The sequence below is a fragment of the Acomys russatus genome, chromosome 30, assembly GCF_903995435.1.
Source record: "Acomys russatus chromosome 30, mAcoRus1.1, whole genome shotgun sequence".
Lineage (NCBI taxonomy): Eukaryota > Metazoa > Chordata > Mammalia > Rodentia > Muridae > Acomys > Acomys russatus.
The window spans coordinates 39,436,309-39,553,650 of record NC_067166.1 but is presented as its reverse complement, the minus strand read 5'-3'; the positions used below and the strand labels follow the sequence as shown (position 1 = coordinate 39,553,650).

The 117,342-nt window shown below is 47.8% G+C and overlaps 2 protein-coding genes across 2 annotated transcripts; one reads left to right on the top strand and one right to left on the bottom strand.

Annotated features, from left to right (window-relative positions):
- Positions 1-22,492: 22,492 nt before the first annotated feature.
- Positions 22,493-31,843, top strand: Glrx (glutaredoxin). Its single transcript, XM_051172375.1, has 3 exons — positions 22,493-22,758; positions 28,903-29,030; positions 30,928-31,843. The coding sequence occupies exons 1-2, from the start codon at positions 22,552-22,554 to the stop codon at positions 29,014-29,016; spliced, it is 321 nt and encodes a 106-aa protein (XP_051028332.1). The 5' UTR covers positions 22,493-22,551; the 3' UTR covers positions 29,017-29,030; positions 30,928-31,843.
- A 12,745-nt stretch (positions 31,844-44,588) lies between these two features.
- Positions 44,589-114,160, bottom strand: Rhobtb3 (Rho related BTB domain containing 3). The gene is made up of 12 exons (XM_051172249.1): positions 114,024-114,160; positions 113,700-113,925; positions 110,052-110,238; positions 101,390-101,544; positions 97,073-97,184; positions 78,068-78,433; positions 69,423-69,535; positions 65,334-65,454; positions 57,834-58,007; positions 53,755-53,921; positions 48,660-48,756; positions 44,589-44,996 (listed from the first exon to the last, which is right to left on the bottom strand). Coding segments are annotated over exons 1-12 (1,836 nt in total). The 5' UTR covers positions 114,026-114,160; the 3' UTR covers positions 44,589-44,880.
- Positions 114,161-117,342: the final 3,182 nt, after the last annotated feature.

Here is a 117,342-nt window from a genome sequence, read left to right as displayed (position 1 = left end):
AGGCCCTCACCACTAGGCCCTCACCACCAGGCCCTCACCACCAGGCCCTCACCACTAGGCCCTCAACACTAAGCCCTCACCACTAATCCCTCACCACCAGGCCCTCACCACCAGGCCCTCACCACCAGGCCCTCACCACCAGGCCCTCACCACTAGGCCCTCACCACCAGGCCCTCACCACCAGGCCCTCACCACCAGGGCCTCACCACTAGGGCCACACCACCAGGCCCTCACCACCAGGCCCTCACCACTAGGCCCTCACCACCAGGCCCTCACCACCAGGCCCTCACCACCAGGCCCTCACCACCAGGCCCTCACCACCAGGCCCTCACCACCAGGCCCTCACCACCAGGCCCTCACCACCAGGCCCTCACCACCAGGCCCTCACCACCAGGCCCTCACCACCAGGCCCTCACCACCAGGCCCTCACCACCAGGCGCTCACCACCAGGCCCTCACCATCAGGCCCTCACCACTAGGCCCTCACCACTAGGCCCTCACCACCAGGCCCTCACCACCAGGCCCTCACTACTAGGCCCTCAACACTAAGCCCTCACCACTAATCCCTCACCACAGGCCCTCACCACCAGGCCCTCACCACCAGGGCCTCACCACCAGGCGCTCACCACCAGGCCCTCACCACCAGGCCCTCACCACCAGGCCCTCACCACCAGGCGCTCACCACCAGGCCCTCACTACTAGGCCCTCACCACCAGGCCTTCACCACTAGGCCCTCACCACCAGGTCCTCACAACCAGGCCCAAACCACCAGGCCTTCACCACCAAGCCCTCACTACTAGGCCCTCACCACCAGGCCCACACCACCAGGCCCTCACCACCAGGCCCTCACCACTAGGCCGTCACCGCTAGGCCCTCACCACTAGGCCCTCACCACCAGGCCCTCACCACCAGGCCCTCACCACCAGGCCCTCACCACCAGGCCGTCACCACCAGGGCCTCACCACTAGGGCCACACCACCAGGCCCTCACCACCAGGCCCTCACCACCAGGCCCTCACCACCAGGCCCTCACCACCAGGCCCTCACTACTAGGCCCTCACCACCAGGCCTTCACCACTAGGCCCTCACCACCAGGTCCTCACAACCAGGCCCAAACCACCAGGCCTTCACCACCAAGTCCTCACTACTAGGCCCTCACCACCAGGCCCACACCACCAGGCCCTCACCACCAGGCCCTCACCACTAGGCCGTCACCGCTAGGCCCTCACCACTAGGCCCTCACCACCAGGCCCTCACCACCAGGCCCTCACCACCAGGCCCTCACCACCAGGCCCTCACCACCAGGCCCTCACCACTAGGCCCTCACCACCAGGCCCTCACCACCAGGCCCTCACCACCAGGCCCTCACCACTAGGCCCTCACCACTAGGCCCTCACCACAAGGCCGCACCACCAGGCCCTCACCACCAGGCCAACACCACCAGGCCCTCACCAGTAGGTCTTTACCAGTAGGCCCTCACCACCAGGCCCGCACCACCAGGCCCTCACCACCAGGCCGTCACCGCTAGGCCCTCACCACTAGGCCCTCACCACCAGGCCCTCACCACCAGGCCCTCACCACCAGGCCCTCACCACTAGGCCCTCACCACTAGGCCCTCACCACAAGGCCGCACCACCAGGCCCTCACCACCAGGCCAACACCACCAGGCCCTCACCACTAGGTCGTCACCAGTAGGCCCTCACCACCAGGCCCGCACCACCAGGCCCTCACCACCAGGCCCTCACCACTAGGCCCACACCACCAGGCCCTCAAGACTAGGCTCTCACCACCAGGTCCTCACCACCAGGCCCTCACCACCAGGCCCTCACCACTAGGCCCACACCACTAGGCCCTCACCACCAGGCCCTCACCACTAGGCCCTCACCACCAGGCCAGAACCACCAGGCCCTCACCACTAGGCCAGAACCACCAGGACCTCACAACAAGGCCCTGACAACTAGGCCCTCACCAGCAGGCCCTCAACACTAGGCCCTCACCACGAGACCGCACCACCAGGCCCTCACCACGAGGCCCTCACCACCAGGCCCTCACCACCAGGCCCTCACCACCAGGCCCTCACAACGAGGCCTTCACCACCAGGCCCTCACCACCAGGCCCTCACCACCAGGTCCTCACAACGAGGCCCACACCACTTGGCCCTCACCACTAGGCCCTCACCACTAGGCCCTCACCACGAGACCGCACCACCAGGCCCTCACCACGAGGCCCTCACCACCAGGCCCTCACCACCAGGCCCCCACCACCAGGCCCTCACCACCAGGCCCTCACCACTAGGCCCTCACCACCAGGTCCTCACAACCAGGCCCTCACCACAAGGCCCTCACCATGAGGCTGCACCACCAGGCCCTCACCACTAGGCCCTCACCACCAGGCCCTCACCAACAGGCCCTCACCACCAGGCCGTCACCACTAGGCCCTCACCACTAGGCCCTCACCAACAGGCCCTCACCACTAGGCCCTCACCACTTGGCCCTCACCACTTGGCCCTCACCACTGGGCCCTCACCACTAGGCCCTCACCACGAGGCCGCACCACCAGGCCCTCACCACCAGGCCAACACCACCAGGCCCTCACCACGAGGCCCTCACCACCAGGCCCTCACCACGAGGCCCTCACCACTAGGCCCTCACCACTTGGCCCGCACCACAAGGCCCGCACCACCAGGCCCTCACCACTTGGCCCTCACCACCAGGCCCTCACCACCAGGCCCGCACCACCAGGCCCGCACCACCAGGCCCTCACCACTTGGCCCTCACCACCAGGCCCTCACCACCAGGCCCTCACCACCAGGCCCTCACCACGAGGCCCTCACCACCAGGCCCTCACCACGAGGCCCTCACCACTAGGCCCTCACCACTTGGCCCTCACAACCAGGCCCCACCACCAGTCCTCACCACCAGGCCCTCACCACCAGGCCCTCACCACCAGGCCCTCACCACCAGGCCCTCACCACCAGGCCCTCACCACTAGGCCCTCACCACCAGGCCCTCACCACCAGGCCCTCAACACCAGGTCTCATCACTTGGCTCTCATCACCAGGCCCTCATCACGAGGCCCCCACCACCAGGCCCTCACCACCAGGCCCTCAACACTAGGCCCTCAGCACCAGGTCCTCACCACCAGGCCCTCACCACCAGGTCTCATCACTTGGCTCTCACCACCAGGCCCTCATCACGAGGCCCTCACCACCAGGCCCTCACCACCAGGCCTTCACCACTAGGCCCTCACCACCAGGCCCTCACCACCAGGCCCTCACCACCAGGCCCTCACCACTAGGCCCTCACCACCAGGCCCTCACCACCAGGCCCTCACCACCAGGCCCTCACCACTAGGCCCCCACCACAAGGCCCTCACCACCAGGCCCTCACCACTAGGCCCTCACCACTAGGCCCTCACCACCAGGCCCTCACCACCAGGCCCTCACCACCAGGCCCTCACCACTAGGCCCCCACCACAAGGCCCTCACCACCAGGCCCTCACCACTAGGCCCTCAGCACCAGGTCCTCACAACCAGGCACACAACACCAGGCCCTCACCACTAGGCCCTCACCACCAGGTCCTCACCACCAGGCCCAAACCACCAGGCCCTCACCACCAAGTCCTCACTACTAGGCCCTCACCACCAGGCCCACACCACCAGGCCCTCACCACTAGGCCCTCACCACCTGGCCCTCACCACCAGGCTCTCACCACTAGGCCCTCACCACTAGGCCCCCACCACAAGGCCCTCACCACCAGGCCCTCACCACTAGGCCCTCAGCACCAGATCCTCACAACCAGGCACACAACACCAGGCCCTCACCACTAGGCCCTCACCACCAGGTCCTCACCACCAGGCCCAAACCACCAGGCCCTCACCACCAAGTCCTCACTACTAGGCCCTTACAACCGGGCCCTCACCACCAGGCCCTCACCACTAGGCCCTCACCACCAGGCTCTCACCACTAGGCCCTCACCACTAGGCCCTCACCACCAGGCCTTCACCACCAGGCCCTCACTACTAGGCCCTCACCACCAGGCCCTCACCACTAGACCCTCACCACCAGGCCCTCACCACTAAGCCCTCACCACCAGGCCCTCATCACTAGGGCCGCACCACCAGGCCCTCACCACTAGACCCTCACCACAAGGCCCTCACCACTAAGCCCTCACCACTAGACCCTCACCACCAGGCCCTCACCACCAGAGCCTCACCACCAGGCCCTCACCATCAGGCCCTTACCACTTGGCCCTCACCACTAGGCCCCACACCACCAGGCCCTCACCACTAGGGCCGCACCACCAGGCCCTCACCACCAGGCGCTCACCACCACGCCCTCACCACCAGGCCCTCACCATCAGGCCCTCACCCCCAGGCCACACCACTAGGCCCTAACCACCAGGCCCTCACGACTAGGCCGGCACCACCAGGCCCTCAACACCAGGCCCTCAACACCAGGTCTCATCACTTGGCTCTCACCACCAGGCCCTCATCACGAGGCCCTCACCACCAGGCCCTCACCACCAGGCCCTCACCACTAGGCCCTCACCACTAGGCCCTCACCACCAGGCCCTCACCACTAAGCCCTCACCACCAGGCCCTCATCACGAGGCCTTCACCACCAGGCCCTCACCACTTGGTCCTCACCACCAGGCCCTCAACACCAGGTCTCATCATTTGGCTCTCACCACTAGGCCCTCACAACCAGGCCCTCACCACTAGGCCCTCACCACCAGGTCTCACCACTTGGCTCTCACCACCAGGCCCTCACCACTAGGCCCTCACCACCAGCGCTCACCACTTGGCTCTCACCACCAGGCCCTCACCACTTGGCTCTCACCACCAGGCGCTCACCACTAGGCCCTCACCACTAGGCCCTCACCACTAGGCCCTCACCACTAGGCCCTCACCACCAGGTCCTCACCACTCGGCCCTCACCACTAGGCCCTCACCACCAGGCCCTCACCACTTGGCTCTCACCACCAGGCGCTCACCACTAGGCCCTCACCACTAGGCCCTCACCACTAGGCCCTCACCACTAGGCCCTCACCACTAGGCCCTCACCACTAGGCCCTCACCACCAGGCCCTCACCACTCGGCCCTCACCACTAGGCCCTCACCACCAGGTCCTCACCAGCAGGCCCAAACCACCAGGCGCTCACCACTAGACCCTCACCACCAGGCCCTCACCACTCGGCCCTCACCACTAGGCCCTCACCACTAGGCCCTCACCACTAGGCCCTCACCACCAGGTCCTCACCAGCAGGCCCAAACCACCAGGCGCTCACCACTAGGCCCTCACCACCAGGTCTCACCACTTGGCTCTCACCACCAGGCCCTCACCACTAGGCCCTCACCACTAGGCCCTCACCACCAGGCCCTCACCACTAGGCCATCACCACCAGGCCCTCACCACTCGGCCCTCACCACTAGGCCCTCACCATTAAGCCCTCACCACTAGGCCCGCACCACCAAGTCCTCACCACCAGGCCCTCACCACCAGGCCCTCACTACTAGGCCCTCATCACTAGGCCCTCACCATTAAGCGCTCACCACTAGGCCCTCGCCACCAGGCCCTCACCACTCGGCCCTCACCACTAGGCCCTCACCACCAGGCCCTCACCACCAGGCCCTGACCACTAGGCCCTCACCACGAGGCCGCACCACCAGGCCCTCACCACCAGGCCCGCACCACCAGGCCCTCACCACCAGGCCCTCACCACTAGGCCCTCACCACCAGGCCCTCACCACTAGGCCCTCACCACCAGGCCCTCACCACCAGGCCCTCACCACTAGGCCCTCATAGCCCACCAGGCCGTCACCACTAGGTCCTCACCCTTTGGCCCTCACCACCAGGTGCTCACCACCAGGCCCTCACCACCAGGCCCTCACCACCAGGCCCTCACCACCAGGCCCTCACCACCAGGCCCTCACCACCAGGCCCTCACCACTAGGCCCTCACCACCAGGTGCTCACCACTAGGCCCTCACCAGTAGGCCCTCACCACCAGGCCCTCACCACTTGGCCCTCACCACTAGGCCCTCACCACCAGGCCCTCACCACTAGGCCCTCACCACCAGGCCTCACCACTTGGCTCTCACCACCAGGCGCTCACCACTAGGCCCTCACCACTAGGCCCTCACCACCAGGTGCTCACCACTAGGCCCTCACCACTAGGTCCTCACCACCAGGTCCTCACCACTAGGCCCTCACCACCAGGCCCTCACCACTAGGCCCACACCACCAGGCCCTCACCACTAGTCCCTCACCATTAGGCCCTCACCACCAGGCCCTGACCACTAGGCCCTCACCACGAGGCCGCACCACCAGGCCCTCACCACTAGGCCCTCACCACCAGGCCCTCACCACTAGGCCCACACCACCAGGCCCTCACCACTAGTCCCTCACCATTAGGCCCTCACCACTAGTCCCTCACCACTAGGCCCTCACCACCAGGCCGCACCACTAGGCCCTCACCAGTAGGCCCTCACCACGAGGCCGCACCACCAGGCCCTCACTACCAGGCCCGCACCACTAAGCCCTCACCAGTAGGCCTTTACCACTAGGCCCTCACCACCAGGCCCTCACCACCAGGCCGCACCACCAGGCCCTCACCACCAGGCCCTGACCACTAGGCCCTCACCACCAGGCCCTCACCACCAGGCCCTCACCACTAGTCCCTCACCAGTAGGCCCTCACCACCAGGCCCTGACCACTAGGCCCTCACCACGAGGCCGCACCACCAGGCCCTCACCACCAGGCCCGCACCACCAGGCCCTCACCACCAGGCCCGCACCACCAGGCCTTCACGACCAGGCCCTCACCACCAGACCCTACCACTAGGCCCTCACCACCAGGCCCTCACCACTAGGCCCTCACCACCAGGCCCTCACCACCAGGCCCTCACCACTTGGCCCTCACCACCAGGCCCTCACCACCAGGCCCTCACCACCAGGCCCTCACCACCAGGCCCTCACCACCAGGCCCTCACCACCAGGCCCTGACCACTAGGCCCTCACCACCAGGCCCTCACCACCAGGCCCTCACCACTAGTCCCTCACCAGTAGGCCCTCACCACCAGGCCCTGACCACTAGGCCCTCACCACGAGGCCGCACCACCAGGCCCTCACCACCAGGCCCTCACCACCAGGCCCTCACCACTAGGCCCTCGCCACAAGGCCCTCACCACCAGGCCCTCTACACCAGGCCCTCATCACTAGGCCCACACCACTTGGCCCTCACCACCAGGCCCTCACCACCAGGCCCTCACCACCAGGCCCTCACCACTAGGCCCTCGCCACAAGGCCCTCACCACCAGGCCCTCTCCACCAGGCCCTCACCACTAGGCCCTCACCACTTGGCCCTCACCACCAGGCCCTCACCACCAGGCCCTCACCACTAGGCCCTCACCACTAGGCCCTCACCACTAGGCCCTCACCACCAGGCCCTCACCACCAGGCCCTCACCACCAGGCCCTCACCACCAGGCCCTCACCACTAGGCCCTCACCACTAGGCCCTCACCACCAGGCCCTCACCACCAGGCCCTCACCACCAGGCCCTCACCACTAGGCCCTCACCACCAGGCCCTCACCACTAGGCCCTCACCACCAGGCCCTCACCACTAGGCCCTCACCACCAGGCCCTCACCACTAGGTCCTTACCACTAGGCCCTCACCACCAGGCCCTCACCACTAGGTCCTCACCACTAGGCCCTCACCACCAGGCCCTCACCACCAGGCCGTCACCACTAGGCCCTCACCACTTGACCCTCACCACTTGGCCCTCACCCCCAGGCCCACACCACCAGGCCCTCACCACTAGGCCCTCACCACCAGGTCCTCACCACTAGGCCCTCACCACTAGGCCCTCACCACTAGGCCCTCACCACTAGGCCCTCACCACCAGGTCCTCACCACTAGGCCCTCACCACTAGGCCCTCACCACTAGGTCCTCACCACCAGGCCCTCACCACCAGGCCCTCACCACCAGGTCCTCACCACCAGGCCCTCACCACTAGGCCCTCACCACCAGGTCCTCACCACTAGGCCCTCACCACTAGGCCCTCACCACTAGGTCCTCACCACTAGGCCCTCACCACCAGGTCCTCACCACCAGGCCCTCACCACTAGGCCCTCACCACTAGGCCCTCACCACTAGGCCCTCACCACCAGGCCCTCACCACTAGGCCCTCACCACCAGGCCCTCACCACCAGGTCCTCACCACTAGGCCCTCACCACTAGGCCCTCACCACCAGGTCCTTACCACCAGGCCCTCACCACTAGGCCCTCACCACTAGGCCCTCACCACCAGGCCCTCACCACTAGGCACTCACCACTAGGCCCTCACCACCAGGTCCTCACCACTAGGCACTCACCACTAGGCCCTCACCACCAGGCCCTCACCACTAGGCCCTCACCACCAGGCCCTCACCACCAGGTCCTCACCACTAGGCCCTCACCACTAGGCCCTCACCACCAGGTCCTTACCACCAGGCCCTCACCACTAGGCCCTCACCACTAGGCCCTCACCACCAGGTCCTCACCACTAGGCCCTCACCACTAGGCCCTCACCACCAGGTCCTCACCACTAGGCCCTCACCACTAGGCCCTCACCACTAGGCCCTCACCACTAGGCCCTCACCACCAGGCCCTCACCACCAGGCCCTCACCACCAGGTCCTCACCACCAGGCCCTCACCACTAGGCCCTCACCACTAGGCACTCACCACTAGGCCCTCACCACTAGGCCCTCACCACTAGGTCCTCACCACCAGGCCCTCACCACCAGGTCCTCACCACCAGGCCCTCACCACCAGGCCCTCACCACCAGGTCCTCACCACCAGGCCCTCACCACTAGGCCCTCACCACTAGGCCCTCACCACTAGGCCCTCACCACTAGGTCCTCACCACTAGGCCCTCACCACCAGGTCCTCACCACCAGGCCCTCACCACTAGGCACTCACCACTAGGCCCTCACCACTAGGCACTCACCACTAGGCCCTCACCACCAGGCCCTCACCACTAGGCCCTCACCACCAGGCCCTCACCACCAGGTCCTCACCACTAGGCCCTCACCACTAGGCCCTCACCACCAGGTCCTTACCACCAGGCCCTCACCACTAGGCCCTCACCACTAGGCCCTCACCACCAGGCCCTCACCACTAGGCCCTCACCACCAGGCCCTCACCACTAGGCCCTCACCACCAGGCCCTCACCACCAGGCCCTCACCACCAGGCCCTCACCACTAGGCCCTCACCACTAGGCCCTCACCACTAGGCCCTCACCACCAGGCCCTCACCACTAGGCCCTCACCACCAGGCCCTCACCACTAGGCCCTCACCACCAGGCCCTCACCACTAGGCCCTCACCACCAGGCCCGCACCACTAGGCCCTCACCACCAGGCCGTCACCACTAGGCCCTCACCACCAGGCCCTCACCACTTGGCCCTCACCACTAGGCCCTCACCACCAGGCCCTCACCACCAGGCCCTCACCACCAGGCCCTCACCACTAGGCCCTCACCACCAGGCCCTCACCACCAGGCCCTCACCACTAGGCCCTCACCACTAGGCCCTCACCACTAGGCCCTCACCACCAGGCCCTCACCACTAGGCCCTCACCACCAGGCCCTCACCACCAGTCCTGCACTGAGAGAGAGAATTTTTAATTAGCATTAAAGCAACCAGAACAGCAGAGCTTTCTAACTCATAACCCCAAATAGTTGAGATGCAGGTCAGCAGGTACGCTAGGCCAGGGCCCCAGATAGATGATAAGTCACAAAGAATGCCATGCTAGGAAGCAAAGAGCTATTGATTGTTCCAGGGACCTGCTGGCCATAAAACATAGGGAGGGTACACAAGGACAAATTCCTGAGAGAAACAGGTACTGGACATGATCGAGTGAATAATGAGCCAAGACCCCTCATCCAATCTTATGGTGTTTGCTTAACCCCCTTTGAGGCCCGCACACAATGTTCCACGTTTGAGTTTAACCAGATGTGTTGTTAGCTCAGATAAACATCTACCCTCGGGTTCCGAGGAAAACAGAAACTGAGGACTGCTCCCGTGTGACTAAGTCCGACCTTACCCCAGATCTGCCTACGCAATTTGCTGATGTTCAAATGTTTGAAACAACCAATCGTGTGTGGCCGTGCCAAAACTTCCCACTCCCCCTAACCTTTGGCCATATAAACCCCAAACCCCTGGGCTTCTGGGTCGACCCCTCTGTCTCCTGCGTGAGATACGTGTCGACCTGGAGCTCACCACTAGGCCCAGGCTCCACACTGCTCTGTACAAGCGTCTGTTTCCTTGCTTTACATACTTAGTCATTCAGGCAAGCAGCTACCAGGCTTCTTGTGCCTCTGGCTTTCCTGTCACAGGGTCTTATTTTCTGTTCTTGCTTTTTAATCCTTGCTAGTGAACCAGTTTTTCTATCTGTATTTTTACTTTAATGTTTCTTTGTTCTGCTTTCACCATTTCCTCCTGGCTTCTTTGACCTCCTTGCTAGCCTGGGCCCCACAGTTGGAATTTTAGCCGTGCATGAAAGGCTGGGCTACTTCAGTTATCCAGCTCCTCCTAGCTCACCTACCCCATAACCTATTGCTCTCTGCCAAACAGAACCACATAGGCAAGGCCCCCTCACTGCAAAGACCCTCTTCCTCCATTCCTTCGTATCCCACCATCCCTTTAAGCTACTGTTCTATTTTGTCCCTTGCTCTGTCAAGTTTCCTACTGACAAATCTGGCTGGGTGTGGTGGGGCACATCTTTAATCCCAGAAAAGGTAAGGCACAGGCAGGCAGATCTCTGTGAATTAAAGGCCTGCCTGCTCTACCTAGGGAGCTCCAGCCCAGGTGCTGCAGCTGTATAACAAGACTTTAGCTCAAAAGCAAAACAAAATCAAACAAACAATTACTAAACTGAACTGGTTTTCGATTCCCCACTTTCCCAACACTACCTTCAGTAAGAAAAAACAAACAAACATGAAGTGATATGTGCAAAAAGGAAAATATTCAAAGATGAAAAAGAAAACATCCCTACTCCATCTGTCTGCTTGGGAAATATATTAATTGACTACTTCGTTTCAGGACTTCAAGTCTCTCTAAAAAAAAAAAAAAAAACATTGATTTTACATATTCTGTGGCTGTGTGTGTGTGTGTGTGTGTGTGTGTGTGTGTGTGTGTGTGTGTGTGCATACTACATATCATACGTGTTTTACACATTCTCAAACCTATAACTGTACATATGCTGTCAGTTGTATTCAGTTGTATTTGTAGGCACGGATACCTGTGAGGTTCATGTGTGGAGGATTGTGGCGTGTTCTCTATCACTCTCCACCATATTCCTTCCAGGCAGGGTCTCTCCTTGAACCACCAGCAAGCGCCAATGATCCTCTGTCTCTACCCACCTCCGTGCTAGGGCTATAGGCACCAGGGGAGAACCATCCATGACTTTTCACGTGAGTGCTAGGGCCTGAACTCTGGTCCTTCTACTCGGACATAAGGTATTTTTAAACATGAAGCCATCTCTCTACCCACCTACATAATTATTTGGTAGACAAATAACTTAAATTTTTATATATTTTTTGTTCGTCTTTGTTGTTGTTGTTTTCGAGACAGGGTCTTCCTGTGTAGTCTTGGCTGTCCTGGACTCACTTTGTAGACCAGGCTGGCCTCGAACTCACAGCGATCCAACTGCCTCTGCCTCCCGAGTGGTGGGATTAAAGGCGTGCGCCACCACACCCGGCTCAAATTTTTATATCTTTAGTACAATTTACTATCTTTAATGTCTTCAAAGTAGCCAGTCACAGATTCGCCCTGATTTGTATAATCAATTCCATATTCATGGATGTTTAGATCAACCTCGTGTTAAGGTTGTTTTAATATTCTTATTAGAAATGAGCCCAACAAGAAGCTGCATTCAACAATTCTAGTGTGCAGGTGACATTTTGTCTCTTTGTGCTCTGAAGCACTTTCGTTTTGTTTTTCTTTTTGTTTGTTTTTGTTTTTATTGAGACAGGGTTTCTCTGTGTAGTCTTAGCTGTCCTGGACTTGCTTTGTAGATCAGGCTGGCCCCGAACTCACATCGATCCACAAAACTCTGCCTCCCAAGTGCTGGGATTAAAGGTATGTGTCACCACACCCAGCTGCATTTTCCTTTTTGTACTGTCTACTCTAGAGCTCATGTGGCACCTATTTGATGACTCGGCCTTAAAAGGGATAAATTTCTCCAAACAAACCTCTGCAGGAGGTCTGAGAAGGAGGCCAAAGTCAGCAGGATGCCAGCTTTCCGGGGCATCCCCATGACTCAGTGCGTAGGTCAGAGACTAGCAGGCAGAGGGCAGAAGACTGCTCAAGGCTGTGTTCCTTCATTGCAACAGTCACCCCATGGAAAACTCATGCTCCCTCTAGGCCATTTTCTCCAGGGCTTCCCACCCCTGGCCAGCAGGCCTAGGGCAGGTATGAGGCCAGCTACCAATGCAGCTGAAAAATGCACTGGAATACCTAGCTCCCCTCTTGTGAGGACTCTTCAATCTTCAGGGATCTTTCTCTCTGAGCCTTTCTTACTGGTCAGGAGGCAAAAGGCATACATTTCAATGCTCTTTACCAGGCTAAGCAGGACAGGAGGGTGAGAAAATGTGCTAATGGTCATAGGGTAAGCAATGTTACATTTTAGTTAGCCATGGGGAAATCTAATCAGTCGACGGTGGTTTTCAATACAAGCTTCAGTATTTACCCTTCCTTGTCCTCAGTTTGGCATCCCAATTCTTCGACAAGAAGCTCCCATTGATATTACAAGTGATTAAAAAAAAATAAGTTGAAAGTTCGTGATGGTTAGGGTTTTGTTTTGTTTTTTAGGTTTTTCAAGACAAGGTTTCTCTATGTAGCCCTCGCTGTCCTGGACTCGCTTTTGTAGACCAGGCTGACCTTGAACTCACAGTGATCCACTTGCCTCTGCCTCCTGAATGCTGGGATTAAAGGGATGCACCACCACTCCCGGCTCTGGTTAGAGTTTTTTGAGACAGGGTCTCGATGTAGCTTTGGCTGACCTTGAGCTCACTATGTACACTAGACTGACCTCGAATTCATAGAAATCTGCCTGTGGCTGCCTCCTGAGCACTGGGACTAAAGGCGTGTGTCACCACGCCTGGCCTTTCCAGTTTTAAAAACAAGACTGCACAGTACTAGATCTTAATCTTTGACAGCTGATGAGGGTCAAAACATTTTTCAAAAAGAAAAAAAATTTCTCTATTAGTATTCTGCCTGCATTTACGTCTGTGAACTACACACAGATCTGATGACAGCAAGGGCGGAAAGGTTGCCTGGATCCCCTGGAGTAGGAGTTACAGATGGTTATAAGCCACCAAGTGGGTGCTGGGAGTTGAGCTCAGAGTTTCTGGAGGAGCAGCCGGTGCTCTTAACCATGGAGCCACTTCCTAAGACATTTTCAAGCACTCCATTGCACCAATTGATTATTACTGACTTTTATTGCCCCTTTGGGGAGCATTTGAGCTGAGCGCTTTTCCATGTTGTGTATGTGAGTGTGTGTGTGTGTTTACAGGGTAATTAGTTAGAACAATCATCAATTCATGAGGTGTATGGAAGACGCGCTGTGTACAGATAGTAAGTAGCAAAAAGGCTGGTCTGGAACCAGATTTTAGTTGTAAATTCATATCATATCATGTTTCCACGTTGTGAGCTTCCGTTAGCTGCATCAAGTTCAACTTAGCTTCAAGGATGGCACTGTTGTCGGGCACGCCAAGAGCTGGTGGGAACATCATGAATGGATTTGAAACAGAAAAGTACTCAGGGATATTTTCAGAAAAGTCTAGGAATGTGGCTCTACTCCCACACCTGCTTGAATCACTTTTTAGGAAATTCCATGCACACCCAAGACTATAATCTTACCTCATGGGATGGTTGTCACAGGACCTGTTTCTTCCTAACTCTAGCTCTGCAATCTTACCAGAATGGGTAAGATGTGCCACTTACTTACAGGGGGTTTGTGCTAAGTGAGGACGCTCAGTTCCTTGGGGAGCACCAGCCTCCCTGAGAGGCAGCCAGCACTCCCTTCACTGAGGTGATCCCCACTGTTCCATGCAGGCCCTGGGAAAGCAGCCAGCAGAGAAATGACAAGGATGCAAGTTCTGCACTTAGGGCTCAGAGTAGGTAATTCTTTGGGGTCCTTGGCCACCTCCAGTGGTTCTCCCTTTGTGACCTTGATACACTCTGTGGACCAATGCAGGGAGCAATTGCTTTGGACTGATACCTGAGATCAAATCCCATGTCTACCACCTCTCGGCTGTGAAGTCTTGATCACCTCCTAACCTCCCAGCCAGCTTTCTTGCTGCAAGTGGCTAAGAGCAGATGCTGCCCCCTCTACCTCAGGCCTTTAGCTTTACTTGCTCAGCAAGCGTCCTATTGGCAATGCACCAACTACTAAGAAGCTATCTATCCTAGGAAAAGGTGTGAATGTTGTTGGTTGCTTCCCCACCCGCATTTTCCCTTTCTCCATCCCTAAGGAATGTCTGTTTGCTTAGGAATCCACTTCTCCCATCTGCCTCTCCTTCCTTAGGGAGAAGTTGAAGCTATTTCCACCCTAAAGGGGCCAAACATTCCTTCCCACCCCACCCCAGTCCCTAGGATTTGGGAAAGGATTTGTGAAGCAAGTTTGTTTTCTCTGCTGTGGCTATTCACAGCTGAGACACCCCAGGAGAAGGGCTGAGCTACCAAATGGTGCAGGCCTTCAACACAGCTATGTCAGATTTGTTGTTGTTGTTGTTGTTTAGGAGTGTTTTTAAGTGTTATTATTTAAGGTAGTTTAACTTAGTTCTTCTGGCCTTTAAAGCCAAAGTCACCTAAGAGGTGAGGAATGATTTGCTATACTCAGAACCCTTTGGTTTTGCTAACATTACCTAGGGATGCACACTGGAGAGCAGCCCGAGCCCTGATGGTGAAGGTGAGGAGAGGACGATACAGTTTCATGATCATCAGCCATCCATCTTTGCCTCTTCTTGATGAGTCAGAAAATTCAGTACTGTTTAGGTAAACAATGGAATGTATACTCCCTCTGTCAGGCCTTCTCGGAGAACTTTCTTTGTGCAGTGGACAGCAATTGATGCAGAAACTAACAACTGGTCAAAATTGCAGGAAATAAGGAAGTGTCGGAGTGTCCAGCCACAAACAGAACACCTTTACCACGCTTCCTTTGCCTGAGACTCGGGTAACGTTGAGGAAGAGGGGCTAGAGGGAATGTGGGAGGACCAGAGTGGAACAGTGCCTTCTGAACATCACAGGACCATCGTGTTCATGACCCACAGCAGCTGGTTGACCTCACAAGGTCAAGCCAGTCAGCACTCCAGTGTGGAGTGGGAGGGACTAAGGAGGCACTATGAACAATGGATGGCATCTGTGGACAGAGGAATCAGTTTCCTTGTACTGTGTGTCCCACACGCTCCAGGTCCACCACACTCCAGCGTGCCCCATACTCATGAGTATACAGGTAGCAGCCACAGGCTATAATCTATTGTGAGGGAGGGAGGGGGGGGTTAGAGGGGGGGAGAGAGAGAGAGGAAGCATGAACTTGGGAGGGGGTGAGGAGCGGGTCTGGGAAGAGTTAGCAGGAGGATTGGGAGTGAGTACGATCAAACTATAAATATATTGTATCCATGTATGAAAATCTCATACATATGATAAAATTATTTGATTGATAAAAATATTATATTAGAAAAGAGGAGGAGGAGGCAGAGGAGGAGGGAATATGCCTTCTCCCTTAACACTTAATTCAGGAGGCTTGAGAGATGGTTCAGCGGTTCTCTGAGTTAGGGTCAGTGTTGCTGTGATGAAACACCATGGCCAACACTTCAGCATTCATCATCACAGGAAGTCAGGACAGGACAGGGTAGAAATCTGGAGGCAGGAGCTGATGCAGAGGCCATGGAGGGGTGATGCCTTCTGGCTTGTTTCTCATTATGTGCTCAGCCTGCTTTCTTTTAGAACCCAAAACCACCAGCCCAGGGATGGCACAATGCCCAAAGAGCTGAGCCCTCCCCCATCAATCACTAATTAACAAAATGCCCCACAGGCTTGCTCACAGCCCAATCTTATAGAGGCATTTTCTCAATGGAAGTTCCCTTCTCTCAGATGACATTAGTTTGTATCAAGTTAAAATAAAACCAGCCAAACCCCAGAGGACTCAGGGTTTTGTTCCTAGCACCAACAACCATTGAAACTCCAGTTCCAGAGGATCCAACAGCTCTCCAAAGGCCTCCAAGGACACCAGCACACACTTCGTGCACATACACATATGCAGGCAAAACACCTATATACGTGAAATAAATCTAAAAACTCATTGTAATAAAAGTGTTAACCCAGTTGGGCAGGTGAGGCACTTGGCCAAGTGACCACCCCTGAGGAAGGGGAGCTCACGTCAGACCATGCTAAACAGGTAGAAGGAATACATGGTTAATGAGATACTGTACTTTTCACGTGCCTGTTTTTCTGAATCGCTGAGAAAAGCTCAGCTTTCCACTCCCTCTATCTGTTTCAGCATGCTTTCCGTCGCACTGAGGGCCTCACTGTCTCTCACTTTCCCCTTCCTACAATGTGGCAGCTTGTGTCATGCGAGGCCGACCCTTATGCGGCTCAGCTTGAATGGTATGGCTTGTTCGCTTCTCTCTGTGCCCTTGTGCAGCTGCCAAGATTTCCAACTTGCTGTCCAGAGGTTTTGTTTAGAACTCAAGTTTCCTTTTGAGTTCCTTTTTAAAAATTTCTTTATCAGTAAAACCAAGAACCCCAAGAGGGGAACTCAAATTTCTCTGGTGACTGTGACCATTCTGGCGGGACTCTCTCATGTTTCTAATACGAGTAGCAGTTTCAGAAAGATGTTCAGGGGTGGCCTGGTGACCCAGTTCCACTCAAGATGTAGAGGAGAACGCTGCTAGGGGAAATTGTGTAGTTGGAAATGCCTGTCTGCTATGTCCCAAGCCCTGATTGAGAGCACTTGGGGAATGAAAAAAAAAAAAAAAAGAACAGACACACATACAGAAAAGCAGAATGTGTTCATTCGCTGATGGAGTGGCACCTACTACCAACACAGCTCAGAGCTGCCATGTGTGCTTATTATGTCTAGTACAGATTCTGCGGTCTCCATAGGTGGTCTCTGTAAGGAAGGAGGCTCAAGTTGTCAATACAGAGATAGAGGAGGAAGCTGTACCTGCTAGTTATTGTACGCACTGGACAGATAAAGGCTTTGCTCTTCTCACATCGACCCTGAGAGTGACTGGCTTTGCCAGTTTCTCATGGGTCTGAGGTGTTGGTTTTTGCCAGGGCTGTGCCCACACCCACAGTACACTCTCACTCTACTCTACTGTCTCTACTCTATACATCTGTCTGTGCCCCTTCTATTGTAGCTAACACACGTGTGTGAATGAAGGACAGATGTGTGGCTCCTGTTGTAATCAGGACCGGTAGACCAAGAGAACCTCAGAGACAGTACCTGTGACCTCTAGGCCTCTGCACTAAGATTTGTCCATAAACTCCTGCAGATAAGAAAAACATACTCCTCAAATCAAAACTGAGTCGGAGTGGACTTAGTGACTTCATACCAGAAATGGCCCAAATAACCCACTTAGTGACGATAGCTACATCAAATCCTTCTTGTTGAGATAGTGTTCTGAGATCTGAGGCTATCTGCTTTGCCTCCAAAACTTGTTAGAAGGAATCTACATCACAGACCAAATGAGTCGTTCACGCTGCAACCCCAGTACACCCATCTCAAAGGCGATGGAGTTGAACCACAGCTTGAAAACCTGGCTCCCTGTTTGACTTCCTTTGACCCTTATTTGTCATAAAAGTGGGGTGAAGTCTGTTTACTCTCATGACTGTGAGTTTGGCTATTAGCAAGAAGGCTTTGGGGGAATCTCAGAAAGCTTTGTGAGGGCAAGGCAATCAGTGATCAGAAGAGCCCGAAGAAATAATAATGCTTGGCCTTGAGTTACAAATATCATCAGTAATTAGGATCAGAAGTACATGACTTGACCACAAACCTTGACCCCTGTTGTGAAGGGGCCCACCAGTCTGTTACCCCTGTCTTATATATAAACCACCCCAATATCAGCCTCTTAAGCAAGATAACCCTTTAGGATAAAAATCTCTTCTACTTTCTGAGCAACTAGCTCACTCTGGGGAAGTTCTTTCTGTTTTGGTAATCTTGCATGCCAACTACCTGGTTTTCATTTCAAGACGGGAAGACTGAGTCACCAAGGTAACCAGATGACATCCTGTGAGATATCCTGCCTCAGCACCAAGAGCTGGTAGAGGAGATAGTAAATAAAATGTGTCTTCTCTATTGGAATCTCTAGGAAAGGAATTCCAATCCAGGCTTTAGTTCCTTTGGCCTGGTATGCCTATGTTTGAACTAGTACTCCCTCTGTGAACTCAATAGCAACAATAAGACAGTGGAAGCACCTACGAAGCCCAGGAGACAGGGTCTTGAACTTACAGGGGAGCAAGAAACCACAGCAGAGCCCAGGGACTCTAGGGTCATGGGTGGTAACTTAAGATTTCATGACCAACCTGAACCTGGATCTTAGAAACTGTGGTAAGAGGAGCTTCCCAAATGTAAGGCAGCCTGTTGGGAAGGAGCTAACTCTTATGACCGTAGTTGAATTGCACGCCCTCCAAGTCAGGCACCCTTCCATTGTTTGGTCAGTTTCGGATCTACCTTCCAAAGTTGCTGTGGAGGTTAAAACTGCTTGTACTACGTCTACTACATGAACAGCACACAATAAGTGGGTGGCTGTCTGTGTTTGCTAATTTCAGCAAACAGGCGAGGAAGTGCCCTGAGGGACTTTGCGACAAAGTTAATGATCCCCCATAGTCAGATTTGTGGAGGGCCACAGAGCATTCCACAGAGGGTGCACAGCCACACACCGAAACCTTCCTACTCTGGTGACATGTTTACTTACCTGAAGCCTCCAACTATACACCTAAGGGCAGTCGTAGCTCGGAAGTAAGCCATGGCACCCCTGCAGACTCTGAGGTGCCCTCAGAACCAGTTCAGCCTGTGAGAGTCCAGAACCATTCCAGAGCGAGCTTGGATAGACGCTGTAAGGTTTTCTTGCCCCAAAGCACTCCTGCCGCTAGCTACTTAAAGCATGTCCTCGATCAAAATGGGCTCATTTCCTGTGTTTCCTGAGAGATGTAGCCAGTCAGTTACACACTTGAATATTCATATGTGGCTCTACTTTGTTAGGGACCCTTTCCCTAACCACTCTCCAGGTGGACTGCTCTCTCTTGGTGCCCTTAGACCTCTTTTGTATCCACCTGTGTAGATGATAATATTTGTGGCCATTTTCCACGACTATAACCCCAACTTCCCTATGAATTCCTAGGGATGGAATTATATATAAGGACCTGTGCAGCTGGTAGCTGATTAGTAAATATTAACTGGATGAGTTCAGTGAGTGACAAGTCCAGAGTGCATTAGCTCTTCTGGGAAGTGCTGCACAGCAGACACCTCTTTCCTACTAGACTTCGTGCCTCCTAGGCGTGCTCACATGATAAGCTGCTCTGGCCTTCATATGTCACTGTTGTTGTTTTTTTTTTATTTAATTTTTTATGTGTTTTGCCTACATGTATATCTGTGCACCATGCACATGCCTGGTGCTCATGGAATCCAAAAATGGGCACTGGAGTTACAGATTGTTATGAGCCACCATGTGGATGTTAGGAATCAAACTTGGGTCTTCCGGAAGAGCAGGCAGTGCTCTTAACCTGTGAGCCATCTCTCCAGCCCAGTGATTGTTCTTTTAATATAATTTTCTGTTGTTTATAAAGTCTCTTAAGAACAGGAAGGAAAACTGCAGTCATCTTGCATTATCAGAGCCCCACAAGTTGGAGTGCCAGCGTGTCTAGGGACTGTCTGGCAGCACCACAGAGCAGGCCGGAAGTCTGGACTAAGGAGATCAAATAAGGCAACAGAGAGCTGGGCTCCAAGAACAGTGCTGCATTCAAGAGCAGCAGTTAGTTGGGTGTTTGGATCTAGCTGAGACCTAGAAGGCAAACCTAGGAGAGCTTGGCTATTCCATGTAAGTAAAAGCAGAGGGCAGTAAAGATACCTTCAATGTTCTGCCCTAGCCACAAGAGGATGGCAGTATTGGGAGGAGGATGTTCAGGTCTAGGAGAAAGCTGTGCAGCTTATGTATTAAGTCAGTGAGGCTGGGATGCTGGAGGGAGTGTCAGGTGGGGCTTCTCAGCATTCCTGAGGTCTGGAAGAGAGGTCCGGATAAGGATATTAGATATTATCGTATATTAGATAATGACTCGGATATTAATCTCAGGCTGAGCTTCAGGACAGATGTAGGAACCAGATCCGACTGGGCTGCCTGCCTGTCTTGCTGTTTCATGTCCTGTTTCTAGCAGCTTCCATGTCTGTGTTTATCTTGGTTAGCTAGTCATGTTTACTGCTCTGAGAGTGAGCCCCTCCCTTCCTCGAGACTTTTCCTCCTGTGTGCAATCACCTCTTGAGGGATTTCACCTGAGTGGAGGATTCCTGTTTGGCTGCCTATAAGAAGGCTCTTTGGAACTCTGGAGGAGAAGGTAAATAATAAACCACTGCGGCGGCTGCTGCTGTGGCTGCTGCTCTCTTAGCACGAAGGACCCGCTGTGTTATTGTGTGTGTGTGTGTGCGTGTGTGTGCATGAGTTAAATCCGCAGTCGCTCGCCCTCGACTCGGTACCGTGGTGGCGCGGGCACCACAGACAGACAGAAGAGTTCCCCTATCTCTAGGTACTATCATTCATAAGACTTGAGGTTAATATGGTAGACTCCAAATCAGACACTGTAAAATTAGAGAATCATGCTGACAGAAAAAGATCCTCATCTGTCTGGAGTTTGGAGTTAGGGATAATGTGTGACTGTACAGCCAGGTCTCTTAGGAGGTTTCCATGGTTCTGCACATGCTAAATTCACACTCACGCTTCTTGGTTAGGCTGGTTCTAGGATGGTTAAGCAACCAGAGGCATTTCAGCAGGAGGAGATAAGGAGGTCAGATTGCAAGGGGTTAGGAAAGAGGAGGTGAGACAAACACGGTTGATTACCATGGTATGGGAGAGAGACCGGACAGTCAGATTGTTAGGAGGAGAAGGTAGCAGGGCGGGAAAGACCAGACAGATGACATTAACAGACAGCCTGCACTATATGCTGGTGCCCCAGGGTCATGGGAACAGTAAGAGCCCTGCAGACAGCTGGGCCTCAAGAGGTCTCCAGGAGGGGCTGGCACCTAGGCTGAGGTAAAGGAAAAGAAGAGCAGGGCCCAGGCTTTATCCCTGAGCTTGTTTAGAAGTGTGGGACGCTACAGGTCGTGAGGGCTCCAGCCCTGCCATGAAGCTGTCACCTCAGCCACACAGCCCTGCTATGCTTCTTGGGTGTTGACAGGGCTTCCTCTGAGCTACTTCTGTGGCCCTGAGTCTGGCCGTTGGATTGTTATTTTGCCATTTGATGTTGGTAACAATGAGAGAGACAAGAAAGTGGCCTCCAGAAGTTAACTCTGTCCCTTCCTCTTTTGTGACAAGATACACCCACCCCCACCATGACATGGCTCTGGGCTTGCCTCCTATAAGATTCTCTGGCTCCAGTGAAACTTGCTGCTTCTTGGAAAAGAGATTTAGCCTGACAGGAGTTTTCTCTTTGCTTTGCTTATTGAACAGACTGGTAGAAACAAGTCAGGCAGGACAAGAGCTGCATTCTGTCTGCAGTTTGAGGTCAGGGGTTATAGGGGAAGTTGTTTCTTAGTGAACAGCTGTTCAAAGGTCACTAGCCCTAAGGCTTTGGGAATGAGACAGGCATAGCTTCCCAGGTAGGTCCTGTGGCAAAGTGCATTCACAAATCTGCCCTCTTAGTATAGCCTGAGCATTGAACACCCTACTTTTCAGAGACCAAAGTTCAAGTCCGAAAAGCTTTGTCAAATCACCATATTTTTATATGCCAAGAAGCAGTTCCCCTAATAACACAGCAAACACCCAGCTTATAGGCAAAGAAAACACCCTGGTCACAACCCACACAGCCCAATCGCCATGCAGACCCCACTTCCTATAAGTGTCAAAGCTTTCCTTAGTGAATGCGGTTAAGTTTTTGAAAACAACCAAAAGAGAAAAAAAAAAGAGAATTTACTCTAAGAAGTCCCGTCTTCCTTCCCAGAAACTGGTCACTGCAGTCTCTGCTACCCTAGAAGGTGACTTAGTTCTGATCCCTGCTATTGGACAGTCATTCCCCAAACACGGAGGACACAAAGAAAGCCTGGCCTATGCTATCACAGATTAAACAGCAAGTGTGTCTTCGTAGGCCTAGTGACTGGTGAGTCATACCAGAATGATTTGACTTTGGGGCTGGCCCTTTAAAACTGAAGCACTCTACTTGTTAACTCCTCCTCCAAGGAGGTTCCTTATTAAATGAGAGCCCGCTGGCTGGGCTGCGGTTCACGGTTCACGCCAGACTAGTGCTTTCAAGTGAACACTGAGGGTCCCTCCTGGGGAAGCCACGCAGCCTGTCAGCATGGCTCAGGAGTTTGTGAATTGCAAGATCAAGCCTGGGAAGGTGGTGGTGTTCATCAAGCCCACCTGTCCTTACTGCAGAAAGACCCAGGAAATCCTCGGCCAGCTGCCTTTCAAACAAGGGGCTCTGGAATTTGTGGATATCACAGCCACCAACGACACCAGTGAGATTCAAGACTATTTACAACAGCTCACCGGGGCGAGAACAGTGAGTGTACTCAAATGCTGAGGAAATGGCTCCTGGGTTGCTGTTTCCGCTCAGAGCTGTGCAGACATCTGTGCCTTTTCTAGGATGCCGCTGCCAGGGCTCTGTCCTTCAAAGCAGGGTATGGGGGAGGGCCCTGAGGGAAGAAGACACTGGTCAAATGAGTAGGCAGCGCTCTGGTGTGTGGTGCCAGGCCAGTGACAGCTGGGCGGGTGGCAGGGAACTATGCATCTGAAGGCTTTGTCTTAAGTACTATTTTGAATTGACAGCGTTCATCTGGCAAGACAGGAGGCAGCCACGCGGCTGGGTGTGATAGAACACACACGCGCGCGCGCACACACACACACACACACACACACTTCCCTCTGTTTTCATGTGTCTCCGTGGGCTTTGCGATCCTTCATTTTCTTATCTCTCGGCTTTCTTTATGCATCACCTAGCTTGCTGGTTCGGATCTAGCTCCACCCACTAGAAGAATAGACCCTATGCTCCATTTCCCCCGCTTCTGCTGCTTTAATTATAGGATTTTTTCAGGCCTGCTGTTGTTCAGATGTGGTTACCACAGTGCTTACTGTGTGATCTCACAGGTTCGTGCCTGGGAAATCCTCGGTGACCCTAGCTGCAGGATTAGAGTGGGCACTTCAGAATCCTGTTCCGAAAATATACTATGCGTCTCTCTAAGAAAGAACCCTTCTTTCTCCCCTCAGTAAAGGCTTCCTTTGTGTCTGGGCTGCTGGGGGAATGCCCAGCCTAACAGTCTCTGGGGCTGGAAGGGTGAGCTTGTCTCACTGTCACTGGCGTTGGTGGAGGACAAATCCTAGGATCTGGCAGCTCCAACAAGCCAAGAACCTTGGCTGCCTGCCTCCAATACCAATTAAAGAGACACATGACACTGAAAAGCAGAGAAAAGACACTTATTCAACGGGGCTTCCCTGGGGAGATAAACAAATAAAGGGGCTCAGAGACTTCCAAGTTCATGAAGTTTAGGGTGCGTGTATGTGTACGTGTTGTGTGTGTGTGTACTCATGGCCACGCGACAGGCCAAGGGGTTAACACTGGGTGACTTCTTCACTCACTCAGTCACTCTCAATCTTATTTTTTGAGACATGGTTCATCACTGAATACTGAACCTGGAGTTCTTGGCCTGGGCTGGATTGTCTGGCAGCCAGGGAGCCCCCTGGGGTCCTCCTATCTCAGCCTCCCCAGCATTGTGACTTACACCCAGCTTTTTCTGTGGGTTCTGAAGGCTAAAACTCAGGTCTTCACTCTGATGTGTAAACACTTTCCTAGCTGAGCCATCTCCCCTCTTAAATAGAAGGCAAGTTTACAGGCCAGGTCCAGGTGAGGGCCCCAGAACTGTGTGAGATCTCTTCCTGTGAGGGTGTCCTCCTCCACTGCCTGGCACCAGGACTTCACAGGCTTTCTGGGGAAATAGTCCTGAGGCCCATTATGTTTACACAGACTGATAGCCAAAGGGAGAGGCACGAAGATCTCCTGACAGGGCAGTCACACAAGCTCACTTAAGTCCCGCTCAGGGGTACCTTATGGCAGCGTTGGCAGAAACACATTTCCTACTTGAGCTTAAATGTGACTTAAAGAATTTCTTCTGGGATCTTGGTATATAAAGCCTTGGAAATTATTTGATTCAAAAATCTGCATAGTGGTGCAGACCAAAAGTATGTTGCTTTGCTGCTATGGGATGAGGTCTCAGAGCAGGGACACAAGCGGGGCGCAGCCCTGAGTGAGTGAAGAGAAGTGTGGAGGTTCCTACAGGCCGCTGGTCTGGCTCCCACCCTCCCTCCCTCCTCCTGGAGAGTGCTTCCCAAAGCTTGCTAGGCAGTGAAATCACCTGGAGAACTTTTCAGATAAGCCCATGTTCAGGGCATATCCCAGACTCATTGCCTCCTAATCAGCACAGCTGGGAGCCAGTCATCAATAGATAGTGTGAAAGGTCTGTAGGTGGCTACAGTTACAACAGAATTAAGAAAAATGTTGTTCTAGCCGGGCATGATGGCACACGCCTTTAATCCCAGCACTCGGGAGGCAGAGGCCAGCCTGGTCTACAAAGTGAGTCCAGGACAGCCAAGACTACACAGAGAAACCCTGTCTCAAAAAAAACAATAAATAGATAAATAAATAAATAAAATAAAATAAAATAAAGAAGAAGAAGAAAAGAAAAGCGCTGTTCTTAGTACCACCTGTTCTGGAGAAAGACAAAAGTAAAACCAACCAACCAGCAAAGTCCAAATTTCTTCATTTAACAAATGCTAGCATTGATTTATAGAGCAACACTATTTTGTAGTGGCCTTTTGACTTTAAAATAGCAAAAGCTGTGTATGCATGTGTACATGTGTATACGTGTGTGTGTGTGTGTGTGTGTGTGTGTGTGTGTGTGTGTACACGCATGTGTAGTGTGTACACATGTACCAGAGGTTGACCTCAGGCTGTTTCTCAATCACTCTCCATCTTAGTTTGTTTGAGACAGGGTCTCTCACTGAACCTGCACCCACTGCTCTGTACTGCCGTGCATGAATTTTGCATGGCTGCTGGGGGAGCGTCTGCACTCATGCCCTCACGCAGTACCCGAGCAGTATCATCTGTATGACATGTATATATATCCCCCACCCAACAACAGATTCTTGGGTCCAAATCCAAATGCACCCCTTTTGAGAGAAGCACAAATGCTTCCAACTCATTGCATCCAGATCTTGGATAAGGCTGTATTCACCTTCGGAGTGAGAACTTGGGAAAGGTTGGCTGTTCCATTGCCCTGTGTGCCCCATGGGCTTTGGTGTACAGTAGGGGCTCAGCAGGACTGGATTATAGAAGTGGACTTCAGTCTAGCTAGACTGAAGAGTCAGAAGAGCTTCCTATAGGTCCCCCCTACCCACGCTGGGGCTTTCTTCTGTTGTTTCTCATAAACTTTTGATACAACTTTTGATGCCTTTTTCAGGGCAACTGTTTTAGTAGCAAATTACCTCCATTTTTTGTCTGAGAAGGCTTATTTTTGCTTCATGTTCATAGGATGACTTTTCTGGATATAACCAATATTTTTCAGCATCTACAATATATCAAGCACATTTCTGCATAGTGGAAGTACAGCCATGAAACAAAGTCTTACTTTCTAAAATATCACTTTTGTTGGGGAGACAATACAATGAATTGTGTGTTTGGGATGTGGCAGTGATATGTTCGCAAAGCAAAGTAACCAGTTGAGGGGGGCAGCAGGTGTAGGAAGCAGGCTCCTGTTTCTCTCACCTCACCAAGGTGAAAGAAAAGGAGACTTGATTTGATGCTTGGAAAGGTCATTCTGGACACTGTAGCTCATCAGTGCAAAAACTCAAAAGAGATTGGCTACTCTAGGCCTTGAGAGAACATTGCCTGAGAAGATGGAACATCTGTGTTCCAACACAGAAGCAGCCTGATAACATTTTATAGTAGCCAGAATAGAGCTAATAAAGCCATTTCTTTTCAGTCTTGAAAGGTTATAGCTAAGCCAGCAGGCCTCAGATGCTGTGTGGTAGCATTCTTATCCTTCTGGCTGGTAGCAGTAGGGTTTTGTTAAGTTACTACATGCAACTGTATTTATCTGTTCATGGGTGTGATGCTGAGGTGGGCAAGGTAGGCTAAAGGTCATCCAAGATTGTGGAGCCAGCCTTGGAACTGCCAGAGCTCACAGGCTTCTGGTCACTGGAGCTCCAGCCAGTGCACCAGCCACTGCATGCACAGCCGCTCTCCAGAAATTTTAAGAGACTGCAGCAGAGGCAGGGTCTGGAAGGAAACTGAGAGGCATTCTGAGGCCACACAGAACTCAAGTGTGAATGGCAGTCAGTAGTTTGAGGCAGAGGAAGGAGAAACTGTTGAAGGAGCTTTGAGTAGCTGCATCTGAGGAGTCCATGAGCTCAAATCCTACCCAATAGTTCTCAAATGTGGAGATGTGGATGCTGGGAGGAGGGCTCAGTGGACAAAGCGTTTACCTCACAGGCATAAAGAGAAGACTAAGCCGCACACAAATGGCAGCCTGCTGGTAATCCCAGCACAGGGGGAGCAGGAGAGCCTGCCTCATTTATTAAGATAGATAGATGATAGATAGATAGATAGATAGATAGATAGATAGATAGATAATAATAATAATGATGATGATGATGATTATAGATAGATAGATAAACACAGGCAGACAAATGTAATCATTGTCAATCTCCTACACACACACATACACACACACACACACACACACACACACACAGAGGAAGAAAATCCTAGAGGGCAGAGAATGCTGAGAAAACCCACCCCACGAACTCAGACCACTGTGACCAAGCTTGGTTAGGGTGGAGATCCTTCCTCCCCTGAACAGTAGCTGACTCAACCTCCTCCCAAGAGAGGTGTGGGACAGAGGTTTGAGGGACACATTGTTTCCTCTTTTTCCTCAGCCTGATTGAAGGCAGCTTTGCTGATGCCCACACTGTAGTGGGGGCCAGTGGGAGGGCAAGGTTCCTTCAGACTTTCAGGCAAACTAGGTTCTTGCCAGACTGTACAAAAATCTCCATCCTGGGGAACAGCTGGATCATGTTTCAAGGTCCATCTCAAGCTCCGAAGAGCTCAGGGAGCATGAGTGGGGAGGTGTGTATGTGGGGAGTCCCAGCCCTCTGTCACCAGGGGAAATTGAGAGCTCTTCTGTATAGACCAGTGGTTAAAAGGTTACCAGGTTACCAGCATTTCATAGAGATTTTTGGCTTCTTGTCTCATCTTTCTGCATTTTTCTCTTGTATCTAAGGAAAGCTATGTTGTATCACTTTCCTTTGCAAAATCTCCTACACAGCCACCTGCACCTCTTGAGTCTGAGGGAATGGACATTTACCAGGCTGACCTGCCAGAAAGGGGCTCTGTGGGTGGTTTTCTAATTCTCAGACAAAGGAGATAGCTTAAGTAATTTGGATCAACCGGGCATGGTGGCTCATGCCTTTAATCCCAGCACTTGGGAGGTGGAGGCAGACGGATCGCTGTGAGTTCGAGGCCAGCTTGGTCTACAAAGTGAGTCCAGGACAGCCAAGGCGACACAGAGAAACCCTGTCTCTAAAAAACAAAACAAAACAAAAAATTGGACTTTGGTTTAGTTGTCAGCTTTCTAGTTTTAAAGCCCAATTCTCCCCGGAGCCCCTGTTCTCTCTCTCTAAAAAATGCTAGTAGAATTTATCCACAGTGATTCAACCTCTTTTCTCACCCTTCTCACACTTTTAGTAATTCACTTTGACGTTCTATACTTTCTGAGGAAAGTACGATGCTCTGAAAACATTCTCTGCCTGCCCTTCCCCCTCCCTGTCTGTCAGCTATGTTCCCTGTGGTCTGAGGGCCTGTCATTTCCTGATCATGCCTTAGCAGAGGCCCTGTCTTCATCCCCACAGCCTTCATGTCACATCTCTGGTTTGGAAATCACTTGGCCAGACTAAGGGCACTTCCTCCTTCCTAGGGAGTCTATAGTCCTCTTCAACTGTCAGTGACAAGTGACTGAAGAGGGTCTTGTGGAGTGGCAGTGACAGAGAGGAGACCATTCTACAAGTACAGTGACTTGTGGCCAGGATGCCAGAACAGATCAAAGTCCTTGGACCCAAACCTAGAACATTTAGGTATTTGACTATGGTCAAGGGATTAAAAGAGACTCGAAGCATCACAGTACTGTCTTTTAGTTGAGGACGACTAACCTGTGTTTTAATAACAGGAAGACACAATGATTAGTAAGCCTGGACCCACACTGAAAAAGAAACATGCTCCCGGTGGCTGGGTTTCAGTATGAGGTCTCAGGTTTGCTTCCAACTCCCGGAAACCAGAACACAGCCTGATGGTCTTGCTGTATCAATAAGAATTTGCTCCCAATACCTGTCTGTAAAGCGAAAAAAATTTGTAAGGTCACACGGTCTGGAAAACATTTTTTTAACCTCATTCTCACCTGGGGCTGAGGATTCAGCACACGCCCAGGAGCTGTGCCCCTGAGCCACAACCCAGCTCTAACAACATTTTCAGTAGAGCATTGTTCCGAAAGACGCTCAGAAGACTGTGAAGTAATTTGTGAAGCTTAGCATGCTGGGCAACATGCGGAGGGGCAATCCAGTCGTGGGGCTCCTTAACCATCCTGACTTGTTTGTTCTGCAGGTTCCTCGGGTCTTCATTGGTAAAGAATGCATAGGTGGGTGCAGTGATCTAACTGCCATGCAACAGAATGGGGAGCTGACGACCCGGCTGAAGCAGATTGGAGCTCTGCAGTAATAAAGGAGGTGCAGGTGAGGCTGGGCCAGGGTGTTGGGGGACAGTGGCGTTCCGCTGCCATTTTCTTTTATGCTGCAGGAGAACATTCTGGGTGATTTGAGGAACTGAGACGACTCTTGTTAATCAATTGTACCGATGGGAGAAATCCTTTCAGTGTACCTTTATTTAACAAATATTTTACTACACATAGCACTAAACATAAATACACACACACACACACACACACACACACACACACACACACACACAAAACATGAAAGTTAGAGTCCAGAGAGGTAGGCATATCACAAGGAAATACATAATTCCTGATGCAAATAGAATAATGTCATGGGATGTGCCAGGAGTGTGTGGGGGAGGCACTTGGCAACCAAGGATGGTAGAAAAGGGTCTTTCTCAAAAGAGATTGGCTGACAAGGACTCAGTTAGCTGAAGATGAAAGAAGGTTATTTTAGGAAGCAAGAAAAGCACTCCCAAGGGATAAATAGAAAGTGAGATTGAAAGAGGGACATGGGAAGGAAGTAAGAAATGTAGGCAGGGCCACAGCAGAAAGGCCAGAGAAGGGGTGCGATTTAAGTGCAATGTGTTTTTCTTGTGTGTATATGGGATCTTATTGACTTCTCAAACACCAAATCGGAAACCAAGAGGAGATATTGGCCCAGCAGAAAACCACAGGGAGATCAATTCCTTAGCGCACATCATCCGGATGCTGAGAAAATTTAGGGTCCCCTCAAGTTTCTTAGCTTTACAGATAAAGAATTTAAGGATGGACTCAAACGGACAATTTTATTAGAAATCAAAAGAAAAACCTCAGGGTGGGCAAGGTGTAAATCTTGGCAGTTGCCCAAAAGAGGAACATGGTGGTAGAAAGAAAAAGGCTGTGTCCCTTGAGCTAAGCCAACATGGAAGTCAGGGAGGGAAGGTGAGAGGCGCAAACCTAAGTGTGAGGGAAGGCTGCTTAGAACCGGTGGAAAAAAAGGAAAGGTTGGGCTTTTCTGAATGATTGAGAAAAGCAAGCAGACTTACAGAGTGGCATTCCTATCTCCTTAGCATGGCTTGAGGGGCACCTGCCTTCCTGGAGGCCCTTAGCCAGCTGATTGGCCAGCCCAATGGGGTTAACTCTTAAGGGAGGAGATAAGGACACGTCATGTCCCCACCCAGAGGGAGTCTCCACTCTTTTGTTAGCCAAGAGCTCTCTCTTAATGGACCTTCAGTGATACAGTATCACCAGGATGCCTTGGGGCCTGATACCCAACTTCTCTGTGTCCTCCAGCACTCAGCTAGCAAGCTTCCAAGCACTCTTACACAGAAAGACACAAGTGTTTTCTTTCATCAAAGAAAAAAGTTGTGGTTCTTTAGCCTAAAAGTACTTTGAGAGGCTGCATGACTCACAGGTCAACAATGTGTCCTTTTGACAATTCATATATATTGTTTGTGGTCACTCAGGATAGTACCAAAAGAAAGGAGGTCTGAAAAGAAATACAGCTGAGTCTCCAGACCTAAAATAGTCAATATGCATCTTCGGATCCTTACTTGCAGCATCACTCCTGGTGAGCACTGTGTTTGCTGTTAACTTTCTGGGCTCATGCTGAGTTCTAAATCACTAAAAGCAGTTAGTGGTACCCAGTGGCTTCTATTCTAGAACATGCTCAGGCTGAGATTAAGTATGAAACAGAAAGGAAATTCTACCCCACCCCCACCCCCAGCTCTCTCTGCAGGAGCCTGCCAGCATCTTCTTTCACCTCAGTGTCCTTTCACCTCAGTGTTGTCCCTGTTTTCCTGGCAACTCTTTCAAGGGGCACGTGTAACAAAAGTCTTTAAATGACCAGAGAGAGAGAGTTCCCGTGGTGGGAGAGGAAGCTGAGCTACCTTATACTCTGAAATCTAGTCCTTTGTCTCTTGTTTGCCCAACAGACCCGATGCTGACAGCAGCTGTCTGTCTGTCCGTCCGTCCAGGCATGCTGATGTCCGATGCCCCCCGAGAGCTGACCTGCGTCACAGAGCACACATCAGTATTTCCTGGTGACTGGGACTTTTGAACAAAACCAGCCTTTATTTCTTCTTTTCCTCAATGCTAAATCTGTTGCAATTTGGCTTTAACCATGGAGGCAAGAAACTTAACAGACCACACTGGTTTGATTACCCATTCTTCATGTGCCGTCATATCTCTACCTCTAAGCCGATGCTTTTCAACCAGGTTTATCTAAATCTCCAGTGAGCCTGTTGCTGCTTTTCTGCTACTGCTGGTCAGCTAAAATAATTCTGCAGGACTCCACTTTATAAAGTATTATTAAACCAACAGATATTGTACATTTGTTTTCCAGCCACACACACGCATCTCCCTCCCACATGCATACACCCAGCCCACTTCAGAGTCACTGTTCTGGGCCAGTGTTTTCAACCTTGCCCTCCCGGAACTTACAGAAGATAGCCCACACTTCCACGAGGATGCTGTTTGAGGAATCAGCTAAAGAGCGTAAGCATGGCTGGTCCTCTCTGTGGCCGTACTAACAGTTAGCAGAGCAGATGGTTCTTTCAGCTGGCAGTAAAGATGGTTGCCCAGAAAATGCCCAGCAGCTGAGCCTTGATTCCAGTTAGACTACAAGCAAACTTAAATATAAAATGCAAAACTGCAGAACCCTCCTTCTTCTAAGAATGCCTGTAAGAAATTGTTTCAAAACACTGTCCTCAATACTTTCTTCCATCCACACTTTGGCATTTTGCTTTGATGTCCGGTTATGATGTTTAATTGTTGTGGGACTGTGGAACTGCAAGTCCCTTCTCCAGCCTCTGATGAGAAGGGCTCATTCCTAATAAAGATGTATCTGTAGATGACTAATGATTTTTGTCAGATTGTGTTCTATTGAAACTTTAGGGCGGGTGGGACAACTCAGTGGGTAAGGGCATTTGCCCCTCCCCTTAGTGATCTCAGTCCTACTCCCAGGGCTCATTAGATGGGAGGAGCGAATGGAAGCTGAAAGCCTTTAACCTCCACACTCATGTGGCACATGTACGTATACTCACATATAAACAACTTTTCTTTTTTTAAAAAAAGGTTTTTTTATATTGTGTGTACCCCTGTGTTTTTGCATGTGGTTATGTGTGTTAATGCAGTCCCTTTGGAGCCCAGAGGTATCCAGTTCCCCAGAGTTGGAGTTACAAGCAGTTGTCAAGGGTGCTACGAAATGAAAATCCAGTCCTCTGCAAGAGCAAGTGGGCACTCTGAGCCACTGAGCCATCCATTTAGCCCATGGTCTTTTCCTTTTTTTACTGAAATGAAAATAATAATAATAAATATAACGCCACCTGTAGCCAGCTGACTATTATTTAGGATCTAGTAGTACTTCCACTGACCCTTATGCCCGAGTCCCCTGAGTGCACCCCAGCTCCTCTCTTCAGCCCCCCTGTGTGTGCCCCAGCTCCTCTCTTCAGCCAAGGCTGTTGGTTGTCAGAATCCACAGTGGAGACCAGCAACTCCTGGAGAGGCAGAAGCAAAGGACTCCACTGGAACCTGTGGCCATGGGGGACCATTTCTGGCATCTAAAGGGACACTGTGTGTGGCTGCAGCAGTGTGTGAAGCCCTCTCCAGGCTCTTTCACTGCCTTTCCTCTCTATCAGCCTCACAATGGTGGGCACAGTGCAACTGGAGAAAGACACAGAAGGGGAAAGAGAGTGTCTTCAGAGGAAGGTGATAAGATCCTTCTATCAAGGCCGACTTCATGAAACCAAGGGGACCCTTGGCTCTCCTCACTCGAGGACCTAAGGTTGCAAACAGGCATTACCATGCTTTGGAAGTCATAGCCATGACCCCATCTCTTGTGTGAAGATATGGCTCCCGAACTTAACAGTGTTGCCCTAGCCAGAGGAAACGTCCTCTTACATCTACAGATACAAAGAGGAAGAGGAAGACAGGGCTTCCTAAGCCCTCTTCAATGGTGAGAAGCAGGAATCTGAGGAGATGGTAAAGGTCATTTTCATATGGGGACTCTTCCTATGATTTCTTGGTCAGAGGAAATTAAGCCCCTGTGGGATGCAGAACCTTAGGGAAAGGGGGGTCCTCAGAGATATTGAAAGGGACACAAGATACGCGCTAAATTTTTTTAATCAATTTAAAAATGTATTATAATTTATTCACATTATATCCCGATTGTTATCCCTTCACTCACGTTCCTTTTCCTACCTTCCCTCCCTCTTCTGCCCTATTCCCTTCCCCTAGACCTCTGACAGGGGAGGCCCTCCTCCCCTACCGTCTGGCCACAGCCTATCAGGTCTCATCAGGATAGTCTGCATCCCTTTCTTCTGTGTGCCTGCAAGGCCGCCCTACCAAAGGGGCAGTCATCAAACTGTGGGCACCAGAATGCATGTCAGAGGATCAGAGTCAGTACACACACACATACACACACACACACACACACACACACACACACACACACACACACACACGGAGAATGAGCTGTCCATAGGCTACATCTGAACAAAGGGTCTAGGTCCTCTGCTTGCATCGTCCTTGGCTGGTGCGTCAACTTTGTGCAGACCCCCTGTGCCCAGCTCCTCTGGCCCTGATGGTCTCCTGTGGGGCTCCTGACTCCTCAAGCATTCATTCCACACGCTTATGCATCAAGAGGATCTACATGGTCTTTTACCACATTTTTTTTTCAATACTTTATTAAAAACGAGTAATTGATTTACCAACCACATTTACTTCCTGGCTCATGTATGGCACCAACAGCAGAGAACAGAACAAACCCACTTAAAGAATCATGACCTATCAGCTCAGAATCTTTAATTTGAGAAAGCCTCCCAATGTGCCTGGTGGCTTCTGAGCATCACTCAGCCGCAGGAGCACACCCAGTACCTGCAGCGAGGGATACTCCCTCTAAAGATCAGAACAGTTGATTACTCCGCACCAGAGACAGCTGACAGGGTGGTTTCCTGTTCCTGCTCACACAGACCAGCATCCAGCACACAGCTGCAGAGTGAAGGGAACTTTGCCAGGCATCAATGTGGGTGAATATTGGGAAGTGTTTCTCAGACATTTTAAAGTGGACAAGGGATCCCCTCAGTGGCTGGAATGGGGTGAGTGTAAGAGTCTGCATACGATGAGACTGAACACTCACATGCAGCTACCCCATTTTGGCTACTCACTAAATGCCAAACACATGCCAAGGTGTTTTGCTTTGTTTTGTTTTTCTTGCCCAGTGATCTTCTTGCCTCCACCTAGGTGCCTAAACTAAGGCACGAGCCACCACACCTGTCCCTCATTCCAAAGACTAAGTACGTATTCACTAGTATGACCTCACAGAGGTCTTTTTTTCCAAGACACGGTTTCTCTGTGTAGCCTGGGCTGTCCTGGACTCTCTCTGTACACCAGGCTGGCCTCAAACTCACAGCGATCCACCTACCTCTGCCTCCCAAGTGCTGGGATTAAAGGCATGTACTGCCACCCCCTTGCTCTCACAGCAATCTTGTAAGTGAATTACAGTAAATCATATCCATTTTGAAAATAGACTACATTGAGGCAGGGAGGTTAAATAATTGTTCAAGATGCATCAATCAACAGAGCCAATCCCGAGAGGCTTCTAGGAGTAGGCGAGCATAACTGTTCTGTCTTCCAGTCATCTTCCACAGAAGGGTTCAATTGATGCCCCCCACCCCTACCCCCTGAGCCTGTAGTGGTGGGAATTACCACAGCTGGACAGCAACACAAAGTGAGCACTCAGTCTTCATCAAACTGCTCCCCTCAGGGCTCAGGGAGCTATGCAGAAGAGGAGACAGAGGCGATGAATGATCCAAGGAAACAGCGTCTTCCAGATAAAACAGGACTGATGTGCATGCAAACTCACACAGAACGTGGCTGCAGACACAGGGCCTGCACAAGTTCAAGACTGATGGGGTCCCAGCAGTGTGTGGGGGAAGTAGACAAGGGTCTCCCCCCTAACCAGGAAGCTATTTGCAATAGATAGCTGCTAGCAAGTAATTTTTCCCCTATGAAGTGTCACCAGTATAATAGTCTAGGGTAGGCTCCATGCCCAACAGTAGTTGGCCAACACACACACACACACACACACACAAACACACACACATGCACACATATACACACATATACATACATACACACATACACACACACATACATACATACACACATACACAAACACACACATACACAAACACACACATACACAAACACACACACACACACAAACACACACACATGCACACATATACACACATATACATACATACACACATACACACACACATACATACATACACACATACACAAACACACACACACACAAACCCTCCATGTTGTGTTTTGGTTTTGCTTGTTTGTTAATGGGCTTTCTGTTCCACTTTGTTTTGTGTTGATGTAGGGAGTGTCGAGATAAGCCTTTTTGGGGCCCACAGAGGAAGGTGAGTGAAGTATCAGCGGCTCCTACGACTCCCCAAAAGATCCTGATCCACTGCTGCACAGTGTTGATCTACTAGGGACTCCTAGCACACTAGTGAAGTCTCAAAATGGATCCGAGGCTATGGTGATGACTGCTTTCTCATTCTTTAGTCTCCTGAGGTGACCTTGCCCCCCCACATCCCGAACATTTCCTTATAGTTACACCAACCTGATTGGTTGTTATTGGCGCTTGAAACTAGCATGGGATGGCTGCTTGACCCTTCAGTCTTTTAAAGGATTATTTATACATTGCACAATACAGTTAGATCTGCACCTTGAGCCTGCTCTCCAGAGTCTGAATTGTGGGCTTCGTCGCCACTCATCCTCCTTAGATTGGTTCTTGATGCCTGCATTTTGACATTTTTTTGTCACTGGTATCTTGTTTATTTTGATTTTTGTTTTACATTCTCTCTCTCTCCCTCCCTCCCTCCCTCCCTCCCTCTGAGAAATGACATGAAGTTGGGTTGGTAGGGAGGTGGAAAACGTTTGGGAGGAGCTGGGAGAGAGAAAAACATGATCAAAACATACTGTATGAAAAGAAGTTTACGTTTTATTGTATGTGTATGGGTGTTTTGTCTCCATGCATGTCTATGCACCACATTTATACAGTGCAGGCCAGAAGAGGAGCATCAGGGCACTAGGGCCTTCTGTGACTAGAGTTAGAGATGGATGTTAGCCACCATGTAAATTCTAGGAAATAGAACCCCAGACCTCTGGGTGCTGGGAACTGGACCTGGGTCCTCTGCAAAAGCACTAAGTATTCTTAACTACAGAGCCTAGGGGTGATTTTGACCTTGGAGTTGTTTTCCAAGTGAAAGCCGATGAACATCTTGCAGTTGCATGCCTAGTCCTCATCATCTTCCTCTCCTTACAAACAGCATCCTTACTGCATGAAGGAGGTCACCCACTTCAGAGTTAGTACAACGATGGTGCCCTGCTCTTAGTGTGCTACAGAGGCAGGTTCTGAGTTAGTAGAAACACATAGGCTTTAGTGTCAAATATAAAATTTTCCCACTTCTGCTATGGGGGTGGGGAGTATCTCTGAGACCACCGAGGCCAGCAGAGTAATCATCTGCATGAGGAAAGAAGTTAAGTCCATCCAGTTCAGAACAGCTCAGTATCTGGTGTTGGTTCAAACTTCTAGTGTCTGACTCTGGTCAGCTTATTTTAGGGATATTTAGAACAGAACAATTTGGAATACAGTTTTCTGGTTTTAATTAACTCAACCCCATGTGTCCAGTAAAGCTTAAGGCATAACTACATTAAAACTTTTTAAACTTCATGTGACCTCTTTTTATAAATATGGGTTTTATATATTGACTACACGTGGCATCTTAAGGAGAAGATCTGGTATGGTGTTGGTTATACAGATACCACAAAGGTCACCAGGCTATAAACCATTTTTGGTGTTGTTTATTAAGAGTCTGAGGAGCCGGGCGTGGTGACACATGCCTGTGATGCCAGCACTCGGGAGGGAGGCAGAGAGAGGGCTGATCTCTGTGAGTTCGAGGCCAGCCTGGTCTACAAAGACAGTTCCAATCTGGGTGGGGGGGTAAGAGTCTGAGGGAGCAGAGGGGGCCTGCCTGGCCTTATAGCTAGTGAGGAGGTCACCAGGTGATGAACTACACCCATTCACAGCCCTCTGAGCAGGAAAACAGGCTATGCATCTCTTCCTTTGAAGACAATACCCAGCATATTGATTTAGATTTTTAGAGACAGGATTTCTCTGTGTAATGGCCCTGGCTATCCTGGAACTCATTCTGTAGATGAGGCTGGCCTCAAAGTCAAAGAGATCCACCTGCCTCTGCCTCCCAAGTCCTGGGACTAAAGGCGTGTGCTACCACGCCCTGTCAACCTTACATGTTTGACATTTCTGGTTTCCCTGTTGCTTTTCTGCGAGCGCAAGGACCTCAGACCCTTATAGTCATTTATTAACAATGTGGCCTTAGGCCATCATGTACAGCTCTTGTCACAGAATGGTGATCCTGACTGTCCCTGGCTCACGGGACTGCCAGAAATACATAATGGCCATAATGGTAATGACAACAGAAACACGAAGAGAGCTAAGTCAATGCAATGGCTAAGGCGCTATGTTAGTCTTTATAATCTTATCTAATTCTTCCAGGTCTCATCATAGATGGCTGTCAGCCACCATGTGGCTGCTGGGAGTTGAACTTGGAACCTTTGGAAGAGCAACAGGTGCTCTTACCCTCTGAGCCGTCTCTCCAGGGCAATGACGCTATGAAGTCGCTGTTTATTAGTCTCATTTTCTAATCAAGCAGAATCTGGAAGGGCCACTTCACCTCTCTGAGTCACACATTCAGATAAGCTAGGATCTACCAACCGCACATGCTCAACATCCTTCCAGGCTAATGGGATTTCTTCTAAGGGAAACGATACACGCGAAATGTCTGGCGCTCAGCAAGAGCACACTAAATGATAAAGTTGAAATAAAAAGTCATTCTCTGAGTTCCTCAGGCATAACCAGCCTATTGAGTGCATGCAAATACCTCTGTCTGAAGGCCACAGTTCCCTTTCCCTAGGCTGTGCCTCGCATGTTTTTCATGGCTGTCTTTCCACACTTGCCTCTCACTGAAAGCCCTAAGAAGTCCCCTGAGGACATGACCTCATAATATCATTGATATCAAGGGTTCCTCATGCACTGTCTGGGCCCACGTACCCCAAATGCTAAGAAAAATAAAGCATGTACACACCAGAGTCCTCAACTTGGAGACAAGTAGCCTGGCTAGTCTACCCATTAACCAGGTGTGTTTCAACATCCAATAGACACTTAGGAAGCAGCATCTGTTTTGGTACCAAGAGGCACACACAGGCAACCAGCAGGTACAGACCGCTGTCCCAGAGCTGCTTAGGAACCTCTGCTGCCTACAAAGTCTCCACACAAAACCAAACTTCCTTTCCATGTTTCCTGGAAATTGTGAGGCTTATGAGGAAATTGAGTTTTTGCAGGGGATGACATGCAACTTAGGAAAGCATCCAGGCAGTAGTTCAGAGCGTCTACTGGCATTTAAACAATCACCCTCACAATCTTATTATTGCCTAGGAACCTGTCTTGACTCTTGCTTTCTGGTCCCACAGCATTGGTATCACCCTTCCTTATTATTACTGAAGTTCTGGTGGTGGCCTCTCGGGGGATTTTAGAAGGTATTACTGTTCTATTGCTGTGAAGAGACATCATGACCAAGGAACTGGTTTTAAGAACTTCTGCGGAGCTGAAGAGATGTCAGCAGTTAAGACATCTCCTGCACTTTAGGAGGATCCATGTCTGTTTCCCAACAACTAAATATAGACACACACACACACACACACAAACATGCACACATGTGCTCACTTGTGCACAGACAGAGACACACAATCAATCACAGGTACCAAATACACCTAAAAAAGAGAACTTTCTGAATTTTACATTAGCTCAGAATTTGTGGCAAACATGTAACCACCCATCACTCAGAATACACTCAGAAGTCCCATGAAAAAGAGGAATCAGAAGGTCAGACAACATGAAGGGAGGCCTGCAGGAGACCATGTGGTCACCATCACACAACAGCTGACTCCAGTCTCCACCTACACAGCAGCGAGGCATCTGCATGGTCTAGGGAAGTCTAGGGCTTGGGTCAATTGCTTGTGAGGCAGAATCAATTGGGAGGCAGGAGAAACTTCTATCTGTGGGTCAGAGTTGGGCTGATGGTAGAGGACAGGGTAAGCCTTTGAGGCTGGGGCAGAATGGGGGTGAAGAGAGGCCTCGGGGACACCACCCACCACTGCTGCCACCAGTGTTGCACACCTGAGAATTAGACTTGTTTGTTCCCTAGGTTCCCAGATTCCGGTTCATGAGCCACTCACCGCAACACTGCCTGGGAATGTGTCATAATGCTGCATCTTTAGACCTACCCTGCATGACCAAACTGAGCCAGGCAGTCCTCAAAGGTCACCCTTGATCGCTGCCATGAGAACGCTGGGAAACAGGTGCTGACTAATACACAGAGGCCTGGAAGAGTCAATTATTAAGCCAGTTGTTTAGGAGGCTGTTTGGTCTGCTGTATAGAACAGTCTCACGGTGATTAAGGGAAAAGTTAACTCTCTTACAGTTCTGGAGGTCACAAATCTCAATGTCAAGGTATTGGTGGGCTGGTTCCTTCTGGAGGCTCCCAAGTTGTTTTCCTGTTGCCCTAGCTTTCCAAGCTGTCTTTTTTCCCTTGGCTCATGAACCTCCATTTTTGTCTTCAGGCCCAGGCAGCACCTCCAAATCTCTCATCACCACAGGGTCTCCTCCACAACCCTACTGCTTCCCCTTTACAGGGGCCTGATCAGAGTAACTTCCCATGTCAAAGTCCTTAGCCAGAGCAGCCACCTTCCCCACGAAAAGTAACAAGTTAATTCTGAGGGGGGTGTGGGCATCTTTTACTAAGCACACATGAGAAGCGCACTACTCACTCGCTTGTGTTCACAGGAATCCACCCTATAAGTTAGTCAGCTCTGCATTACCGTGGGACGCCCAAGATTAACACTCTGGCTCCTTGTTTGGGGCATGGGCACTTACCCCACAGGGGGCTAGAATCAGGGCAGAGCCCCCTCAGCCCCAGGAGACTTTTCAGGGGTGCTCTCCAGTGACACTTCTTCCCACTGTGCCCCTCCTCTCTCTTTTCCAATACTTGGCAAATTTTACGTTTTATATGATTTTGACCTTTGCCCCAGGCAGATCAAACACACACACACACACAGAGGAAAACAAGAGAATGGGACTGTGGTACTCTTGGGTTTCATCATACCAAGTCAGCGAGGGAACTGCTGGCCCTCTGGAGTCCTAGAGGTTATCCAGATTTGGAGCAGAAGCACTTTAGTGTGGCTCACGTGGGAAGGCAAGGAGCCCAGGTATTGACCTGGCCAAGAATGAGCAACCCAGTAGGTAAGAGGCAAAATCTCAACCTCTGGCAACTAACTAACTAAAGCAAACAAATACCAGATTGTGTGTACAGAATTACAGGCTGTTTTCTTAAATGGTAATAAGAGAGCTACTTGCTCTGAACAAGTAAAAGGACATCATACACTCCCCAGCTCTGGACATTGAACCCTAATAAAAGTATAGGGCAAGTTCCAAGAACCTAGGCTGCCTCAGGGCCTGGAAACCTTGCATGCAGCGGAAGCAGCTGTTGTGTATGAAGTGTGGGTATTCTAGGGGCCTTTCCCCATTTGTTACATTCCATAGGACATATTTCCATCTCCTCATCCCATCTTCCTGCTCAACTCACAGCACAGAGTCCACCCGCCATCTTGAAGGGTGGTTACGCAAGCTCTGCGGCCCCTCGAGGGCGTTTCGTGTATCGTTTCCAGGCCATATCGAGCATGTACACGAAGCCTCACCCTGAACACCAGGCCCACAGGCTGACCAGTTAGTTACTCCTGACAGAGCAAACAGAGGCCCGAGTGTGAGCATGCTTTCCATTTTCCATTTGCAAGTTTGTGATTATTGTTCATTCCAGGCAATCTGGCCTTTTCAGAGGCAGTTGGGCGCATGTTGGCAGGACACACACTAAGTATATAACACATAATTATGCCAGGCTCTGCCTGATAGAGGGCTAGGGAGAAAACCTGCAAGTAATACCTAAGGAGAGACCACTGACAATTATCTAGAAGTATTTTAAGTTCTGTAGCATAGGTCTGAATATGTTGTGAAGGAAAGATGCATGTAGAAGTGACTGATTCCTTCCTAGAGGAGTCATTGAAAGCAAAAGAGAAATGCTGTTTACATTGGGCTGTCTTGGATATACAAGCTTCTGCATTGAGGAATAGCCACCTAACCCGAGGCACAGAAAGAGTATATGGTATGGAGTACACAGATATTCTGAATGACAGTCAAAGGTATCAGGATGGGAGGGATTTTCTGCTTGTGAGAGGAGTATCTGGGCAAAGAAATCAGGCCTGGCTTACCACAGCCCCTGCTGGTACTGAAAGCTTTTGATGGGAAGATGTGCACCTCGCTCATCACCTGCACCTTGCAGGAGGATATGCTCCCCAGACCAAGGTCCTCTTAGTAAATCAGCAAGCTTTGCAGGCAGTTCTTCTGCAGTGGGCCTCACCACACAGTACACGAATGCTCTCATGTTAAGGCTGCTAATCTTTCTCCTGTCTGTGTTCCTGTGCCCAGTAAACTCCAAATTCTCATTTCTTTACTACACAGCACAGATCTCCACTTTATAAACTCTTGGGCCCAGCTACTGTTGAACTTTGCAAGGTTCTGTGTAAAATATTATCACAGTACTTTCCTGGATAATAGCAGTTGCATTGCTGGGAGATTATTTTATCCTTTACACAGATATGAAAGGTAACATTATCATTTTACATGTACAAGTCATCTCCAACACTAGCAATGCTCAGGATTTTATACATAAAGGAAATTGTCTATAAAAACATAACTGTGCTTGAGAAATTCAGTATTATCAAAATCATTTGAGCAACTCAACATCAAAGTGAAATAACTACAGAACACTTCATTAAACTTTTTTTTTTTTTAAAAAAAGGTTTATTTGTTATAAAATGTTAAATACTAAAACTAAAAACATATAAATTCAGATCAGGCTATATTAAAATACATACATACCCTTTGCAAAATCTGATTACAAGTTGCATTAAACATATGCTTTAAATAAAATAAAGTAAAATTTGAGGACATTTTAAATCTAATCGGCTGTATCAATGTAGTGTCATTTGTAAAATTACAGTTGAAAAGTCTGGCCACTTTGGAAGTCAAATTCCTCTGATTTCTCATTCTCCAGTACTCAGTATGGCTTGCACAGCAATGGCCTTTGGCTGCCATGCCAGCGCTCTCTATGAGCAATTTATTCCCCTGTAGTAGCAACAGGGAGGAAGCTGTGAGTCGCACACAGAGTGTGTACAACAGGATGCAAACCTGGCCCCGGAAGAGGGAGCCTTAGTTCTACTACACAGTATCCTCTCTCAGTAAAATGCTTGGTAAATACATCGAAGCAGACATTGCAACAAGGCAAACAGCCATCTAGAAATAGCTCTTTGATCAGGAAACAACTCTCATAGGCAGCATCTGAAGTTGCCTATTATTTCCAAATGAGCCAATTTAATAGTACCGAGGAACCTGTATTCAGTGTTCGGGAATTCACTTATATTCTGACACATGGCTGTTGCTGTCACAGGTAGTGAAGACCTTCCAGAATAAACACTATATGTTTAACATGCAAGGCCACCAGTTTCCAGACTCAACTCCTACTCAGGAGAAACACCCTGTAGAACTAGTTATGATCTACTTAAATGTTAAAAATAATATTTCCAAGAAAATACTGTTCTGCAACTCGTATTTCTCAATTTCCTAAAATTTTAGAATATGAAAATGCTGTTACTAGCACAGAGGGTGAGCGTATACTTTCAAGTATCAAAAGGCTACCCCTGGATCTGAAAAAGCAGATGAGCTGCTAGGCATCAGCTACGGTATCTGGTCTTTACAATGCTAAGCCGCCAAATGGGATTTACCAATAGTTGATTAACTAAAGTGATTAAAATACAAAAGACAAAATGCATTCCAGTAATCTTCATTGACATAGCACAATTAAAATGAGCTTTCTTGGGATTCTATCTATGGGAATTCTTTCCCCTTTATTTTGACAGTATTAATATGCATAAAGGGCTCTATGGAATCCTAACACTACAGGATAAGACTGCTGAGTCAGACTTCTGAAAAGTTAGAAAAATTAAGCATACTAAAATCACTAGAAATTAGAAAAATATATCCTAGTACTAAATTTCAGATGACCATGATATTAACAATAAATAGTAATCTGGATTTTTTTTCATGCCCAAGCTCTTGAGCATCTTTTCAGACTCATTTCTGCAAATACATGATATGAGAGGAACTGTGTCTTCTACCGCAGTTGCCATTGCCTCTATGTCTAGTATGTCTTTGATTTACATCCTTTCTTATACCTTCCTAGGTGGCTCTGCTACTTTGTATCAAATAGCCTATGAGTCCTTGGAAAAAACTCAATTCAAGCCATTGGCATCCTATTCTTAACAGATACATTTAAAAGAAATAATTTTTAAGCTTTTGTGACCAAGTCTCTAGAAGGCTTCTTTTCCTGTGTTTATCTTTATAAACATGGTGACTCAGTCACTCTTACCAGCTTCCTGGCTTTATATATTGATCAATAAAGTATTTGCTCTTCTGGGGATGATCCAGAACTGAGGGAGTGTTCCAAAACCAATGAAAAACATTTCAGTATTTTCTTCCTGCTAGGAAAGGTTGGTGTGGAGGCAGTACACGCTTCCCCAAAGGTGGGCGTCTCCCACCTGTCATGGGCAACCAGCCACATGCCCTGCCCTGGCTATCGGCAACTCTTCTGCTTCCACAGAGAGTAATGTATGAGCAAGAAAAAACATTTGCAGCCAGGTATGGTTGTGCACACCTTTAATCTCAGCACTCGGGAGGCAGAGGCAGGCAGATCTGTGTGAGTTCAAGGCCAGCCTGGTCTACAAAGAGAGTTCCAGGACAGCCAGAGCAGTTACACGTAGGAACCCTGTCTTGAAAAAACAAAACAAAGCAAAACAACAAGACAAGGGAGAAAGAAAGAAAGAAAGAAAGAAAGAAAGAAAGAAAGAAAGAAAGAAAGAAAGGCAGGCAGAGAAAAAAAGAAAAACGGCATTTTTCCTGTTAGTTTGGGAAGCCAGTACAAAGTGAAAACATGAGACTCATCTTCAAACATTTTTAAGAATTTAACAACTGCGCTAGTGAGCCACTAAAGCAACTACCAGATCCTTCTAAGTTCGGGAGCCGGCAGACTCCAGAAGGCTGCACAGAGATAAGTACCAGCCCTGCTTAGGTCTGCGGCAGCAAGGAGCAGATGTGGCTGGATGGTTCAGATAGGGCATTTGTTCTTCGTCTATCAAATCAAACACTTACTGAACCGCAGCCAGCTGGGGTGTGGCTGTTACACTCTTGGGAGCATTTCCACTCCTACAATCTCATACTGCACTGGTTTCTGCGCCTCTGGATTCCATCGTTACGCTTGGTTTTTACCAGCCCCTTATCCCCCGAGACAAGAAGCAGTTTTTGTATTTATCCTAAATGGTTTTTAAAAATTAAACCTCTCTTAACTAGAAGAGGTCTTGATGTCATTAAAGCAACAGGGCAACTTAAAGGAGAACCCACTATCCAACAGTTTTATATTCTAGGAGAAGCATTACGTTCGCAGCTGACTTTGTTCCCTTTTAAGACAAGACCACCATAGTCTTTCAAAGATAACAAGTAACAAGCTCTATGGTGATTTTTAAAACACTCACATTGATTTTAGTCATAAGAATTTTTACTAGAACCCAGAGGTACCTATTCTTCATCATAATAAAAAAGTGTATGTATCCAAATGCTCAGGTCACATGACTAAACAGCGACACTTCCGGGAGTGGATGTACTTCCTGTACTCCGCCAGCTGCTTCAAGTACATGTTTGATGGCCACCTGTGCTTTTCCACAAAACCTCGTTCTTCCACTGCAAGTTTAAGGAGAAAAAAGTTAACTGCAAATACTTTATTTTTCATCAAAATGAATTACCAACAATTGATTTCCTATATGACAGAGGAGCTCAATCTCTTATATCCCCCAAATCTTTCTTATAGCCTTCCAGAATGACTTAATGGAATTTGGGTCAAAAGTCATCAGGATTTACGCTATTACACAATTTATGATGATGTACATTCTTCCACCAAATACTACTTGACAGCTGTCCTTTTCTTTTTTTTCCACTGGAGATAACAAATCCATCTTTTCGTTACGGATAATTCTTTCAAACTCTATCAAGTCTCCCTGACTCTGTTCCCCACCCAGTCACAACAGCAGCTAATCTACTCAGTCTTGGTACTACCTGGGCTCCAGAGTTGGCCACACTGTAACACCCTGGTTTCCAGGCTTGCTCCTCTGGCCTCCCTGTACACTGTGCACCCTGCACCCACTTTCACAGGAACCTGGGTTTCAGTCCAGGCTCTCACACCAAGCTTAGGTCCACCAGAGTCTACGAACCGATGACTCTCCGGCTTTACTTCTCTAGCCGCCCAGGCCCTGTAAATAAGCCTCCACTGACTGGAGGGACGTTTACCAAAGCTCGTTAGGCAACACTTATGAATTCCATGGTTGAGGCCCCCAGCTCCATTCTGCCTTCTGACACACTCGGTACTTTTACCATGCAAGGGTTTGGGGGGGGGTACCTCCCTTCTGTATGCACTTGTGTTGCACTCTGCTTAGGCAGTTTGATTTTTCCCACCTGCTGTTTAACTTCACTGGCATGTGGTTTAACAAGGTCCTGATTACAGGATCTAAATGACAGCAAGCAAGCTGCTTGCTCAGGGAAATCAGCTGTCTCTGTTTCGTAAGGAAGCAAATGTGACTCAAGTAAGCTTTTTAAAAGCCTGAACTCCAGGCTGGGTGTAGTGGCCCACAACTTTAATCCCAGCACTTGCAGGGTACAGATAGACAGATCTTTGTGAGCTTGAGGCTAACCTGGTATACATGGTGAATTCCAGGACAGCCACCACTACAGAGTAAGACTCTGTCTCAAAAAAAAAAAAAAAAAAAAAAAAAACAAGGAGAGAGAGAGAGAGACAGAGACAGAGAGACACAGAGACACAGAGACAGAGACGCAGAGACATCCAGGAAAAAAAAGTGATAGCAGATGAGCTCTGATGTCCCATTAAAAACAATTAGTCAATCAGTCAAACATAATGCAGTACTGTAATGTAGTATTGTAAGAAAAAGGAATCCATAAACAGCAAGGCCAGCCTTCTCTGTGTGCCACTGTACACCTTCTTAAAAATCTTGTGCGTGGAAAGCTAAGGGGATGGGGCGGGGGTTGGTAGGCTTGTCATGACAGGACAGACACCTTTCCAATCTTGCTTTCTGTTTCCTAACTTTACACAAGAAAAAGCCTCACTGGGCACTTGGAAGGCAGAGGCAGGGTGGTAAGGAGTTCAGAATGGGCCTTGGCTATAAAGCAAAGCGTGAACCAGCCCAAGAAACATACACACTGGTTTTAAGAGACAACAGTGCTGTTGGGTAGGATTCTACTAATAACTGGAGTGCTTCTAATGCCGAGAATGAACAAGTCTCTGAGAAAGCTGCAAAGGCTATGGAAGAAATGTCCAAACCGAAGCAGATGGGTAGTGGGCCAGGTATAAGGCCACTAAGAGAAGAGGTGACCCCACCACTCTGGAGAGGGCCTGTCCCCTTTGCTGGACAGCCACTGCCTAGTTGCAGGCTTCCCCAGTAGGAAGGCACACCCAGGGTATCCAAATCTTTCAGGCTTTCCCCTGGAGATTTTAAATGGTAGTACTATATAGAGACAAAATTTTAAATGGGGATCTTTAAAAATCAACCCTGGTAGAGTTCACTAAAGCCATAGGTTGCCAGTTCATAACTCTTGATTTAGCATATTTCATAATTCTCTGTTATCCAGAGGGCGTTTTCCTCTGCTAAAGAGAGTCACACCACAGGTGCCAAAAATATGAACTTTCAGATTATTCTCAATTTCCACCCAAGTACAGAACTGATTATTCATGTCCTACCCAGCCGGTGAGGACACCCTGCACCTCTGGCCTGCACTATGCCACTGGACACTGCACGTTTTATAGGCAGTGGTGTAAGTAATGGCTACTGGCACTAATAACAGAAATGATGTATACAGTGTCTTTCTCCCAAGGCTGTATTATAAGTAGATCGCACATCCATATAAAGTAGTTAGAAAATAATTTTATTCTTTTACAATGGAGAGTGGCACAGTTGTAGCAGCTTTAGGGCCAAAATGAAGTTCAGTTAATGTCTTAAGAGAACAGCCTTGTTCTTGTCAGAACGCCCTCGTCCCTGGTGTAAGCAGAGAACACCATATCTTTAGGAATAAATCCAATCTTATTTTCCTTGCAAAATGTAGAGTGAATCATACTTGGTGTTGGCTTTGCTTTGTTTATATTACACAAGAGTGTTAACAGCTGGGGGCCATGATAGGGGACAGGCTGACAACAGGAACACCATTTTCTTAACTCGCAGAATACATCTGTCTAAAATCAACTGTAAGAAATCTGGATGCCACGTTTCCGTGACAGTGTGCAGAGCAGAACGAGGCAGAGGCCATGGCTGTCTTCTGTGTTACCACTATGACACAACACAGTCATGGTAGACACTGAAGACAGAGGGGAGCCCGTATGACCTTTCACTCTCCTTTCTTGTGTACGACCTCCCTCCATTTGTCTTACTCACCCCTCCCCCCGCGCCCCCCCCATTTGTCTTACTCACCCCCCCCCCCCGCACCCCCCTCCCACCCACCCCCTGCTCCCTATATGCCACCCCAGAAGACCCTCAGACATCTCCCTGGGGATTTCTTTGTCCTTGACTAGGCATTATTTCACGTCCTTATCTGTTACTTACTTTGCTTTGCGATGCTGTTGGTCTGACTGCCTACTCTGACATACACTCCACCTTGCTTTCTTTCCTTTTACACAGTTCCAGGAAATCTCACCTTTTGTTTGTTTGCTCTGTCGCTGAGACTGGCCTTGAACTCAGTCAGTATTCTGATGCCTCTACTTTCCAAGTGCAGGGATTATGAGCTTGCACTACCACGCCCGGCTGCCTCATTTTAATCCTGATCCTTTACTTTAGAAATTACACTACAGTTACCTCCAATAGACAAGTTCCATAATATTTGGTCAATAAAAACTTTTATTCCAGAACTCCTATACAGACATATATATTCACAAAGTATTAAGGATGACATATTATAAATAATATTTATATTTCTATGAAAGGAAAGAGGTTTAAAAGTATATTCTTAGGCTTGTTCCTGACTGGCCTGAGTAGATAAAGCTAAGGTCTCATTTATCACAGCCAAGTGACACTTGAGGACACTTGTCACCACCCTAAGTCTCCTATAAGAAAAAAAATTAAAAATGAATGAGAACTATAAAATAATCATTAGAAACCATCTCATGTAACACAGGTCAAGCCGCTTATATAACATGGGTGACCGTAAGTTAGAGTCGTCATTTATACGGTGGAACTGAAAGGAAATGCGTGGCACTACATTTATGTTCTTATGTTAAATTAACTGTTTTTATTAACTATACTTCAAACCACAAACATTTCCTTTTTGAAGCAGACATCAGCAACCTACCTGAAAGGTCTTGAAATTCGGGCTTTTGGCTAAATATGAGGTAGTTGGTGGCAATGAAATGAAGCAGCCAGGTGGAAAGGCAGTCGGAGTGGTGAAACTGCAAGAAGAATAAGAAGGGAAACAAGACTTCAGTTCTGATCACACGGAGACAATGGTCTGGGAGAAGGCAGAGTCTACGCCTAGGAGTGTGTGTCTGTATGTGCTATGCCGTGTGGTAGCTATGGCCACGGGAAGGAGTGGAGTATTATTAGCAAACACTGATAAAGTTAGATTATCCAGCAAATCAACCAAGTCACCTGGGGCAAGTTGAAGTTGTTATGTTAGAGCAATCCAGTGAACGCTGAGGGCCATAATGCTTTAATGTAAAAGTCCAAGGCCATAGGCGTCACTAGCCATATTCATATCTATGCGCAGATTATAATGAACAAATTTCTAGCAGGTTCATCTGAGGAACAAATGGAAACACTTCAAGCAGTAAGCACCATCAGCCCAGGGGTGGGGTTTTCACATGTTACTACGCCACAAGCAAGTTAGAGCTGAGCATCTGCTCTCAGCTTAGGATGGTTGCTACATGGGCTTGGAAATTTTGTATGATTCTTCTACCTCTGAGTCCTGAGAGCTGCTAATTGAGGGAGGAGACCCAGCCATCTGGGGCAGCCCAGACACACACTGGTCTAGCCAACCACCAATGTGGACTACAGTAACTTGACGACAGGCCACTTTGGTAGAGTTCCCTGTTATTGTCATCGCAGTGTTTACTGGTAAGTGGAAAGTTTAGTGACTCTAGGCTCGTTCACATGGCTGTGCAAACAGCATCCACTTCCAGACAATTCTGTCATCCAAAACGAAACGTGTATTTGCTTAATATAAAAATTCCCTTTAACTCCTGGGTCTTTGGTGGCACTGTTTTCCTTTTTACTATAAATCGGACTAAAGTAGGTACCTGATAGAAGGGAAATCATACAATACTTGTCCTTCTTTATCATATTTCATTTAACATAGTTTCTTCCAAAGGCCATCCATGTTTTCATTTTAAAGGCAGAAGAACATTCCATTGTACACATATGCCACATTAGGTCTGTTCATCCTTCCTCAGATGGTGTTTTAGCATGTTTCTCTTTTGGCTAAAGGTAGCTCTTTTAAGAACACTTAAAAATTATATAAGCAATAGGGAATGCTAAATTGAAGAGAGTTATGATTTCAAATCTTATAGAACCAACCCAAGGATAAAATCTTATAAAAAGCTGTATTTTAAGTTAAAATAACATTTTAATACATGGATTCACAGATATCTATTCTTTTCAGGACACAGAAGTTGTGAACTGGAAGGTAATTCATAGTCAAATTTTATATCATATTTTAATAATTTTCCCTCTATTTTTTTTTTTTTTTTTAGCAGATGAAGGCAAGTAGCCTCAAAAGGGTACAATGAGAGTCCATGGCTGTGTTAAGAGAAGCTACTACATAACTGGCCAGCGCAGGAAAGCCAACATATAACCTAAGGGCCATGGCTTGGGAACAGGAGAGAGAAAGCTGGCTACAAACACATGCGTTCAATGCAGAGCCTGAGCTATTATACATATTATAGGATTATATATTAAGGAATTTTAGCAAGAAATGTAAGGCACCTCATTGTAAAACTAGGGTTTGAGCCAGGCATGGCGGCCTACACCTTTAACAACAGAACTCAGGAAGCTGAGGCAGGAGCGTGTCTCAAGGGCAACCTGAGGTGCACAACAATTTCCAGGGCAACCAAAGTGATATAGTGAGACTGTCTCAAAACAAGCCAACAACAAAAGCAAAGTTAAAGTTTGGGGAAAGCATGTGCTATCCTATGAAACAGGGCTTAAACTGAAAAAAAAAAAAAATCAAGAAAATAAGACAAAGGCTTTTAAAAAGATAAAGGCATTAAAAAGTATAACTATATAACTAGAGCTATTAAGTCTGAGAACAGTACCTAGGACCTCACAGAAAACGTCAGAAACAAAGTCTATACTCTCACGTAGCTAAGCATTACCATATACATTATAATTAAGAACACACATTAAGGCTGGAGAGATTGCTCAGTGGTTAAGAGCACTGTCTGCTCCTCCAGGGGTCCTGAGTTCAATTCCAAGCAAGTTCATGGTGGCTCATAATCATCTATAGTGAAATCTGGTGCCCTCTTCTGGTGTGCAGGTGTACATGCAGGATACTATTATACATAGTAACTCTTAAACACACACACACATTAAATTAAATATGAGACTAAGTGCAACTTCATAGGCATCCCAGAGCTGGGTCCGACAGGGCTTATGTGAAAGCTGAGATAAAGAACCCTCGGCTCAGGCTAAAGAAACCAACCCAAGGGAAACACACACCTCTGGCATAGCAAGTGACAGAAAGTGTGGTGGAACACCTTGATGAGAACAGAGCGAGGACAGGGAGAGAAAGAGCAGATGGAAACACTGCTCCCCTCTAAGACAAGACACAGTGATGCCTTTTCTGATATGCAGTACCAATGTTGCAAAGATAACAACAAAGCGATGGGAAATTTTGACTCAGAAAGCTACTGGGAGCTTAGCTTGCAGAGAGACAGGGAACTGGCCAGGGCATAGCCACTTCCGACCTTCTGAAAGGAGGCTGCTAGGTTCTTGTTTTCTGCTGCTATACTGAAACAACGCTGACAATCAAATTATGAACAGAAAGGCGTATTTAGCTCCTGGTCCCATCCATAGTGGTTACCGTCTCTCCTTTGGGCATGTAGAGGCAGAACATAGCAAGCATGCTAAGCAGAGCAAAACTGTTTGCCTCATGCTGGGAAGAAAACGAGAGGAAGAGGAAAGGAAGGGGGTTCCTACAATCCCCATTCAAGGACACACTCTTAATGACACGAAGATCAAAGGCACATATGTGCGCACGCACAAACACACACACACACACACACACTTAAAAGAATAGTAAAGTTATTTTTTAAAAGGTCTTAAGAAAGACGAAAACCGGAGTTGGAGAGGTGACTTGGTGGCTAAGAGCAGGAGCCTGCCCTTGCAGAGGATTCAGGTTTGCGTCCACTTTTTAGACTCTGTCACTGGAGTTCCGAGGCACCGGAAGCCCTCCTTGGCCTCTGTGAGCCCCGACATTCGTGTGGTACACAGACACACATGCAGATAAAACACCCATACATATAAAATAAAACAACACATTTTTTAAGTTTGAGAAGAAACTATAAAACATAGATATATGCTAGACTTTTTAAATTCAGAGAGAAAACTAAGGATGGTCAGAAGATGGTATGGGGAAAAGAAACCGATAGAGAGGCAAACACACGTGCGACTGCAGAAGGCATGTGAAGCCAGCAAGGGGCAGCGCTCACAGTCACTCACAACAGGGCTCTTCAGCATGAAAGACTTACTAGGCGTGTGTGAAAAGGACCCACTAAAAACAGAGGGACAGCTGGGACCTCAGACTGTGGCTCCACTGCGGAGGGCGTGCCCAGCAGCGGGAAGCCCTGGGCTCCAGCTCCCGCAGCGTACCACCTGTGATGGCTCATGCGCAGAATCCCAGCGTTCCAGAGGCAGAGGCAGGAGAATCTGGAGTTCATGACCATCCTCTGTTACACAGCCAGTTTGGGGCTGGCCTGGAATAAATGAGACCCTGGTTCCAAGTAATAAAGTAAAATAAAAAGTCAAGGAATTCAGGCTACAACGATACAGACACGAGAGAAGCTTGTTCAAGGTCAACGTAAGTAAATTAGAGATTGATAAAGGTTACCTGATTTTTAAAATTTGTTTTTAATCTACCATATTAAAAATACATCTGATCTTAAGACTTAATTATGACAGAAACAAAGACCAAAATAGAAAGTTAAAAATGCTCAGATGCTTTAAATACATTTCCTCCTATGCCGAGAAACACAGATAATGTTTAACGACTTGTCTTTAGCTGTCAAGGGTTCAGCCTTGCTTCCAGCACATGGCTCTACTTCTGCAGCCTGGATAGAGACTGAGCCACCATGCTTTGGCCAGCTCTGTGGGGATAGATACGTGCTGGAAGCCAGACACTACTTTAAGGTATCCCATTCTACAGTGACAGCAAAGATCACTTGTGGGGATGACTGAGAAGGTTCAGCTGAGGGCACACTCGGTAACACCTAGGACGAGCTATGAGCACTTTGAGTTTTGGCAGTGGGGGAAACAGACAATAGGACAATAACATATCAGAGTCAGTCTTCTTCCATGAGTGAGGGAGGCTGGAAATGAGTGTGTGGTGGGCTTTTAACTAGAGTCTTATCTGGGGGGCTGGGGGAACAGCTTTCAACACATAGTCCTAGTTATTTACTGACCTGGTCCTGTCCTCCTCAGATCCAGACTCTAGGAACTTTAAAAAAATGTGGGTGTCCGTGTGTGTATGCAGACACGTGTGTGTATGCAGGCACGTGTGTGTGTGTGTGTGTGTGTGTGTGCCAGCCACACACATATGAGTGTTTTGCCTGCATGTATATATGTGTGCCTTATTCGTGCCTATGGATAATTGTTAGCCACTCTGGGGATGCTGGAAACTGAACTCGGGTCCTGTGAAAGAACAGCAAGTGCTCTTAACTGCCCAGCCACCTCTTCAGCTTCCATATCCTTCAGACTTTATCACCTCAGCTTCTCAAAACTGACTTGTGAAAACTGCATGTCTTTCCTACAATTTGTAGTGCAGTTCTTATCAGCAAGATCCTGGGCATGGAAGGAGCCAGAAGCCAGTGCAATGACTCCCAATCTTACATTTTTAATTTTACTAGGTTCCTAACAGAGCAAGACATGCCAGCAAACTCAACGAATGGTGCCACCATACAACTGAGAATCAAAATTATGTTCATAAAATGAATAAATGAAGGAGGAAGAAGACAGTTCCAATAACTATGTCAATCGGCATATACAGACTAATCCTGCCATTTTCCTTTTAGTAATGCTAAGAAATTATTCTTTTGTGAATAAAATTCTATTTCCTGTAATGCTAGTGTTCACAGCACAGTAACACTCAAGTAACTTCAATTAGGACCACTAATAAAAGTTGACGTGTATTATAAATCTGAAGAGCCCCACTCCCACCCATCCACAGTGCCAACCACCTTCGCCTTCTTGAGCAGGTCTACAATGTCGAGGTTCATTGAGGCCAGCTCCCTGCTGGGCATGCTCTGCAGCTGTGTGATGATGAACAGTTCACAGATGTGCTGTAGTCTGGAGACTTGGTACATCTCAGCACAGATCAGGAGACACATGGCCTGGAAAATGCCAGCTGTTGAGGGGGCAAATGAGAGAAGACGGATGATGATGCCATCGCTTTGAGGAACAAAAAGAAAACACAAAGGCACAACACGGGCTGGGTGTAGTTACTGAGTACTTTAATCCCAGTACTTGGAAGGCAGAGGCAGGGGGATGTCTGTGAGGCTGAAGTTAAGTCTGGCTACATAGCGAGTTCCAGGCCAGTCCAAGCAACAATAGCAACAGCAACAACAACAAATCCTAAGAAGACACCCATTACCACATTCCTAACTTGTACTACATTTTGTAAGTAATTCATTTAAGCTTTCAAAGTCTGAAGAGAATCCCTGCTCCCAGCTCTCTGGAGAAGGAAATCCAGTAACTGCCCTTAACCAACATAGAGCCAGAGAGCTAGCTAATTAAATCTTTCTTTCCTCCTCTCTCCCCTCCGTCCCTTTCTTTCTTTCGAGAGGATCTCACTGTGTAACTCTGTCTGGCCTGGAACTCGATGTGTAGACCAGGCTTGTCTTGAGCTCCAATCTGTCTGTCTCTGCCTCCCAAGATGTATGTATTATAGGGCGAATTTTTCTAGTAGCTACATTAAATCTTATCTTTTCTTCCAGAGTTTTATGTATCACACACTGGCCTCGAACAACTTATGCAGAGAAAAATGACCTCGAACCTCTGATCCTCTTGCCTCTGTCTTTGAGTGCTGAAACCACAGGTGTGTACAATAATGCCCAGTATACTGTACTGTGGAGCAAACCCAGGACTTCCTGCATGCTAGGCAAACACACTGCCTTTTGAGCTATGTCTCCACTTCTAACTTAACTTTCTTTGCTTTAGCCCCCAGGCTTTTCGCTGGGTGTCTTCCTCCATTGCTGGCCACTTTATATCTTGAGACAGGCTCTCTCACTGGTAAGCCTGGAGTTTAGCAGTTTCATCTGGCTGGCTGGGCTGTGCGGAGGCTTTCCTCTCTCTGGGATTACAGGAGGGCGGCCACAGCTTCCTCCCTCTCTCTGGGATTACAGGAGGGTGGCCACAGCTTCCTCCCTCTCTCTGGGATTACAGGAGGGTGGCCACAGCTTCCTGGCTTTCGTTGTGGAGCTATGAGTTACACACAGTTCTTACACATGTGCTCAAGCACTTCACCTAAGAAGCTATCTCATAAGCCCCATTTAAAAATATTTTAAAAATAATTACATTTACTTAATTAACATGCACTGGGAGTGGCTAATGCATGCCACAGTGCCCACCTATGTGGAGGTCAGAGGACAACTTTCAGGAGTCAGGTCTCTCCTTCCACCATATGGGCCCTAGGGATGAAACTCAAGTTGTCAGGGTTAGCGGCAAGTATCTTTATACAGTGAGCCACTCCCTGGCCCCGCTTTAAACATCAGAAGTACTCAGTTCAGGGGTGTGAATCACCATTACACTACAGTTTATCTACCACCACTACTTGTTCTGCAGAACACCATTTTCTCATCTTTCTAGACTGAGGTCTGTACTCATGAGGCATTCACTCCCCACTTTCTTGTTTGCCCACTTCTGGAATCAAAGAGTTTCTGTTAGGTTTAGAGTTGTGCGTATGGCTCAGTTGAGAGAGCCTTGTCTAGTTTTAATTGTCATCTCGACATAATCTAGAATCACGCTGGGTGGGTGGGGGGAGACTAGATCAGGTTGGCCTGTTAGCCTGTCTATGGGGGACTGTCTTGAGTGTCTTCTTTGAGGTGGAAAGACTTGCCCACTGTGGGCGTTACCATTCCCTAGGCTTGGGTCCTGGACTGTATTACAGAAGCAAAAGCGAGCTGGGCAGAAAGGATAAGTACATGTATTTCTCTTTGCTCTTGACCAGGATGTGATATGACTAGCTGCCCCAACCTCCTGCTGCCTTAACTTTCCTAAAATAAAGAACTTCCACCTTGAATTGTTAACTAAAGTAAATGCTTTCTCCCATAAGTTACTTTCTGTCAGAATATTTTATCACAGCAGCAGAAATGAAACAAGAACAGCAAATTACTAATTTTTATTATGAATAAGTCGTTTACTAAAACACTGAAAAATAAAACTGGAGTTTTACATTTGACTTTGCTACAATAAAATACAATCACTAAAACAATTTGGAGATACCACTTTGGTTTGTGCTAATGAAATCTGTTCTTGCTTATTTATTTAGTTAGTTATTTAGTTAGTTATTTAGTTAGTTAGTTAGTTAGTTAACTTTTTTAGACAGGGTCTCTCTGTGCACCCCTAGCTGTCCTGGAACTCACTATGTAGACCAGGTTGGCCTCGAACTCAGAAAATTTCCTGCCTCTGCTTCCTGAGTACTGGAACTAAATATGTGTGCCGCCATGCCTAGTGTATTTTTTAAAATTTAATTTTAGCATTATTGATGGGTGCTTCTAATTCTTACACGTCCTTCAACTTATTACATTCCATTGTATGTATGAGGCCAATAACATTGTTATTTTGGCAATACTTAACATAAATAGACTAACAAGTATTCAATTTTCTTGATTAAAATATGCTCACATACACATGCACACATACTAATACTTAGCTTAACCCTTATTTTTAATTTTTATTAATTTTCCCCAAATACCCATTTACCTAATTCTTGAAGTGTTATGCCCTATAGTTACTATTACCTTCCCGAGCATTTTTCTGATTAGTGGTCAAAATTATTATTAAATATTCAAATTTCCCAGTATTAAGAAAATAATAACATTTATTTCCACAAAGAGTTACTAATGCTTTCATTTTCACCAAGCAAAAATAACAAGCCAATCTTTATTAATACTGACATTAACAAGTCCAAAACACAGCTAACTGGAAGACTGAGACAATTTGACTACAGAAAGAATTTTCTCTTCTGGAACTTCTACACCCTTTCATAGAGGACTCAGAACTTATGCAAAATGTACTTAAACAACAAACCTACGAAATCTTCCTCTTCTAAAAATTAAAGTAATTAGTCTAAAAGGAGGTGTGGCCTTTCTCTGGGGTTCCTGGATGGGCTTTGTGATCAAGCCCTCATTGCCTTTGTCACCCACTTATGTGGGGCTCCCTGCAGCTGTGTTTGAGGAGGGTGCCATCTGGTGGTAAAATGGCCAAGGGACTTCCGTGCCCTGTTGAAAGGATTGTGCTATCTTGCGAGACCTGTTCTAACTTGTAGCTGCTACACATTATACATTATTATTAACATTAAAAATGTGTGCTGGTCAAAGAGAGCCTTTTGTTAGTGAATTTACAAATAAATCCCATAGTCCACCAGGACCTTAACCATCTCAGAGAAAGTTTTCAGAGATGTCAATTTTAGGGGAGTCTGATTTTGAATGTCAGAAGCAGTCTTTTTAAAAAATCCCACATCCTCAGAGATGAAAGGATCTCAGGAGTTTCACAATATTAAAGTCCCGAAAATAATTCAACCCAATGTGAGGACCATGGTAGGTATTGTCTAGTCCTTTAGTCCTTTCCTTCCTTTTTTTTTTCCCCCCCCTTCTTCTTCTTCTTTCCTGGACTTGCTTTGTAGACCAGGTTGGCCTTGAACTCACAGATCCCTCTGGATTAAAAGCGTGTGCCACTGTGCCTGGCTACTTAGCCCTTTTCTTGTTGAAGAGGTATTGTTCCCCAAACTCTAAAATTAGACCAGCTGCTGGGTATTGCAAATACCTCTGTTCTTGGGTGTCTAGTGTAATCAATAACTTTGCTGTTAGTGCCAGCTAGGACATAGGAGTACCTAGAAGGCTCCTAACCACAGCTCTTCCATTTGAACGAACAGAAAACTTATTGTTTTCCCTGTGTCACCTCTACAGTACTTGGTAAATGCCACAGCATCAACTCTGATAGACCTTAAACAAAGCAAGGTTTCATAGAAAACCATCTATCAAGATGAGTGACAAGAAACAATCATCAAATATTATCTAACCGCATGCATACTGCATACCTGGGCAACAAGAGTCTGTGTATAAGTATTCTAAAAATGACAGGAAAGTCTCTTTGGAGACGCCATAAACTGGAATCAGGACACTCTTGGCTTCCATATAATTGCCATTGAACATGGCTGCCATCACTTCACACCGTGCCACCAAGATGGCCCTGTGGGCTGGCACAGTTGTTCCTGAAAGGTGAGAAAGGTAAAAAACAAACAAACAAACAAACAAAAGTCAGGAAAGATAATGCTGCAGGGTTACCAGCGTGTTCTAACTGGAGTATCACTGTCCATGACAAGTGAGCTGCTGTGCAGAAACCACCCTGGGGACAATGGACATTGCTCCAGAGGCTTCTGGCGACAGCTGAGAAACAGAGTTTAAAATGTGCCTTTGAACCTACACACTTGCAAACCAGACAAACAGTTGTTAGTTTTGATTTCCTAAAGACCAAAGAACTGAAATGACGAACTTTGCTTGTGTTTTTATAACAAAGCATCCATCCCTCCTAAGTGCTGTGAAACACTGCCTCCTCTACCCATGTTCCTCCCAGGAAAACAGCCCCACTACCTTTTTGAACCAAACTCACAAAACTGTCTTGGTCAGGGCTTCCCCACACCAGAAATGGGAAACTCTGAAAGCAAACCACACGCTCTAAACCTCACAGAGGGATGGCAAGGGGTTCCCAAGAGGCAAGCCATGGGGGCCAGCCTGGACCTTTGGAGCATTACAAGGTGATGACCATGACGCCATCTTCGCAGTAGACTCCTCAAGAAGCCATTGTTGCACACGAGCAATGGCTTCTCTGAGACAGACTGTGAACCGTGACGCCCCTGAGCTCACAACCATTGTGGCACACCAGCAATGTCTTCTCTGAAACAGACTGTGAACCGTGATGCCCCTGAGCTCACAACCATTGTTGCACACCAGCAATGGCTTCTCTGAGACAGGCTCTGAACCGTGACACCCCTGAGCTCACACCTGACACTGACTCTCGAGGGAAACTGCTGAGGTCTCCAGCTAGTGTTCCAATGCACAAAGACAGCACTGAGCGGGGCACAGGTGACATGGACTTCTCAAGGTTGATGGTGCTGTAATTTCTAACATGTAAGGACACCATGAATCTCCTCGACACCCTACAGTTCCACAGACAATCACTGACCACTCACACTCATGGTGACTGGAATGGAAGATACCAAGATGAGGAGGGCAGAGTGGGGATTCTAGTTATGGAGGACTCCAGAGCCAGTGGGAACCATGAAGCTGCCTACTTCCAGAAAGAAATGCTATAAACCAATCCACTACATTCCACCTAATAGTTTACTCACATACTCCCAATTTCATAACATTTATCCCAAGTAAATATTCGTTTCTAAAAATATCTACAATTTAAGAGGTCCTTCAACCTCTCTAGATCCAAGCAAAAATACTTCTTGTCCTAGGAAGAAAAGAGGTCCATCTAAACCCAGAGATACTTCCCAAAGCTAGTATTTCCTCAGGCTCAAAAATCAGCTACTGATGCTGCCAGGGGAGCCCACGGGTTGGCACTGTGATTTGCATAGCCACACCCTCAGGAGCAAGGAAACAGCCTGAGATCATCTTACTCCTACCAGCAAAAACATCTGTCTGCTGCATCTTCCCTTCTTTGCCACAACCCGCCCAGCCACAGTGTAACAGTGCCATTCTACCAAAAGGGTCAAGCTGCCATAATTAAAGCATTCTGGATATATTTGTAGAGACCAATTAACAAGGGATTCAAAGTGGCAATGAAATTTGACTTACAAATTTAGGATTTAAACTATTTCAAGATAAACAGAGCATCATTTGAAAAATAGGAGCAAGGTTTAAACAAGCTGGATGGTCTTATCATCTGAGTTAAGCAGATGACTTGAGAGTAACTAAAACTATCAAGCGGATAGTAGAGAGGGGTGGAGTTCGTAAGCAGGTCTTAAATACAAAATAATGGTGAAAATTTAAAACAAGCCTCAGCTTCGAGCACTGTGTGTATGTGTGTGTGTGTGTGTGTATGCATGTGTGCATTCAGTGTACGCACACATGTGAGGACAGTTGCACATGCCTCATGTGGTAGCCAGAGGTTGACATCCAGAAGTCTTCCTCAATTTCTTTTCTACCCTATTTTGTTGAAACAGACTCTCTCACTGAACCTGGAACCCTGATTTCGCTAGACTGCCCGAGCAGCAAGCCCCCGGAATCTGCCTGTCTTTGCTCCTGAGTATTAAGATTATAGGCATGATACAGATGTGGCACAGAAAGATTAGAATTTAGTGTGGAAAACTATTATGTTTTCAGTTACAGGAACATGAACTTTTATCTCACAACCCTTTAAATAACTGTTTTGGTGTTATGAAAACTACATTGTAAAAATGTAATCCAACCAGTTACCTGTTTTCTATTATTGTTTTGTTTTATCAGTGGTGTGTGTGTGTGTGTGTGTGTGTGTGTGTGTGTGTGTGTGTGTGTGTGTGTGTATGTGTGTATGCACGCCTGGGGAGACCAGAAGAGATCTCCTGAAAGCCGAGTTATAGGCAGTCATCATAGGTGCTGGGGACCAAACCAGGATCTTCTGGAAGAACAGCAGGTGCCATGGCTACCGAGCCATCTCTCTAGCCCCTAGCTACCTGTTCTAAGCAGTGTATTTATGCAAGCACTAAAAGAATATAATACAGCATTTATATAACTGGCAAGTGACTGTGAGTGATTATGTAAGGGCATATATAGAAGGTATATTTTTTGTTAAAAGATAAGTATGTTCTTTGAAAATGCCAAGGCGAACTATCTTTTCCTGTTGTATCCATTCTGTTATAATTTCAGAAAAACTTTTCTAAGAAAAAGGACAAGACTGAACCAATTACAAAGCCAGTTTCTCCTCACTTTACACAGACCATCAAAGATAGTTTTGACTGAGTATTGAAATAAAATGCATTTGTTGCACCTTTTTATTATTTCAGATTTCAACAGTGAAGTCACCTCAAGAGAGACCTAAAGCATGCACTTTGTTAACTAAATAGGAAAGGATGTGATTTCATTAGAGAGCACTTCATGTAACATGGGGTCACATGCAAAGGACCCCATCTCCCTATGGCACACCTGAATATTTCCCAAGACTAATTTTAGAACCCTTTTATCTCTATAGCTGACTTCCACACAGACAACCCCCCATGTCAGAGTTTTATACGCCACATCTACTCCAATCAGCTGTGGCTGCTGGCCTATAGCTTGGGTTCAACAGTACAACAGGACCCAGCAGTTTCAGCCGCCACTGCAAGGGGAGAGGAACAGAGTCACACTTTAGTCTCTGCGGCATCTGTCTGCATGACAGTGCCTTGTAGCCACTGCCGAGGTGGACATCCGCTTTCCCATTTATAGGTGAGAAGGTTACAGTGTTTCACACTTGGAATGAACAATGTCTGTTAAAACTTCAAGGTCAGCCAGGCAGTGGTGGTGCACACCTTTACTCCCAGCACTCAGGAGGCAGAGGCAGATGGATGTCTCTGAGTTTGAGGGCAGTCTACTCTATAAAAAAGAGTACAGGGCGGCCAGCATTATACAGAGAAACCCTATCTCAAAACACACACACACACACACACACACACACACACACACACACCCCAAAACAAAACAACCCAAAACCAAACCAAAAAAAGAAAAAGGAAACCCCAAAACCTTCAAGGACACTCATTGAAGTCTACCTGCATCTGTATAAGTGTGCATCTGAGAACAAATCCCACCTAGGTCTTTCAACCTGTCACTCCCTCCTCATCTTAGGGTACCAAGGGATCAGCTCTGGACCCAGTTGTTCCACTGTTTCTCACTTAGTATCTGAAAACTTCAAGGGGTTGTGCAATGTCCACGATCACAACTGGAGTGGAGCAGTAACCCTAAGGGTTCAGCAGTGGCACATGCACCTCGGGGAAGACCAACAGCTCTGTAATTGGATTTAAGGCCTGATCAACAAGAAGGAAGCCATGCCTTGCACTGGAAGCCTCGTTAGCTACTCTAGGCTAGTGAAGTCATGGTTATTGGAGAAGAACCTACAACCACCAATTTACTCATTCCTCATCAGGGAGACTTCTCCAACAGGTGGAGGCCACTACAGAAAGCCCACAACCAATCAAAATGCAGAGCTGTGGAGCCCAGTCCCAACTCCTACATCTAAGGCTTAGGGAACATTGTGGAAGTGGAGGCAGGAGGCAGAAAGACTGTAAGAACCAAAAGATCAGGGAGTTGGCTATAAGATCATGTCTCCTAGTAATGTCAGAAGCTACACCCATAAAGTCTCACCAACACGACTGCCCACATTTCAGCTGAACAAGATGACATCACTGGGCATGCCCAAGTGGATGGGAAAAGCCCACAAGGCCTCACTCTTACACAGAGAAGGATGGACAACTGAGGAAAGCTGGGAGCAAGAGAGGTGGTCTTCCCCAGAGAAGAGTGTCTAGTGCCAATGGTCATCCCTGAACATTATATGGTCTGAGCAGGTATGCAAAGAGATATCTATGTATGTACACATATGCATTTAATAACAATTAATGTAAAAAGAGGCCATAATTTTGGAGAACAGAGAGGGGTATATGGGAGGCTTTGGAGTGAGGTAAGGGAGAAATGTAATTATATTATAAACTCAAAATATGGTTGGTTACACCATAACTAAACTTTAGGCCAAACAATACAACAGCAACAACAAAACCCAAACCAAACCAAGCAAGCAAACACCAAGGTGTGGCTCATGAGATGGCCCAGTGGGTAGAGGGTTTGTCATCAACCCACACAACCTGAATTCTATCCCTGGAAATCCTACAGTGGAAGGAAAAGGCCAAGTCCCACAAGTTGTCACCTGGCCTCCACCCCACTGCCAGGGCACACATACCCAAGATCCCCAATAAATAAATAATGTCACTTTTTAAAAGGTGAGTGGCAGCTGTGTACAGTGGCACACACCTGTAATCCTAGCATTCAGGGAGGCCGAGTCAGGAGGATCTCTGTGAATTTTAGGTCAGTCTTGTCTCAAACAAAACAAAACAAAACAACCAACTAAACCAAAGCAAAGCAAAACAAAAAGTGACTGGCTATCCATGGGACCAATGCCTGAAGTTATGTGCAGTGGCTGCACATGATCAGAGAGGTAGCCGAAGTCCTTGTATTTGGAGGTGAGTGGGTAGAGGCTGGTAGAAAGGGTCAGGAAGTGACACAGCAGAGAGTCAGAGGAGAAAGATTCTCTATTTTCCGTGTGTTGCCTATTTCCTTCAAAAAAACCTTCTCAGCAGGTTATGTTGACACAGTGGTTGGGGCCAAAGCCTCCTATGTTAATTGTAAGCAGACATAATGCCTGCTCTATAAATGTGGGAGCTATGTTATGGTTCAGCAAAAGTGCAAGGTACAAATGAGAGAGGCTGGAGAGACGGCCAAGTGGCCAAGAGCACGGACTGCTATGCTGGAGGTGTGATTTCCAGCATGCACATGTCACAAATGTTTGTAACTCCAGTCCCAAGGGATCTGAGGCCCTGTTTGGCTTCTGTGAGCCTACAGTTCAGTGAAAAAACTGAGGTGCTTAGGAACACCCAGAACTTCAACCAAGAAGACCGAGGTTATTTAAGGAAAAAAAAAAAAGACTGGCAGTGGAAAGAACTAGAACTTGACCATCCATACCTTAAGAAATGAATTCCACAGCCAGGTGTGGTGGGGCATGTCTTTTAATCCCAGCACTTGGGAGGCAGAGGCAGGTAGATCTCTGTGGGTTCGAGGACAGGTTGGTCTATAGAGTGACTTCCAGGACAGCCAGAGCTACATAATGAGACTCTGTTTTTGTTTTTTTAAAAAAGAGTGCTTGGCTGACTGTATTGTATGTGATGTGTGTATCACATATAGCGCAAGTGGTAAGACACTGGCTAGGCCTAGATGCAGCGACAATGCTTGCATATCCACCGCATATGCCTCAGACTACCCCACCTCCCCTATGAAAAGCCTTCCCCAGGTTCTTGTGTGAACCCAGAATTTGGGGCCTTATCTTTCAGAGTCTGTTTAGCACAAGACTAATCAACCATACATCACAGATGTCGTTAAAGGACAGACCTCCAAATCCCACAAGCAGTCCTTCGGGAAACAGTATACTTCCACCTCCAGCGGCATCAGGCATCTTCCTTCAGAACACGGAAACCGTTGTTCTATCTTTCAAAACTGGACTTGAGATGATTAATTTGGTAAAGATAGGAATATGTTTTTAATTTGCAGGGTAAGTTTTTTTCTTAACAGTGGCTGGGGTGGTTTCTGCTGGAGTGTGAAGGGGCTTCCTATCTATCCTGCTGTTTTTGTATAGAACACTCAGGCACGTCGCACAAATGCCTTCATCAGCAGCATTCCCCTAGGAGCTAATTCTGTGTTCACCACCAGATGGGCCTCTAGCGAGATTTTCTCCACCTATAATGAGTATTATGAAGCTGTCTTCAGACAGACACTTTGTACTTTTTCATTTCATCAATTAAAAAGCCTGTGTGCCACTATCAGTGCAGCTATTCTAACCCGATGAGAGAGCTATAGATAGTCTATGGCTGCCTGTTGGCTCCTCCCTTGCCTTGTATTAAATATACCTCAAGGTCACTCCTTTGTCCCACTTTCAGAGTCCCAGGCTCACACTGCATATGGTGCTGCCAACAGAGTTTTGAGGGAAAAAAAATTCAATTCACTAGTTTTCTTGGCATATGACCAAAGTTAAAAGCAAGAAGAATCTTTCTGGGGAACGGTGTTGAAAAGTAAATGCTACACTAGCTGCCACACATTTCTACCCCAAAATTAGAGTTATATATTTTTTTTCTTTATACTGGCCCATCTAGAGTTCTACTTAATTAATTTGCAAACAATTCCTTTTATTGCTGTGTAATTGAAGGTGTCTGACAATTCATCTTTAAGATTCTGCATTTAATCTAGTAATGTGGCAGAATTATCCATGCAAGTAATCAGTAATGGGCTTCCAAGACAGCTCATCTTTATTAAAATTAGGCAGCTTTCCTTTCCCACAGAGATAAGAGGCAGTTTTCAGTTGCTCTGGTGATAACAATTTTCACAGTGCTGCAAGGGACATATTCAGCAATAACCGTGGGTGCCTGATGCAGGTCAGACAATTTTTTTTTTTAATTGAAAAAAACCAAACAAGAAATAATGAGCTTTTAAGAGAGCTGGCTTCAGAAGAATTAAAAAAAAAAACAGGCTTTGGAAACATACAAATGAAATGCAAAATGACATATTAAAGATCATCCCGTGACCTGCTGACCCTGGGTGACAGATGAGATACATACGGAGGGTAAACACTAAAGAATACAAATTTCTTTCCTTGGTTTATAAAATGATTTTCTTAAAAATTCAGCTCATATTACTTTATGTAAGACCACAGCAGAGAACACTAATTTCTCCATCCCAGGTATTTAAAGCTCAGCTAGAAGGTGAGGGAGGCATGAAAGAAATAAAAATGTAAAGCGAGCCCTGTAACAGCTGAGCCATACCTTGTATTTCAAAGACAACGTCAGCAAGCATCGGTTTATTAAGGAAAAACTTGAGAGACGTATTATAAAACCACAGAGGCTTTCTGGCTTGGTAGGTCTTGCAATTCCTCAGGCAGTTAATCTATCAGGAGAAAACACAAGCACAGAGGGGACAGCTGGTCAGTTTGCTTTGCTAACACACACGGAAAACTGGAGGCAGGAAATCACGCTGCCTCATGATGGCACCTCTAATCACATCTCTGAAGGGACCGTCCCCTGAAATACTTCCTCTGCTGGCTGGCAGTGAGCAGCACCACGCCTCTGGCAAAGTAGTGGCCAGGAAGCCAGGGACCCTGAGTTGCTGAGAACCACTGATACAACAAGGAGCAAATATATGTTTCCTATCACACAGGTTCTTTTATGGACTAGCAGGTCTTTCCCCTAAAGAATAAACATTTTAAAAAATCTTAGAGTGCTTCTATCCGTCCCTCCCCCTCTTCCACAGAACTCCCTGAGCTCCACCTAATGCTTGGCTGTGAGTCTCAGCACCTGATTGAATCAGCTGCTGGGGCAGGGGTGAGGGGGTTGAGGGGGTAAGGGTGGGGGAAGGGAAGCTCTCAGAGACCAGGTAAATTGGGCTCCTGTCTGTAAGCATAGCAGAGTTTCATTAATGGTGTCAGGGGTTGGCTTTCTCTCATAGGGTTGGACCCAGAAAGGACAAGAATGCTGCAAGAAGAGCAACTGAGTCAACTAACATAGAACCATGGGGGCTTACAGAGACAGAAGCACCAACCAAAAGCATGCATGGACTGGACTAGGCCCTCAACACGTATGTAACCAATGGGCAGTTTGGTCTTCATACAGGTCCCCTGGTAAGTTGATGGGATGCTGTCTATGACATGGACTCTGTTGCCTGCTTTTGATCACTTCGCCCTAATTGAGCTGCCCTGGCTAGCCTCAGTGGATGAGAAGATGCTCAGTCCTAAAGTGACTTGATGTTCTGGGATGTGTTGGTTAGGGGGGGACTCCCCTTTTCTGAGGACAAGGGGAGGGGGGAAGATGGAGGGAGGGAGGGACAGGGAAGAGGAAAGGGGGTTCCAATTGAGACGTAAAGTGAATATATAAATTAAAAATAAAATTTAAAATATCTGAGTGTATTCCATTTGAATATAATTTTCTAATTCTAAATATCGTGTGTGTTTGTGTGTGTGTGTGTGTGTGTGTGTGTGTTTGTGTGTGTGTGTGTGTGTGTGTGTGTGTGTGTGTGTAAACAGAAGAGGCTACTGGAACCTACAAAAAGCCCCTGGGGTCTTGATCTATGCTCCAGACAGCTCTCCTGCATCAACAGGGCCTGTCACCTCACACTTGCCTCCTCCCACAGTGCTGCTGTCTACCTCTGCTGTGGCATCATCTGCTGCCATCTATCCAGACATCCCTTGGTCCCAGTTCTAGAAGCCCAAGGCCGGTTCCCTTTCCCTGACTCCATCCTTTTCTTTTGTATTTTCTCTAATACTTCTTTACAGTGAAATAAAACAAGTCTTAACATGTTCAAGTAGAGTTGCCCAAATTGGGGCTGCCATCTTAAAATTGTACGGCCACAATCCCTCAGTTGGAAAGATTTAATCATGGATCTTAGTGAAATTATTTTCACTCATTCCTGATGACTCCATCAGATCCCTGGCTGGATTTCCAGCCTCATTCTCTCATCGACCCCCCATGCTTGGTCAGCTGGGGACATCAGGAACCTCGGTCCCTAAGAAGCCTCATATCCAACTCTGGTAACAGGAGTAAGCGATACAGACCATCTACCTGTGCTAATCTACTTTGAAGGGAAATTTATATCGCTTGTGAAGGAGGAAAGTGATCCTACCCTCTTGACAAGTAAAAGGAAACTCGCTCCAGCATGAACTCCACAAGCATGGCAGCAGGGAAAGAAGCGACCCAGATCCTGGTCCTCCACGTGCAGATCTCACCACTGCGCCACCGCACCCACTGGAGGAGCTGGCACTTAGGATGCAAGTGACTGACACATGTAAAAAGGAGTCACAGCCAGAAAGCACCCCAGACTAGACAGCTAGCAGGGGCCTACAGGACCTGTTCTAGCCCCCGTTAAAACAAAATAAATCCTGAGCTGCTCAAAGCTGCAGCAGTAATTCAAGACAGACGCAGAATTTAAACCCACACACCCAAGTGCCAACTCAGCGTTGTGTTACATACACTCCCGTGACACACTTGGTACCCAGAAAGTCTATAAGAGTGGAATTCATAACTCATTCCTAATTCCCACCTGTGCAGAGGGAATTGAGCTCAATGTCGTAGAATCCCACAGCCCAGACTTCCCGCAACAGGCAGAGATGATGTTACTCTCAGTATCTCAATGGAACAGGTCACAAATCAGACCCAAAGGAAAAGACACAGGTTTATAACACCACCACGACCCTGCACACCCGTATAGATGAAGGCTATGAGTCTGCGCATGGTGAATCTTATATAAATGCACACCATGTATGAAGTGAGGGGAGGGGAGATGGGGAGAGAGAGAATTTCTGCTGGTTCGTAAATTAGTTCATCAAACTGTTTTAATAAACAGAACGCAGGTATTTGGCATTTGCTAGGGTTACATTTGCTTGAGTTCGGTTGGAAGAGTGCTATTAACTTCCTGACTCCTATAAGGCTGGCTAGCCTGGGGATGCCTGCCACACTGAGTTCCTGCAACAAAAGACCTTACTCCTTAATTCTATATTTCTGTCAAATCCTGTTCCCGACTAAAGAAAGCTACAAATCTTCATGAAAAGCTACTACAAACCAGGTGTGGTTACATATATGCAACGCTAGCACCAGGGAAGGAAAGTCCTAAGTTTGACGCTAGCCTGGGCTATGAAGAGACTGTGAGTCCTAAATTTGAAGCTAGCCTGGGCTATGAAGAGACTGTGCAGTAGGTCTGGGCTTTAGAACAATGAGCTCTTGCCTCAAATAAAAGGGTGGGGGCAGAGAGATGGCTCAGTGAGTGAAGAACTTGCTGTCTGAGTTTAATCCTTGTAGCCCACTTGGTGGAAGGAAGAAACAACTCCACATGTACTCTTTGGCATACATGACTGTGTACATGTGTGTGCACACACACACGCACACACTAAATGAGCATAAGACAAGTTTTAAAAACCAGAGAATGAAAAACGCATACAGTTTGCATCTTTAAGCTTTTAACTTTAAATGTCAGCGATGCAGGCTGTAGAATCAAGTCATCTGTAAAAGAATTAAAGGGATATTTTTCTTATATTCAAAGAAAAACTTTATTTTGCTAACCATTGCACACAACTTACCTTTTTAATCTACTGTAGCCAATTTGCTTATCACAGAATCTGAAATAAGAATAAACTGGCTAAATTGTGCAATACAGTTGTCTTAAAATTTAACAAATCTACATTTAAAACCTTTATAGACGCTGTACAACCTAAATCATTGGAGTTTTATGGCCGTACAACATCAGTATTTTTATAACCTTGAACCTCAGTTTGTAATTTTGAATATGTACTCAACAGACTCCTCAACTGTCTATTTGGTTAAATTTATTGCTCAGAACTCTTCAAAAAAAAAAAAAAAGTTCACACAGGAACAACCCTACTTCCCAAAGCAATTTGGACTTAAAATACGTCATGCGACAAAGTGTCCCTCCTGGAGGCCCAGCTGCAGGTGCAGGAGACAGCTGCAGGTGCAGGAGCCAGGTGGCCTTTCATTCCTAACTTGGGCCAGGCAGGCGGGGGGTGGGGTGGGTGGGTGGGGGGGACAGAGGGAGTGGACAGAGGGGCATGCCTTTAGTCCCAGAACTCAGGAATGCAGAGGCAGGCTGGTCTCTGTTCACAGGGCTCCAGTGGGGAGTTCCAATGGCAGAATTCACAAATGAACATTTCAAAGACATGACTCACACATATTTTAATCTTCACATAAATTTAAATCTTAGTAAGAAATACATATGTTTCTGTTTAAATATTTAAAACAGAAACATATACATAGGGAAAACATTTATATTTATGAATTATTTAACTTTGCTAGTGACTCAATGTTATAGTAATCAAAATAACCCAGTTATAATTCAGAGTCAAATTAAGTTACCTTTCCTGGTGTCTTCAAAATGCATTTAACTTTCTCGATTACATCGGAAACGTCCCCTGAATCCTTCAACTTCCTCCTGACATCTTCTTCCAGCTCGTCCCACTGAAAAGCACCTGAAAGGAATTAGTCAGATTTTCCTGTATGAGAAAGACCTATGAAAAGCTGAGTCTCTTTCTAGACTGTCAACGCTCCCTTCTTCAGTATTTTAATTTTTCTATAGCAAACACGTCTATCAAAGTGTGTGTTTAAGAAGTCAGTTTACCTTCCCCTAAACCAGTGGTTCTCAACTTGTGGGTTGAGACCCCTTTGGGTGGACCAACCCCTCTCACAGAAGTCACAGATCATCAGAAAACACAGATATTTACACTACAATTCATAGCAGTAGAAAATTACAGGTTTGAAGTAGGAACAAAAGTAATTATATGGACTGGGGGTCACCACAACATGAGCATTAGAAAGACTGAGAACCGCTACCCTAAACTGTCTTCTTCCCAGACAGCCGCCAAGTTTGAAGCAGATGTTCAGCTTAGTGACTTAGCAGCCTTGGCTAGGAGGAGTAAGTTTCTGTGAAAAGCGATCTTGCAAGTTGTTTATTTGTTCCCAGGATGAAGGTTGGTACTGCCGTTACCAAGGTTGAATGACATCATCACTAGTGGAGCGCAAAATCATACCACTGGTCTGGAGAGCCGCACGGCAGATGGAATGGATTCAGAAGGCCTTGTGCACTGTCTGGCTCAGATGATCTGTGATCCAGCCAGTACAACAACACCAGCTGCCTGGTCTCCTCCTGAACTCTGTCTCCATCCTGCCAACTTCAAGGGTACTCTTCTGGGCTCCTTCACTCTGGCCTCCCCGTCTATAAGCCTCCTTCCTTTCTCTAATTCTATCTTATGGTCAGCCAAAGGCAACCTTTACCCCGGCCCTCCTCTCACGTGGCCTGCAGGGCTCACTCTCCTAAGCAGCCTCCCCGATGATCTTCCATCTGTGAGATCCATCTTATTATTCCAGCTAAGTTTTCAAAAGCAGGATGAGTGCTCATGATGTTCCAAAGTGTCTTAGCCACAGTTCTACTGCTGTGAAGAGACACCAAGACCAAGGCAACTCTTATAGAAAAGAAAGCAGCTAACTGGGGCTGGCTTACAGTTTCAGAGGTCCAGTCCATTAGCATCATGGCAGGGAACATAGCAGGTGGTTGCTTGAGAAGTGACTGAGAGCTACATCCGGATCTGCAGTCAGGTGAGCAAAGGACAGCCTGGGCCTGGACTTTTGAAGCTTCAAATCCCATTCCCAGTGACACACTTCTTCCGACAAGGCCACAACTCTTAATCCTTCTAACCCTTTCAAGCACTTCTACCCGTTGGTGACTAAGCATTCAAATATATGAGCCTATGGGGCCATCTGTATTCAAACCACCATACAAGGGATTGCCCTCATCCACCCCATAACGCACAGGAGATTCCAACTCCTAAAAATACAACCAAAGCATTGTGCCGCACACAGGTACAGTAATGAGGCTTTCACTCCAATGCTATCTCTGCCTTTAACTACGGTGTGACTTCAAGAGACTCGCCCATTCCCCTGCTGCTAGGTGGGGAATCAAGACCTTTTGCGATCTGCTCCTAATTTTCTTTCCTAGTCTATCCCTGCCTACATCTACCACTCTGAAGATGCCCCCCCCCTGCCCTGTATGAGACTGAGGATTGAGCAGAGTATATAATTCACAATTTAAGCCAATGATCTGAGGTCATTGAAGTCAGCTTCTATCAGTGGGAACCAACACTGACCAGAAAGACCTGATCCTAGAGCTCTGGAGCCCAGAAGCTCGGACCTCTTGGCACTTGCTTGTTAATTTTTCTTTTAAAGATTGGTTTATTTTTTAAAAATTATTTATTTTTATTTTACAGGAATTGGTGTTCTGCCTGCATGTATGTCTGAGGGAAGGGGGGTGAGTCCCCTGCAACTGTAGTTGCAGTCAGTTGTGAGCTGCCATGTGGGTGCTGGGAATTGAACCCAGGTCCTCTGCAAGAGCAGTCAGTGCTCTTAACTGCTGAGCCATCTCCCCAGCCCCAAGATTGGCTTATTTGTATGTGTATAAATATTTGACTGCATGTATGTAAGTGTACCATGCCTCAGGAGACCAAAGAGGGCATTAGATCCCCTGGAACTGGAGTTACTGCCAGTTGTTAGCGGTGGGTCCTGGGAACGGAACCTGGGTCCTCTGCAAGTGCTCTTGACCACTGAGCCATCTCTCCAGTGCAGACGCTTGCTTTTTGTACGCCACTCAGCAATCCTGGGCAGCTTCCACATTCTCACCTCAGCTTCAGCAGCATTTACCATTTCCATTGTATAAATGCTCACAGCTTGGGAGGATCCCAGCTAACGACATGGTAACCCAGACCCTGGGACTGGCCTTGCCCACACAGGTGCTGGCGTGACTCCAGCACACCACTGCCTCCTTCTGCTGGTGACAACCCTTTATTCTCACTTCCCTGCTGGGTCACTTTCCCTTTCACACACCAGAAGGATGTGTAGTCTCTAAGAACTGTCTCCCCTCTCTTTCCCTCTTTTATGTCAGTGATTTTCGTCAAGGCACACATACTCTTTTCACAATCTGTCACGTTCTTTGGATCATCTTTCCAGAAAACTTCCCGTGCACACTTAGACAACAGTGCCAGGATCCCCGTATTTAAAAGTAATTCGTGACCGCCCCACGCCCTGGTCATTGACACTATCAGGAGAGGGTGCCAAAAGCCTTTCCCTAAAAGTGTTTGTAAAGCTGGGCGTGGTGGCTCATGCTTGTAATCCTAGCACTTGGGGAGGTAGAGGCAGACGGGTCTCTGTGAGTTCAAGGCCAGCCTGGTCTACAAAGCGAGTCCAGGATAGCCAAGACTACACAGAAAAACCCTGTCTCAACAAGCCAAAAAAATAAAAGTATTTGTAAGTTTTTTTCCCAAAAGTGTTTGGAAGATCCATTCTTGTCCTTGCTAAATCCTGGTGCATTTGAAGACATCTTCCTTACTGTAGCCTCTTAATCTCCTGGCCACGGGCTCACTGGGTGCACTCTGTCAGTGCTGGGCAGTATCCTCTGAGGCCTATAGACCAAGGTGTCTGTGGACACCCAAGGCCAGAGCATCATGGAACAGCCTTTTACACTGCTAAGCAGTAGGCTGCGGCTGGGAGACTTCAGCACACCAAGCCTAGACACCAACACCTCAGAGAGCTATATGCTTAATTAGCCCCATGTCCATCTGCTAGTGCCTAGAACTACTACAGTAACAAGAGACTGTGCATTGCACTTGTAACTAACTTTTCTGCTAAACCCCCGCCCCAAACCACTGTGCAATAAACCTCATACATTAAAATCAGAAAAAACAAAAAACAAAAAACAAAAGCCAAGTGTATCAAATACCTTAGAAACTAATGGAGCCCAGATTGATTCTCCATCCTACCTATGCATTATAATGACCTGAAGAGAGTTAGTTTACAAGATACATAAGAGGTAACCTCATCTTTCTAAATTAGAATTTCTGGAGCCAGGTCCCAGACACTGACATGTTTTAAAGCCTCCCAGAGCCCCTAATGTACCCTAATGCTGTTGTTGATGGACCATGTTCTCACTTTAAAAATCCCAGACATTATCAATACCCAGTTAGTAGCACACACCCTACAACAGGTGTATTTTCTTATTTGTCTCCACTCATTCGAACTGAAGGAGAACACGGTTACAATCTCTGTGTTGACCTTTACCATTGTTAGGTAAAACCTGCATCCACCTAATACAAGTAAAGTTGTATTAACCAAAGAACATCTACATAATAGCTCCATTCAAAGGATTATCGAAAAAGCAAGCAAACATCAACTAACCTAAATCAACAGGCAAACTCGTGGGGCCACTTAGCTGTTAGAAAACAGACTCACCAAGAGCCAATGATGAAGAATGAAAGTAGGTCAACCTCCTAAGAGCACTAACAAGTGGGCTGTTTGCGTAACTAGAAACGCTAGTCACGTTATCATAGACACTTTAACTGCTATAAACCAATAACCCTCTGGCTTAGGGCATCTTTTCTGTAGTGCAAATGTTTAACAACTGAATTGAACAAGGTCTCCGTGTACAGCATCGTCAACAATAGGCTCAGTGTCATGTGGCAGGAGCTGCAGCGGCTACTCACTTTGCACCAATCACTGGTGTTTTCTAGGGATAATTTCTACAGCACTTCGGTAATTTACCTAGCCTGTTGAGGAGCAAAGTGCACTCTGGTATCCTGTGCTGTTTCCTGTTGTACAGAAGAGAGCAGGCTGCAGAATAATTCCAAGAATGCGAGTGCACAGCACGCAAACTGAGCCCGAAGCTTGGGTCACATGCTCATCTGCCTTTCAGTGAGTGATGTGGAATTTTGGGCCATTTTGACAGGTCCAGCTTAGAAGCTACCTTCTTGGGTCTCTCATAAAATGTTTCCATTTCTAACCATCGGAGATCATTTGACTCAGGAACTTACAAGCCTTTAATTACCAAGTGTTATAAGAATGTTACAAGTGTGTGTAGTTTCAGGATAACTTCCTGGACGCAGAAACTACAGATCTCACTCTGCCGTTAGCCCTTGTCCTCAGGCCTTGGTTATAAAACACTAACACATTAATTACATGGTGTTCCTTTTATGCAGTGGAATGTTAACATATATAAACCAGACACACGTGGACTATATCTAGTTACTCAAAACCTTTAAGAAGAAAACAAACTTGAAGGCTTATATCTGAGTATAAAATGCTAACTAGTCTATGAAATAGGTGCCTTCTAAGTATCAAGCCTAAACATCCATATAATCCAATTTCTAGAGGCAAAAGACAAGCCTGTTACTTAAAAAGAATTGTTTATTTTAAAAGTACCCTCGGTGGTCTGGTTGACTTTTCTTTTAAGGGCAGAAGGTATGTTTATTATAGGGTTTTAGCTCTTGTTTGCCCAGGACAAATATTCCTAAGCAAGCTGTGCCATGGAGTTCTGTTCTTGCCTGAGCAGCCTGACTGACAAGCCATGGCTCACGTCCTCCACGGTCCCCCGACACACCCTGTGACCTGTGGACTGTGAAGCAACTGCTGCACAAGCCTGGGCCTTGAAAGCTGTGTTCTGTGAGGAGATTTGAAAATGTTTTAAGGAAACTTTTAAGTCCTTATTGGAGACTCCATGAAAAAATGTAGACCTAAGGGTTTTGTTTCATTTAGTAAAAATGAGTATTTTTGAAGAACTAATCTATTAGCAAATGAGAATCTATTAGAGAAAACAGCAGTGATAGTCAGACATTCTGTTTTGATAATGGGATTTGTGTGGGTTTTATTTTCTTGTAATAAGTATGCATCTTTAAAACTGTGCAGAACTTAAGCTTACTTCCGTTCAATTCAGATGTCTCATTTGCACATAACTAAAGAATGATTAGGAAGATGCACTGCCAGACATGCATCAGGCTCCTTCTACTCCAGGTCAAGGTCAAACCCTCCTCCACGTTTTGCTGGTCGGGACACAGGAGACCAGAGCCCAAGTACAAAAGCTCTGAACTGGCCAAGAAGCCAGCTCTCTTTCCCTATGCCCTCCACCGCCTCTGCTGTGCCCAAGCACCCCATTTCCCTGCTCCCTAAACTTCTACTCATCTGCTAAGATCCACTCTCCATCTTTGGGCCGAGACAGGACAGAACAGCAAGAGGAGAAAGCTACACAGCTCTGGATGCGATAGCCTTGCACTTTCCATCAGTTCCCAGCCGGCTTCCCAGCCCAGCCTCTCAATTCACCACCGCCCGTGGGTGGGACACCCAGCTGTCCTGAGAGTATGAAACATCACTTGGAGCCTGTAGGAAAAATAGCTCATGTTGCACCCCACCCCGGCCACACCATCAGATCCTGCACACTCATGGGATTCTCCAGGTGACCTCAACTCCAAGATGTTAAAAGCACGAGTCTAATGCTAAAAGGCCACAGTGCTCGCCTCACTGAAGCTGTGTGCCTGACCGATGGGAGCTTCCTCACTGAGGTCTTGTCTTCTCCACTCTACTTCCCGCTGCCCCTCCCCCACCACCACACAGGAGCATTCAAAGGCCCAGCCTGGTCACACTGAGGAAGGAATCACAACTCCTAGGAGTGACAGGATCGGTTCCCATGGGCCCTGATGGCCTCATCTCCCCCTCTGTGCTCCAAGTCCTGTGGAAGCGCACACGTATGGTCCCCAGAGGACAGCGGATTATGGTCCCCAAAGGACAGCGGATTACACATTTACCTGAGCATCTGTATATGTGAGTAAAACCTCTTTCTAACTGTAGCTGAGAGAATCCAGAAAGCTGTCACAGGTAACTGACGGGAATGGGCAAGGTTCAGGGAGAACCTTTTCTTTCCCCCTTTTGCCCACCATCCTGCATTTCCCCCACATCTCTGTGTATTGATTTTATCATGTAAAAGAGCATCCTCCCTGGGAGGATGCCAGGCAGGTTCAGCCTCTGGTGTGTGGACCTGCTTTACAGCTCTCATATTAAAGACAGCATAAATGACGGAGAGTGCTCAAGTGCCTTCCTGGATTTCAACAGGAAAACCATTGAAAATTTAAACACAGCCGGGCGTGGTGGCGCACGTCTTTAATCCCAGCACTCAGGAGGCACAGGCAGGCGGATTATGGTGAGCTCGAGGCCAACCTGGTCTACAAAGCAAGTCTAGGACAGGCTACACAGAGACGCTGTCTCAAAAAACCAAAAAAAATTTCTAGGACCCTCTGTATCCTTTTATTTTGCTATTCTCCCATGCGTCTCTCATTTAGAGTCCTAATAGGATGTCCTCCCCTCTGTCCCAGTTTCCTGGTAAGTGAAGGCTTTCGTGGGACATGCCCCTTGGGCTAGTATGCAGATATATGATAGGCAGATTTGGGCCCAGGGGTCCCGCTCAAACTAAGGCACCAGCCAAGGACAATACAGGAGGTAAACTTTAAACCCCTTCCCAGATCTAGCCAATGGTCAGAATATTCTCCACAGTTGAGTGGAGAGTGGGATATGACTTTCTCACGTACTCTGGTGCCTTACATTTGACCAGGGGGAGACCTGGTGGCACTCAGAGGAAGGACAGCAGGTTACCAAGAAGAGACTTGATACCCTATGAGCATATACAGAGGGAGGTAATCCCCCTCAGGAACAGTCATAGGGGAGGGGAATAATGGGAAAATTGGGGGGAGGGAGGAATGGGAGGATACAAGGGATGGGATAACCATTGAGATGTAACAAGAATAAATTAATAAAAAAAAAAAACAACAAAAAAAGTATTCATTAGGGGTTGGAGAGATGGCTCAGAGGGTAAGAGCACTGACTATTCTCCCAAAGGTCCTGAGTTCAATTCCTAGCAACCACATGGTGGCTCACAACCATCTACACTGAGACCTAGTGCCCGCTTCTGGTGTGCAGGAAGAATACTATAGACATAATAAATCTTAAAAAAAAAAAAAAATCAGTGAAAATGCAAACACATCCTTCACAGTCCCTCAGACATGTCATGGCAAACATTTTTCTTAACATGCAAACATTTTGGGGTCTTCTAGAATTAGTATTGAATTCTGAGCTGGGAGAATCTAAGCTCAAACATTAAAATCTATAGAATTAAAAGAAGTCATTAACTAGTTAATCGATGTCCCTATCTACTTGCACCTGATCTCCAAGGCCACTGAAATGTATTGTACACCTGCCAAGCTGAAGGCAGCATGTCCCACGGGAACTTGTGAATTTTCCAAATCACTAAGCCATCACAACATTATTCCCACATTTCCAACAAAAAACAACTCCATCTTCTTTTAAAACCCATAACTAAGGTTTAATTTATTATATGATCTAACCATAATTCAAATAGAAAATAAAAGACATCTTGTTTCTTAGAGGTGAGAAATTATCTACCGCATGCATATATCAGGGTTAGTTTGCTCACTAATCCACTGATGGCATCTGGATCACAGTCACCATTTTAGCTATGATGTCTAAGGCATGGTTGTGTGACTCTTCTCTGACACCCTGCTTTTAATTATTTCAGGTATATACCCAGAAATAAATTGCTATATTATGTGGCAATTCTGTTTTTAAGATTCCTAACAACTGCCATCCTCTTTCCAAAGTATTAAGAAATGACATCATAGATGAACTCTGAAGATCCTTTCCTAAGTAAAACAATCCAGTCCCTAAATCTCAAGCACGCTGACTGTGCTCATGCAGGCACACAGAGTAGTCAAATCACAGCTGTGGAGAGCGAAGCAGCTACCAGGGGCTTGAAGAAGTTACTATTTAATGGGACAGACCTTCAGATTTCAAAATAAAGAATTACAAAGACGAATGAAAATGATAATTGTACTGTAAAAGTCCATCTAATTGTATTGGACTGTACGGTTAAAGACGGCTAAAATAGCAACTTGTGTGCTATGGGATTTTGCCATTTGTTTTCCTTAAGGCAAATAAATTTGACACGAAGATGAAACACTTGAGTATTTCTACATAAAAAGCAAACTCTTCATGGGTAAGCATCACCTCAGATGTCAGGGGATTAGACACATGTAAAATTACCCAAAACTCTCACAGACAACGGGCATCTTCATCCAAAAAGCTTACTAGAGTGTAAGGGACCAGAGCATCCCACAAGGTACCTGAGTAAATGAAGCGCAGAATGTCTGATAAACAGGAGCAGAAGAGAGCATCTTTAACGATGACACGCAGCGGTGGGTTGCTGGGAGATTCCTGGCTAGCACCGGGAAACACAGCATCTCTGTTTATGGCAAAGAGATCCTGGGTGGTTCGGATGATACTGGAATCCTGAATGTCGGTAGGGCTCTTCACATTGAAAAGCAGCATGAAAACGTGGCTTACGGCACAGAGAACGATCTTGTGAGCCTCCACGACGCCTGTCACCTCTGGGTGGTAGAACACCACATCCACACACTGGCAGCAGAAGAGGAGGTTGTTCAAGTCGGAGTGGTAGTGCGATGCTTCAGCCTTCAAGACGGGCATCTTTTCTGTTTTGGACGGGAAATTTAAATAATAACCTATTGTTTTGTAAGGCTACAGGCTCAATAATTAAAAATAAGTGTTCTTCAAAAACGAGGTGAAATCCTACACAGTACCCAATACTTGCCCATTTTTAACCTACAAATCAAGGATTTTTGTACAGCTTATTCTCAGCATGTATAAGCTAGTTCATCAGAGATTCCTGAAGCGCATTTTACAGAACACATGTGAATACCATTTTATATTTTGTAGTGAAAATAAAAATCTCCTGGTACTCATTATCTTTGTGTCTCAAAACACTTCCCCAAGAACAGTGCTTTAGTGAGGATTGGGAGACATCATTATTTTTCTACCAGATTTAAAAAAACCAACTAGGTTCTGAAGACCTTCCTCTCACATCAGCAGAGCTTCTGCAATAGGGTCAAGCTGCTCAGGGTCAGTGAAGTAACGTCTGCATGTTCCCCTGTCTCCAGAAAAGTTGACTCTAACTACTCTAATTGTCTGAAATCACATTAACAACTTAACTTTGATCCTAGTCTTTTTTTTTTTTTTTTTCCTTCTAGTAAAATAATCTACGTCACCAAACAGCAAACACTTCTTTCCGCTCAGGATACCTTAGCCAGGGTGTTAGGTGCAACCCATGGGTTCCTAGGGGACGACATTACCTTAGATTTGCCATGACTAGTTTGCTCCTATCAAAGGCAGAAGACCAGGATATCCACAGGTCATGTCTTCCCCATGGAACCTAACTGTAAGATGTCTGGCCTCTCACTCCCCGGTGAGCCCAAGCAGAAAGCCACAAGGGAAAGGCTGCCAGAGCACGGCATGTTATGATCTAAGCGAGGGGAGTTAATTCCTTCAGCAACAGAAACCCTTTATTCTAAACAAAGCCTGGAAGCAGGTCCATGGCCCTGATAAGCAGCTTTGCAGGCCAAGCTCCCCGCACTGAGCCCTGAGCCCACCTTCCCTTCCTGGCAGGGACCCTCACAGGACCTTGCGTACTAACAGCCTGAAAGCCATGTGTTCTCAGAGCCCTGGACTAGTCCTTACAATAAGTCAGCCCCAGAGACACTGAGGAGCACTCATGCTGGCTGGGGTTTTACTCAGTACTCGGCCCACAGCTCTCTAAACTGAACTCACAGGCTGAATCTGCTGACACTGCTGGGACCCTGTACATTGTATATACAATATACCCTGAATATTACCCAGTATATATGCAACATACCCTGTGTATTACCCTATATATACAATATACCCTGTGGATTATCCTATATATACTTTATATATACTGTATATTACCCAGTATATATACAATATACCCTGTGTATTGCCCTATATATACAATATACCCTGTGGATTACCCTATATATACAATATACCCTGTGGATTACCCTATATATACAATATACTCTGTATATTACCCAGTATATATACAATATACCCTGTATGTTATGCAGTCCCTCGAATGAAGAACCGCTGGCAGAGGGTGGGGTCCAGGGTGTGGGATGCTGGATTCCGCTGAGAGATGACGATGTTCCCTCTTCTGGATCGGTCAGATCCACTAGCCGTCTACACTAGTTGGTCTTTTCTAACCCTGAAAGCATTTAAGGCTCCAGAATTTACCACATTTTACTTAGCTGAACTTTTATAAAGTGGAAATGATTCCTCAATTCCAATTTGCATTTTCTTGGTTTATATTTATATTCATTCAACAAATAGCTTTTTAGTGCCTACTTTAGAGGTCTTTTTCTTTTTGATAAATAGGAATACTTCACATTTATGAAATACACACTGATTATTCAGTACATATATACAATATGGCAGCTACTCATCATTTCTTTGTACCTAGGACTTTCAAACACACCTCTTCCATTTCTTCACAAAATATAGTAACATTATCACAATAACCTACAGCCATCATATGATGACAAGTACCTAATTATTCTATTATATAATAGTAGAATAATAATAATAATGCAAAATGTCAATAATGATGAGTGTAATTTAATGTTTATATTTACACTCAGTTGCATAAATGATAACAGGGTGCACACACACCCTTAACTTCATCCTGCAGTTATGAACTCTGTCATTGCACCTTATCTCCAGACAGTAAGACAAACACAGACATACACAAATACACACATAGCAGCTGAAATCCTTAAGAGTCAGGGGCAGGCATCAGGCCACTGTGGCTCTGATAATATTTCACATTATCTCTTAACCTTGACCTATTCATCATAATAGGTTAAAAAAATTAACAGTAACCCTACAATTTCATCTAATCTTCAGCTCATATTAAAATTTCACTGGCTACTTCTTGCCTAAGCAGAGGCAACCCCTCTCTTGCATGAGGTTTGTTGTGCCCTCCTACCCCTTCAGAGTTGTAACCCTCACACAGGGATGTCTCTGCCCTCACAGCTGTAACACTCACACAGGGATGCCTCTGCCCTCACAGCTGTAACACTCACACAGGGATGTCTCTGCCCTCACAGCTGTAACACTCACACAGAGATGCCTCTGCCCTCACAGCTGTAACACTCACACAGGGATGCCTCTGCCCTCACAGCTGTAACACAGAGATGCCTCTGCCCTCACAGCTGTAACACTCACACAGGGATGCCTCTGCCCTCACAGCTGTAACCCTCACACAGGGATGTCTCTGCCCTCACAGCTGTAGCACTCACACAGGGATGCCTCTGCCCTCACAGCTGTAACACTCACACAGGGATGCCTCTGCCCTCACAGCTGTAACACTCACACAGGGATGCCTCTGCCCTCACAGCTGTAACACTCACACAGAGATGTCTCTGCCCTCACAGCTGTAACACTCACACAGGGATGCCTCTGCCCTCACAGCTGTAACACTCACACAGGGATGCCTCTGCCCTCACAGCTGTAACACAGAGATGCCTCTGCCCTCACAGCTGTAACACTCACACAGGGATGCCTCTGCCCTCACAGCTGTAACACAGAGATGCCTCTGCCCTCACAGCTGTAACACTCACACAGAGATGCCTCTGCCCTCACAGCTGTAGCACTCACACAGGGATGTCTCTGCCCTCACAGCTGTAACACTCACACAGGGATGCCTCTGCCCTCACAGCTGTAACACTCACACAGGGATGCCTCTGCCCTCACAGCTGTAACACTCACACAGGGATGCCTCTGCCCTCACAGCTGTAACACTCACACAGGGATGCCTCTGCCCTCACAGCTGTAACACTCACACAGGGATGCCTCTGCCCTCACAGCTGTAACACAGAGATGCCTCGCCCTCACAGCTGTAACACTCACACAGAGATGCCTCTGCCCTCACAGCTGTAAACACAGAGATGCCTCTGCCCTCACAGCTGTAACACAGAGTGCCTCTGCCCTCACAGCTGTACACTCACATAGGGATGCCTCTGCCTCACAGCTGTAACACTCACACAGGGATGCCTCTGCCCTCACAGCTGTAACACTCACACAGGGATGCCTCTGCCCTCACAGCTGTACAACAGAGATGCCTCTGCCCTCACAGCTGTAACACTCACACAGAGATGCCTCTGCCCTCACAGCTGTAACACAGAGATGCCTCTGCCCTCACAGCTGTAACACTCACACAGGGATGTCTCTGCCCTCACAGCTGTAACACTCACACAGGGATGCCTCTGCCCTCACAGCTGTAACACTCACACAGGGATGTCTCTGCCCTCACAGCTGTAACACTCACACAGGGATGTCTCTGCCCTCACAGCTGTAACACTCACATAGGGATGTCTCTGCCCTCACAGCTGTAACACTCACACAGGGATGCCTCTGCCCTCACAGCTGTAACACTCACACAGGGATGTCTCTGCCCTCACAGCTGTAACACTCACACAGGGATGCCTCTGCCCTCACAGCTGTAACACTCACACAGGGATGTCTCTGCCCTCGGAGCTGTAACACTCACATAGGGATGTCTCTGCCCTCACAGCTGTAACACAGAGATGCCTCTGCCCTCACAGCTGTAACACTCACATAGGGATGCCTCTGCCCTCACAGCTGTAACACTCACACAGGGATGCCTCTGCCCTCACAGCTGTAACACTCACACAGGGATGCCTCTGCCCTCACAGCTGTAACACTCACACAGGGATGTCTCTGCCCTCGGAGCTGTAACACTCACATAGGGATGTCTCTGCCCTCACAGCTGTAACACTCACACAGGGATGTCTCTGCCCTCACAGCTGTAACACTCACACAGGGATGCCTCTGCCCTCACAGCTGTAACACTCACACAGGGATGTCTCTGCCCTCACAGCTGTAACACTCACATAGGGATGCCTCTGCCCTCACAGCTGTAACACAGGGATGTCTCTGCCCTCACAGCTGTAACACTCACACAGGGATGCCTCTGCCCTCACAGCTGTAACACTCACACAGAGATGCCTCTGCCCTCACAGCTGTAACACTCACACAGGGATGCCTCTGCCCTCACAGCTGTAACACTCACACAGGGATGCCTCTGCCCTCACAGCTGTAACACTCACACAGGGATGTCTCTGCCCTCACAGCTGTAACACTCACACAGCGGTGCCTCTGCCCTCACAGCTGTAACACTCACACAGGGATGTCTCTGCCCTCGGAGCTGTAACACTCACACAGGGATGTCTCTGCCCTCACAGCTGTAACACTCACACAGGGATGCCTCTGCCCTCACAGCTGTAACACAGGGATGTCTCTGCCCTCGGAGCTGTAACACTCACATAGGGATGTCTCTGCCCTCACAGCTGTAACACTCACACAGGGATGTCTCTGCCCTCACAGCTGTAACACTCACACAGAGATGCCTCTGCCCTCACAGCTGTAACACTCACACAGGGATGTCTCTGCCCTCGGAGCTGTAACACTCACATAGGGATGTCTCTGCCCTCACAGCTGTAACACAGAGATGCCTCTGCCCTCACAGCTGTAACACTCACATAGGGATGCCTCTGCCCTCACAGCTGTAGCACTCACACAGGGATGCCTCTGCCCTCACAGCTGTAACACTCACACAGGGATGTCTCTGCCCTCACAGCTGTAACACAGAGATGCCTCTGCCCTCACAGCTGTAACACTCACACAGAGATGCCTCTGCCCTCACAGCTGTAACACTCACACAGAGATGCCTCTGCCCTCACAGCTGTAACACTCACACAGGGATGCCTCTGCCCTCACAGCTGTAGCACTCACACAGAGATGTCTCTGCCCTCACAGCTGTAGCACTCACACAGGGATGCCTCTGCCCTCACAGCTGTAGCACTCACACAGGGATGTCTCTGCCCTCACAGCTGTAACACTCACATAGGGATGTCTCTGCCCTCACAGCTGTAACCCTCACACAGGGATGCCTCTGCCCTCACAGCTGTAACACTCACACAGGGATGTCTCTGCTGCCTCACAGCTGTAACACTCACACAGAGATGCCTCTGGCCCTCACAGCTGTAACACTCACACAGGGATGTCTCTGCCCTCACAAGCTGTAACACTCACACAGAGATGCCTCTGCCCTCACAGCTGTAGCACTCACACAGGGATGTCTCTGCCCTCACAGCTGTAACACTCACACAGGGATGCCTCTGCCCTCACAGCTGTAACACTCACACAGGGATGCCTCTGCCCTCACAGCTTAACACTCACACAGATGCCTCTGCCCTCACAGCTGTAACACTCACACAGGGATGCCTCTGCCCTCACAGCTGTACACTCACACAGGGATTCCTGCCCTCGGAGCTGTAACACTCACATAGGGATGTCTCTGCCCTCACAGCTGTAACACTCACACAGGGATGTCTCTGCCCTCACAGCTGTAACACTCACACAGAGATGCCTCTGCCCTCACAGCTGTAACACAGAGATGCCTCTGCCCTCACAGCTGTAACACTCACACAGAGATGCCTCTGCCCTCACAGCTGTAGCACTCACACAGGGATGCCTCTGCCCTCACAGCTGTAACACTCAACAGGGATGTCTGCCCTCACAGCTGTAACACTCACACAGGGATGCCTCTGCCCTCACAGCTGTAACACTCACACAGGGATGTCTCTGCCCTCACAGCTGTAACACTCACACAGGGATGCCTCTGCCCTCACAGCTGTAACACTCACACAGGGATGTCTCTGCCCTCGGAGCTGTAACACTCACATAGGGATGTCTTCTGCCCTCACAGCTGTAACACTCACACACAGGGATTCTCTGCCCTCACGCTGTAACACTCACACAGGGATGCCTCTGCCCTCACAGCTGTAACACTCCACAGGGATGCCTCTGCCCTCACAGCTGTAACACTCACACAGGGATGTCTCTGCCCTCGGAGCTGTAACACTCACATAGGGATGTCTCTGCCCTCACAGCTGTAACACAGAGATGCCTCTGCCCTCACAGCTGTAACACAGAGATGCCTCTGCCCTCACAGCTGTAACACTCACACAGAGATGTCTCTGCCCTCACAGCTGTAACACTCACACAGAGATGTCTCTGCCCTCACAGCTGTAACACTCACACAGGGATGTCTCTGCCCTCACAGCTGTAACACTCACACAGGGATGCTCTGCCCTCACAGCTGTAAACACTCACATAGGGATGTCTCCTGCCCTCACAGCTGTAACACTCACACAGGGATGCCTCTGCCCTCACAGCTGTACACGCACACAGGGATGTCTCTGCCCTCGGAGCTGTAACACTCACATAGGGATGTCTCTACCCTCACAGCTGTAACACTCACACAGGGATGTCTCTGCCCTCACAGCTGTAACACTCACACAGGGATGTCTCTGCCCTCACAGCTGTAACACTCACATAGGGATGTCTCTGCCCTCACAGCTGTAACACTCACACAGGGATGTCTCTGCCCTCACAGCTGTAACACTCACACAGGGATGTCTCTACCCTCACAGCTGTAACACTCACACAGGGATGCCTCTGCCCTCACAGCTGTAACACTCACACAGGGATGCCTCTGCCCTCACAGCTGTAACACTCACACAGGGATGTCTCGCCCTCACAGCTGTAACACAGAGATGCCTCTGCCCTCACCTGTAACACTCACACAGAGATGCCTCTGCCCTCACAGCTGTAACACTCACACAGGGATGCCTCTGCCCTCACAGCTGTAACACTCACACAGGGATGCCTCTGCCCTCACAGCTGTAACACTCACACAGAGATGCCTCTGCCTCACAGCTGTAACACTCACACGATGCCTCTGCCCTCACAGCTGTAACACTCACACGGGATGCCTCTGCCCTCACAGCTGTAACACAGAGATGCCTCTGCCCTCACAGCTGTAACACAGAGATGGCCTCTGCCCTCACAGCTGTAACACTCACACAGGATGCTCTGCCTCGGAGCTGTAACACTCACATAGGGATGCCTCTGCCCTCACAGCTAGCACTCACACAGGGATGTCTCGCCCTCACAGCTGTAACACAGAGATGCCTCTGCCCTCACAGCTGTAACACTCACACAGAGATGTCTCCTGCCCTCACAGCTGTAACACTCACACAGGGATGCCTCTGCCCTCACAGCTGTAACACAGAGATGCCTCTGCCCTCACAGCTGTAACACTCACACAGGGATGTCCTCTGCCCTCACAGCTTGTAACACAGAGATGCCTCTGCCCTCACAGCTGTAACACTCACACAGGATGTCCTCGCCCCTCACAGCTGTAACACTCACACAGAGATGCCTCGCCCTCACAGCTGTAACACTCACACAGGATGTCTCTGCCCTCAGCTGTAACCCTCACATAGGGATGTCTCTGCCCTCACAGCTGTAACACTCACACAGGGATGTCTCTGCCCTCACAGCTGTAACCCTCACATAGGGATGTCTCTGCCCTCACAGCTGTAACACTCACACAGGGATGTCTCTGCCCTCACAGCTGTAACACTCACATAGGGATGCCTCTGCCCTCACAGCTGTAACACTCACACAGGGATGTCCTCCCTCACAGCTGTAGCACTCACACAGAGATGCCTCTGCCCTCACAGCTGTAACACTCACACAGGGATGTCTCTGCCCTCCAGCTGTAACACTCACATAGGGATGCCTCTGCCCTCACAGCTGTAACTCACACAGGGATGTCTCTGCCCTCGGAGCTGTAACACCACACAGGGATGCCTCTGCCCTCACAGCGCTGTACACTCACACAGGGATGTCTCTGCCCTCACAGCTGTAACACTCACACAGGGATGCCTCTGCCCTCACAGCTGTAACAAGAGATGCCTCTGCCCTCACAGCTGTAGCACTCACACAGGATGCCTCTGCCCTCACAGCTGTAACACAGAGATGCCTCTGCCCTCACAGCTGTAACACTCACACAGGATGTCTCTGCTGCCCTCACAGCTGTAGCACTCACACAGGATGTCTCTGCCCTCACAGCTGTAACACTCACATAGGGATGTCTTGCCCTCTCACAGCTGTAACCCTCACACAGGGATGCCTCTGCCCTCACAGCTGTAACCCTCACATAGGGATGTCTCTACCCTCACAGCTGTAACACTCACACAGGGATGCCTCTGCCCACCAGCTGTAACACTCACACAGGGATGCCTCTGCCCTCACTGTAACACTCACACAGGGGATGCTCTGCCCTCACAGCTGTAACACTCACACAGGGATGCCTCTTCCCTCACAGCTGTAACACCTCACACAGATGCCTCGCCCTCACAGCTGTAACACTCACACAGGGATGCCTCTGCCCTCACAGCTGTAACACTCACACAGAGATGCCTCTGCCCTCACAGCTGTAACACTCACACAGAGATGCCTCTGCCCTCACAGCTGTAACACTCACACAGGGATGCCTCTGCCCTCAAGTGTAACACCACACGAGATGTCTCTGCCCTCACAGCTGTAACCTCACATAGGGATGCCTCTGCCCCAGCTGTAACACTCACACAGGGATGCCTCTGCCCTCACAGCTGTAACACAGAGATGCCTCTGCCCTCACAGCTGTGCACTCACACACAGGATGCCTCTGCCCTCACAGCGTAACACTCACACAGAGATGCCTCTGCCCTACAGCTGTAACACTCCACACAGGATGCCTCTGCCCTCACAGCTGTAACACAGGATGCCTCTGCCCTCACAGCTGTAACACAGAGATGCCTCTGCCCTCACAGCTGTAGCACTCACACAGGGATGCCTCTGCCCTCACAGCTGTAACACTCACACAGATGCCTCTGCCCTCAGCTGTAACACTCACACAGGGATGTCTCTCTGCCCTCACAGCTGTAACACTCACACAGGGATGCCTCTGCCCTCACAGCTGTAACACTCACACAGGGATGCCTCTCCCTCACAGCTGTAACACTCACACAGGATGCCTCTGCCCTCACAGCTGTAACACTCACACAGGGATGCCCTGCCCTCACAGCTGTAACACTCACACAGGGATGCCTCTGCCCTCACAGCTGTAACACTCACACAGAGATGCTCTGCCCTCACAGCTGTAACACTCACATAGGGATGCCTCTGCCCTCACAGCTGTAACACTCACACAGGGATGCCTCTGCCCTCACAGCTGTAACACTCACACAGGGATGCCTCTGCCCTCACAGCTGTAACACAGAGATGCCTCTGCCCTCACAGCTGTAGCACTCACACAGGGATGCCTCTGCCCTCACAGCTGTAACACTCACACAGAGATGCCTCTGCCCTCACAGCTGTAACACTCACACAGGGATGCCTCTGCCCTCACAGCTGTAACACAGAGATGCCTCTGCCCTCACAGCTGTAGCACTCACACAGGGATGCCTCTGCCCTCACAGCTGTAACACTCAACAGGGATGCCTCTGCCCTCACAGCTGTAACAAGGGATGCCTCTGCCCTCACAGCTGTAACACAGAGATGCCTCTGCCCTCACAGCTGTAGCACTCACACAGGGATGCCTCTGCCCTCACAGCTGTAACACTCACACAGAGATGCCTCTGCCCTCACAGCTGTAACACAGAGATGCCTCTGCCCTCACAGCTGTAGCACTCACACAGGGATGCCTCTGCCCTCACAGCTGTAACACTCACACAGAGATGCCTCTGCCCTCACAGCTGTAACACTCACACAGGGATGTCTCTGCCCTCACAGCTGTAACACTCACACAGAGATGCCTCTGCCCTCACAGCTGTAAACACAGAGATGTCTCTTGCCCTCACAGCTGTAACACTCACATAGAGATGTCTCTGCCCTCCAGCTGTAACACTCACATAGGGATGCCTCTGCCCTCACAGCTGTAAAACTCACACAGGGATGCCCTCTGCCCTCACAGCTGTAAACTACACAGGGATGCTCTGCCCTCACAGCTGTAACACAGAGATGCCTCTGCCCTCACAGCTGTAGACAACTCACACAGGGATGCCTCTGCCCTCACAGCTGTAACACTCACACAGGATGTCTCTGCCCTCACAGCTGTAAGCACTCACACAGGGATGCCTCTGCCCTCACAGCTGTAACACTCACACAGGGATGTCCTCTGCCCTCACAGCTGTAACACTCACACAGGATGCCTCTGCCCTCACAGCTGTAACACTCACACAGGGATGTCTCTGCCCTCAAAGCTGTAACACTCCACAAGAGATGCCTCTGCCCTCACAGCTGTAACACTCACACAGAGATGCCTCTAGCTACACTCACACAAGATGCTGCAAGGTAGCACTCACACAGGGATGCCTCTGCCCTCACAGCTGTAACCACTCACACAGGATGCCTCTGCCCTCACAGCTGTAACACTCACACAGGGATGCCTCTGCCCTCACAGCTGTAACACTCACACAGGGATGCCTCTGCCCTCACAGCTGTAACACAGGGATGCCTCTGCCCTCACAGCTGTAACACAGAGATGCCTCTGCCCTCACAGCTGTAACACTCACACAGGGATGCCTCTGCCCTCACAGCTGTAACACAGAGATGCCTCTGCCCTCACAGCTGTAACACTCACACAGGGATGCCTCTGCCCTCACAGCTGTAACACAGGGATGCCTCTGCCCTCACAGCTGTAACACTCACACAGAGATGCCTCTGCCCTCACAGCTGTAACACAGGGATGCCTCTGCCCTCACAGCTGTAACACTCACACAGGGATGCCTCTGCCCTCACAGCTGTAACACAGGGATGTCTCTGCCCTCACAGCTGTAACCCTCACACAGGGATGCCTCTGCCCTCACAGCTGTAACACTCACACAGGGATGCCTCTGCCCTCACAGCTGTAACACAGGGATGCCTCTGCCCTCACAGCTGTAACACAGAGATGCCTCTGCCCTCACAGCTGTAACACTCACACAGGGATGCCTCTGCCCTCACAGCTGTAAACACAGGGATGCCTCTGCCCTCACAGCTGTAACACTCACACAGGGATGCCTCTGCCCTCACAGCTGTAGCACTCACACAGAGATGCCTCTGCCCTCACAGCTGTAACACTCCCAGGGATGCCTCTGCCCTCACAGCTGTAACACAGGGATGTCTCTGCCCTCACAGCTGTAACCCTCACACAGGGATGCCTCTGCCCTCACAGCTGTAACACTCACACAGGGATGCCTCTGCCCTCACAGCTGTAACACTCACATAGGGATGCCTCTGCCCTCACAGCTGTAACACAGAGATGCCTCTGCCCTCACAGCTGTAACACTCACACAGGGATGTCTCTGCCCTCACAGCTGTAACACTCACACAGGGATGCCTCTGCCCTCACAGCTGTAACACAGGGATGCCTCTGCCCTCACAGCTGTAACACTCACACAGGGATGCCTCTGCCCTCACGCTGTAACACTCACACAGGGATGCCTCTGCCCTCACAGCTGTAACACTCACACAGGGATGCCTCTGCCCTCACAGCTGTAACACTCACACAGGGATGTCTCTGCCCTCACAGCTGTAACACAGGGATGCCTCTGCCCTCACAGCTGTAACACAGGGATGCCTCTGCCCTCACAGCTGTAACACTCACACAGGGATGCCTCTGCCCTCACAGCTGTAACACTCACATAGGGATGCCTCTGCCCTCACAGCTGTAACACAGAGATGCCTCTGCCCTCACAGCTGTAACACTCACACAGGGATGTCTCTGCCCTCACAGCTGTAACACTCACACAGGGATGCCTCTGCCCTCACAGCTGTAACACAGAGATGCCTCTGCCCTCACAGCTGTAACACTCACACAGGGATGCCTCTGCCCTCACAGCTGTAACACAGGGATGCCTCTGCCCTCACAGCTGTAACACTCACACAGGGATGCCTCTGCCCTCACAGCTGTAACACTCACATAGGGATGCCTCTGCCCTCACAGCTGTACACAGAGATGCCTCTGCCCTCACAGCTGTAACACTCACACAGGGATGCCTCTGCCCTCACAGCTGTAACACTCACACAGAGATGCCTCTGCCCTCACAGCTGTAACACAGGGATGCCTCTGCCCTCACAGCTGTAACACAGGGATGCCTCTGCCCTCACAGCTGTAACACTCACACAGGGATGCCTCTGCCCTCACAGCTGTAACACTCACATAGGGATGCCTCTGCCCTCACAGCTGTAACACAGAGATGCCTCTGCCCTCACAGCTGTAACACTCACACAGGGATGCCTCTGCCCTCACAGCTGTAACACAGAGATGCCTCTGCCCTCACAGCTGTAACACTCACACAGGGATGCCTCTGCCCTCACAGCTGTAACACAGAGATGCCTCTGCCCTCACAGCTGTAACACTCACATAGGGATGCCTCTGCCCTCACAGCTGTAACACAGAGATGCCTCTGCCTCACAGCTGTAACACTCACACAGGGATGCCTCTGCCCTCACAGCTGTAACACACACAGAGATGCCTCTGCCCTCACAGCTGTAACACTCACACAGGGATGTCTCTGCCCTCACAGCTGTAACACTCACACAGGGATGCCTCTGCCCTCACAGCTGTAACACTCACACAGGGATGCCTCTGCCCTCACAGCTGTAGCACTCACACAGGGATGTCTCTGCCCTCACAGCTGTAACACAGGGATGCCTCTGCCCTCACAGCTGTAACACAGGGATGCCTCTGCCCTCACAGCTGTAACACTCACACAGGGATGCCTCTGCCCTCACAGCTGTAACACTCACATAGGGATGCCTCTGCCCTCACAGCCTGTAACACAGAGATGCCTCTGCCCTCACAGCTGTAACACTCACACAGGGATGTCTCTGCCCTCACAGCTGTAACACTCACACAGGGATGTCTCTGCCCTCACAGCTGTAACACAGGGATGCCTCTGCCCTCACAGCTGTAACACTCACATAGGGATGCCTCTGCCCTCACGCTGTAACACAGGATGCCTCTGCCCTCACAGCTGTAACACTCACACAGGGATGCCTCTGCCCTCACAGCTGTAACACTCACACAGGGATGCCTCTGCCCTCACAGCTGTAACACTCACACAGGGATGCCTCTGCCCTCACAGCTGTAACACTCACACAGGGATGCCTCTGCCCTCACAGCTGTAACACTCACACAGGGATGCCTCTGCCCTCACAGCTGTAACACCAGATGCCTCTGCCCTCACAGCTGTAACACTCACACAGGGATGCCTCTGCCCTCACAGCTGTAAACACAGGGATGCCTCTGCCCTCACAGCTGTAACACTCACACAGAGATGCCTCTGCCCTCACAGCGTAACACTCACACAGGGATGCCTCTGCCCTCACAGCTGTAAACACAGGGATGCCTCTGCCCTCACAGCTGTAACACAGGGATGCCTCTGCCCTCACAGCTGTAACACAGATGCCTCTGCCCTCACAGCTGTAACACTCACACAGGGATGTCTCTGCCCTCACAGCTGTAACACTCACCCAGGATGCCTCTGCCCTCACAGCTGTAACACTCACACAGGGATGTCTCTGCCCTCACAGCTGTAACACTCACACAGGGATGCCTCTGCCCTCACAGCTGTAACACTCACACAGGGATGCCTCTGCCCTCACAGCTGTAGCACTCACACAGGGATGTCTCTGCCCTCACAGCTGTAACACAGGGATGCCTCTGCCCTCACAGCTGTAACACAGGGATGCCTCTGCCCTCACAGCTGTAACACTCACACAGGGATGCCTCTGCCCTCACAGCTGTAACACTCACATAGGGATGCCTCTGCCCTCACAGCTGTAACACAGAGATGCCTCTGCCCTCACAGCTGTAACACTCACACAGGGATGTCTCTGCCCTCACAGCTGTAACACTCACACAGGGATGTCTCTGCCCTCACAGCTGTAACACAGGGATGCCTCTGCCCTCACAGCTGTAACACTCACATAGGGATGCCTCTGCCCTCACAGCTGTAACACAGGGATGCCTCTGCCCTCACAGCTGTAACACTCACACAGGGATGCCTCTGCCCTCACAGCTGTAACACTCACACAGGGATGCCTCTGCCTCACAGCTGTAACACTCACACAGGGATGCCTCTGCCCTCACAGCTGTAACACTCACACAGGATGCCTCTGCCCTCACAGCTGTAACACTCCACAGGGATGCCTCTGCCCTCACAGCTGTAACACAGAGATGCCTCTGCCCTCACAGCTGTAACACTCACACAGGGATGCCTCTGCCCTCACAGCTGTAACACAGGGATGCCTCTGCCCTCACAGCTGTAACACTCACACAGAGATGCCTCTGCCCTCACAGCTGTAACACTCACACAGGGATGCCTCTGCCTCACAGCTGTAACACAGGGATGCCTCTGCCCCACAGCTGTAGCACTCACACAGGGATGTCTCTGCCCTCACAGCTGTAACACAGGGATGCCTCTGCCCTCACAGCTGTAACACAGGGATGCCTCTGCCCTCACCGCTGTAACTCTCACACAGGGATGCCTCTGCCCTCACAGCTGTAACACTCACATGGATGCCTCTGCCCTCACAGCTGTAAACAGAGATGCCTCTGCCCTCACAGCTGTAACACTCACACAGGGATGTCTCTGCCCTCACACAGCTGTAACACTCACACGGGATGTCTCTGCCCTCACAGCTGTACACAGGGATGCCTCTGCCCTCACAGCTGTAACACTCACATAGGGATGCCTCTGCCCTCACAGCTGTAACACAGGGATGCCTCTGCCCTCACAGCTGTAACACTCACACAGGGATGCCTCTGCCCTCACAGCTGTAAACACTCACACAGGGATGCCTCTGCCCTCACAGCTGTAACACTCACACAGGGATGCCTCTGCCCTCACAGCTGTAACACTCACACAGGGATGCTCTGCCCTCACAGCTGTAACACTCACACAGGGATGCCTCTGCCCTCACAGCTGTAACACAGAGATGCCTCTGCCCTCACAGCTGTAACACTCACACAGGGATGCCTCTGCCCTCACAGCTGTAACACAGGGATGCCTCTGCCCTCACAGCTGTAACACTCACACAGGATGCCTCTGCCCTCACAGCTGTAACACTCACACGGGATGCCTCTGCCCTCACAGCTGTAACACTCACACAGAGATGCCTCTGCCCTCACAGCTGTAACACTCACACGGGATGCCTCTGCCCTCACAGCTGTAACACTCACACAGGGATGTCTCTGCCCTCACAGCTGTAACACCAGAGATGCCTCTGCCCTCACAGCTGTAACACTCACACAGGGATGCCTCTGCCCTCACAGCTGTAACACAGGGATGTCTCTGCCCTCACAGCTGTAACACTCACGAGATGCCTCTGCCCTCACAGCTGTAACACTCACATAGGGATGCCTCTGCCCTCACAGCTGTAACACTCACACAGAGATGCTCTGCCCTCACAGCTGTAACACTCACATAGGGATGCCTCTGCCCTCACAGCTGAACCACAGAGATGCCTCTGCCCTCACAGCTGTAACACTCACACAGGGATGTCTCTGCCCTCACAGCTGTAACACTCACACAGGGGTCTCTGCCCTCACAGCTGTAACACCAGGGATGCCTCTGCCCTCACAGCTGTAACACTCACATAGGGATGTCTCTGCCCTCACAGCTGTAACACAGGGATGCCTCTGCCCTCACAGCTGTAACACTCACACAGGGATGCCTCTGCCCTCACAGCTGTAACACTCACACAGGGATGCCTCTGCCCTCACAGCTGTAACACTCACACAGGGATGCCTCTGCCCTCACAGCTGTAACACTCACACAGGATGCCTCTGCCCTCACAGCTGTAACACTCACACAGGGATGCCTCTGCCCTCACAGCTGTAACACTCACACAGAGATGCTCTGCCCTCACAGCTGTAACACTCACACAGGGATGCCTCTGCCCTCACAGCTGTAACACTCACACAGGGATGCCTCTGCCCTCACAGCTGTAACACTCACATAGGGATCCTCTGCCCTCACAGCTGTAACCACAGATGGGCCTCTGCCCTCACGCTGTAACACTCACACAGGGATGCCTCTGCCCTCACAGCTGTAACACTCACACAGGGATGCCTCTGCCCTCACAGCTGTAACACTCACACAGAGATGCCTCTGCCCTCACAGCTGTAACACTCACACAGGGATGCCTCTGCCCTCACAGCTGTAACACTCACACAGGGATGTCTCTGCCCTCACAGCTGTAACACAGAGATGCCTCTGCCCTCACAGCTGTAACACTCACACAGGGATGCCTCTGCCCTCACAGCTGTAACACACAGGGATGTCTCTGCCCTCACAGCTGTAACACTCACACAGAGATGCCTCTGCCCTCACAGCTGTAACACTCACATGGGATGCCTCTGCCCTCACAGCTGTAACACTCACACAGAGATGTCTCTGCCCTCGGAGCTGTAACACTCACACAGGGATGCCTCTGCCCTCACAGCTGTAACACTCACACAGGGATGTCTCTGCCCTCACAGCTGTAACACTCACACAGGGATGTCTCTGCCCTCACAGCTGTAACACTCACACAGGGATGTCTCTGCCCTCACAGCTGTAACACAGAGATGCCTCTGCCCTCACAGCTGTAACACTCACACAGGGATGTCTCTGCCCTCACAGCTGTAACACAGGGATGTCTCTGCCCTCACAGCTGTAACACTCACACAGAGATGCCTCTGCCCTCACAGCTGTAACACTCACATAGGGATGCCTCTGCCCTCACAGCTGTAACACAGGGATGCCTCTGCCCTCACAGCTGTAACACTCACACAGGGATGTCTCTGCCCTCACAGCTGTAACACAGAGATGCCTCTGCCCTCACAGCTGTAACACTCACACAGAGATGCCTCTGCCCTCACAGCTGTAAACTCACATGGATGCTCTGCCCTCACAGCTGTAACACTCACACAGAGATGCCTCTGCCCTCACAGCTGTAACACTCACATAGGGATGCCTCTGCCCTCACAGCTGTAACACTCACACAGGGATGCCTCTGCCCTCACAGCTGTAACACAGGGATGCCTCTGCCCTCACAGCTGTAACACTCACACAGGGATGTCTCTACCCTCACAGCTGTAACACTCACATAGGGATGCCTCTGCCCTCACAGCTGTAACACTCACATAGGGATGCCTCTGCCCTCACAGCTGTAACACAGGGATGTCTCTGCCCTCACAGCTGTAACACTCACACAGAGTGCCTCTGCCCTCACAGCTGTAACTCACAGGGATGCCTCTGCCCTCACAGCTGTAACACAGGGATGCCTCTGCCCTCACAGCTGTAACACTCACACAGGGAGGGTCTCTGCCCTCACAGCTGTAACACTCACACAGAGATGTCTCTGCCCTCACAGCTGTAACACTCACACAGGATGCCTCTGCCCTCACAGCTGTAACACTCACATAGGGATGCCTCTGCCCTCACAGCTGTAACACAGAGATGCCTCTGCCCTCACAGCTGTAACACTCACACAGGGATGCCTCTGCCCTCACAGCTGTAACACTCACATAGGGATGCCTCTGCCCTCACAGCTGTAACACTCACATAGGGATGCCTCTGCCCTCGGAGCTGTACATCTGTTCATCTCTTTCTAGGAATTACTCCCTAGATTAGATTTCCCTCCATATTTTGTGCATGCAGAGAAAATAGTATTTCTGGAGTTAATGAAAGAGGTAGGTATCTTGTGGCCATAGGCCTCCAGACTCGGGCCCCGCCCTTGCTGGTGGGGGTCGGGGGAGGGCTTGGCATGTGTTCTAGAATACTGGCTGGAAAAGCATCCAGAAACTTTGAGGGACAGTGATGAGTATTATTGAGTAAGTGTCTAAATGAGTTTTAGAAGACATCAGGGCTTTGAAAAATAAACGAAAGGGTAAGGAATTCTAAGGACCAAGAAGAGTGTTCTTGTTCCTGTTTCTGTTATCTGGCTGAAGGATTCCAGTGGGTGGTTAAAGTAAAATGAGCTTAATAAAAAATAAAAAATTCACCAAGTGTCCCAAGGTTGCCTTTTAGATGTCTCATTGAACAGTAGCCAATTAAGATTTTTGTATGGCTTCAAAAGTTTCACACAAGTCTTCAATCTCAACAGTTCCTCTCCACCACATGCTCAAAGTCTACAGGCTCAAACTCTCACCGAGTATTTCTCAGAAGTGTGGTTGAACTGCCCTCTGCTCTAGCAGCAGCTGAGAAGGCCCCTGCCCTGTCCCAAGCTCCCTGAATGGCAGCCGGGCCCTGAGCATGCTCTAAGATCTGTGAGGAATGAAGCGTCACAGTGTTTTCTCAATGTCTCCACACCTGGCTGTTCCAGCTGAGGCGGCCTGATTCCGTGAAAGGAGTTGGTCATTTTCCTTTTCTTCATTTTGTCACTTGTCTTCTGATTTAAGGCTTGAATCATAAAATACTCCAACTAAAACATGAATCAAATCAGAATTAGAAGTCCATCACAGTTACATCTGACACGATTACTTGTACTCCAAATCACACCTGGCAGTGGTTTCAATGGCAGCACCAATCTAGCAAACAAGTGTAAATCATTTTTAATATTAAAATTATGTTTAGAAGGGTTGATTTGTTTCGACACAGGTACACCCACTTATGGAAAAATTATTTTCTTGAATATTCAAAAAAGCAACAAACATACTGTAATTTCATGGCTATAGCAGTTTCCTCGGTGGGAACCACTATAGTTAATACTGTGACAGTCCAGGCAGTAAAAGCTATGGCCAGATCTGGCCACGGATGCTCCTCTCAGCTAGGCAACTACACTTGTTTTTCTTCAATATGCTATCCTTTACAAATTAAAATTCTCAACAGGTACTAACCTGGCTCCAGGCCTGTGACGTAACTCACCAGGTCTGGGTGTTGTAAAAGCACACACAGATGTCATCCACAAAGCAATTATTAAATTATTAATCAAAAAAGCAAACTTTGAGGGGGAAAAGGATATTCTATCTTCCTGTTTCGAGAAACCTATCGTCACACACGCATGTTCAGCAGCTTTAGCTTTCAATGATCAAACTCCTCAGAGATAAGTGCAACACAGGTGACCCCTAACTCTTGGGCCCTAAGACAACTTCTCCTCTTTTCACCTCACTCTGCCTTCCCACTTATCACCCCCATGCTCAAGGAATTCTCTGCAAGAGGGGACACCCCGGCCTCCAGCTGCTCCTGTCCATGGTTCCCTTTAAACAGTTATGAGTCTCTTGGCCATCTCTCAGGTCTAAGGGTCCCAGCAATGCAGCCCGCCCTCTTGTGGGCCTGCACAGGCCAGGAAACAGACTTTAGATCAGTGGCCGCCTAAGCTGAGTCCTATGTCTGGGAGCTTAGTCAGAGCACTGTCTAACAGAGCTCTGTGTGACAAAGAAAGGCACAGAGCACTCTAAAATGTGACCTGTACCTAATACTCAAGGGGCTGAACTTCAAGTTTGCTTTATTTCAATTAATTTAACTCTAAATGGCAATTGCCACCTGTAAAAGCACTGGTTGTTCTAGAAAGGGAGAGTTATGTGCTCTAGGTGGTCACATCCTATTGGATGCAGTGACTTATGCCTGTAGGAAGGGGTACAACTAGATGGTGGGGCTCTCTACACCTCATGGGCAGGCATCCTCTTTCTGAGGACTGAAGAGAACAATGCGGAACTTCATTCCTGACTGAAACACAAGATTTTAGATGCCCTTTACTTCAGCAACAGCATCTCCACCTGGGTCCTTGCAAACGCCATAATCTCTTACCACAACATTTCACCTAATTCACAAGCCTAGAGAGACCTGAGGAGACAGTTCAACATGTGGAGGCAAGAGACTTGCTGACCAAGTGTGAGGAGCTCAGTATAGAAATGTGGATCCCCAGGGCAGCCAGAAGTGTAGCATGAGTCTGTCACCTCAGCACGATGGGACATGAACAGAGGATGTCCTCAAAGCTCCTGGGCACAGCAGGTGTGGCATATGCAGGAGTGAGAGCAAGAGGTTCTATTTCAAACCAGGAAGACCGAGATTGTCTTCTGACCCTCCACATGTATGCACAATGGCACATGCAAATGTATTAATACACATGCGTGTGCACGCGCACACACACACACACACACACACACACACACATCTAGATCATCTCGGTTTTATTTCAGATTCTTACTAAGCATTAACAGAAAGGAAGCATCCATGTCTTCCAACCTTGCCCACATCTTCAGTCCTTCCCATGCCCATCTCTATAACTGCACCATTAAACATTACGAAGAAAGAGAAACATGGAGGACACAGAAGAGAAAGAGAGATGAGGAACGACCCTAAGTATTTCAGGCTCCAGAAGCTGGAATAGATCCAGGAGACCCCTATCCCAACAGAAATGAAACTAGATCCAACCCATGAAACAGCCTTCAAATGAAATCATTAAGATGACACTCACCCATCCCACATAAATTACCTGAGTAGCTCCTGAAAATGCATAGTTCTTGATCAAGTCAAAACATATCAAACCCACTACAATAGAAACTCTGGACTTAATTTATTTATGCTTAATAGAAATCAGTATTATCTATATTTGTTTATTATAGTCAGGTTAGTGAACTCCAGAAAATGAAATTTCTATCATCATCTATGGTGATTTTAATGTTTCAACATAAGCGTAAGTTAAGTCCTAAGATCTCACACTTAAGGTCAGTTGTGTTTGGTGTTGACTGTCACTGGCAATTGTCAGGTTTGTCTATTGAGAAGGGCTACTTCTTGGAGAGCTGGATAGTTTAAGACCAGTAAGTTGTTAAGTGATGCAAGTACTCTCCAAAGACCTTATAGTCTTAGTTTTAGCTATGGGTTAGGTATTGAACACTGAGACTTAAAATGACCACAAGACACACCACCACTGCAAGTGAGTACGCAAAGCCAGGCAAGACGCTATCTACATAAACGGTCCTCTGACTACAGCTGTGGTTTTCTTTTCATTGAAAATAAGTTTGTCATAAAGTATATTCTAATTATGTTTCCCCGGGCAAATCCTCCTAGATCCTCCCTACCCATCCAAGGTCACATCTTTTCTCTGTGTGTGTGTGTGTGTGTGTGTGTGTGTGTGTGTGTGTGTGCGCGCGCGCGCGCGCGCGCGCACGCGTGTATGGCAAATAAACTAACAAGCAAAAAAGGCACAAGAAACACACGAAGAGTCAAACACACACACACATTGGAAAACATAATCTACAAGCAAAAGACCAGTAAGAGGGGGAAAAAAGAGCCCCCCAAAACCAATGTGTGATTGAAACAAACAAACAAACAAACAAAAAACTACAAGAACACCACTGAGTTCATCTTTTGTTGGCCATCTGCTACTGGGAGTAGAGCTTTAAGGGTAGTTTGTATACTCAGCGTGACTCCCTTGAAAAAAACTAATTTTTCCTTTACAAGTGGTTGTCAGTTGGAGATGGCTTCTTGTAGGGACAGGACCTCTTATCCACTTGCCCCTCAGAGCACTAGGACCCCATCTGGCTTAAACCTGGGTAGGCCTTGTGCACCCTGTGCATGCTCTGTGAGTTCCTATGTGTCACTCCTGTTCTGTTTGTTAGACACTGTCTCCTTGGTGTCATCCATTTTACACGCTTTCTGTCTCCTCTTGCACATAGTCCCCTGAGCCACAAAGGGAAGGCATTTAGAACTGAGTGCACGTTTGGACTACAGCAAGATTGGTTGTGACGTCTTGCTAAACCATGCATAAAAGAAATATTTTTTTCCAACTAATGAAGAGAACTCTTGGGGCCCACTGGTTTAGGCTACAAGGTCCACTCCGCCGTATATTGATTATTATAAACCAAGTTGCAGAGATGGTTCAGTCAGTAAAGTCCTTGCTTTGCGAGTACAAAGACCTGATGCTTGTGGGAAATAAAAGATCTTGAGAACTTGTAATCTCAGCACTGGGAAAGTAGAGACTTTGAGAGCCCTGGGGCTCCCTGGGGCTTTGCCACTGGCAAGCTTCAGGCCAGTGAGACCTTGTCTCCGTAAATGAGGTGAACGGCATCTGAAGAACAACACTCATGATTGACCTGTGGCCTCTACACACAACAGTTGTGTTACTTCCCCACCACCACCATCGCCACCCCAACAGTGCTGAGCACAGTGACGCATGCTTGCTTCTGGGGCCAGCAGCGGGTGGGAAAGACAGGTGGAGCTCTGCGGGACACTGACCAGCCAGCCCAGCTTACCTGGCAAACAGAGGCCAGTGAGAGGCCCTGTCTTCAAAAAAATAATGGGAACAGTGTCTGAGGACACCTGAGGTGGTCCTCTGGCCTTCTTCACATGCAAGTGTGAATATATGCCCACACGTAGGCATAGGTGTGAGCATATATACATGTTCACACACACACACACACACACACACACACACGATTACTATAAACTTGTGTAGGTTTGAGTAAGAAGAGGTGATTTTTGACTTATACAACGACCAATACAGTATTAATTTTGAAAGATTCCAAAAATCATAATAGATGATAAAGGATGTCTGATCAAGCTGATGCCGCCATCTCTCATTGTTTCTCAAAGTTCACACAAATCATGCTCCAACGGACACCCTGGAGAATAGCTACAGTGCCACCCTGACGAACGACCCCACACGACACGGGCCTTTCCACTTACCACTCCCCCAAAATACTTTCCAATGTAGAAGTCATCGAGGCTGTGCAGCTCCAGGTATGTAGCTCCTAGCTCCTTGGCAAGCTGGATCCCTTCGGTGGTGGTGACACAGCTCCCCCGGTCTGAGGTACACAGGGGGCATGTGCAAGGTAATTCTTCTGAGGAAAGGAATATAGAAACAGAGAGTTTTAAAACTAAACAGGGAAAAAAATACAGAGGGAGTATGAGCATTAATGAATCAAATCACTATATACCAAACTCTCGATAAAAAAGGCCAGCGTTGACAAAGAAGTCCTTAAGTGAAGTCCTTAGCATTGATTATCAGAACAAGTGGCATTTTAGAAAACAGGAGAATTTATAAGTTGGTGAGTGGATACTATTTTTTTTTTTTTTTTTTTTTTGGTTTTTTTTTCGAGACAGGGTTTCTCTGTGTAGCCTTGACCATCCTGGACTCACTTTGTAGACCAGGTTGGCCTCGAACTCACAGCGATCCGCCTGCCTCTGCCTCCCAAGTGCTGGGATTAAAGGCATGCGCCACCACGCCCGGTTCAAGGTTAGTGGATACTATTAAAGGATGCACAGCAATGACCAGCTAACCAGCCAGCTACACAACCCAACATCTTATTACCAGACCACCGGTTCAAATTCAACCATCTGACTGCCCACATAAACTAAGATGAATGAATCTTATTTTGTCATAAATTGCCTGCTAAGTATATTCACCAAGTTTGAATGCATCTTATACTTTTATTTTAATGGAACCTTCAATTTTATCCTAATTTTAAAGTTACATGCCGCCAGCTCATAAATGTCACATGAAGTGCATTCATAATGCTTAGCTGTGAAACATTTCTAAAGATTTATTTTTATTTTATGTTTGGGTATGCTGAATGAATGTCTGTCTGTGTACCGTGTGTGTGTCTAGCAGAGACCAGAAGACAACACCGCATCACCTGGAACAGGAATTACAAATGGTTAGGAGTCACCATGTGGGTGCTGGGAAAGGAATCCAGATCCTTTGGAAAAGTAGCCAGTGCTCTTACCTGCTGAGCACGCCCTCCCCCAACCCCATCCCCTAAAAACATTCTAAAGATAAAATTATAACAAATTAAAATTTAAAAACCAAATGCATTTAATAAAAAAAAACATGAACATAGGATTCGTGTGTGTATAACAGACATATTTGTGACTGGAAAAGTGTGGCCCATCAACAACATCTTTGCAAACATTCTTCCTCAGGCCAAAAATTCACGTCTGGTCCATATTCATCAACCAGCTTTGCTTCTTAGGGATAAACATCAGATGTACCATGTTAAAATAGCAGCTAACTCAAAAATAGGAGATGGTCACTCTGAGGAAGGCATGTTGTTGGCAGCGGTACCCCTGGGAAGGACACTCTAAGATGGAGGATGGTATGCAGGTGGCTCAGTCACTGCTGAGAAGAAACACACGTCCAACAACAACTTGGAGAGGGAAGTGTTTATTTCACCCGCATTTCATTAGAGCAGTTTCTCATCAAAGGACGTCAGGACCAGAACTCACACCTGGAGGCAGGAGCTGATGCAGAGGCCATGGAGGGGTGTTGCTTACTGGCTTGCTCAGCCTGCTTTCTTATAGAAGCCAGAACCACCAGCCCAGAAATGGTACCACCCACAATGGAGTGGGCTCTCCCCATCAATCACTAATTAAGAAAATGCCCTACAGATTTGCCTACAGCCAAAGGAAGCATTTTCTCAGTAGAGGTTCCCTCTTCTCAAATGACTGCAACTTGTGTCAAGTCGATTAAAAACAAACAAGAGTCAGCACAGAGACTCTGGGAACCACTCTTCTCAGGAGTGAGGGAAATGTGTCTGAGGCTAGGGAAGATGTCAACACGTGTACCTAAGATCACGCCTAGTCCTACAGGCTCTCTGAAGGTTAGCCTTTAAGAGAAAGACAGCTGAGCCTGTGTGTCCTACCCAGCTATAAGAAGAGAGGACACTGCCATAGGAGAAGCATGCCTGCAAGTCACTCTGAGAGTAGCTCCTGCCAACAAGCCTCACAACTATGGAAGTGTGTGGAAGAGCCATGAAAAAGCATAGGCAGCACAGTTACTGCACAGATGGTGCTCATATGTGTAAGTATGCCCCAGTGTATCAGTGAAGGTCAAAAGATAACTTTCTAGAGTCAGGTCTCTCCTTCCACCATGAGGGTTCCAGGAATTGAACTCATGTCCTCCGTCTTGGCCACAAGCTCCTTTATCCACTGAACTTTACCACTTTAAAGCTCAGAACCAAAGAGTGTGGTAGTGCATGCCTTTAATCCCAGCACTCAGGAGGCTGAGGCAGGCAGAAATCTGTGAGTTCCAGGTCAACCTAGTCTATATAGTGAGTTCCAGGATAGTTACCCAGGAAGACTGTGTCACCAGGAACAAACAAACAAAAAACAAACAAACAAAAATTTAAAAAATTAATAAATAAAAATAAAGTTCAGAAACCATGTACTTTTATCTTCACTTTATAGAGGAGGAAACTATAGTTCAGATCAGTCAGGTGATTTGTCTTATTCTTGCAAAGCAGAGATGGAAAACAAAGACAAAAGTGTCACTGGTTCACCTGATACATAAAAGTGGCAAAGCCAAAAAGAGAATTAAAAAAAAAAGTTTGTATAGACATTATCAGACCCCATAATACAGTAATTAGGAACATTAGTAAGCCTGGCACTTTTAATTATGCCATACATTCTTATCTGAGCGTATTTTTTCTAAGACTTCTTCAGTTGGTAGCAAACTGTCTGCGTAGCACTTAGGCTGTCTTGAGAAAGAACAATTGCTCCTCTCATTCTTTGGAAGGCCTCTGCGAACAGCGCCTTGGTTTTTCTGAAGACAGAGGCCCTCCTATGTCTACAAAGGTCTCCTTATGCAGCTGGAGGGGGTGGGCACGCAGGGCACCTTAGCCAGCTTTACTTCTGGACAAAAATTAAATGACATTCGTCAGTGATTCGAAGGAAGATGAAACTGAGATGCAAGAGTGTTAGCAAGTCAACCTTGAGGAAAAACATCATTGTCATTGAGGCCAGCGGAGTCGCATCTCTCTCATGTGCCTGTTGTCATGTCACTGAAGCCATTTCTTCCTGCTCGCTCAGCAAAAAGGAAAACTGTCGTGTCATCAGCTGACACTTGGCTAGTTACATGTTTTCTGAATTTCAAAGGATTTCTTCAGACCTGCTTTAAACAAAACTTCCCCAATTGGCCCTTCTGACGGTCTCCTCTGAACCGTTCCTATGTCCCCACACCAAGCAGCTGCAGTTACCATAGGATTCTATGCAAAAGTCTGTCTGGAGCTGGTTAGAGGAGAGTCAATAAAGTATTTCTGGATTAAAATGCATTCACATTAAGCATATAACAGCCAGAGGATGTTCTGAGACAAACTCTAATAGCTCTGGCTGTCCTGGAACTCGCTATGTCAGTGGTTATAACATGCCTAATGCTGTGAACCAAGGCTAAGAAGGACTTTGCTAACCAGTTACAGTGGGAGCTGCACGAGGGGAGCGTCAGTCAGAGTCGACAGTGTGGGCGGAGGTGTGGGCCAGAGCAAGAACAGCCGTATTTCCACTAAAAAAATAAAGAAACGATTTGTTTCTATAACTTCTATTTATGTGTATACATGTGTCTCTGTGTGTCCGCCACATGTGTGTGGGTACCTGTGGAAGCTGGAAAAGGAGCTGATTTCCCTGGGGTTCCAAGCAACTATTCTAGGAATCGAACTCAGGTCCCCTGGAAGAGCAGCAGGTGTGGAGCCATCACTCCAGCCCCACATGTCCACTTTTTTTAAAAAAAAGATGTATTTCTTATGTATACAGTATGCATCAGATCACATTACAGATGGTTGTGAGCCACCACGTGGTTGCTGGGAATTGAACTCAGGACCTCTGGAAGCACAGTCAGTGCTCTTAACCACTGAGCCATCTCTCCAGCCCAGGTCCATTTTAAAGTCTTAAGATGGCAAGTTAAGTCCATGTTGCCATCTCCCCTACCTGCTCAACCACCCAAGTAACTAAATAAAAGGGAAGCTGTCCAAGGAGAGGAGGAATGAATGGAGGAAGGGAGGGAGGAAGTTGGGAGAGAGGACTGGGCACACGCCACACTAAGATTGAGTGTGATGACATCAGCCCAGACACTAGGAATGCCGGGCAGAACAAAAGCAGACAGCACCAGACTAGAACTGAGTGTGAAGCCAGGTCCACTGACTCTCTCACACACACTGGAACGACGTCCAGAGTGCTCACAGCTCATATGTGGGAAGCAGGAACTAGCAGGACCACTGGCAAACGGCTGGCAGCTGGCCAAAGCACGCTGGTGGAAGGAAAGAGGCAGACCCACTGACCCTGGGTGTACTCTCACTTCCACCCTAGCCACAGACAGCAGCTGGGGAGAGCGAGAGAACAGAATCCATCCAGCCCGGAAAATGGAGTGCGAAAGTAAAGAAAGGAAAAACATTTCCTACCATTTGAGAAACAGCTATATCTTGAAACAAAACCTCACCAAACAGACTTACAATGCCTAAACAAAGCCCACTTGACATTCAACCAAAGAGATTAACTGTAATTAATTATTTTAAAATAAATGTATCTCTATGTATCTAAAAGTATCTTTAAGTCAGGAACAAGAAATTATGAATGAACTATATAGAGATTTTAGATGCAAAAAAAATGGTGAAATTAAAATTTTAATCAAGTAAAGTGGCAGAAAAACTTACGTACAAGCTGGAGAGAGGAGGTCAAGAAAAAAACAACAGACAGGGATACTGTAATCTAAATGCTTGGGAGGTAGAGGCAAGGAGACCATGAGTTCAAGGCCAGCCTGGGCTACAGGGTGAGCTGCTACCAAAAAGAAAGGGTAGTAAAGCCAAGGGAAACAGGATTCATCAACAGGAAATAAGAAAGCTAAGAGTGTCCGGAGAGAGTGTCAGGATTAGCAGCACTAGCTAACTGAAGGCCCGCAAAGGAGACAAAAATGTCTGGGCTGCAGGGAGCTAAAGCTGGGAGGTAAGAGATGCTCAGAGACCAAGGAAACGCATCAGGTTCTTTAAGGAGTCCAGTGTGATTGTGTCAGAAAATGGAAATTGTGCCCCACGATGTTCAAGGAATCATCAGAATCCAGATCATGAGGGATTTTCTATCTCGGATAAGGAATTCACAACACAAACTGAGGACAGTACTAAAGGGAACGTCAGATCCTAAAGGTGTGTGTGTGTCTGTTTAAAGATTTATTTATGTATTACATACAGTGTTCTGCCTACATGTGTGCCTGCAGGCCAGAAGAGGGCACCAGATCTCATTATAGATGATTGTGAGCCACCACGTGGTTGCTGGGAATTGAACTCAGGACCTCTGGAAAAGCAGATGGCGTGCTCTTAACCGCTGAGCCATTTCTCCAACCCCAGTGTGTGTGTGTTATAAATTCTGCGATTCGATGTTTTCTTCTTGCCAGCATTTTAGGTTTGAGGTTTGGAAGAATAAAAGTAAACAAGGAAGTTCCTCAAAGATTCTAAACTCTGGGCGTGCTGATCTGACTTGTAGTCTGACCTGGTTTTTCTGAGTTTATTACAGAAAGAGGGAAAGCAAAAGGAAGAGGCCACAGGCCATTCTATCATGAAGCTTCGGCTTCGAGGCCTTCTGTAGTTTCTTTGCAAGTCCCTGGGAGAGAACTCAACACTGTACTCTCCACAGAGTTACACGCTGCTCTAAAATTAGCAAAAGAAAATACGTATTCGATTAGTATCTTCCACTCTTCCCACTGACAGGCTTTTTCTGAATGAGGCCACTCAGAAGGAGCCACCAGCACTTTCCAGATGCTACTAAGTAAATTCACTTTAGGTTCAGAAAGCTGTCACTCGTGGTCTGTAGCAGCTCCTAGAGCATGTGCGTGTGTGGTAACTGACTTTCAGAAATATTCTGGCCACAGCGTCAACTCGACATCAGAAACTACAACGCTGAACTGAAATGTGAACACAGCATAGGGCCAGAAAGATGTGCAGTGTGAAGAAATTAGATGAAAAATTAATTATCACTCTGTCTATAGCAAATATCACAAACTAATTCATATGAAGATATCATCAAAGACTTTACAACCCAAAAGACGAAAGAAAAAAATTTAAAGAAGTAGTAATCTGTTAAATAGAAGCATTTTTTTTTTTTAGACATTTGTGGCATTTAGCAGTTTTTTTCGAATTTGAAATGTGCTGTTTTTTCTTTGTGCATTATAAATAAATATTTGTTTTTATATTTGTATGTGCCTGAATTTCTGGGTGTAAAAATTGTGTAAATTTGAGGACATCTAAATATCTGCAGCTTCCCCTTTTAGAAAACCAAAAAAGACTACTGTGAAAGATTAAATAAGGGTCCGGAGAAATGGCTTGGCACCTAAGAGCACTTACTTCCTCTGCAGAGGGCACACAGTTACCTGCACCCACATTGGGCAGCTCACAACCATGAGTAACTGCAGTGTGAGGGGATCTAACACCTACTTCTGGCCTATGAGAAGACTGCATCATCAGGGTAGACATAAACTCCTACAGACACACAGACTAAAAAACAACAACAAAACTTTAAAAAAGATTAAATGACAAAGAATGGAAACCCAACAGGGATGACAGCAGTGCAGCGAGTTTGAGATTGTCTCTGCATAAAATCAAGCAAGTGTCTTAACTTCCTGGACATGGGTAATGTGAGAGACCGAGGACTAAATAACTCCTCTCTATGTTGCTGGTGCACATTGTGGATGAGGAGGGGACCAGGGAAGGCAGAGGTTAGAGGAACCAGGAAACAGTAGCCATAGAGGAAGGGAAAGTGTCTGAATGATTTCAAAGCGAGAACTGTTACTAAAGTGCAACAAATTTGACAAGGCCGCCTAGGGCGCTCACTTCAGCAAATGCAACAGCCGAAGGCGAAGCTCCAGGAGGCTGGGCTGAGCACTGAAGCGACACTAAGGAAAACTCTTTTTAAGAAGCCGGAGCAGGAAAGAAAAAAGATGGGGAAGTCCTGAGACTGTGAGGTCAAAGGCAGGTCAAGCTTGTTTTCTGTGTAATAGTCCAAAACATACACCTGCCCTCTGGTCCAACAATCCACTCCAAGGAACAATCCAAGTGTCAAAAGGACAGTCGAGACACAGTTTATGGCACATTTATACAATGGCATAATACAGAACAATTAAATGAGCAAGGGATAGATACACACTCCTACTGTGCAATGCTGTTGGAGGACAGGTGAGACTATCAGAAGCCAGACCAACAGCTTCCTCTAAGGAGTGTGTAATTACCTGGTGGCGCAACCTAAGGAAGTCTTCTGAAGCACTGTAAATATTCCTAAACCTTATCTGTGACATGGATGAATGCCTAACTAAAACACATTAAACTGTACTCTTGGGTTAGCAAATTATATGTTCCTTACTATGCTGGTTAGTTTTTATGTCAACATGATAGCAGCCAGAGTCATTTTGGAAGAGGAAACCTCAGTTGAGAAAATGTCCGGCCAGAATGGTCTGTGGGCAAGCCTGTGGTACAACTTCTTGGTTGATTAAATGTTGTGGGAGAGCCCAGGGGTGGCGCCATCCCTGGGCTGGTGGTCCTGGTTCTATAAAGAAAGCAGACTGAGCAAGCTATGAAGAGCAAGTTAGTAAGCAGCACCCCTCCATGGCTTCTGCTTTGGTTCCACCTCCAAGTTCCTGCCCGCAAGAGTTCCTGTCCTGACTTCCCTCCATGACAGATTGGCCTGGAAGTGCAAAGGTCCCCAAGTTGCTTTTGGTCATGGTGTTTTATCACAGCTATAGAATCCTAACTAAGATACTTTTCTGTACCGTAATTTAAGAAAAAGGTTTAAAAAAAAAAAAGAATTAAAATTTAAATTTAAAGACAGCTTTTCTAAGGAAATACCACTAAGTACATTTACAAAATACGAGCCGGGCGGTGGTGGCGCACACCTTTAATCCCAGCACTCGGGAAGCAGAGGCAGGTGTATTGCTGTGAGTTCGAGGCCAGCCTGATCTACAAAGCCAAGTCCAGGACAGCCAAGGCTACACAGAGAAACCCTGTCTCGAAAAAAAAAAAAAAAAAAAAAGAAAAGAAAGAAAGAAACTTACAAAATACTACTAAATCAAACTGAGTTTTGAGTTGTCCCTGAGATATCGGATTGTCATATGCATAACAGCAAAGACTGGGACAGCCAGAGCCATGGAACCTACCAAGCATGAGGCAATAAACAGTCCTTTCCTCAGGCACTGTTGTGTTTGGCTGCCTCCCAGTTATCTGCCCAATCGTCCTGCTCATTTGCCCACATCTCTTCATTGGTAATCTATTCCTGCCAGTTAAATGGACCTTAAGATACTCAAAGCGTGACTGCTAGGGTTCAAAGCCAGCCTAGTGATGCATTTCATATGTCAGATAACACAATTACCGACGTACAGTAGAAGAGCAACTTAAAGGAAGATTTGTACTGAAACACAATGGAAGTTTGTTAACCTCTCATCTGATGTGTGACTACAGAACAATGAGATGACAGCTGGCACCTGAACCCACAGTCATTTTCGGCTTTCAGAATAAAACTGTATTAACCATTAATTACTACTAATCTCAGCTCCGTGAGCATGGCACCTGCACGCTCATTACGCAGAAGGAAGTTGTGTGCTTACCATTTTGTCTGGTACCAACAGCAGCGATGATTACTGGAACTGAGTTTGATGCTCTCTTAATCACTGGAATATAATTATCCTTTACTTCGTGGAATGAAAACTTGTCATTTACACTGTATTTGATCACAATGATGTCGGCACCCCCAATTAGGTTTCGGGAGGTATACCAGTCACTGTCAAAAATGTCCTAAACAAAAATACAAAGTCAAACGTTTAGTTTGCTTATCTTCAAATCAACCCCTCCCCCCCTCCCCCGGACTGTCAGACGACTTATAGTCGTAACCTATTTGTCTAAATGTTTAGTGTGTGTTGGTTTTGAGAAGTTGGGAAAATGCCTTTTAAATGACATGGTGGTTTGATTGAGAACGGCCCCCACAGACTCTGAATGCTTGGTCCCAGTTGGTGGAACTCTTAGAGGTGAGCCCTTGCTGGAAGAAGTAAGTAAACTGTTGGGCTATGAAAGTTTCCACTTTGATATGTGACCCAGCATATTTGAAAGGAGTTAAAAAGAACAGAAACAGAAAGACAAAGAGATCTGTCAGTGCTAAATGCAAAGGGCTGAATATGGTTTAGGATATGATAACAGGGTATAAGGGTGAAGGCTGAGGGAGAAGTGAGGACACCTAATTCCCAAGTTCCAAATCACAAAGAGACCAAGGGTCCCAACTGTGTTTGTAAATGTTCAGATTCAGAATATGCAAGTGCCACCGAGTATGGCAACTGAAGGGTAACGGTAACAACAAAGGAAAAGAATCAGAGACTGGAGGTGGATCTCTGTGAGTTTGAGGCTAGCCTGGTCTACAAAGGGAGTCCAGGACAGCCAAGGCTACACAGAGAAACCCTGTCTCAAAACACCAAAAAAAAAAAAAAAAAAGAATCAGAGATTGGGATTCAAAACTAACTGTAAACTGGACCAGTACCAAGCAGCCATTTAACGCCCTGACAACAAGTTAGAAATTATCTTTTCACATTCCAACGGTTTAGAGTCCCAGAATTACTGAAGAATTATATGGAAGGAAGAGACATTTGAGAGAAAACATGGGGGTAAAGGTATTCACCTCATGGTTTCTTAATTTTTTTTTTAATTCATTCATTCATTCCCAGGTTTTTTGAGACAGTCTCATATAGCCCAGGCTGGCCCAAACTCATAACCCTCCCTCCTCTGCCTCCCAAGTACTGGGAGTATAGGCATGAGCCAGGATGCCCAGCTAACTTCGCTGCTTTAGAACATATTCCTCACAGAAAGGAAAATAAAAATCTAGAAATATGAAACTAAATAATAATATGGCTGCAAAATGGGCAGGAGAACCTAAGCTATGAAGTCCATCTACTGAATCTGGAGCAGATTTACTTAAAAAGCATCAAGCACATACAGAGACCGCAAGCAATCAGTGTGGGGCAAGCGAGCTACAGGAAGTAAGTCAGGACAGGAAGCACTCGTAGCTCCTTCCCACTCCAAGGCAGCAGAAAGCACCTTTCTTTTAAAGCCATGTCCCAGAGGAAAAAAATGCTCCACTGGTTTCTAGAAATATAAAGGAAATCCATTTGTCCCACCCCCACGCGTCCCCTGTAAATCAGTTCCGAGGATTCACTGGTTACGCAACAACAAACTTGGAGCCACAGTGGAGAATCAAAGCCATCTTAAAAAAAAAAAAAAAAGAATCTGAGTTCTACGAGGAAACAAGAACTTCTTCCTCTTTGATCAGTGTGTATGGTAGGTCCTGCATTGGTATAAAGCTTGACTGATGTGAGAGACAGTCCCATGCTTAGACCTGTATGACTACACTAAAGCCGTAGTATGCTGGCATCACAGCAGCTGTCAATTTGGGGCACCTACAGCCTCCACACTTGGGACTTTACCCTTCATCACAACTCCAGGATAAAGAGAGAAAACAAGCCTGGGAAAAGGTGGAAAGGTTCACCGAAAATTATATACAGTGGCGATGTGATGTAGAGGTCTGAAATTCCTTCCTTTTCTTGTCTTGGATACTCTGATTCAACGCATACGCCAACAGCAGCTGATAGGTATAGCAATCCTTCATATTTCTGGCTGAGTTTACTTACATTCAAGAGGAAATACCAGCAGCTCAGAGCAAATACCTCTACATATATAGTTCACTGTGTCTGAAGACTCGTCCTAATCTGAGAAATTGTACCTGGTGACAAACTTTGTGTTGCAGACTGTGAGCACACAAAAGGAGAATTCCCTTAATAGCCATAATGGCCAGTGCTTGACAAGAGTCAAGGCTACGAAGCTTATTTCATTCATTTTGAAGATAATTGTTTTACGTATTTTATTTTAATTTTTTAATAAAATGGATGGCTCTTTGCTAAATTAACACACAGGCAGGAAAGGGTTAATAGCCCAAGGTAAAAGCGGGAAAAGCATTCCCAACATCCTAATCCATTTTATTTTATTCCCTCCATATCTATTACATCAAGCCAGTACACATTTGTTCAACAGTATACTGAACAAGTAATCCTTTTAGGCTGTATCTTTCATAATCAGAAGGCCCAGAGTACACGTATTTGCACAGGCATCAGCCCCTAAGTCCTTCCTCCTGGCTTATTTTGACGCTGCCATCACCTCCCCATCATCCCTGAAGGCTAAGTGGCATCCTTCTCATTGAAAAGTCTATTTCAAATGTATTTCAGCACAATACGATTTTCCAGTTCAATAGGAAAAATATGCTTAAGAAAATGTTCTCAATATATTCTACACATTTCTGTTCGAAGGTATGCTCGCTCCCCATAGGTCTGATTCAGGTTTTTAAAGGCTGTCTTTTTAATGTAAGAATCTCACATCATTTGTACCCTTTTTAAGACCCAAAAGTTTATATATAATATATATATATATAATACTCTTTAGTTGAAACATATATAACTACAGTACCAAGGATTATTATGTTTAAAAAGCAATGACAACACCGAAATATAATGCTACTGTGTTGTGAAGATATTTCTAAGTCACAGAGCTGACTCCTTTGTCCTTTCATCAAACACTGGAGAATCAGCCTAAGATTTCTTTCATTCAACTATCATAAACATGAAGACTTTTTAAAAGTTATCAGTATGTTGGTGGTATTTCTCACTTCTTAATTACTAAAAAAAAAGGCTAATACATGTGTATTTGCATTATTGAAAAACTATTTTTTTTCCAGAGCTTAATAGTCTACAAACAAGCCATTTAAAATTAGTTCTCAAAACCCATGCTTTCTCCCCTTTTCCATACTATTTCTGACCCGTCCCAGTGAAGAGTATTTTGCCTGTGTTGAGCTGCAAAGGGCGATATTTATAGACCTCATCCACAGGGTGGACATGAAAACATGACTCTTGCCCAGTGGAACTTCGTGACCCAGTCCCTTGGGGTCGGCACATTCAACTGTCCACTAATGGACAAGCCACAGTCTTGAAGCACAGTAACTACTCTATATGGCCCAGGGGCTTTTTATCTTCGGACCTGACTGGGCTGCCCCACCACCTCCAAATTGAAACAAAGGACGAGACTTGCCAAAAATGTAAAAAAAAAAAAAAAAAAAAAAAGCAAAAACCTCTCGCCAGGCAGCCATGAAAATCGGAAACGCGGGGGAGGGGGTCCAAAAAACCAGGCTCCTTTGGCCTGGGCACCGCGCAGCCGCTGCCCCTTACCCAGACGGGACAGTCGTGCACCACCAGCTTGACGTTCCCGAACGCACTGGCCTGGTACTCGGTGAACACCGGGCGCGCGACCGTGCTGGCCGCGTTCAGCAACAAGCTACTCTCGTCCCCTGACACCAGCGGGCTTCTCCCTAGGTAGGTGCGGATGAGCCCCGACGGCCGGTTGTCCTGGTGGAACGTGTCGCCCTCATTCCCAAGCGCCACGATGTGGATAGACCTGCGGGGCCGAGAGGGGCGCGGTGAGCGGGTGTGTGCAGCCGGGGCGCGTGGCACTTCCCGGACCCGGACCGTGGCAGGACGGCGACGCGTACATACATGATCGCGGCTGGCAAGTCGGCGGGGAGACGGCGACGGGCGGCCTCGCGGGGGCTCTGGGGCGACGCTCTCGCCGCAGTCAGCTCATCCCCGGCCGCGGCCCTCGCGCGCCTGCACCACGGCGCTGCCGACGCAGAGCGGAGCGGGCCCGGAGCGAGCGGCCGGCTGGGTGCGGGCAGCGCTGCGGATCCCCAGTCGCCGCCCCTGGCCGCCGCGCCTCCGCCCGGTCTCCGCCTCCGCCCGGCAGTGACCCGGCTCCGCACGTGTGGCCCCGGGAGTCCCGCGCGCAGGGGAGCGGGCTGTCCTCTGAGGTTCCCCGGAGCACGGGCGGCGGCCGCGGGACACAAAGGAGCGGTGGGCACAGGGACGTCGCCAGAGCCCAGGAGCTGCGCGCCGCCAATCCGCCTGCAGCAAGTTTGCTCAACTCGGAAGGCTGAAACCCGAGCCGGGAGGGGGGGGAGGGGCGGCCTGGCCCCCCGCCGGGGACCAGAGGAGAGCCCAGCTAGAGAGCAGGCCCCTGCTGATCCCGCGGTCTCTGCCCACGCTGGCCTTCACCGAAAGTGTTATCGTTCTGTCAATTGTCAACAGCTGTTTTGTAAAATCGTACTTGTGAAGAAAAAAATAATAAAGGCAGCATTCATGCAGCTGCAGAAAAGATTCTTTGTTCACGCAACCAATTAATTTGCGGATGTCGCTTTGGAAAGGTCATTTACTATTGCAAACTATATTTGGCTCACTTTTAACCAAAATTGTGGAATTTGAAGTGTTGGGATTCTTAATGTGATTTTTTAAAAATAGAAACTTCTAGCAGTTTACTTGGATTTCTTTCAGTACACATTCCAGTTACATTATTTAATAATGGCTCACTGAAAAACAAGGATCATGTTAATGTAAGGATATTTTAGATTCTTTCTTGATGACGCGCAGTAAAGCTTGTGGATACCCCTAAAGGGCCTCAGACTACCTCCAGTATAAAACACCATGACAGACTGCTAAGCCAGGGGTTACTCTGGGGCACCTCCATAAACAGTGTGATTCTTACAAGCACCTCACACAGTGTTAAAAAGAGTTCTTGTTTATCTTTTTAGCTATTTGCTCTGATTTGGAATTGGGCTTTTTCTTTTCTCAGAGGACTTGTTTTGAGAGACAGGAGGTGTTTGGAAGGTCCTAGGAAAGACTAAGGTAGACAAGAAGCCTTGGGAATGGTCACAGCTTTTTATTAGGAACTGGTATGCTCAGCTGAAACCGTGTACTAGCTTGTTGTCGATGGACAGAGCAAGGCAGGAGACATTCTCTATGTAATTTATTTATTTAGTCCTTTGAGATGGTTCTGCCTCTGTTGCCCAGGCTTGTGTCTAGCTTTTTGTTTTTCCTCCTCAGCCTCCGAAATAGCTGTAATTAGAGTCATATAGCGCTCTGCTCGGAAGGTCACTGGTCAAAACAAAACCAACCCAGTGTACATAGTGAGCTGCAGAACAGCCAGAGTTACATAGTGAGACGTTGTCTTTAATTAATTAATTAGTTTCCCTTTGTACCCAAGTACAATTTCTTTTACTTTCTAGAAATAGCCATCTCAAAAGACTCAAATATGCAGTGTCACATTTCCTCTTGGGTCAACAGAAAATATGCTTTGTCACCATTCCAGTCCAGTGACCCACCAGTCAAACACAAAGGCACTAACTATAGTGGATAAATAGGTGAAAAAAAAAAATTGGTGCATAAATTATGATGGCCTCTTAAATTTCTTTTGAGATAGATTCTCACTATATTGCTCAGACTGGTCTAGAACCCTAGGGCTCTAACAATCTTCCTATATCAAATTTCCAGCATAGCTGAGACCATAGATGGTTAATGAATTATGAATTGGCTATTGTATATGAAAGCAAACTGGTCATATCTTATACCATGTGTGATCCTTAAGTACACTGTGCTGAGTGAAATAAGTCATGTGAAAGAGTGAATATTATATCACTCCACTTAAGAGTTACCTAAAGTAGCCAAGCTCTTAGGGATAGGGGCTGGACCGAGGAAAGAGTGTTATTTGTGCTCATAGACTTTCAGTTTTGGAAGATGAGAAAGTTACAGAAATCAATTGTGTAACAAAGTGCGCATAGCTAATGTGGCTCGTAGCAGCCACTGAGACACGGCTAAGATAGCAAACTGTCTGTTGTTACTTAAACCACGACACAAAGTACGTAAGATCTTGCAAAAGAGACACCAGATGTAACTGGGAGGTGACAGCAGGGAAGAAGCATTCTTTCTCTCCTCTACTTCTGAGTGTTTTAACCAGGCCAGGGAGACACGGAAGATTGATTCTGCGACACACGATTTACTCTATGCCTTTGAGAAGCTAAGTCTGTCCTCCCTTCATATATATATATATTCAATCCTTCTGGAAATACGTTGGTGCTTTGATAGTTCTGACATAAGCTCATGTGTTCAATAGCTAGAAGTACATACAACGTCAACGTACAAGGATTTTTTTTGTTTTTGTTTTTTGTTTTTGAAGGGTAAAGCTTAGTGCCAGCCATGCGAAGAACTTGTCACTAGGAAGAGATTTCACAAGTTCACAAGTTCAAACTGGAACTGAGACAGTGACGGGGAGGGAGGGGGGGAGACCACACTCCGACCAGGACTGTTTAGTGATGCGTACCCTTTGCCTTTTGTTTAAACCTAAACCTCATGTCTGGGTCCTGAAGATGGACTCAGGGAGTCACTGGACCTCTTTATTAATATTTCTCGGGAGCTCACAGTGACTAAATCTCCTTTATCTGCTTTTCAGTGTTTCTTGTCTGTTTACTTGGCCTACCCAACACTGGCTTCTGAGCCTATGTTGTTAGAACTGCCCAGGCTCTGTCCCTAACAGCTCTAATAAAACCTTGCTCTACAAGAGACATGGCCTGCTAGATGCTCACCAAACCCATTTTCACTTCCAAGATAAAAACTTGTATTTTCTCAACTTTTTGGATATATAGGTTCAGCCATGTGATTCACTCTTACCGATGACATGTAAATGCCACCAAACACTTAAGAAACATATGCTCCATAAAGGATGAGGACAATACCTCCCCCAAACACCATAGGCTATCAAGTAAAACCCCCATTGTCAGGTATCGGGTACCTCTTTTTGAGTTGTCGGGGTCCTATAGAGAGATCTCCCTAAGAATTACAGGCTATTGCCATTACTCTTAGTTAGCCCCCAAAACTGGATGTTAAGCCCCTGTTTCTGCAGACACCTCACACCTGGGTCATGGGACCTGGAGAAACTAAGCTAGTTTTGACCCAGAAGTTTCATTCCTAAAGGGTAGCTTTCTATGCA

Coding starts and splice junctions, on each gene's coding strand:
- Glrx (XM_051172375.1), top strand. CDS start 22,552: ATGGCTCAGGAGTTTGTGAATTGCAAGATCAAGCCTGGGAAGGTGGTG. Junction 22,759..28,902: donor AGCTCACCGGGGCGAGAACA/GTGAGTGTACTC, acceptor TTTGTTCTGCAG/GTTCCTCGGGTCTTCATTGG.
- Rhobtb3 (XM_051172249.1), bottom strand. Junction 53,922..57,833: donor CACAGACTCTTGTTGCCCAG/GTATGCAGTATG, acceptor CCCCCTCAACAG/CTGGCATTTTCCAGGCCATG. Junction 48,757..53,754: donor ACCTGCTCAAGAAGGCGAAG/GTGGTTGGCACT, acceptor TTCTTCTTGCAG/TTTCACCACTCCGACTGCCT.